Genomic DNA, 144179 nt, shown 5'->3' on the forward strand with positions numbered 1-144179 from the left:
TCTTTATTGTATGAGTATCTATGTATTGTATATGGAGGAGTCTGGCACCCACCATCTTAAAACTTTACCAGTCGCCAATGGGGGATGGGTACACTGATTACACTTAATTTCATATCTTCCTCTCACTCAGGATCACAGCACGTAGGAGGGGGAATTTCCTTCCACCCATGTATTTCTCAATAAAACATAATGGATGTGATGGAGGAGAGGGCAGCTTTGTAAGATGCGTTTTCACCTCTGTGACCTCCTTTTTGAGGTGCTAGTTTGCATTGCGAATGCAGACCGCATTCCTACCCTTGTCTCTGTCTCTGTCTCTGCACAAATTTACTCAGAGCTAACACATGCCTGGAATTAGCAGGGAGAGAGTAGATTATAACAGATCAGGTCACAAATCAGTTAAGATCAGTGTTCAATGCGCATGCCGCAATCACTGGCTAAACAGCGATTCTAACTTGCAATACCTAGCATCATGGGAAATGTAGTTTGCATGACTGCTGACCCATCTCTCCCTCCTTGCCGTTGCCCCTCCAAATAAGACATGGAACACCTTTTATAGTGGATAAGGGCAATGACCACAGCCAGTGATGTGTCTATCGCAAGGTAAACAAGGTATTTGCCTTGGGCAGCACTTTGCAGGCAGCGGCAAAAAAAGATCCCTTGTTTGCCTCGTGTCCTGTGGAGCTCAAGAGCTGGCCACTTTTGAGCCCCTCTCCCCCTCCCCCCCCCCCCCCAGGTGGGTGGTGAGGGAGCATGCTCACCTGAGCTCTTTCTGGTCAGCTCACTCGCGTGCCGCTTAATGAAGCCAGGAGCCGGAATATGTCATCACTCCGGCTCCCAGCATCACTAAGCGGCATGCAAGGGAGCTGAGCAGGAAAATCAGAGCTCCCTCGCTGCCTATTTAGCCCAGCAGCTCCACTGGAGCGCAGGTAAGTAATCCGCTCCAGCTCTCCCAGGGAGGCTGGGCGGATTTAAACTAAAATTAAAAAACTAATAATAATTTGTGAGTGTTTGGGGAAATGTGTGTGTGTGTGTGTGTCTGTAAGTGTGTCTAAGTAAATGTGTGTGTGTGTCTAAGTGAATGAATGTGTGTGTGTGTCTGTGTCTGTCAGTGAGTGTGTGCGTCTGTCAGTGTGTGCGTCTGTCAGTGAGTGTGAGTCTGTCAGTGTGTCAAATCAGTGAGTGTATGTGTATGTCATTGTTTGTCAGTGTATATGAGAGTTTGTGTCTGTCAGTGAGTGTGCATCTGTCCGTGAGTGAGCGTTTGTCAGTCAAAGTGTGGCCTTGACAGGAAGGGGTGGGGAAAATTTAAATCTGGGGGGGGAGGGGGGTGCCCAAGCCTAGGGCGGCAGAAATCCGAAATACACCACTGCTCACAACTTTATTAAACTTAAACCAGTCCAATATAACCATAACCCTGTCAGCTTTTGGCCCATTGCCCAACAGACCGTTCACCAACCTCTTTTCCCAAGAGCCTTAGTAGCCGCCACTTGCCATCAGCCCTCCTGCAGGCGGACGTCTCCCCAAATCAACTCTGCATCTTCCTCCTTTTTTCCTGCTGCACTGTCCAGGAATCCCACAGAGCTGTGACAAAACAAGAAACAGACAACGAGACATTAAACCACCAAAAATCTAAGGTGGGATGGTGGGAAATTCAGTCAGGTTCCCTCAACTGTTTCTGCCGACTGGTAACTCTTCTCCCTCCGTCTTCCCACAAACCCCTTTGATTTAAAACATTTGAACCCATTTAAATCCAACGCACAATGCATGGGAAGCAGTCATGCTCCCCCTTCCCAAGTTGTCCTGGGGGAAACTGACATGTGGGGTTCCAAAATTAGCCATCGGTGACTGGTGGGGGTCATCCCAGTCCCCTCAGAACTCACGAGAATGAAAAAACAGGCACTTACAACTCTGACGAGATCGCTGTGCAGGAACCCTGACCCTGCAAGATGGCGAATGCCGCTCTCCTGCAACTAAACGCAGAGAGTCCAATGCAGGCGGCCACCCGCAACCACATAGCAGATTTCCTGAGAAGGCTGGATGCTTTATTTAAGTATTTATGGAGCAGATTGAAGCACTGCGTCCAAGCCACTTAGGCTAGCAAAAGCAAGGGAAAAGGGAGACCCAAGCGACTGCCAGTGAGGGGACCTACTCAAGGCGGAATTCCACCAAGGACACCCATGAGAGCCACAAGTGGCATACCTACCCTGCATCCACCACAAGGTCAGAAGATTGCCCACGACAAGTGGCGAAATACATCTCAATCATCTGTCCACTCCCTGCTGGGAATAGACTTGGCCTATTGCAGAAACCAGGTCTGTGGTACACAGATGCTGGCCTTCGAACAGACTTGGGGCTTCCAGGCAAGGAGAACTCAATGGATGGCATAGCCAGCATACTAAGAACGGGAGTCGGTTAAATCAGAAGGGGGACTGCTACATAAGCCTTCTGCCAGAAGAGCAAAGCAGCAGAGTTATAAACCACCAACCATTATCTAGTGATATGTGACATGTTACCTTATGTGACTTTCTCTGTTTATTTTTAGTTCCTTCTCTTTATTAATTGCTACATAGCTACTGCTCAGGGCAATTGCACCGTGCTATATAACCTACTATCTTATCTGAGGTTATTAAGAGCGATATCACGCATATGACTTAGCAAAGCTCCTAAGGTCATTCTGACATAAAGCTCAGACATGGCTGCTGATTGAGATAATATCATAAAATTGTGCAAGTTATCTAATGTGTCCAACTGTAATATTTCATGATTAGCTTGTGGACTGCTGCTGGGGCACCTCAAGCATGTCTGTACCCTTATGCACTGCACAAAAAAATAAGAAAAGTATTCTGAATATGTACAGAAGGTGGTAAATATTCTTGTGATATATACAGTGTATTATCCAAATATAGAGTATAGCCTCTCCTACGTATTTTAGCTATAAAGATATCCAGATGGACTCGCTATAAAAAATTGCTTGGTTGGATAGAAGTGATGCTTAAATGTTATGCTGCAACACAGTTATAAAAAGAAAAACAGAATAAAATATATTGATGTCATTTAATTAAGTCACACAATTCAAACTTGATAAATGTTGCAAAAATAAATAAATAGTTAACTAGCTGTGATTGTCTTATTTCATAGGCAGCTTACACGGGGAAAAATAATACCCAAGCCTCTAGATTGTGGATGAGCAGGGAGATAGATATTTGCCTGTGATCTCTCCCTGTCTTTTCATTACTTAAATCAATAAGAGTGTTTTAACTTTGAGCCATTGCTCCAATTAGTCCTTCCCTTGGGTCTTGTTTACACGTATAATATAAATCACGTGCCGCTTCGCACTTCTGAATTCGAACCGCTATTCCAAAGTATTCTGCTATTTCAAGCAAATAACTTACCTGGCACTCAGTTACAAATGGATTTTGCATTACTAGTAAATTTATAACCGAACCAGTTTGCGCAAATGCATAAAAACCTTTAGAATAACAGGTTTAGAGTATTAAATAAAGGTTTAAATTGGGGTTTAAAACCAACATTAAATAAAGGTATTGCAGTTAGAGAATGAAGTTAAATAAATGTAAACAAATTCAACCCATTAAGACAGTTTACATATATTTACTTATTTTTCTTTAATGAGATAAAGCTTAAATAGAAACTAAGCCTAGAGGAGAGTGACTGTGAAATACCACTAGCAAAATTTAGTAACAATATATATTTTTAACATTAAAGGACCACTATAGTGCCAGGAAAACATACTCGTTTTCCTGGCACTATAGTGCCCTGAGGGTGCCCCCACCGTCAGGGTCCCCCTCCCGCCGGGCTGGATGGTGAGTAAAGGGTTAAAACTTACCTTTATTCCAGCGCCGGGCGGGGAGCTCTCCTCTCTGCCTCCAATCCTCCCTTTCGACTGAATGCCCATGCGCGGCAAGAGCTGCGCGCGCATTCAGCCGGTCGCATAGGAAAGCATTTACAATGCTTTCCTATGGACGCTTGCGTGCTCTCACTGTGATTTTCACAGTGAGAATCACGCAAGTGCCTCTAGCGGCTGTCAGTGAGACAGCCACTAGAGGATTTGGAGGCTGGATTAACCCTATTATAAACATAGCAGTTTCTCTGAAACTGCTATGTTTATAAAAAAAAAGGGTTAATCCTAGAGGGACCTGGCACCCAGACCACTTCATTACGCTGAAGTGGTCTGGGTACCTAGAGTGGTCCTTTAATGCAAATCTTAACTAGTATTTATTTTTTTGACAACCAAGTCAGTGTTCTAAAACAGGCCTAACTAGCTGAATTTGAAAAATTATCCAAGTCTGATATATTTTTCAGCTCAGCTATTTTAGCCTAGAATTTTAATTTCACTTTGAATTAAATTTAAAATCCTAACAATTCATAATTTAATGAATAACCCTGTGACCTATAAATGTATTGTACGTGGCAAATCACATTCTAAAAAATGAAAATGATTTTCACATGTGAAATGTGGGTAATACACGTAACAGGTGTAAATTTAGGTCACAATCTCTGTCTCTTGACTCTCCTCCTGTTATCTAAATATATTTGTGGTTACCAAATTTAGAGCCAAGCCTGGAATATGAAACTGCAGGCACGTTACCTTCACACCTTCCCACAGGATTCTATAAAAACATATGGGCTGTACATTAGCACTAGCGTCATTTTATTCATATTATTATTTTTATATTTTCTCCTCTTAAAGGGGGCAATCTAAGTACCATAAGCACTACAGCTCATTGCGGTAGTTATGATACAAAAAGTCTGTGTGCGTCATCCCCCTGGTTTGTGCCAAACCTTATTGGATGTCAGTGATAGAATGAGGGTCTGCTATGGATTATGACTGCGGCAGGGAACCATCAACACTCCAGATGTGGACTCGTACAGTCATTATGCTGGCAAAGCATCAGGGGAGATGTAGTCCACAATATCTGGAGTGCCCAAGGTTGCCTACCCTTGAATTATGGGATATTTAGTGTATCCCCCCACCTACAGTTCCAATCATTATACAAAATCATTGTTGTGACTGCATTATAAGCCAATAGCAGACATAATGTTTCTGCTATCAGTTTGTACATAGCCCAGTTCACTGTTCACTACTAGAGTGCACAGTCCATGGCTTGGCTCTCTCAACTCTTTTGTTTATTGCAATGTTCATGCATCATTCTCATGCTTCACGCATACTATGGTCAAAAGAGGCATAAGGCATACTAGGCTGTCATGGCAGGATTTTACAAATCGGTAAGCCACTCTCTGAAATTAGGGGTGGACTCAGTGTGCTCTCGGGGTACATAGAATGAGTCTTTAAGTGTGTGCACAGAATTGAAGATGTTTATTACTGGGCTGCATACAAAGTCAAACCACTTCAACGAGAGCATGTTTGTTAATGGATCCGCTTTGGTCAGTAGCAGAGAATATGAAGTTCTGGGGTGGCCGTGGCCCGTTATCGGTCCACTCAATATGCGTACTGGTTACACTACTATAATTAGTATGGCTAACAAAGATTTCTAAACAATGAAGTATACATGATTGATTATACTACAGCAAATAATATTATGGGTGTTTGACCTAGTAAGGATATATGGTACAGGATGTAGCCTTATCTAACTTTTCTCAGGACTCGCACATGGACACGACAGACTGGTAGAAAGACAAGTGAAAATAGGAGTATGCAAAAATTCTCAAATTCTGTATGTCGACAATAAAAATTCCAAGCAAGACAGGCAGCACTGAATAAAATGGCAGCTTTGAACAAAATGGTGAACAGTCACTAACCATTCTCTCCCATTAACAGCAAACCTTCCATTTCATCACACCTGTATGAAGAAGACTTAAAATAAATGCTCAGACACTTTAAATTGTACATTGTGCAAAGCCAATCTTGTTACAAATTCTATTGATCACAAGATGTGGCTTTTTAAACTTTTTTAATCCTGCGACTGTTCTGAGTTTTAAAAAAAATGATTCAAGGCTTGTAAATCAATAATGGAGTGGCATACATTTACATAATTTCAAATGTCCCTAATGTGTAACATATTACATTGTTTTTTTGGTTTTTTTATTTCAGAATTAAGATATCAACTTAATATATCTGCCTTGGATGTTTAACAGGTACCATGAGTATTAGACCCTGAACTGTGAATTTGCAAACATTAGGTTAAAAGGCGCACACACTGGAATATAGCTAAGTGGGTTGTTTTGTATGTAAATGCTGCAAATCCAGTCTCCAAATCAGTCCAGTTTACTGTTTATTGAACAAACCCTTAATTTACTCTGCAGGATACTTTGCACTTTACTGCAGCTCCTCACAAGTGAAATATTAAAACTGTTCTGTAAGTTATTAGGCAAAAGAAAAACATTGAGCAGAGAGTCTGTATCCCACAGGACACAAATCTAGCAAATGCTTTTATACTAGGGGAAATATTGCGCCAATCAATAAAAAGTCTCACTCTTTTCAGTAGGTATTAGGTTCAAGTGATGGTCTCATGATGTTATTGTCACATCCTTTAGCTCTCACTAAGCTAAGGGCTACACCCTTTCGCCACTTCCAGATGTTCACTTAAATTTTATTTTATTTTTTATAAAAAAAAAAAAGTAAATAATGAAAATGCTGACACAGACTATAAATGTCAAGAAATTTTAAAGAAAATAGAGAGTGGAAAAACACAAATGGCCCGATCTCTATTATCACTTGCTGTTCATCTCTGCAGACAGTTGATTCTTAGCTCTCCGTGGGCTCCGGCCTACAGTGATTTATTGAGTAATTCAGAATTTGCCAGTATGTCTTGTGCTAATTAAATGTATCGCACTCTATTCAGAAATGTCACAATTGATTTGTCTTCGGCTAGTACTGACTTTATTTCAATCTTCTGAAAAAGATTTTATGAGCCCCAGATAACTTATCCTGGCACATACATCTCACAGGACAGCAGGCGTATGGGAGGGCAGTATAAGAAGATTCGCTATCTAATATTCAATACAAATTTATTTTTAAGGCAGTTTATGTATCTGTTCTGGGAGGTATATCTGGGAGTTAAGAAATACAGAAAATACATGCTTCTTTATCATTTCATAAAAAAAACCCCATTAAACAACGGACACATTTAAACTGAAAATGGCAAGGCAGTTTTTACGCAAGCTATCCCCAAGGTGAAATACATACATTTAAATTGATACATTCTGTAAACTCTATGACACCCATCTTGTTTAAATTAAATTGCATGTTATAATTTTAATAAGGTAATTCGACGGGCAGTTAATACGTCTTCATTAAACATTCGACGTAAACGGAAATACCCCTCATCAGCTATTTGCATATACTTTATAGAAATAAACAGTTTGGTTCATATTTACTGTTTATATCTGACACTTTTATGTATGACTTTCATCCTGCTTTAGATTTCCCCAGTGTTTTATGAGGAATATTAGAAAGTTGTGGTTGAGAAAAATAAAATGTGCACTGTTTTAGCAGATGATAAAAAAAAAATGGAGTGCTAGTGATTGAAATTTTTCCCAGAATCCACTGCCAGCCAATACAATTCTGGCCATCGTAACAGTTGGATAGTTAAAGTTTGGCTTCCCTGAAGTAAAATGTTTCTGCTTTAAAAAAAAAAAAGCAATAATCAAAACATTATATATTTGTATCATATTCTTTGGTCATCTAAATGAAGTTGTTATGGTGCCAGGAGGCCCCTAAACACACTCTTACCTTAAAGGGACACTTCAGGCACCAAAACAACCTCATCTAAATGAAGTTGTAATGGTGCCATGAGGCACCTGTAAGCACTCTAACCTTAAAGGGTAACCGTTCTCGAAAAGGTTTAAGCCCAAAGATGCCTCCAGTGGTGATGTCCATTCCCGCCCATGCGGCTTCCGGCTTGTGAATTTTCAGATTCATGAAGAGCGGAGTGTCGCTGGGCTTGGGCACCGCTGATTAACCGAGAGCGGTCAGCTGGCGCTCTCAGCCAATCAGTGACTCACCATCCACTAAACTGGCTTGGAAAGAAACATTCCTTTCTAAAGCCAGTTTAGTAAATGGTAAGTCACTGATAGGCTGAGAGCGTCATCTGACAGCTCTCAGCCTATCAGCAGCTTCCTTGCGCAGCAGCTTTGCGCGCTTCCTGAATATGACAGTTTAGAAGCAGTATATCATTTGGGGAGAGTGGACATCACCATTGGAGGCAACTTTGGGGTTCAACCATTTGAGAACAATGTAACCCCTTTAAGTGAGAATGCCTCCAAGGGCCTCCTGGCACTATAACAACATTATTTAGATTAAGTTGTTTTGATGCCTGGAGTGTCCCTTTAAGGGGTTAGGCCGCTCGAGACCACATATGCATCATTTGTTTTCATTGCCTCTCCGTGAGATATGTTTGATAAAGAAAAGCTTAGCAGGAACAAAGAAATTGTACTAGAGAATGAATATGGTGGCCTAAAACCGAGGTACAGACTGTAGCAAACCACGTACAGGCTACAGAGGATGATATGCTTGATACTAAACAGGGACTAATAGCGCTAAAGGAAACAGTACATAACTTGCAGGCCTCCCAGTCCACCTTGTCACTCCAAGTAGATTATCCAAATGACAAGGATAGGTAGAGGAATACAGGTACTCTTACACGCCACCTCATTACATCTGTGCTACCAGCAAAGCAAGCTAAACAATTCACTTTTGATGGGGATTACAATACCTCAAGACCCTAACAATTATCCTAAGAAGCTAAAAGCTCACAGATAATTGTCCACATTACAGGAGAAAGCGTCCTATGAGTTTGGATTGAATGCCCTTACTTTTTACAACGATACGAGCAGAGTTACTTTGGGATGGAGAAAATCTATGGAATCCATCACTAAATCACTACAAGAAGCTGATGTCATGTATCGATGAGTAACTTGTCGAGCCCTCCTGGCAGGCAACAATGGAAAGCAATTTAAGGCAATAAGTCCAACAGATGTGGATACCTTTCTCAAGAACTTAGGCTTATCTAGTCCCTCCAGACCTCTCTTTACTCTTTCCTTGGATGTCACCAAAGTGGTACTTTTCATCTCTGAAATGGGCCAGATCTCGGGGACATGACTGTATTTCCTTATTTAGCTGTGAAGTTTGTTTTATTGCTCTTTATTTTACATTTTTATGTTCTAACAGGTACCTGCTGATCTACTTGGTGGTTAAGTAAGGGTCTGTTCTGATGATAATGATAACGTTACTACTCTTAATACAAGAGAGCTAGATTTCATGCTGATAGGAGGTCTTAGACATAGTTTTGTTAAGTTTACTGCGATTTATAGTGATGCCTTTTATGCAAAAGTCTACATATCACCACCATCCCACACCGTGTTAGCCTATAGGATAAGGGTGTAGCAAACCGTAGGAGCTTTTCTTGTTGGCCTTTTGGCTATAGTTGGGGATCTGTTCCTCATGAAGAACAAGCATATTCACGAGAGCCCTATTCTATCTGCTCTACACTTTAATTGTATGCTAAGTAAGAGTTGAATGAGTATAATTAAGCAACATTGTTCATGTCAAACCATTAAAAATGTGCAATATTCTCGACATGCCTTGTATATCTCTAGTCTATACTTTGTGTATGTGGCTTTTGAATGAGTGTAAAAACGGTGAAAAAGTAGGACTCTCATTAAGAAAGTATCTCATCGACAGTTGACTCCCATGAGGAAAACAAAGGCTTCACCTTTCAGACTAAAAATCTCTCCATTAAAAAGGTGTGATACCCTCATAGAAAAAGTAATTGAGACTCCCGCTGACACTTTAGAATGGAACCCTAGAATTTCCTTCTATTGCCCCAACCCTGTCTGACTATGGCATGCCTTAGTCAAAGAAGTTCTGTGACAGTTAGACCCAATAAGCCATGCATTACCATAGGAATCAAAGAAAATATGTGCCTTACTTAATAATCCCAGCCACTCTTAGGACATATACATTAAAGCATGCAGGTGTCTACAGGCAAAATGGTATTCTATCAGTAGAGAGTCTATTAGTAGAATGAAATAACCAACTCTTTAAACATGCTATTTTATTATATTTCTTAAACCGTAAAATATATTATTTTAAAACCTACACCAGATTTTCTCGGGGGGGATTCGTCACCACTGTCTCCTCTGTTGTTCCGCCCAAGAAGTTATATACCTGTAGTCAAATGTCTATTCTGTCTACAACCATTTCTGGTCGAAAGCAGCAAATGAATTAAATCCCACCCAAGTGTTTTTAGAATCCAGATAATTCACCCAAATTAAAACTCTTTTATACTCATTCACCTATCTGAAAGTCAACAACTTAATTGACAAGATGCGTTATTCTTGTCATTTTTTCAGAAGTAACTTACTACTTGATGGATTTAGTTTTTTAGATCACCCTTTCTCCTTTCCGTTTTCGTGTTCTGGAAATAATCACAGAATAGAGTGCTTTCTCCATTGTAATTGAAAGTGTTCCCAACTCACCTTATATTCCCTACTTCGCTAAGGTCAAAAGATGACTGATAGACTGGTATGATGGCAAGGACAGGGCTTTGGCAGAAGGTATCTCCAGGGAACTTTTAGCAATCAGCTTTGTGAAGAGAGAAAGTCCCTTACAGGACTCTAATGAGCAAGCTGAAATTTCCAGTGAACCCAAACAAAGGGTGATTTACCAATTAGAAGCTAGAAGCGGCTCTTCACTTGATATCTGTCACATTTTACTCTACATGTTAATAGGTTCCTGAAATGTGTTTTAAATAGACATTTTTGAGCTCTTACGAGAATATATATCAAAGGTAATTTTAACAGAAATTATATTTTTTTTATTTAATAATTCATTATAATACAATCTGAAAACAAATATTATCTATTAAATTTAGGGAACCATTAAGACAATTAGGGCCGATCCCTAAGAAGGTAATTTAAATTTTGTGCTTAAAAGTCCCAAATTCTTCAACTTTTTTTTTTTTGCCACATTGCCTTACATGTTAAGTTCCACCGTTAGTTCTCTGAAATATGTGGTTAATTATCAACTTCAGATATCACAATGCTGTCTGATTACTCGTTTTAACTTTTACATTTTAAAAAGCAAATAAAATATATGTGGACAATGAGATTTATTTGTCTTCTAGATTGTAAAATGTGTCACCTCCGCATCTAAGAATTCAGCAATTAGAGATTTCCTTAGATTCTCACTGTATAACCCTACTCCCAATTTATACATAATTACTTTGCTTAGCATTTGCTCTCCCCACCTTCATAGCAAGGTAATGTTTACTAGTTCCAACTTTAGGACAATATTCATTGTAATGCTAATAATGCAAATGTTAGGAGCTACGTTAAAAGAAGACAAATGCATTCGACATGTTAAAGGACTGTAAGTGGTCTTTTCTGACTCTGTAACGTTTCTCTGTTCTGCCTTATAAGTATAGGGTTCCATCTTACAATTTACGTAATTTAAGCTTCGTAGTACACTAAATTTTAGTCGTTTTTTTTATTTTTATAAAGAGCATTTTTAGTGAAAATATTGACCATTTTTTATTAAACTTTTTACGATATGGGTTTTCCTTTCTCTTTCTCTAGTCTATCAGATACCTTTCTCTCTTCCTCTCTACATTATCCATTTAGAGTAGTTCCAATATATCACGGATAGCCCCATAATGTCACATAGCGATGACAGTTTTTATTTATAGTTATTTGTGCTTTACTGATACCATATGATTAACCCATCCATGATCCACACTATATGGTATTTACTCTTTTTTGAATTATTTTTTACTGATAGTCTGGGTCTCATGTCTGGTGATGTGTACATGGTGACTGATTAAATATTATTATTTTTTAGGTTTAGTAAATACACCTAATGAACACCAAGTTGGGTAAGTTTCTACAATCTTCTGATTATCCTACAAAACTATCCTTTGGTTGCAAAATCATTCATTTTAGAAGAACCAATGGCTTATTTAAACACCGGCAAGCTTCTTCTAGAGCAGGGGTTCCCAATTCATTTTTCCAGTGGAACCCTTTAACAACATCATGGAACCCCGATAAAATGTTTTCGCCGTAACACAAACCTTTTAATTAGTAGAGTGTAATGGATTTTTTTCCCCCGCGACTTACATTTATGGGTGTATATATACAATTATTTCTACAGATAGTGAGCAGATTGTAGTACTTAGGACCAGGTGTGCTTTTGTGTGTAGAGTTGGTGTTTGTATGTAATGTTTGCATTTGCGTGTAGGGGTGTGTTTGGATATAGTGTTGGCTTTTGAATTAATATGTGCAGTATTGTTGTTTGAGTGAAAGGTGTGTTTGTATATAATTTGAGAGTTGAAATTCAGGGGTGTTTTTGTATGTAATGTTTGTGCTTGCAGGGGTGTGTTTGCATGTTGTGTTGGTGTTTGGTTGCTGGGATGTATGCACATACACTGCCACATACATACTTACATAGATTTACATAGACATTAACACAGAGATACACACAAACACACTCCACATATACACACATTCATAAACACACAGACAAAGATACACACTGACACATGAACACATCTTGACACACAGATACACACACTGGCGCAGATACACACATATACACAGACATATACACACAGTGACACACACATACTGAAATATACACACAGTGACACTCAGATACACACACTGACAAATACACACACTCAGATACACACAGTGACACACAGATAAGACACATTCAGATATACACACTGACACACAGATACACACTGGCAAACACAGGCACACACACACACTGGCACATACACACACACCGACACAAAAATACATGCACACCGACACACATATACACGCAGTGACCCACAGATATACACACTGGCACATACACACAGATACACACACATTTAGATACACAGAGTGACACATACACACTGGCACAGATACACACACTGGAACACACATACAAACTGATACATGCACACACACACTGGCACATACACACACACTGAAAGATACACACACTGACACTTAGATACACACTGACACAGGTACACACAGTGGCCCATACACACTCAGATACACACAGTGACACAAACAATTACACACACTCAGATACACACAGTGACACATTAATACACACACTCAGATACACACAGTGACACACAATTACACACACACTGAGAGATGCACACACACTGTCAAATACACACACATGTAATTTTTAATATTTGCACCCTCCTGTTAGCATGCCTGCAGGAGGGTGACTTGCTTGCTGGCTGAGGCTGGTGTGTGTGGGGGGATCTGCACACTCCCAGCTGCTTCCTCTTTCCCTTCAGCGTGGTGTTTTCTATATGAAGCTGGGAGGAAATGACCGCCCGTCACTTCCTCAGAGTATCCCATACTATGGGGGCTAGGTTGCGCAATTAATCGGTGCATGGGCCACACGATGGGCAAATCACAGCGGAACGCCAATTTTGTTCTCGCGGTCCGACAAACACCAATTGTAAAACGCTGTTTTAGAGTATATCCAGCCAATATTTCCATTACCTTAAAAATATGAGGCATTGCAGCCAAGCCTCTGTGCATGGAAGGGATCATTTTATCGCTGTCTGTGTTTTGCTGACAAACAATGCCTCCTTAAATACAACCAACACACATACATATTTTTGAACTGATGAATGAGGCATTGGCACTTGTGAGCACTTTATAAAGTTAGAAAATTCATAAAGACTGCACTGGAATTTCAAGGGAATTTGAATGGAGCAGAGGGAGAAAAGGGGAAAAAATAGGTGTTTAGTTAGAAACATGGGAACATTTATTATAGTGCCATGTTCAAAAAAAATGTTGCAAAGTAAACTTGTGCATTCAGTTTTAAACAAATTCTGCATTGTCTGAATTTTTTGGCAATTGGTCAGTTGTTTGAAATGTCAAACTCTGAACATTCTGTCCATGGCGAAAAAAATTAAAAAATAAGATGTGATTGATGGTTCCAGGACAAGCACTAAATGTTGACTTTATTGACAGATCAAGTGTGAAGTGTGACCAATAGCGTGAAAAAAAGGAGGAGCAGTAATGAAAAACTATATGTATATTTATAAATTATTTATTTAATAAATCAATATTATAGAAATCATTTTTTTTTTTTTTTACTGCTCCTACTTTTCCTCCCCCCCTTTATTGGTTACTGCTTCCCACTTGATCTGTGAACGAAATTGCTTATCAATGTACTGCAAAATATATATAATATTTCTATTATGTTTATATTTTGTTTTAATCTGATTGGTCAATTTATAAGTAATTTTTGGTCATCCTAATCATTTTTCCCAAAACGATTGCATTGACAAAATTTGTCCAAATCGAAGCGACAAAAACCCAAATTGTTCAAACCTTTATATTTTTCGGATGGATGGGTTTAGACAACCCACATTTTTTGCCAAGTGCAGATCAAGGTCAAAGTACTAATAGTGGGACAATCACTATGGAAACAGTGGAACCAGTAAGCACTTTCTTTTGGTGACATCTCCCGTTTTACATCTGAGCACCTATTTTAAGAACAAAACTCTTTCATCTCCCCCATGATGTCTCTGAAAGAAGGGACTTTGAGTGTGAATATGGCTGATGAGGAAGGGAAAAGAGAAGGGATGGTTTGGTACTGAGGGAAGGGATCTCATAGGAATTAGAAGAATTTTCTAATATGGCTTTTCTGGTCTACATATTTCCTGTTGGTTGTTAAAGCTGTATAAGTCAACATTTAATGAATAAACCACAAAGTATAAAATTCTCATGAGTATAGTGAAATAAATAGAAACAAGTTAAATGATTATAAATTGAAAAAGACAAAAATATTCCGTGACGTACCTACACCACAATTCTAAGGTTTTCAGCTGCTAAGTAAAAGCTTGTGTACGTATTAACAGGCAAAACAACATTGCGTGTTCCTTTACCGATGCATTCACATGAAATGTCCCAGGGGAACCATATTGTAATTGTGTAGAAATTGAATTGTGCAAGCAAATTGGTCCAAATATATTGCAATTCCTTTGTGTATCATGCACAATACATACCAATGTAGGAAACCCATAATAAACACATTTATTTTGTTACTCATATTTTAAGGTTCAGTAATAGCATTTGATTTTATATATATATATATATTTATATATTATTTTTTTCAAACTAAAAGTAGAAGTGACTGATGAAGCCATCTTGAAGAATTTTGGAGCAAATTTTGATGGGACCCAGAAAGAGAGAGTACTTGCATAGGGGCATATTCACCAAAACTAGGAAATACAAAGAACTGACATTTTTAGGCCAAAGCAGCCAAGTTTGAGAAATAGCTGAGTGGGTTTATAGTGAATAAACTCCAGAGAGCATTTTCTATAAAATTGTTTAAAATTATTTTTTAGAATGACTGATCAAAATAAACAACAAGAAGCAATATGTAAAAACTGACTCCTCCGTCCTACTAACCACCAAAATACCACTTACCAGTTAATTACCTCCGTGACCAAAGAACGTCTGCCAACAAAAAAAATATAAAAATAAAATCAGAAAAAGATGTTAAGTTGATCACTTACAATATCCTTTACATCAGGTGGAAATCCACATAGAGAGAGAATGTAACTTAATGAAGATGGCACTGCAGCTGCCTGTAGAGGTTCATCCATAAGTGCACATGGGGCAGCACCATACAAGTTTTTATGTGATAAATAATTTATTTGCAGTAGTTTAGAAACATTAAGATTATTTTTCTGGGGGAAGGGAGGACATCTAAAAAAAATATGGAAACGATTATATTAACATACTCCAGTCATTGCCTATGTGTGTCTCAAAATAAAAAATAGCAAGATAGAAATAGAGATCTAGACATAAACGTCTCTTTAATTCTGAAATAGGTTTCAGAACTCCCCCTCCCCCACATTGGTGGCTGCATGGAAAAGCTTAATTGAGAGCAACTAGGCCTATCAAAAAATGGGGCAACTTTGAAATCTGTGCTGTTTTAGCAGGTCTTGCACGTGCCTAGTCTCCTTTAAAAAGGAAGGCCTCCCATTAAGTGGCCATTCGGGTAGCAGGGCCAACTGTCCATGAGTGGAGGCATTGGCCTCTCTATTCAGGGGTCATCATTGGCTCACAGCACTAAGGGGTGGGGTTACAGTGCCCACACGAGAGAGAAGCAAAAAGCCATCTTGGAAGTAGCAGAAAGAGAGGCCCCTGTTAATTGTAAGTGTATAATATTAGCATTTTCTGTCTTCCAATAGCCTTAGTGTTTGCCTGAGGGCTGATTAAGCAAGATCAGAGAGGACAAGGGAAGGGAGTGAAAATGGCATACATTCCTGACAGCACTATGCTGCCTGTCACTAATAGTTTTAACTGCTCCTACTGCATAGTGTAGGCTCAGCTGCCCAGTGACCATAATCTTCTTTAAAGTGCTCAGTCACTCTGTATCTGTAACTGAGACACGTGCCCTAGCTAGAAAAGTTGTAAAGCTCCACATTGCAGGACTGGGCTGTGACTCAGATTCTAACTTCAATCTATAATGATTGTTGATTCTGATAACAATGTCAGCTAATTCTTCGCTCCATATTACTACTGCAGATTAATAATATTGCCAGCTGCAAAGGTCATAAATAGTCTATCAGTATCCTGCTGCATTAAAGTGATACTATAGTCACCAAAACAACTTTATCTTAATGAAGCAGTTTTGGTGTATAGATCATTCCCCTGCAGGCACACCTCCCTGCATGTGACTTGCACAGTCTTCCTAAACACTTCCTGTGAACAATCATCCAATGTTTACACTTCCTTATTGCAAATTCTTATTAATTTATCATTTCTTATCTACTGCTCTGTTCATACCTTGCTAGACCCTGCATGAGCCTCCTTATGTGCTTAAAATTCCATTTACAAAGCAGGAGATACAAACTTTTGAAGTATGTTACATCTGATTGAAAGTGGAACTGTGATGTAATTCCAGTAAAATACAAGTTTAGCAGGCTAAGATTGCCACAAGGCATATGTATGTATATGTGTTTGTAGTATCAGTTGGTTAATTACACGTAGCTAAGATACTGTCATCACTGTACTGACCAGGTGCAGGAATGTAAGAACTGGAATTACGCGTCCCTCTCCTTTGTATCAGATGAGCCACGTGGTTAGACCGGATGGATGAGTTTAGACTCTATTCATTAAATAGGTTAAGGGTATGTGTGGGTGTAGTTAATTGTGGGAGGAGCTACAGTGCTATATAAGGAATGTACTCTATGTATTCAGTACTCAGACTTTGCTGTATTTTGGTGACGCTAGTCCCTCTGAGTCCCGATCGGTGATCCAATAAAGAATCTCTTCCTTCCTGAAGAAACCTGTGTCCATCTCTCTGTGCTTGGCTTCCGTCAGTTTCTCCGGTATCATTTGGTGCATTGGCCGGGAAGCTCATCGTTCAACGGTAGCTGAGAGGCAGAGGCGTGAGACGGTCTATCTTTGCCCACGTTCTCTACGGCTGCACCCCTGAACTTCTGCGTGGACCTCCCTTCGTCTCGGCGCCACTGGTCTGTTGTCCAGGAGATCATCGGCCTCTACGTGAGAAGTGCTGGGGTGTCCCCGTCGATGAGTGTGAACTCAGGTTCAGGAACGAGGAGGTAAGATAACTGCTGTTTTAGACGGCAGGACCCGCTAGGGGTATACCGATTGTGCGGTAGGCCCAAAGGGGTTTTTGAATCTGTATCTGCCCCCTCTGTCGGAGGGAAGGAGCGAAGGCGCACCGCTCGATCGAACGCTCTTTAGTCAGACCGTTTGATTTGGTTAGTCAGGCGGGGTCCTGGTGTAAGATAGCCCTAGCCGGACACCGGTGTCTTGTCTAGACTAGCGTTCTAGGGTGTATATTACGTTCGCTAGGTCGGAGGGACCGGGAGACTAAGCGGCGCCTGTGTAAATTCGGTTCGCTAGTTCTCATCCTATCTGGGCTAAGTGGGAAGGCGTGTAAATTTGGAACCCACTAGACTTTTGATAGTACGACTAAGAGGCGCCTGTGTAAATTCGGTTCTCTAGCTCGTTGTATAGTGCGACTAAGAGGCGTCTGTGTAAATTCGGTTCTCTAGCTCGCTATATATGTGGTGATTGGGCAGTGTGGCTAACCAAAACGGGTGTATATAGTTTTAGGTAGTCCATTCAAGGTACTGGCCAATAGTTTAGTTGGGAATTGTAAATGTGTTAACGATTGTTTTAGTAAAGTGTATATCTTGTTAGATAGCGCGAGCTCAGCCGTCTAGCGAGAGTGTTAATAGTGTGTTGCTGTATTATAGTGCACGGTACCATAACCCTGTATATTTACTGACATTATATAATAAGTACTAATCATTGTCGTCCATTGCATGTTTAACACCATAACCACTAATAATTGTATTGTGACCTTAACTTGTGCTTTGACCTATGCTAACCGTACTGTAACCGCTATTTGTAAAAGACGATGTTACTGGGGTGTGTTATAGACGGGTAATTCGTATATAGAGAATTATAGCGTGGGTGACTGTGTAGTTACGCCAAAGGGCATAATATTGATTATATAGTGACTGGTGTAGCAGCTGTGTGTGTACGGGAATTCCCTGAGTGTTTATTGTTATTGTGTACGTTTCACTTGGTAACCGTACCACGTGGTGCTGTTGCCAGAGGAAACGGGTGTGACTGTTGAATAGTACGCGTGTATAGTAATCGTTGTCGACGACGTTCCACTGTTAAATATGGGTGCGTCGCAGTCAACGATTCCGGATCCCTTAGGATGTATGGTTAAGAATTTTAAAAAGGGATTCAAAGTTTGTGATTTTGGGGTTAAGATGTCCCCTGTACGTTTGGTCACTTTGTGCACTAGGGAGTGGCCTACTTTGGTTGCGGCATGGCCGCCACGTGGCAGTTTGGATCCAACTCTGGTACAGCGCTTACACGTGGCTGTATCAGGTAGGCCTGAACTTTACGGCCAGTTTCCTTATATTGATTGTTGGAGACAGGCCGTAAATGACTCGCCAAAATGGCTCCGGACATGCCACGAGGAACAGTGTCGCCTCATGGTAGCTAGGACTTGTTCGTCCACTAGGGCTGGTGTTAGGCCCATTTTGGACACGCCCCCTGAGTCCGAGATCCCTTTGCCGCCCCCTTACTTTCCGGTAAGAGGAAGTGACGCAAATACAGGAAGTCCTGTAACCCTTCCCTCATTACCCTCATCCACTTCCGCTTCCTCCTCCAGTACAGGATCCACCCCCCCTCGTACTAAATCTCCCCTTCCGGAACCAGAACCCACCCCCATTAGAAACGAATATCCTGATTTGGCGCCACTTCAGACTTCCGGTCAAGCTTCATCTAGCTCGGCCCGAAGTGTTCTATTCACTACCTTTTCCCAAAACCAACCTCCCACATCCCCATACCCTATATCTCCCCGACCGGAACCCATGACTGACGCTTCCCTACGTAGCCCCATCCAAACCCGACAGTTGACTGGTGCCCAACAATTAAAGCACTATCAGATGCCTCTTCGCTTAAATCCCGGGTCAGCTTATATCGATGCCGCAGGTCAAATGGCACACGCTGACCCTGTCTTCGTATATGTCCCTTTCACCACTACCGACCTTTTAAACTGGAAGACCCATAATTCCTCGTATACTGAGAAACCACAAGCCATGACTGATCTGTTCACCTCAATAGTACAGACGCATAATCCGACATGGGCTGATTGCCAGCAGTTACTAATGACTTTATTTAACAATGAGGAAAGGACAAGAATAAATCAAGCAGCCATTAAAGCATTAGAAGATAGAGCCCGTGCTTTGAACCAAGCTAATCCAGCAGCATGGGCCGCAACACATTATCCCAACACTGATCCCGATTGGAACGTAAATGGCGCTGATATGGTTCAACTCAGAGCCTATAGAGACGCTATAATTGCTGGCATGAAAGCCGGAGGAAAGAAGGCTATTAATATGTCAAAGACAGTTGAGGTGATTCAGAAAAGCGATGAAGCGCCCAGTGTCTTTTATGACCGATTATTGGAGGCGTACCGCTTGTACACCCCCTTTAATCCGGAAGACGCAGACAATTCCCGAATGGTTAACTCCGCCTTTGTCAGCCAAGCTTACGGAGATATTAAGCGCAAGCTACAAAAGTTAGAAGGGTTTGCAGGTATGTCAATCTCCCAACTAATGGAGGTAGCTAATAAGGTCTATATGAATAGGGAAACAGAAAGCAAGAAAGAGGAGGAGCGCAAGATGCGTAAAAAGGCTGATATGCTAGCGGTAGCGATCGCAGGCGTAGATAAACGGGGCCCAGATAGAGGCAATAATAGATGGAGTAGGGAGCCTTTGAGTAGGGATCAGTGTGCGTATTGCAAGGAAGAAGGGCATTGGAGGAACGAATGTCCGCAAAGAGAGCAGTACGAGAGAGACCAACCCAGGGCAGGCTACGGAAACTTTAGAGGCAGAGCGAGAGGTAGAGGAGGTCCCGGAGGGAGTAATGGTTATAGAGGGAGTAATGGGAACAGAGGAAGTGTTAGGGAAGACAGATATATTCCAGCAGCGCAAAGGTCCCGCGATAGAGAAGGTAGGGACTTCGTAGGATTGGCTGACACGGTCATGGAGGACTATTGATACCGACCGGGCTCCATCCCCCTTGGTCGAGCGGAGCCTATGGTCGATGTATCAATAGGGGGGAAAAGGAGTGCGTTCATGATCGACACTGGTGCTGAACATTCAGTGGTGACTAATCTAGTTGCTCCTCCATCTGGAAGGACTATTACTGTGATAGGAGCAACTGGAAGAAGTGCTGAAAAACCGGTTCTTAAAAGTCGACTCTGTACATTGGGAGGCCACGTAGTAAAACACCAATTCCTTTATATGCCTGAATGTCCAGTCCAATTGCTGGGACGTGATATGCTATCCAAATTACAAGCGCAGATTACGTTCCTACCAGATGGAACAACATCTTTAAAGTTTAATGGACCTTCAGGTATTATGACTTTATCCGTACCAAAGGAAGAAGAGTGGCGACTTTATACAGTGTTGACTAGCCAAAACCCTAGGAGTGATGAGACATTATTTAACATACCAGGAGTTTGGGCAGAGAACAACCCACCAGGACTGGCCCGCAATATTCCACCAATAAAAATTGAACTGAAACATGGGGTTTATCCAGTGAGCCTAAGACAATATCACATTCCGCAGAAGGCTAAGAAGAACATCCAATCCTATCTGGATAAGTTCATACGGTATGGTATCCTAAAATTCTGTACTTCCCCCTGGAACACCCCATTGCTGCCTGTTCAAAAGCCCGGCACAGATGAGTATCGACCTGTGCAGGACTTAAGAGCAGTCAATGATGCGGTTGTTAGCATACATCCAGTTGTACCCAATCCATATAACCTGCTTGCTTTAATTCCGGGCGGGGCTACTTACTTCACAGTCTTAGATCTCAAAGATGCCTTCTTTTGCCTCCGAATTGCCGCAGAAAGTCAATGTATTTTCGCTTTCCAATGGGAGAACGCTGTAACGGGCTCAAAACGCCAAATGACTTGGACAAGACTGCCCCAAGGGTTTAAAAATTCACCTACCCTATTTGGTTCAGCCCTAAGTCAAGATCTATTGGATTTCGAGTCCATCCCAGGAGAGTGTGTATTGTTACAATATGTAGATGACTTGTTGATAGCAGCAGTTACAAAAGAAATCTGTCAGCAAGCAACGCACGATCTACTACACATTCTCTGGAAGGCAGGATACAAGGTGTCTAGAAAGAAGGCTCAGTTGTGTTTGCCAACTGTCAAGTATCTGGGGTTCCATATCTCTGAAGGTCAAAGAATTATGGGGCCAGAGAGAAAAGAGGCTGTCTGCCAAATACCAATACCCAAGAATAGAAGACAAGTGCGAGAATTCTTGGGGGCAGCAGGCTTCTGTAGGATATGGATTCCCAGCTATGCGATACTAGCAAAACCTCTGTACGCAGCTATCAAAGGTACAGAGCACGACCCCTTCTTATGGACCCAAGAACAGCAAACGGCATTTGAAGATGTGAAGAAGGCTTTGATGAGTGCCCCAGCATTAGGTCTACCTGATCACACACGACCATTCTACTTATATGTACACGAGCAAAGAAGAATGGCTGTGGGAGTATTGACACAGTACTTGGGATCATGGCAAAGACCTGTTGCCTACATGTCTAAGCAACTGGATGCAGTGGCCAGCGGACTTCCACCTTGTCTAAGAGCCGTAGCTGCAGCCGCCCTGCTAGTAGCTGAAGCCGATAAACTCACTCTGGGTCAAGAACTTTATGTACGAGTCCCACATGCAGTACAGACGTTGTTGGATTACAAAGGAAATCATTGGTTTAGTAACAGCCGTATGACCAAGTATCAAGCAATGTTGTGTGAAAACCCAAGAGTGCATTTAGAGACTGTAAACACCTTAAATCCAGCTACCCTTTTGCCACAACCTACTGAAAGTCAACATGATTGTTTGGAAGTAATGGATGAAGTATTCTCAAGTAGACCAGATCTTCGTGATTTTCCCATCCAGAACCCCGATGTTCAATATTACACCGACGGCAGTAGTTATGTGAAAGAAGGGATCCGCTATGCAGGATATGCAGTAACAACCATAGACAAGGTGATAGAAGCTCGGCCACTGGCGAAAGGAACATCAGCACAAAAGGCAGAATTGATAGCACTGACACGAGCGTTACAATTGGCTGAAGGTTTAAGAGTAAATATCTATACGGACTCTAAGTATGCGTTTTTAACCACTCATGCCCACGGAGCTTTGTATAAAGAAAGAGGACTACTGAATTCAGAAGGCAAAGAAATCAAGTACGCAGCTGAAATCCTACAACTATTGGAAGCAGTGTGGGAGCCGAAAGAAGTCGGTATCATACATTGTCGAGCGCATCTGAGAGGAGATGGTGATGTAACCAAGGGAAATCGGATGGCAGATAGTGCAGCTAAGCGTGCTGCTGAATCAGGAAGACAGGAGTATGTAGGGCATATAGCTGCTCTTATACCAACTCCACTGTCCCAATGGACTCCAGTTTATACAGCTCAAGAAGAGGAGTGGTTAAAGACTGAACCGGGAAAGTATCTGGAGAACAAGTGGTATCAGCTAGAAGATGGAAGAATAGTTATACCAGCATCGCTAGCGGTAGAAATTGTCCAAAATTATCACAACGGGACACATTCTGGGAGAGACAGTACTGAAGAATCTCTTAGAAAACATTTCTACATACCAAGATTGTCCAACTTGACTCAGGCCATTGTACGCAGATGTGTAACGTGTGCTAAGAATAATGCAAGACAAGGACCAGTAAAGCCACCAGGAGTTCAGTTTATGGGGGGACTCCCCATGTCCGATCTACAAATAGACTTTACAGTGATGCCTAAATCGGGTGGACATCGTTACCTGCTGGTAATTGTGTGCACCTATTCAGGCTGGGTAGAAGCATGTCCTACTCGTACAGAGAAAGCAGGAGAAGTTGTGAGATTCCTGCTACGAGAAATAATACCCCGATATGGACTACCCTGTTCTATAGGATCGGACAATGGTCCAGCTTTTGTTCACCAGTGCCTACAACAACTGACTCATATGCTTGGTATAAAGTGGAGGCTTCATACTGCATATAGACCCCAGAGTTCTGGTAAGGTAGAGAGAATGAATAGAACTTTAAAGAACCAGTTGGCTAAAATGTGTCAGGAAACCCAACTTAAGTGGAACGTTCTCTTACCCATAGCTTTATTGCGAATCCGCAGTACCCCTACCAGAAGGATGGGCCTCTCTCCTTTTGAAATCATGTATGGGCGACCACCTCCCGTACTTGGTAACTTAAGGGGGGACTTGAGTCAGTTGGGAGAAGGAATTACCCGGCAGCAGGTTGTAGAGTTGGGTAAAACTATGGAGGAGGTACAGAAATGGGTACAAGATAGATTACCTGTGAATATTTATCCCCCTGTTCATAGTTACCATCCAGGAGACCAAGTGTGGATTAAAGAGTGGAATACTGTACCGTTAGGGCCCAAGTGGAGAGGTCCTTATGTTGTTCTTTTGTCTACCCCTACAGCAATAAAAGTAGCAGAAGTGACTCCGTGGATACATCACTCCAGGGTTAAACCAGCAGCAGTCGATTCTTGGCAAGTTACAGCAGATCCAGAGAATCCCTGCAAGATCCGGTTAAAACGCACTACTCAGTCGGAGTAACGAGGAATTATTGTGGATTACAAATTTTATTGTTACAGGTGTGAGTGAGAAGGCCATAATAAAGCCTGTCCGCTTACCATCACATAGTGTATAAGCCAGGAAAGTCTCGAAGGGACACCTGTGAAGACGAGCAGAACTCCATTCCCTGCAGCCCCTCACATCCTGGAAGCTGAGGCGCCATCGCACGGACGAAGACTGAGGATGACGGCGAAAGATGTGCTTTTGATTGTGTTTATTTACATGTGTTTTTATATTCAGGAAGGTAGAGGTACCGACACTCCTAGCTGTGAGGTATGCATTAAGACTACGAGAACAGGTAACCATATTTCCCAAACCCTAATTTGGCATTCACAATACGAATGTAAAGGAGATGTATCGAGATGTAGATACTTAAATATAGATTATAGTGTGTGCCATTTAGGAGTAGGAGAACCTAAGTGCTTCAGTCCGGAGTATCAGCCTCGTACAATTTGGTTGACTCTCAGGAATGGAGATCCTCAGGGGACCCTAATTAATAAAACGGTGTTAGAATCCGTACATTCTTCGGGTGTTCTGCTATTTGATGCGTGTAAAGCGATATCGAGTGGTAGAAAGCCGTGGAATGTATGTGGGGATCTTAGATGGGAGAGGACGTATGGGTCTAACGATAAATATATTTGTCCCAGTAGCAAAAATAAATATGTAAGTCCTAGATGCCCAAATAGAGATTATAACTTTTGCCCATATTGGTCTTGTGTGGGGTGGGCAACTTGGGGACAGACAGTAGACAAAGACATGATAGTGACTAAGTTGCCGACTAGCCCTTATTGTAAGTCTATGGAATGCAACCCAGTCCATATACTCATTAATAACCCCGACAAGTTCTTAGATAAGTATGGAAATTTATTTGGGTTTCAAATATACGGGACGTGTTTAGATCCTGGGACATTATTGTTTATAGGAATAGAGACTGATACGGTATCCTCCCAGACTCATCAAGTATACCATTCCTTTTACGAAGAGATGAGTATAGATAATAAGATCCCCCATAATGCTAAAAACCTGTTCATCGATTTAGCTGAAAGTATTGCCGGTAGTCTTAATGTTACCAACTGCTATGTGTGTGGAGGTACTAACATGGGAGACCAATGGCCTTGGGAAGCAAAGGAGGTAATGTCCGGTTCTGAGGCAGTTGACCAATTAATATCTACACAAGCCGATTATCATATGAGTGTTAGAGGTAAATCTGAGTGGAGATTAAAGACCTCCATCATAGGTTATGTTTGCATAGCAAGGAAAGGAATAATGTATAATACTTCTGTAGGAGAATTAACTTGTCTAGGGCAAAAAGCTTATGATGATGATACAAAGAATACAACTTGGTGGTCGGCTTCAAATGTCTCAGAACCATCTAACCCGTTTGCTAGATATGCCAATTTAAAGGATGTGTGGTTTGATCTATCCATCACATCTACTTGGAGAGCCCCAGCAAATTTGTACTGGATCTGTGGTAAGAAAGCCTATTCGGAGCTGCCACAGGACTGGGAAGGGGCATGTGTGTTGGGTATGCTCAAACCATCCTTCTTCTTGTTACCGATTGAAACAGGTGAGACTTTAGGTGTTAAAGTGTATGATGTGAATCATAGGAAGAAAAGGGGACCCATAGAGATAGGCGCCTGGGAAGATGATGAATGGCCTCCCCAGCGTATTATAGATTACTATGGGCCAGCCACGTGGGCTGAGGATGGTACCTTTGGTTATAGAACCCCTATTTATATGCTCAACCGTATTATAAGATTACAGGCGGTGGTTGAGATTATCACAAATGAGACATCACAAGCGCTCAATCTTCTAGCGAAGCATAACACCAGGATGAGGACAGCAGTCTACCAAAATAGATTAGCCTTGGATTACCTTTTGGCAGTAGAGGGAGGTGTATGTGGGAAGTTTAACCTAAGTAATTGCTGTCTTCAAATAGATGACGAAGGGCAAGCAATAGCTGAGCTTACTAGCCATATGGTTAAACTAGCGCATGTGCCTACTCAGGTATGGAAAGGGTACAATCCAAGTAGTTGGTTTGGTAGCTGGTATGAGTGGTTTGGAGGGCTTAAGGCAGTGGTAGGTGGAGTCCTACTGATTTTACTGTTGTGTCTACTCCTACCGTGTCTTATACCCTTAGTAGTTAGGTCTGTGCAAAGCCTGATAGGAAGTATAGCAGAGAGGAAGGCTGCTGCACAGATAATGGCGATATATAAGTATAAGGCTCTAGATCAGGGAGAACCAATGCAAGAAGATGAATGTTGAAGATTCACATCATAAGATAAGTCTGGTCTGGTTCATGGTAACCTGAGGTATATGCAAACCAAGGTTAAGTGATGCCTCAAGTAATTGTGAAATATCAGAGGCATCAAAGGGGGGAATGTGATGTAATTCCAGTAAAATACAAGTTTAGCAGGCTAAGATTGCCACAAGGCATATGTATGTATATGTGTTTGTAGTATCAGTTGGTTAATTACACGTAGCTAAGATACTGTCATCACTGTACTGACCAGGTGCAGGAATGTAAGAACTGGAATTACGCGTCCCTCTCCTTTGTATCAGATGAGCCACGTGGTTAGACCGGATGGATGAGTTTAGACTCTATTCATTAAATAGGTTAAGGGTATGTGTGGGTGTAGTTAATTGTGGGAGGAGCTACAGTGCTATATAAGGAATGTACTCTATGTATTCAGTACTCAGACTTTGCTGTATTTTGGTGACGCTAGTCCCTCTGAGTCCCGATCGGTGATCCAATAAAGAATCTCTTCCTTCCTGAAGAAACCTGTGTCCATCTCTCTGTGCTTGGCTTCCGTCAGTTTCTCCGGTATCAGAACCATTTTGTTTTCATGCTGGATGTGTCAATCACAGCTAGGGGAGGTGTGACTAGGGCTACAAAAGTGATTTAACTCCTAAATAGCAGAGCATTGAACAGTGAGACTTAAGTGGCAAAACCTATACACTAAAACTTAATTAAGCTAAAGTTATTTTGTTGACTATAATGTCCCTTTAAACCTGTGCACAATGTGCACCTGACATATTTCATTCACTGGAAAGCTATAGCTGTCATAGGAGGAGCACTACTGAAGATAAGATCAGAACAGCGAAGGCTAAAGAGCTAGGACATTGCACCCAGACCACTTCAATGAGCTGTGTCCCTTTAAGTTGATAGATGCCACAGGTCAGAAGATTGTGGCTACTGAGTAAAAAGGCAGAAGCAAATGCTGAGGGAGGAGTCTGGCACCCCACCATCTTGAAACTTCACCAGAAGCCACTACCTCTAACCCTGTTGGATCTGTATCGCTCTCTGGCTATAGTGTCTGTATTGGAATAATATAGTGAGTAAAGTTTGTTATTTATGAGCATGTTTTTTCCTAATTATTTTCACTCCAATGTTAGATTTAGGAAAGATGACAACATGGTTGAGGGTTTAAGAAAAGAGTAAAAACCTTTTTAAATATTCCATTCTGAAATAGCAGCATGTTTAAGGTTAAATATTGCATTGTCTGTCACATTCTCTCCTATTCCACTTTACACAATGTAGCACCTCTAATTATGGTGTGCCCTCGGAGACAGTTAGTAGCACCCTCTGTGCTCTGCTCTTCATAAGACGCGGTGTGTGTTCTTTTATGCTCTGCTGTAGCTGAACTGGAGATTGTGTTGCATTTTCAATGAACCCACCCAATTCTGGACTATTCTGTATCCTATACACAGGATGAGAATCCCACTGAGAGCGGGAACAAACACTGAGAATATGTGTGAGAGACAGCTGTGCCTGAAATTTCATCCTTTGCTTCCTACACTGTGATTTGATTTCCGATTCACCCAGCATGACAGATGCTCCGAATCACATCCTAGTTTTTATATATCGTCTCTCTTTCTCATATATATGCTGCATTTCAGATGGTTCAAAGTTCCTCTCGTTTTGATGTAAGCTATTAAAGTACATTTTGTGTAGGAACACACCAATAAAGTCAGACGTGTCAAGTGCATTTATTTTATCAGATTACTTTGTAATAGGTCAATACAACAACTATTACACAAAGCTGCAGCTAGATAAATCAATACAATTAGGACGGACAAGGACCAGTGTAAGGTACGTGGCACAATTTACTGTGATTTAATAGGGTGTCTCGGAGGGACTCTAAATGAGAGCTAGGACAGTTATTTAGAAATGTTCGCTCCGTCACTTTACAATTTAAAAATACTTAATGTATTTTCCTTTCCTAATAGGTGAAACATATTGTATCTCCTTTATAGCCAAATATGTAAAAATGTTAAAAATGTAAAATCCCTAGAAATCTGAATCTAATTGGACCTAATAGTGATGTTTTTATCTGGGCCAGTGCAAAGATTTTGGGTACACAGACGAAGATGTTTTTGCCTCCCCCTTTTCAAAAAATGCATCTTCACATGTCTGTCACTTCACCCATCTTTTGTGTTTCTTATCCCCTCCTTTTAATATCTTACCCCCTTTAGTAAATCTTATGTCCCATTTTTCCCCTGTGTGTCTTACACCACCCTTGTGTGTCTCTTACAAACCCTCCTTTTGTATGTCTCTTACTACCCTCAGCTGATTTGTATGTCTCATACTCTGCCTCATTCCCTTTGTGTATCGTATACTCCCCCAACTCCTTTTTGTGTTTCTCCCCCGTGCCCATCTGTGTATCTTTTTCTCTCCCCAGACCATTTGTGTCTCTTTTTTCCCCTATGCCCTTTCATAGTCTCTTATTCCACACAGACTCTTTATGTGTCTCTTTCTCACCTTTCAAGCCCCTTTGTGTATCTTTTCCTTACAGCCCTCTGTGTGTCTATTTTTCCCTTTCCCCATCCCCCTCTTTTGAGTGTCTTAACCCCTTTAGTGTTTCTTTTCCCCCATTTTAAACCGTTTTAGTGTTTAGAATTATTAAAAATTTTACCTGGGGTCCGTTCCTGCCACCACAAGCTCAGCTACAAAGCCGGAAGCTCTCTGTTTGAGCTAAGCCCTGCATTGTATGGCTTAGTTTATTGGCTGATGTAAGAGAGCTAATTGAAGCTCCTATGGAAGAGTCTCTGGCTGACGTAATGGAGTTGGGCAGTGGTGCCTGGCAATCCCAGGTAAGAAACCAAACAGTTCTAAAATATTTTGACTACTTTAAATGGGGGTTTCCAGCATGTTGTAGTGGTGATGGTGCTTGGAGTGTTTCATTCATATACTCATGCAATTAGGCCCATCAAAATGTTTAGCTCTAGGCTCATAAGACCATTAATCCAGCACTGATTCTGGAAGACAAACTAAAAGCATGGATAGTTATTGCCGATTCCCAGCAATTGAGATCCTGGTCTTAACCATTCCACAGAATTAAATATTGAAGACCTCTATATGACAGCTGCGACTGGGCAGCTATTGCTGAGCAGTCATTAATGCAATACAGGGAGACCTGGTGTCATGGTTAGTATGGCCTAAAACTGAGAACTTAGGACAACAAATAAAGAAAGATAGGATAGATGTATTGCTGGACCTTAGAGTGGCCGAACGTAATGTATAAAAGTAAGAATTCATGGTCAAATACTAGCCACAGTAACAGAGAGACAGAATAAATGTAGATATAAGTCAGGAATTCAGGAATACAGAATATTCAGGAATACAGAATATCAGGAAAACATTTAAACAAGCTGGGTCAGGGTTACAGAAGTACACAATATCCAGGAACAAGCCAAGGTCAATAACAGACAAGACTAAAGAATGCACTAAATAAATGTTGGAAACAGAAACCACTATAGGGCACAATAATTGGGGTCAAAAAACTTGAAATAGTGCGAGGTGTTAACTTATTGGTCCTCGTCACGACTGCGACCCCAGAAGATGCAGGAATGGGGATACCAGAGCGTTGTGGTGCAAGACTCACCCAATGGGCGCATTGGCCAGCACAGGAATAGTATTAATAAATAAAAAAAAAAACTTGTAGGGACACAGTGGGCCTATAATTAAAATAATACAGTATGGGGGGAGAGTGTCCCTCAAATGCCCCCACCTGTGGCCAGCGGGTAAGGCTGTTAAATAAAACAAACAGGGGAAACATAGTGTTTCCCCCTAACCTATTTTATTTTATTTATTATTGCCATTTATATAGCGCCAACAGATTCCGTAGCGCTTTACAATATTATGAGAGGGGATTTAACTATAAATAGGACAATTACAAATAAACTTACAGGAACAATAGGTTGAAGAGGACCCTGCTCAATCGAGCTTACATTCTATAGGAGGTGGGGTGTAAAACACATTAGGACAGGAATTTGCAATCAAATACGGTGGGCTGCCCTTTAGGAGAGGGCAACAGACAGGTATGTGAGGTAAGGGTTAGTCTTGGAGGCCGTAAGCTTTCCTAAAGAGATGGGTTTTAAGGCACTTCTTAAAAGATGCAAGACTAGGGGAGAGTCTGATGGCGGTAGGCAGGCTATTCCAGAGAAAGGGGGCCGCCCGCGAGAAGTCCTGCAACCGCGAGTTGGCCATACGGGTGCGGACAACGGACAGGAGGTGGTCACGGGCAGAGCGGAGAGACCGAGAAGGGACATACCTATGGATCTGTGAGGAGATATAAGAGGGGCTAGAGTTGTTCAGTGCTTTATAGGTGTGAGTTAGTACCTTGAATTGACTCCTATAGCATACAGGAAGCCAATGTAAGGACTGGCAGAGGGGTGAGGTGTGAGAGAAACGACTAGAGAGGAAAATCAGTCTAGCAGCAGCGTTCATTACGGACTGTAGGGGTGCAGTATGGCTTTTGGGAAGACCAATCAGGAGAGGGTTACAATAATCCATGCAGGAAATTACTAGAGCATGGACAAGCTCCTTGGTAGTATCTGGTGCAAGAAAGAGGCGGATGCGGGCTATGTTTTTTAGATGGAATCTACAGGATTTGGCAACATGCTGGATGTGCGGCTCAAAGGTGAGACCAGAGTCAAGTATTACGCCAAGACAGCGCGCTTGCAAGGATGGACTGATGTTAGTACCAGAAACTTGAAGGGAGAGCGAAAGAGGAGGATCAGTATTAGGAGGAGGAAAGACAAGGAGCTCAGTTTTTGAGAGATTGAGTTTCAGAAAGCGGGAGGACATCCAGTCAGAGATGGAAGAAAGGCAAGCAGTGACACGTTGCAGGACGGCAGGGGAGAGGTCCGGGGAGGAGAGATATAGCTGGGTGTCATCAGCGTACAGGTGGTAGCGGAATCCAAAAGAGGTAATAAGTTTGCCAAGAGAGGCAGTATAAAGAGAAAATAGAAGGGGACCAAGGACAAAGCCTTGGGGGGCTCCAACCGAGACAGGACGAGGGGAGGAGGTATCATTAGAAAAAGAGACACTGATGAGCCTACACCCATGAGCAGCAGATGGGGGCTCTAATATTAATAACACTGAGGAACTACTGCCCCCTGCAGTCCTCACCCTCACCCATTAACGTTGGGTGGGGGTTATTAACTAAATATAGAAGGGGGTGGACATGCCTATGAAACATGTTAATTAATTAAATCAAGGCCTATGCTAACCAATGGCATACAAGTAAATCAATAGTTGCTATTTTTGGAGTATTTTTTATAAATGCCTCTGGAGACAGACCAGCATTATGTCTGGTATGTACAGTCCTAATTGCATGTTTTTGACTTATCACAATCCCTAATTTACAGAGGTAACGTAATAGTCACAATTCATTCCTTCCAATATCAACACCAGACCTTTTTGCCTGGGTATTATAACCTCAGTCACTGTAGGTTTAACCTTCTCCATATTAGTTTGGTTTATATTGTTTATAATTACACGGAACCAACACATTATTACGCTGTATGTTTGTGTGAATTAATAAGCTTTCTTACTATTCCAATCATTCTTTCACTTTATTTATTCCACGACCACTATTATGACTTAGCAATGTTTCGAACCAGATTTGATTTGTGTCAAGCTTAGAGGCAGAGGTGACGAAGGCAAGTCAGTGATTAAAATTTCTCACGGTGGTCTACAAGTAGAGCTTCTGGTTCCTTGACCAAGTTATGGGAATGTCTTTCTGCAGTCTCTGTTATTTGCAGTTATCACAGCATGTACGAGCAGGGTATCATCACCTCTTATTCCGCTATGCCTACATTTGCTTGCATGGTTTGAAAAGTAATCTTACAGTGCTGCAGAATCAGAATATTATGTCACTTTTTAAATAATTTATTATCTATATAGGTGTGTGTGTGTGTGTGCATATATAAGATTACATAATAATTTCATATATTTAAAATATTCCACAACTGTAAAATGTATTTTTACACCTTTCAAGTACATCTATCATTTTTTTTGATAATAGATAAGATTTCTGAACCTCTAAATATATCATTTTTTTTGATAATAGATAAGATTTCTGAACCTCTAAATATATCATTTTTTTGATAATAGATAAGATTTCTGAACCTCTAAATATATCATTTTTTGATAATAGATACAATTTCCAAACCTCTGAAAATCTCTGAGCATTTCTAAATTGTTCTGCTAAAAAAAAAAGAGGTAGTCTTGCCCGTGATTAGAACTAAATGTGACTTTGTCGACTAAGTAGTCAGCTGAACATTGCCTAAATTGTTCAGCAAACGTCTTCCACCTATGGACAGCAAGTGAGTTCAAGAGTCCAGAACATTAAGCAAAATCCTATTAACCGAGAAATCAGTTCAGAATAGAACAAATGGTAGAATGTCCTGACAGCTTCTTTCTTTCACTGGAGAACAGCTACAGTAATGAGAAAGCAGAATGCAAAATGATTATTTTATATGGTAGAGTTGTAGAATACCTGAGACTCTGAGAGTAGAACCAGGAGGAATATCACCATTCTAGTTTAAAATCATTGGGGTTTTTGTTTGTTTTTTTTCTTTTCAAATGTACAAATTTTGAATAAAGAGGCAATGTCGCTAAAGGTTTACTATCGGTTGTAAACTTTTTTTTAAATAACTAGATTTTGTTTATTTACCAAGCTGATTAGGCCATTGTGTAGTCCTGCTGTAGGAAGCACTAAGTATGTATCATAAAGAATTTCTCCATAGATGCCTAAACTCACATAAGCGTGGCTGAGAAATCATGGGACGCCTCTATCATCGCTCAAAATGTGTAAGTACAATGGAGGTAAGTAAATTCTTTACTTACCTCTGCTACCTTCTTCACCGGGGTAATTACTGCAATAGCGTCTACTAGGATGAGGGACTATGGAGCAGTGTGGAAGTGACAGTTCTGTTCAAACCACACAAATTTACTAATAAAGCCCTTTCTGGATCATTTTATTTCGTTTTTATTCTTTTTTTATATTAAGTACAAACTGAAGGAGAATAGCAAATAGCAGCTACCCTCTAGGAGTGTAACTCCCACTAGTCTCAGAATGAAGTTGTTATGGTGCGAAGGAAGTTAAACCATTAAATAACAGTATAACGCTAAAATCGTCCAATAGTTGTGCCTCTAAACCCCTCTCCAAACCTTCAGTCAAGTGTTTTTCATTGTCTTTTTTTATTTCTCAATGGGGAGCTACTGATAGGCTGAAAGTGTCCTGATTGAAGCTTCAGACATGAAGCAGACGTGGGGGAAGAGCAATTGGGTGCCAGCTTGAAGACTCTGAGGTTAATACATTTATTAATGGTTTATTAATGATTTCATACCTTTAGGTAAGCATTTATTATTTATTTATTCCAATGAAGTTGTTATGGTGCCCTGAGTGCCCTTTAAAGAACATCTTCACCAGCTAAGATCATTTCTGTCATATTGCTATCTGCTGTACAGACGCTTCTCATGCCTCAGAAAGTTTACCAGAAATTGTGAAGAACACAATAGCGTGTTCATCGATCTGCTTGAAGTATTGCATCAGAAGGGAGTCTGTTTGCGGTACACATGCATATTATTTTCAGATAGATAGGCAAGCAAACAAATTAACACAGCCAGCCAGATGGATAAATTAATCTAAATTAGCCTTTCATTTTGGAAAATTATCCTTTTGCTAATAATTCTATGTATCAATTCTCTGTGCGACTGTAATGACTAGACGGACAGGGTTAAACCCGCAGCGAAGATCTCCGATATTCTACACAGCGGACGTACAGTACTGTGTATCATTACGATGTGGTACCCATGCAATACAGTAGATCATTGGTTGACAAATCCTAATGATTGTGTCTCGCTAGGTCCAGGCATCTTAATTCCCAATTGCTCTGCAGGCTGGTAAAACACATTAGCTAAATAAACAGCTGAATGATCCAATTAAAGGAGCTATACAACCTCCTCTTACTGCCAAACTATTAACTAATTCATTTCCAATTAATAAGTAAATATGCATGTCTGGAAGATCTGAAAGAATTTGTTTTGCTTTTGTTACTCCAGTGTTTTAAGGCTAACCGGGGGCTGCAAAACGCTTACAAACTATATTTGCCAAGTTGCATTGACATCGTAAGAGCAGAAGCAAGGTTAGACATTACAGATCGTGTGAATCTTTTTGTTAAACAGTAATTGTGCAAAAAAATCACGTGAACCCTTTGTGCTCGTTAATAATGAATCTAGCTAAAAGGTCATGTTTAAAGTTCTCTATATTCTTTGTTTATTAGGCAGACAAGACAAGTCATGTTCATTTGGTTTTACATCTTTAAGGTCATTGTAGATATTTGTGAACATCTTAAAGAGACATTTTAAGCACCATAATCACTACAGCATTTTGTAGTGGTACTGGTACCAGGAGCCTTTGGGTGTTTGTGTTCCAGTTCCTTCAGTTAACCAAGTGCTATCAATCTCTCGTTTCTGACAAAATTTGGATGGCTATAGATTGATAATTCAGAAGATTGACTTCCTCATTTCTTCATTGGCTTACAGTGGACCAGATTTTGATGGCCAGTGAGAGATCAAAATGGTTTGTCAGAATTCCTGGGGATAGCACCTAAAACTCTTAGATCCATAATCAAAAAAAACACAGATATAGTAGTTAGGGTGCAAAGAGTGTCCCTTGAATACAAAGTACAATGAATACAAAGAAATAAACAAAACAAAACACTAAATTATGGTTTGCGTTACATGTATGTTAACCTGGCATTGTCAGACTGGGGATAATAAAACAGCAGAGGAAATAGATATACACCAATCCTTTGCTTCCCCGTCCATTTGGAGTGCGGCCCACTTGGCCCACTGGGCCACAAATACCTCAGAGGAACATGCAGCTAACAATTTAGCCATATACATATATACATAGGCAAATAGCCAAACACACAAAGGTAACTAGATACACACAAACACACTCTTTCTTTCTTACAGATAACTAGACAAACACTAACAGACAGGGGTCATGGGATATAACCTTATGTCTGGATCTGCTGCCTGGAGTTCTGTAAAGATAGAAGCACAGGGGGGTATGGTTTTCTGAATAGCAACCTGATCCTCCGCCAATGGCCCTGGGTGTTTGGTGCAGTGTTATCCTATCTTGCACAGCACGTTTTTGTTAGTGGCTGCAAAGACAAACAAACAGGGGAACAGTGGAAATAAAAGTCTAAATATTTTTTTTTTAAAACAGGACACATGACAAAAAAAAATAACAAAATGGTTATTTGCTAGACCAAACCAAAGTTAAAGAGGGTCACCAGGTAACTTCAAACACTCGAATAAAAAGGCAAACACTGTTCATGGAATATAATTTAATTATGTTAACTTGTCATAGTGTCATAAAAAATAAAATGAAAATAAACAAAACACAAATTATCATCACCTTATGTGTACAAGAAGTTCCTTCCTGGTGGGTTAGTCAAGCAGTGTTTTCTGGACACGTGGATACATACGCGCTAATTGCAGAAATTGAGGGGAAATGTAAACACTTTGCAGAATTAAGCAATTCTCAAAAACATAAATAAACCAAAAAACTAAAGTATTAAAACACATACTACACAATTTACATCCTGTTGTGCAAAATGTGGTTCTTATGTTTTGCACACTTTTAATGGGCTTCCTCACGGACTTAACGTTTGATTATCCTGTACAAGTTAGTAAGCTATAATAGATGCATAACATGTACAATACACAAAAACAATACATTTAATTATTTATCACGTTACAATTTTGTGTGCCTCCATTTCAGTTTCTCTTTCTTTCTGTTTATTTCTCAGTCTGTCCATCTCACCAACTGCCTTCTTATTCTTATTTTTGGTATTTACATAGCGCCAACATATTGCGCAATACTTTACAATATTATAGGAGGGGTTATTTAACAATAAGTAAGAGAAAAACAGAATGTTACAGGAACGGTACGTAAATGAGGACCCCGGTCGTACATGCTTAAAACCAAAATATCAGATATTTTAAAAAAAATTTTGTTTCTTTCTTTGTGCAGAATATTTACAAGCAGACAGTATATGCATCGTATATTTTTTATGGCCTAATTTACATTAGCTAATTGATTGTAAATGTGATAACACTAATGAGGCTTGAAATTCGCATACAATTTATGTCATGAGCCTTAAACTTTAATCTGTGCTTGATCAATAAATAATTCTTGTAGCATTTCTCCTCTGGTCTTAGAGAGGAAGAGCTTGCACGCTGAACTTAATAATGTCAGTTAAAGTCCAGGCCTCATAGTTCATTAATCAAATTGTTTTCATTAAAACTCAGGATTTATTTATACAGAACCTCTCTCAGAAAAGTAAAGTCTTGTTGCTCCCAAAGACCCCTTTTTAGTTCACCCCGACTTCAATTCAGTTAATGAGTAGTAATAAAATCATATAATTTATAACCTGATGCTCTCATCACCATGTGATCTCTTCTTGTATTTGTTGATTAACCAAAGAAGGAGGTGAACGTTCATATGTTTGTTCTTCTTGTGTGATACAAAGAACAATTGAAATGGTTTAAGAAAAAAGACAGAGGTATACATTTTATTGCAGCTACAAAAAAAAAAAATCACTTCTAAATTTTATTTGATCTGATTGAAGACTTTCAATGAAAACTCACTAGGGATAGTAGGTGAACAGTTGGTAAATGCCGCCTAAAATTCGGTATAACACATGAATACATGGGCAGCCTAAAGTGTGAAGTAGTCATATTGATGGACAAGGTCCACGACAAGGACAAGCCATTCTCCATTGCAGAAATTAGATGGTGATGGGTAACAGTTTGTCTTTCCCTCCTGTTCTCCCACCACAGCACTTTCCTCCAGAGAGTCCAGAAATTGCTCTCATAGAGCCAATAGTTCTCTGCTTTCAGTGAATCTTGTAAAACTAGTAACCGATGCCTCTGTAACTCTTTGTAAATTAGGGAGTGATATCAGTGGTTGAGATAGGGTCAGGAGGACATCGTCCGCAAATAAATTCAGCTTGTATTCTGAAACAACATGCAAACTTCTGTACGGGTGGTACTTAACACCTGACAAACTAGCAAAAATTTACGGTATGCAAGGCAACAGATGCTGGAGATGTAAACAGAGCATTGGCACAATGATCCACATTTGGTGGATATGCCCTAGGCTAGTGGAGTACTGGCCAATGGTGCACAATATTATACACAATAGCACAAACATCCAGATCCCCCCTCTATAGAGGTTTCTGTTCTATATATCATGCCTGAAGGCTTAACCAAACCACTCGTGGTACCTTCAGCTAGCATCTCGCCGCAAGAGACGGCTTCTGACACCCGCACCCCGCTCGCGGCCACTTCTCTGTCCCGCCCACTGCAAGCGGCGGGTTCCCATGCCTCCGTGCTGCTCGCGGCTATGTTCAGTCTCGCCGGTAGTGATTATGACGCTTGCAGCGTGCAGCTACCTTAAATAAGTGTCCGAGTCAGCTTCCTGACTAGGTGCTCGTTGATGATGTCACTACTCACAGTGGCAGGACCAAACACCTTCCACGGTTGATAGTTACTTCTTATAGGAAGATAGCCAATAAGTGACTCCCTAAGCATATTTAAACTTACCTCTTCCGTTCCTTGTTGCCCTGTTGTGGTCTTTTGATAGCCCAATAGCGCGTATACACTGTCCGTTTGTCTGATTGTCTGGTTACCGAAATTTTGGCTTGTCTCATCGTTTATCCTCCTCTCTCTAGCCCCTGACCTCGGCTTGTCATATCGAATATTCTGTCTCTCTGGGTTCCCCTAACTTTGGCTTGTATACTGACTTCTCTCTGTGTGCTCAGGACCAGTACGGCACTTTCTTTCTCTGTGTTTTGTCAGCGTGTCTGGTTCTGGAGTTCTTGACAGCCACATTGCTGGCAAGGAACTGGAAGTCCACAATGATTCCTTCAAAAACAGATATAGTAGAACAGGTTACCATGTAAGTAACGAAAAAATAGCAGCACCACATCTACAAAAGGGCCATTCAACCATGGAGGCGTACCAGCTATGGGACGAGTACATATCCAGATCCTCACAAAGATAAGTATCCACATTCCACACAGAGGCACTAAATGGAATGGGGAGCTACACGGGGCGGATACTCAACTTTAGCGCCAACCCAGAGAAGGTGGAATGGATAGGAGAGAGGGGAGGGGGACTCCTTCTTAGGCCAAACTTCTAACAAAGGGTTAAACACGATATAGGTTTCAGCTAATGTATCTAGCCAAAGTTAATTTCTGTAGTTCTTATTTTATGTAGTTATTAGTTTGCTGATTTTCCAAACTCAATCGGCATGTGTCGAGGCAGGGACAATGGAGAAGCAGCCAGCACTAGCAAGATACTCATCTCTCTCCATACAAATCCCAAAATATTAGCTTCGTCCCCCACGACGTACAACCGTTCAGAGAGATAATGTAACCTGGTTGAATGCAATATGGAAGCATGGGGGAATGCAAGGGAACACAATGTCTAGTTTTATATAAGTTCTGATGTAAGAGACCTGTACCATACTGAATATGCACTTGCCACTGTTATGATGTATGTTGCGATGTATGCTACAATGAAAAACCTTTAATAAAATACACGTTGATAAAAAAAACAAAAATGAATCACCCGCTGGAGCCGCCGCATTTTTATTTGTGCGTGTAGGTGAGGGTTTGCAGCCACTGGAGCATCACACAACACAAGACCTGCTCCTCTCCTGCACTGTGTGACTACAGACGTCACTGATGTCACAACGTCATTGACTTCTCACACGGGGTCGGCACCCAGCACTGAATTATCATTCTCTCACGCATACTCATGGCTACCACTCACTTTTGCAGCAACTTTTCCAGCCACACAAGCTTCCACCATTATTGAAAATTGATTATCCTGTACAAATAATTAATTTTTCAATTTTGTTGATATCTCTTCATATTATTATTATTTTATTATTTCTATATATATGTCTAATTAATTTTTGTGCCTGCTGTGGACTTTGGACGTATCCCACTCATTACCATCAGTAGTAAATTGAGAGTAAAGTGTTATGCTAAGAAGCATTAGTTATGTATTTTGTTGACCTTTCAACAAAAAAATATTATTGGTCAAAGAGGTCCTTTTGCAAAAGCTATGGGTGGCATGATTGTGTCTCCATATTATGTTTGTTTTCTATATTTTTTCCTATATTGGTATATCTGCTGAATTGGGTTGTTTGTTTGTGTGCTTCGGACAAATCCCATCATTAAAAAATAGTTTTTTTTGTTTATAAGAGGCATTACTGTATATCTCACCATTTATTGGGCAAATCAGTGGTTAAACAGTTTAAAAAAAAAAAAAACCTCGGTGTTGTGAAGGTTAAAGGAAAACTCCAGTGCCAGGAAAACAATCCGTTTTCCTGGCACTGGAGGTTCCCTTTCCCTCCCACCCCCCAATCCCCGGTTACTGAAGGGGTGAAAACCCCTTCAGTTACTTACCTGAGGCAGCGACAATGTCCCTCGTCGCTGTCTCCTCCTCCGCACCGCTCCTCCTACTGTCTCCATCGGCCGGTGGGTGATACTGATCTCGCCCACTGGCCGAGGAGACCTAATGTGCATGCGCGGAAATGCCGCGCATGGCAATTAGCGCTCCCTATAGGAAAGCATTGAAAAAGATTTTCAATGCCTTCCTATGAGGAAATGAGCGACGCTGGAGGTCCTCAAACAGCGTGAGGACGTCCAGCGACGCTCTAGCAAAGAAAATCTTTGCTAGAAATCAGGAAGTGACCTCTAGTGGCTGTCTAGTAGACAGCCACTAGAGGTGGAGTTAACCCAGCAATGTAATTATTGCAGTTTATAAAAAACTGCAATAATTACACTTGCAGGGTTAAGACTAGTCGGAGTTGGCACCCAGACCCCTCCAATGAGCAGAAGTGGTCTGGGTGCCTGGAGTGTCCCTTTAATCACGTGGTGGCTGGCTAGATGCCATATTAAAAAGTGTTGAAAAATGATATTACTATAAGGGGGGTTTTACACCTCCTTTATGATTTCACCGCCCATGCTGCAGGTAGAGGCATATTTATTAAACAGTGAGCAACAAGCAACTCTTATTCCGGGCTGTCTAAAGATGCCCCACTGACGCTACGGAAGTAGGGTTACACCTTCAGCAGGAAAGGGATAGGTGCAACAATTAATTGTGAACTGCTGCAAATACAGATTCCAGGCACAAAGACCACTTCAAATTACTACAACACTTCAAGTTGTGATGGTGTCAACTTAGCAGACATATTACTGACAATGCTTACATTATGGGGTACAACAATGCCCATTCTGTTAATCTCAGATGACTGACTCTGACAATTGCAGGTCAGAGGCATATTTGTGTGCTGGGGGTGCCTAAACGTACCCTTATGCATGGCCATTTTAAATCCATATAAGTTCAGTTGCTCGTTATGTATCTGACTTTATATTTACGTACACAGTCTTCATTGAGAAAAAAATGCCCTGTTTTTATGTTGAGGTTTTTTTGGGCTTTGAATAATTTTTTATAATTGAAATTAAAAGGAAGAAATACAACAAAGGTCATGAAATTATCAGACACTACAAATATGAATTCCTAGATCAAGTAATAATTAAAATATGGGAGATAAAATAACACGCAATTAAGAGTAGATCCCCGTTCTCTCTTTACAAACAGCTAACCGTTTTAAATTTTAATATAAAGAGTGAGTCACACCCCAAAACAACAATGTGGGCGCTATAGATCTCTAAGCTAAAATAAATAGACCAAGATTAAAAAACAAAATCGGAGTAGTAAATGATATATTTTGAGGCAGACGTACAAATAACAGGATTGGGACAGATACAGAACAGAACACCATACTAAAACAAAAAGTGCTACAAGATCATTTATAATGCTACATTTTTAAAATAACATGTAGGTGGTAATTTCAAAAAGAATCAATCCTGGTTCAAACTTGTTTCAAGAATAATTTCAAATGACTACAATAACTGTGCTGATACACAGTCAGACTCAACTGAACCCAGGCAGTGGCACCATTCCACAAGTTAACAGATAACAGAGTGGACACATTGACCAATCATTGATCTTTTACAAACAGCCAATCCACATCCTGCTAGTGTTCAGCTTTCTCCAGTACTGCATGCTTGCGACACTAGGATTGCATTGTGGGAAGAGCTGGCTGTGTTCTTAAAGTGAAAGCAAACAAATTGTCTGCTGACTTCTGTTAGGTATGTGATTTTACATATATAGAAATATATATATAGCTTTAATGCCGATTGCCAGACTAAGAGAGTCGATGTTTGTTTGTTTTTTGTCTGCTGTTTATCAAGTTACATTCACAGTAACAGTAAAGGTTATACTGTTATAACTGTAAAATCTCGTTTCCTGTAATTAAATCCCTCGGTCAGTGATCAGTGTTCTATATATATACTTACAGGGACTTGCATTTGCACTTCTCTTAATTTCAGCTCTGTAACAGTGTGACAAGTTGGCGTACTATAAAAACAATAACAGGCACAACATGTTTCGTAGTCATTTTGTTATTTTTAAAAGCGCCAACATATTCAGAAGTGCTGTAAAACAGGTGGAATAACAAACCAAGAATGTGTTAGGCAACACATAGAAAAAGTGTTTCGAAAAGCCCCGATTACCTTTGCAAGTAATTGAAGAAAAATATTGGTCATGAAAGGGTTAAAGAATAACAAAAGACGAGTGGCTGTCTGTAAATTGGCCAGCCAGCATGTTCAAAACTTTTTACATTTTTCGTGTATATATATATATATATATATATATATATATATATTATTTTTAAAAAGTACGTGCCTTTTTGTCGTCTTACCAAGTGTAATGTCTTTTTGCATTGTTTGGCGTGATGATTTTAAATGTTGAATTATAATCTATATATATATATATATATATATATATATATAGGTATATATATGGAGAGAGAAATTAATGTGTAGATTTTAGATTTTATTTGAAAGTCAACAACAGCAGTGATCAGGGTTTAGAATAAAATGAGATAAAATGACTATTAGTTTTAACCCATTTTTTTCTCAGATATGGATTTTGATCTAATGAAAAAGCATTGTTTAGTTATAACGTAATAGATGCATTTAATCATTTAAGCAGAATGCAGTACATACTGTTGCTTGCTATGGATAGAGTCAGCTATGACACATTTGTTACTTCAGTCTGAATTATACCGTAGCGGAAGATGGACCTCGTCCCCGGGCTATATAGTCTGATGAACTGGGATTTCTGAATTGTTAGAATTTCACTTGTCAAAAGTGCTATTTATCCTTCGAGGAAAGTGATAATATTTTACCAGGGGCATTGGAAACCTAACGCTTTTCTTGCAGACATAATGCAGATATTGCTGCAAGAAAGAGGAGAAAATATTTTTTTTCCAATTTGGAATTTTGCCTGGTTTTCCCTGAGAGCTAGCTGGCGGTGCTGGGGACGACTCTCAAAAAATTCTAAACTTGTAACAAGAAAAGTAAAGTTATCAAAAGGGAGTCATGACACATATAAAATGCTGTAATCCGGTATTTTATTTAAACGGTAGAAATAATTGTAAAGACAAAATACAGATAAAGCCAAGTTTTAACAGTGTGTGTGTGTGTGTGTTTGCGTGTGTGTGTTTGCGTGTGTGTGCGCATATATATTAGTGTTGTAGTAGGGATTATAGCCATATTAGTTCAGTGATGAAGATGATGTTAAAAAACAGTTAAAATTAGTATCTTGTAATTAGTATCTTGTAATTTTTTACCAGAAAAATAGAATTTTGAAACGGCAGGCATTTGGGAATTCATTCCTTTATCAAAATGCTTTAGACTTATAAATTCTAAGAGTGCTGCTAAGGCCAACTTTTAGTACAATATACAAGATCCAGCACATTTGGGATTTAGTTATGGTCATATATTGCATTGTGTGCCATAACATCAACTAAAAGCAGCCATAGAAAAAATTCTATACCTGCATAGTGTGCAGATATAGAGGAGGAAAAGATAACTTTAAATGGAAAATGGAAAACTATTACTCCAACGTGAAATAAAGCACGCATACGGCTTTAAAATAAACAAAAGAGCAGATTTACTTCAAGCAGACGTGGATTTGATCATGCTCTCCTCCTTTAAACTCTTCAATCGCTTGGTCTCTGTGACTCTGTCCTCTCGTGGTTTTCCTCATATCTCTCCCAATGCTCATTCAGTGTCTCCTTTTTCAAGGATACCTCCTCCCCTCATCCTGTCTCTCTTGGAGTTCCCCAAGGCTCTGTCCTTGGTCCCCTTCTATTTTCTCTTTATACTGCCTCTCTTGGCAAACTTATTGCCTCTTTTTGATTCCACTACCACCTGTATGCTGATGACACCCAAATATATCTCTCCTCCCCAGACCTCTTCCCTGACGTCCTGCAACGTGTTTTCCTTTCTTCCATCTCTGACTGGATGTCCTCCCGCTTTCTGAAACTCAATCTCTCTAAAACTGAACTCTTTGTCTTTCCTCCTCCTAATACTGATCCTCCTCTCTCGCTCTCCCTTCAAGTTAGTGGTATCCACATAAGTCCATCCTTGCAAGCGCGCTGTCTTGGCGTTATACTTGACTCTGGCCTAACCTTTGAGCTTCACAACCAGTTTGTTGCCAAATCCTGTAGATTCCAACTTAAAAACATAGCTCGCATCCGCCCCTTTCTTACAAAAGATGCTACCAAGGAGCTTGTCCATGCTCTAGTAATTTCCCGCATGGATTATTGTAACCCTCTCCTGATTGGTCTTCCCAAAAGCCGTATCACAATGCCAGACAGATTTTCCTCTCTAGTCGGTCCTCTCACACCTCACCCCTCTGTCAGTCCTTACATTGGCTCCCTGTATCCTATAGGAGTCAATTCAAAGTGCTAACGCATACATATAAAGCACTGAACAATTCTAGCCCCTCTTATATCTCCTCCCAGATCCATAGGTATGTCCCTTCTCGGTCTCTCCACTCTGCCCGTGACCACCTCCTGACGGCTGCTCGCACCCGTACGTCCAACTCGCGCTTGCAGGACTTCTCGAGGGTGTCTCCTTTCCTAAGGAATAGCCTGCCTACCCCCATCAGACTCTCCCCTAGTCTTCAATCCTTTAAGAAGTGTCTTAAAACCCATCTCTTTAGGAAAGCTTATAGCCTCCCAGAGTAACCTCTACCTTACACACCTGTCTCTTGCTCTCTCCTATAGGGCAGCACTTTACTCTCTCCTCCAGCCCTGCTTCACTCCCACCTTATTTGATTGATATTTCCTGTCCTAATGTGTTTTATACCCCACCTCCTATAGACTGTAAGCCTGTTTGAGCAGGGTCCTCCTCAACCTATCATTCCTGTAAGTTTTCTTGTAATTGTCCTATATATAGTTACATCCCCCCTCTCATAATATTGTAAAGCGCTACAGAATCTGTTGGCGCTATATATGTGACAATAATAATGATAATAATTTGCATACAGTCAATGTTTCAGTTCAACACCTTGATATATTAAGGAAAGTTTGGTAATGGGATTGAAATGGTGAATGTATAATGTTGCACAGCTGTGAAAGACAAAATTATATTGTTCATTTTGTAGTCCTATGAGTGTGCTTTCACTTTGGCCTAGGTCTTCAAAAGTGATAATCGTAGCCAATCCAATGCTTCCCCATCTTGTCATCAGTGCTCTTCCATTATTGTATCAGCGTCATCTGCCTGAGGTTAAAATAAAGAGACACTATAGGCACCCAGACCACTTCATGTCATTGAAGTGGTCAGGGTGCAGTGTCCCTGTTATCTTAACCCTACGGTGTAAAACACTGTGGTTTTTGAGACCCTAAAATGTTTACATTAAAGGGTTAAGACTGTCTGTAGTGGCTGTCATCGGCTACTTTATTTGCCACTCGGAGAAGATGCAACGAATGGTTTTGTACCATGGTGTCTTATAATTAAATTCTGCCACTGTAAAGCAATGCACTTTTGCAATCACAGTTTAAAATACATACAGTACCTGTACCTTCTACTTTGCTCCAGAACAATTTGTTATCCTGGAACGAGCATAGGACACTATTCTGTACCTCAGCATCTTTGCTGAGGATATGTAAATGGTGCCCCCAAAATACTCTATGACTATCTCTGTAGAATATATTTTTAATGTTCATTCTAGAAACCAAAAATCTGTGTGATGGCTCTGAGTATCCTCTGGATATCTGTTACAGATTGCAATACAAGACTGTAGTCCCATTAGTAAAGATGCTTGGTGTAACTGTATTTCTAACCTCTCAGATACATACCTTCCAACAATGAGAAATGTGGGTATGTGTTTTGGAAAAGGTAGGCGGGTAGTGAGAGTGGGTGTGCTAGTGATGCAACAGTGATGTAGAATTCAACACTTTTATAAACTGGGGTTAAATGAGGGTACTCCTCACCCATAAAGCTTATCAGCAAGCTGAAGTGTTTTTGGGGTGGGGAGTGGTCCTTTAAGGTCCTGCACACCAAAAACCATGCAAAGAACACCACAGAAGCACTCTCTCATGGACTCAATGCTCTTCGCACAGCATGCATGCATATAATTATGTATTTGTGTTGTGCTTGCTGGCGACAGTTCCCTGGTGTCCTTGAATAAGTTGCTGTTTTACTCAACTAGACATGCCAAGTCACACAGCACTACCAGATTTTCCCTCAGTCCAGATCACCCAACAGTCCATCTCTGTCACCTGGTGCCACTTTCCAAGGAAAGAGCACTAGAAGTGCCTTTTTGACCATGCTAGTAGTATATGTAGAGTAATATTTAGGGCATTTTATGTCAATATATGAATCCTCAAGCGATGCTTGGTGTATGGGCAACCAAAACCTGTATCCTTGCGCACATGCGCACGAGGATGACCTGTCCTCTTTGAGGACACTGTCTGTAATGCATATTCTGTCATAGACATGACCAATCAACAATCATGTCCCCATCCACCTGATGTCAGACCTGCAAAAGTTGCCAGGCATGTACAATGTTCACGAGCTGGCAATGCTATGCATTAGAGGAAGGTAGTGAAAAGGTTGAATAAAGCTCACTTTTTACTTTCGTATTGGACCATTAGATTCAGGGGTCATTTCTAACTTATAATCTCAATTATAAATTCTTCTATCCTGGAATTTTAAGTTTTAACGTTACCTATATTATAAATTGTAGCAAATGACAAAATGCTGACTTACTTATATAGCTGTTAACATCATAGCTTTGGTCATAAACACATTCATTTCAGGCTGTAAAATGTTCCGCTCTGAGAATGAAGTCCTCTGGCTCAGTTATAAAGTCTTATTCCACATCATAAACATTGATAGCATGAATGAACAGTGAAATATTGAAGGTGGGAGATTTCCCATAGTTCACAATCTCTGACATTTGCAAATTGCAAATTAAAGTAAATTCATCAACATCATACAGTGGTATTATTTTGAAGAGCACATTTTATATTAAATATCCATCTCCAGTGCTCATTATGTGGCAGGAAGTTTAGAACAATCTTGCTTAAAGCTGGTTATTTAGTTGAGTTTTCAGATTTCCCTGAAATCTCAACGGCTAGAGCAAATTATGTTTGTTTTGATTAATGATCGTATGAAGCTGCACTTTCATTTTGTCTATATATTTTATACCCCAGGGACCAGGGTCATATACTCCTAAAAAAAAATGTTTAAAGAAATATATTACTGTAAAATGATTCACTTGATTGAAAAGAATGCCTTTAAGCTGCTCAATTGTATTACAAGTGCCCATTATATTTGTGTGTGTATGTATATGTATATATATATATATATATATATATATATATTTTTTTTTTTTTTTTTTTTTTTAGATAGAAAGAAAAATAAAACAAGCAAACCCCTGCATATTTAATGAGACAGATTAAATTAATGGTAAATAGACCTAAGGGTAGACTTAGAAAAAAAGCTGCCCATAAAATCATAGAGAAGTTTGCAATTCAACACAACCCACTAATTCACATTTCCGAGTGTCAAAAACACCCGACAAATATTACACTCATAGATATCTAATGTTTGGTGTGAAAGCAAATAATATTAAAAGTCACCTGTCTGCACATCCATCAAAACCGGATCAACCCCACGCATGCCCAGTATAAAACACAAAGAAATATGTACGAACATCACACACCGAAACTGAACTTGGGCATTTTCTCCTAATGACTCATGCATTGCAGTGCCACACTAAAAGTGTACCCACATTGCCACTTTATTCAGAATGCATAATTCCTAGATGGTGATTGGCAGTTGAATGCCGGTTAGCTGTTTTAAGCTAATATAATATAATATTTGGCTATTCCTAAAAGAAAATGGTTATTTAATTCAGCTCTTCCATACGGCTGCTATTTCGTCAATTATTGGTCTCCCACAAACTGCAACCAAACTTCATGCAGTTTATTTCAATTTCCTTTATACTGAGTTCACCAATAATTCTTTGGCCACCCCCCACCCAAACCCTAAGTCACCCTATGGAAATCTCACTTTATCCTATAACTAGACCCCAGGCCTAAATCGCTGCCCCAATAATACTTTTACCAGAATGGCAATGAGATCCATGTTAAAGTATCTTGGATCCATTCTGCACAGTTTTTAAACATTTCCTTGATAATAAATACAATGAACTTCAGAGGAATTTAATCAACCGAATGCTATGGAATTGAACAAGTTTTTGGCAATTGTTATACAGTCTTCAAACACCATAGCATAGAAATAAATACCATACCATGTACTACTCACATTAAATACCCCTTTACCAAAAAAGTGATTTTCAAAAACAAAAAACACTTACACCAAAATCCAGGTAGTTTTTTAAAATCACAAATAACAGAAAGTAGGATAAGTGCTAAAAGGCAACTATACATAGAATTGAAAGCAGGCAACAAACACTGGTCATAAGGGATGTAAAGAAATCAAGTATTTTTAAACCTCTTTCGGTAGTTTCCTCCCGAAGCTCCAGGGTCTAGTGTAGATAGATCTCCGTTCGGTAGATCCAAGGAACGAAATCCATACGAAATACAAATAGCTTCACAAGATAATTCCCTTAGTAAAGCATACGAATTCCAAATAACATCCAGAGTCAAGGAGCAGGATACAAGTAGAACTGAGCTTTATTCACACACACACAGCCTTTTATGCAGGTCCCCATGCAAGGGGACATCCCACAGAGAGGAGTAACATTTATCCAATCATGTACAGTAAAAATATAAAACACACCTAACACAAACATGTAATTCCCTCCTCTAGCCCTGGAGATAATCAGGTCTGATACAGTAGCAACCTAATTATCTCCAGGCAGAAAAATCACTAGTTTCCCCAATTTCTGGAACACCCCTTTATACATGGGGTATCCCCACAAATCCTATGTCCCCTGATAGCCCCGATCTGGGTGACCAACATATTCAAATTTCACCCAGATCAGTTCAGGGGTTCTCAAAAACCATGGAAGTCCTTTGTGACCGGATCACCGTGAGTGGGCTGCCCAAAATAGTTCCACAAGTTTGGGTGGTTTTACCGGTCACTTTAGAAAAGGGAGAAAAACGAATAAAAGTACCGAATTGATTCCCCTGGCTCCTAGCAGCGATTGTTCCCCTCATTCGTATGCACAACTATACCGAATAGCGCTCTTCTAGCTAATCGGTACATATAGTTCCAGCGTTCGTATGATTGAGACCGTTGTTCGGGAAGTCAAGTGTCCGATTTTAGTTCCAGACACTCGACGACCAAGTCCCGCTGCCTTTGTTTGAATGAAAAAAGATGGCCGCAGTTTTCTCTGCCACGTGGCGTTCGGCAGTACGAACGCTGGCCGCACACGTAGTGGGTTTAAGTGATGCCGGCTTTGAAGTTAAGTGAGCCAGGGGTGGTCTTTGTTCGGCAGTTCCATCTGCCAACTGAAAACAGGAATAAACAGCAAGAAACAGGCAGAAATACTGAATGCAAGAGTCATTTCTTCACAAGGGATACCCTCAGCCCCTTACTGATTAGAAAACATAGAAACATATATTAATATATTATTATTATGTTATTATTTATAGAGCGCCAACAAATACCGCAGCGCTTTACAGTGGGTGGACGAACAAACATGTAGTTGTAACCAGACAAGTTGGACACACAGGAAGAGAGGGGTTGGGGGTCCTGCTCAATGCGCTAGAGGGAGTGGGGTAAAGTGACACAAAAGGTAAGGATAGTATTAGACTAATGACAGTTGCAAGACAGGAATCAGTCGGGAGCTATTAACAGTTTTATTGATACACTTTTATGAAGAAGTGGGTTTTTAAGGATTTTTTGAAGGAGTGGAGACTGGGTGAGCATCTAACGGTGGAGATAAGTGAGTTCTACAGGAACGGTGCAGCCCTCAAGAAGTCTTGAAGGCAAGCATCATAGGTGGGAGTACGGACAGAAGATAGACGTAAGTCTTCAGCAGATCGTAAGGGCTTAGACGGGACATACTTGTGTATTAGTGAGGATAGATAGGTGGGAGAAGCATTATGTAGCGATTTGAAAGCAAGAAACAGAATTTTAAATTGAGCCCTATATCTTACAGGAAGCCAATGTAGGGACTGACAGAAGGGTGAGGTACCTTAGTCGCATATGGCGTTAAGTAGGGTCGGATGCGCGCAATATTTTTGAGATGGAAGCGGCAGGATTTGGCGATAGACTGAACATGAGGTGTGAAGGAAAGGTCGGAGTCAAAGAGAACACCTATGCAGCGAGCCTGTGTGGTGGAGATGATGGTAGCACTGTTGACTTGGAGGGAGACTGACACAGGAATAGCAACACTTGTGGGAGGAAAGAATTTCAGTTTCTGTCAAGTTAAGTTAAAGGAAGTGGGCAGTCCTCCAGTTAGAAATAGAGAGGCAGTCAGAGACACTAGTCGAGAGGGACGGAGAGAGATCAGGTAGAATTGCGTGTCATCCGCATAGAAATTATATTGGAAGCCAGAGGAGCTAATGAGTTTACAAAGGGAGGCAGTATAGATAGAGAATAGTAGGGGACCAAGGACTGAACCTTGGGGGACACCAACAGAGAGGAGTTAGGGAGAAGAAGCAGAGCCAGAGAAAAAAACACTGAGGGAGCTCTGGGAGAGGTAAGAGGAGCACCATGAGAGAACAATATCTTGTAGACCGATATTGCGGAGGATGAGAAGAAGCTGATGATGATCAACAGTGTCAAAAGCCACAGAAAGGTCAAGGAGAATTAGGATAGAGTAGTGACTACGAGATTTTGCAGCGAGTAGATCATTGGATACTTTGGTCAGTGCCGGTTCCACAGAGTGCTTAGCGCGGAAAACAGACTGAAACGGATCTAGCAGAGAGTTGGACTCGAGGAAGTCTGTCAATGTCACATACACAACTCTTTCAAGGATCTTGGACGCAAAAGGCAGTAGCGAGATAGGACGGTATTTGGACGGGGAGTTAGGGTCAAGGTTGGGCTTCTTTAGAATTTGGGTTACAGTTGCATGTTTGAAGGGCAATGGAAATATGCCAGAGGAGAGAGAGAGAGAGATTGAGAATTTTAGTGAGAGGTAGAGAAAGAGACTAGAGAGCAAGGTAATGCAAAATATATGTACAGATTGTCCTAAAATAAAAGGTCCAATAGAATATTAGATGCTTGGAGTATTCTTTACTTGTAAATCGCCCAGGCTTCTGATGGTGGCAGGTATATGTAATAAAGCAGAAAGAAAACAGGCAATGGTGCAGAATATCTAGTATCAAGTGCAGAACAAACAACAAAGAGGTCTATGATTTGGCACTCACATTCAGTAGAGCTGTAGAACCAGCTCTGAGTATAGCAGCATGCAGTGGTACAATCCTCACTGACGGATATGTTGTTCTAGGAGTCAGTCACTTGTCATGTAGGTGGATATATACAACATGTAATAAGTGGGATGGAGGAGGGGGGAACTGATTAACAGCCAAGCTGTATGCAAATGAAGTGTTATGGTGTCCTAATACATGGATCCAAGCCCCATTCTACATATAGGCACTAATGGAGTCCTCTGTGAGCACATGGCCTTTCGCCAGGCAAAACCAGTTAAGTTGTTGATAAACTCCTACCCCATTCCCTTCCAGTGCAATTCCCTTTCCAAAGAATAACTCTAGTTCTGTGGCATCCTGAAGATTTGGCTGAGGGAGGTCTATCCAGCAGAAGGCTCTCTCTCTATTCCCTCTCCCCACTATACACAGCCTCTCTTACTCTCTTACTCTCATCTGCTGATCAATTCAGTGGTAATTGTATCATGTGTCTATGCCTGTTTCACTACGTTAATTTAGTTTACCTTCCATTCAATCAATGACTAGTTTTGGTAACAACATATACTAGCCTATTCCAAATGTACATGTAGTGTTTATTTGTTTGATAGCCTCTAATAATTAATATTATTGAATTGCTGAAAGCAAGGAGTGTGGTCTCTGAATGTACACACAGTTTCCAAGTTATTATTTTTAGTTATTAATTTTATTATTAATTCCATAAGTTTATTTCACAAAGATACAAAAGGCAAGAAATAGTGCTCTCTGTCAAACTGTACACTAATAATTGTGTAGGTAAAGGTTATTTATTCACATTTGATGGAGCTATATACACTTGCTCAGGTATTAATGCTTGAATGATACAATCCCCACCAGGGATATAATATAGAGTAGCTCCTGCAAAGGGTGTAGATGTGCCAGGAACAGTAAAACAAAAAGAACTAAAACAAACAAAACAAACTTAAAAGGATAAAAAATAAAATAAATGGTCAGACACGTAAAATAGGTGAATGCCAAATATCTTTAATGCTTAAAATAACTTGTATAAAATAATACAACACGTTTCGTCTACTAAGGACTTTCTCAAGTGTTATCTAGGAGAAGCCTTGCACTTTAGAGTTTATATAGGGTGGTCTGAGGTCCATTTGAATCAGACCACCGGCCCTCTTACTTCCTGGTTGTTTACCACTGAGCTAAACTCAAGAGGCAGCAATTGCCCAGAGCACCTGCCTTGCAAAGAATTCTCATTGAGCTGCTTTGGGAAGTCTGTGATTGGACAACCCAATATATCTAATCCCAATTATCTAGCTCCTGATTTGCCCACATTCACCATTTTGTCACATTGTCCCATATATACAGGGCCAGACTGGGGATACAAAGTAGCCCTGGAAAAAAATATATATGCTAGCCCCATAAGTCATTGCGCCATATATTGTCGCATGTAATATGTAAGGCTATGTCTTGCCACCCCAGATGAATGAGATATATATATATATATATATATATATATATATTGCTTTTTCTAAAATAAAATATTGGTCCTTTCAGAGTAAAATGTTGAATTATACAGTAAGCATACTCACATGCAGGCACAGACAATCTCACTAACACACACAAGCTCATTGATACACAGCCTCATAGACAAACAATCTCACTGATATACATAAGCTCATTGACATAAAAATACAGTAATGGTTCAATGCAATGCTTCTCATAGAGGAGCATAGGGGGACCTAATGTGCATGCGCAGAGAATGCAGCAACCACAGCCAATGCTTCTCATAGGAAAGCATTGTAGTTACAATGCTTTCCTATTAGGTGCCGCTTTATGAAACCGAGCTTTACTCTGTCAGTGTAGCAGAAGCCCCTCTAGTGGCTGTCAAGATGACCCTACAAAACCGCAATGTTTTACATTGCAGGGTTAAAATGGCAGATATACAAGAAAAGTGGAAACCACCCAGAATACGTAAATATATATATATAGAGAGAGTAGAATAACCTGTATTCAGGTAGAATACCCGAGGATATGTTCTGTGTAGAAAAATCAAATAGCTAACATAGCGTAAAATAGTATAGCATTAAAATGTGAATAAGTGGAAAAATGGCAGGGCTACTGCACCTGACACTTGGAAAAAAAGTTGATATCTGCTACTACAAATTAGGGGTTACTCTGTACAGTCTGAATTGGTGCCTGTAGCCTTTGACACCCCTATGACACTGCTGGGGTGGATATACACCTCTAGCAGCAGAGGGGTTAAACTATGAAGTGTAAATCCACCGCCAGCAGTGTTACTGGGTTGTCGCTTGCAGCCAAAAAGGTGCTGACAGCTGCAGATTCATGCTTCAGCTTCAGTGCATCGGACCACTAAACAGCATTGGAGCCCGGGACCCCAGCCCGTTAACTGGGAACCACTACAGAGAGTTATGATGATTGGAGTACTCCTTTAATGCAAGCTTCAGACATGTTCCATTGACTTGTTTATGGTACCCTATCCGAGGAATTTTTCGACCTCAAGTGGATGACGTTTTGCATTAAATTGATCAAATAACATGTTTAATAAAATTCCTTTTTTTTCCACTAAATTTCCAAAAGGCATTCAGCATTCCTCACCTAGAGACATGTCTTCTTTGAGTGGTAAAGTGCAGACTGTATTGGGACCCATCCACCCTGATCAACTAGGATATACCTTGACCCATGAACATCTGACAATGACCTTTAATTGCTGTTACTGCTCTCCTCCTCCGCACCAGAAAGACTTATCCAATGAACCTATTGTGATGAGAAATTTGTTTTGGTTAAAGCAAAACCCATACAGTAATAGGGAGAATTTGCTGCTGAACCAAGAATGTGAGGCTATAAAAGAAGAATTGTTAAGTTTCAAGGAAGCGGGTGGTGGCAGCATTGTTGAAAACACAACTACAGGAATTAGTAGAGATGTAAAGGCTCTGAAGATAATGGCAGAGGAGACAGGGGTGAATATAATCTCCGGGGCTGGGTTCTATGTGGATGCAACTCATTCATCTGAAACAAGATCCATGTCTGTGGAACAGGTAAGACATTATTTATTTTGGTCATCATTTTATTAATGTACCGTTTTCTGATTAACATGGATTATGTCCGCATATTAACTGTGTATATTACAGTCATCGGTTACATCTGCAACTGACCAGTCTTGAGTATTAAAAAGTATACTTTTTGGTTGATAACGCTTATTTCTTTCTACTGTTAATTGTATACATGAATACAGAGGGGTACCTAGGTTACATGGTACCCGGTCGTAAATATATTTTAATACCCCTCTCCAAACTGTAAAAAGAAATGTGTCTCCCTCTGCGCCACCCCAGCTCCTTTTTGTTAGGGAAATTACAGGCATATACTGATTAATACCTTATATATTTTATGCTTATACACATACACATTCCTATATACGCATGGACATACAGTTTTAATCAAAATTATTCAACGTCCATTGAAAATCTGACTTATTGTAAAAAAAAAAATTAGACTTTCAGCTGTTTTCAATTAACAAATCATACAAAAGCAATTGAAATAGCTCAACACTATGCATGTTTCAAGTAGTTTCCCCCAATTCAACAAAAAATGCAACTTATAATGACTTTTTTTTTTCAACAACTTCATGGCAAGCATCTTTCGTACTGTGTTGAGCATCTTTTTGCTGTTATGACCTTCTGTAAATGAGATGCATCAGCTTCTGGCAGCGTTCCTGAGGAAGCCGATTGCTCATGAGATTCCTGGGTTTGTGTGCTGCTACCTCCTTCTTCAAATCTCACCAGATATTTTCTTCTGGGTTCAAGTCAGGTGACTGTGATGGCCACTGTAGAATTCTCAAGGACTTCCTATGCAATCAAGCCTTGGTGGAATTTGAGGTATGCCTGGGATCATTTTCTTGTTGGAAGGTCCAAAGACGCCCAAGCTTCAGCTTCCTCACAGATGGCATGATGTGTTGTCCTAAGATTCCCTGATACTTCAATGAATTCATCTTGCCTTCCACATGCTGCAGGTTTCCAGTGCCAGAGAATGCAAAGCATCACCGAACCACCACCATGCTTAACTGTAGGCGTAAGGTGTACAAGTTTTATTTTCAGTGTATGCTTTATTATTCTTCCTCTAGACATACCGCTGATCCATTGGGCCGACAATTCAAGTTTTCTTTCTTCACTCCACGGAACAGAATCCTTAAATGTCTGACTTATTTAAATGATTTTGAGCATATTGGAGCCAAAGTTTTAATATGCGCTTTACTGTGGTCACTGAAACCTCAGTTTGCAGGTCTTTTGCAGTCACTCAAGTGGTTTTCACAACCTGCCTTCTCAGAAATCTGCCCTGTTCAGGTGGTGTAACCACTGTCCCTTCACCTTTGAACTTGCAAACTATGCTTCCAACGATGTCTCTAGGAACATTCAGTGCCTTCGCTATTGTTTTGCATCCTGTTCCCTGTTTGTGAAGGGCGATAATCTCTTCTCTTAACTTTGTGGACCATTCTTTTAACTGACATGCAGTCAAAAGTGACACTCAACAAACCCCTAGCTACCGTAGTTCAGGTATTTCAAGAGTTCCATCTCAAGCACACCTGTTGCAACTAATGAAGCCATTGATTAGTTGCATCAGGTGTGTGTGAGACAAAATCTGCTTTGCGTATTTGTGCTGTTGTGATGTATTCTGTTCAGGGGGTTGAATCATTTTGAGACTTGAGAAGTGATTATAAGTTGCATTTTTATCTGAATTTGGGGAAACCACATGAAGCATTTGTTGTGTTGCGCTATTTAAATTTCTTTTGTCTGATTTGTTCATTGCAAACAGCTGAAAGTCTGTGCATTTTGACAATAAAGCTGATTTTCAATGGGGGTTGAATAATTTTGATTGCAACTGTAAATGCACAGATACATTGATATACATATATTTAGACACATACACAAACACACATGGACACACAAAGACTCATACACACATTAATGTTTAAACAGACTCATTCATACACAATCATATATACACAGGTGCACACAGACTCTCACACACACACATTTTTAAACACACTCCTCATTCCATTCGTACAAATACTTAATTTTTATTTTTATAAATAATACACTTTTTGTTTTACTATGAGGCCCTCCCAGCCCCCCTGTTCTTACCTTGACAGGGTGAGCTGGAGTGGAACCTCATGTGGAACCTCATCTCTGGTGTCCTGTATACTCCTGCTGGGATCTCCCTTCACTGATTGCCCAGTTTCATTAAGTCATATCCTAGCTCCAGCAACAGTACACTGCATAGTTGCAGAGCAAGCACTTGACAAGTGTGCAAAGAGGTGCAAAGAGGTGCCAGGAGACACCCTCTTTCACCTGGAATGGCTGCTCCCATTAAAGGGACACCATAGTCACCAGAACAACTACAGCTTATTGTATTTGTTCTGGTGAGTATAGTCCACATCTCTACAGCCTAGGGATAATTCCACTGGTCACTCCTCAGGTTGCTTCCTGGGGAAGTGCGGTACTTTCAGTGTCTCAATGCTCTGCATGGAGACACTCAACTTTCCTCATAGAGATGCATTTCTTCTGTGCATCTCTATGAGGAGTTGCTGATTGACCAGGGCTGTGTTTGGCTTGTGCTGGCTCTGCCCCTGATCTGCCTCCTTGACCGTCTCAGCCAATCCAAAGCTTTCCTTGGGAAAGCATTGTGATTGGCTGAGAGAATCACTTCGGATGATGTCAGCCAAGAAAGCAGATCTGGAGCACAGCCAGTACAAGCAGACTGGAGAAAAGTTAAGATTTTATTATATTTAGGGGAAAAAGGGGGGTGGGGGAGACAGGGGGGCTAGATAGTGTTTTTAACACTATAGGTTCCGGAACACGTTTGTGATCCTGACACTATAGTGTTCCTTTAATATGCCACTGATTAAATATGCTCTTTTATGAACCATATCATATGTTTATTCTTAATGCAATCTCTACTTTAGATTTATCTAAATCTATTATATTTTATCTCTTTTTAATAGAATACATTTAATAAAACAAAAGTAGACAACTTCTTAAAGAAATGTAATTCTTGGAATTTTGTTTAAAGGAACACTATAGTCACCTAAATTACTTTAGCTAAATAAAGCAGTTTTAGTGTATAGATCATTCCCCTGCAATTTCACTGCTCAATTCACTGTCATTTAGGAGTTAAATCACTTTTTTTCTGTTTATGCAGCCCTAGCCACACCTCCCCTGGCTATGATTGACAGAGCCTGCATGAAAAAAAACTGGTTTCACTTTCAAACAGATGTAATTTACCTTAAATAATTGTATCTCAATCTCTAAATTGAACTTTAATCACATACAGGAGGCTCTTGCAGGGTCTAGCAAGCTATTAACATAGCAGGGGATAAGAAAATCTTAATTAAACTGAACGTGCAATAAAGAAAGCCTAAATAGGGTTCTCTTTACAGGAAGTGTTTATGGAAGGCTGTGCAAGTCACATGCAGGGAGGTGTGGCTAGGGTTCATAAACAAAGGGATTTAACTCCTAAATGGCAGAGGATTGAGCAGTGAGGCTGCAGGGGCATGTTCTATACACCAAAACTGCTTCATTAAGCTAAAGTTGTTCAGGTGAATATAGTGTCCCTTTAACTGTGCATGTTGTATTCACATGATGCATTTTGTTTATCACAAAAGTGTAAAATACGGTGTTGTTATTTATGTTTATAGGAACGGAATGGGTCAATGTGATTGGATGGAATTACCCATCCATCATATACTTCTGCAGCTTGGATCCCGGGAGTATTAATCTGCTGTGTTAAGGCGACAAGAGCATTCTAACACAACAAATAGATTAGAAGTATAGTTCGTTTTTCCTTTCTTTTTTCAATAATTGTATTTAGTTCAGGTTTTTTAAATTTTATATCTATATATTGTATTTTAACCCCTTAACGACACATGACATGTATGACATGTCATGATTCCCTTTTATTCCAGACGTTTGGTCCTTAAAGGGTTAAAGAATACTTATTGCAATGTTTGATAGGCTTTATAAAGTCGTTAAGTTAAATGTATGTTTTTAAAGGGGGAGAATATGGAAGGCAACTTATGACAGCTCTAAGCCATAAATATTTATTTATTAAATCCATTTTTGCATTGGTGATCCAATAAAAGTATATCTGTCTTTTCGTCAGTTGACCAAGGTTCTTGTTAATGAAGTCCTTGAAGGAGCAGATGGTACAGATATAAAATGTGGAATAATCGGAGAGATTGGATGTTCCTGGCCTTTAACCGAGAGCGAAAGGAAAATTTTGCAGTCAACCGCCGAAGCTCAGTCACAACTTGGTTGTCCCGTCAATATTCATCCGGGTAGAAATAGTAATGCTCCATTCCAGATTTTGAGAATTCTGCAGGAGGCTGGAGGAGATATCTCTAAAACAGTAATGTCTCATCTTGATAGGTGAGCAACCCAGCCATTCTAGAGAGGATTCATTTATGATGTAGAACCTTCATCAACTCAAGTATGTTACACCAGGACTCCCAACCGTCCCAATTTTAGCAGGACGGTCCTGCTTTTTGGTCCTGTCCCTCCGTCCTGACTTTTGGGGAACTGTACCCAACAATCACAGCACAAGCTTATTATCATCTATGTTACTGTTAGATGCGCTCTCTCTATGTTTAGGGCACTAGGATCCTGTAGATAATAGTCACTGGTCCACCCTTTTAAACCCTGATTGGGAAGCCAGAGTTGGGAGCTATGTTACCCCACAGAGCCTTAATATAATACTCAGGAATGTATTTTAGTACATAAAGTTGTGAATTCTACAGGCAGTTAAAGTCATTTGCCCACAAGCATAACTGCAAACATTTCACGTGGTTACATTGAGGACACTTGTTCTAGGAGACATGATGTATGCATTTACAAAAATAGGCAATGGAGTTGTGACATTTATGTCTTTTTTTAATGAAAGAATATGCCACTCACTGATTTTCTATGTATTTAAATAAGTCTAAATATATATGTATCTTCTCTACATATTTGCGACAAATTATCATATACTTGTCTCTCTCTATTTGTATAATTCCTTGTGCATTACACATATTTCTATTTACTTTCAATATAAAGTTTTTTTGATTAAGGTAATTGCCTTTTAAATCTTTAAAAGTAATGTAATATTATGTGATATATATATGGAAATTGACTTTTAAATATGTTTTCGACTTTCTGTCTTTTTACACTGGTTTTATTTTATATTCTGTTTCCAAACCATATTTTATTCGTTTCTCGTTTTCACCACACATTTTTTTGCCTATCAAATACATAATCTAAAGGCATTTTCTTGACAATCTATCTTCAATTAAATATGTTATTACATCAAGTCGGTTAAGGCAACAAAGAACTCCTTAATCCCCTTTTAATAGGAATGGCTGAATGTCAACATTAAAGTAATAAAGCTACTGCCGTTCGTTATTACAGGACTATATTTGATGAGAAAAAACTGCTAGAGTTTGCTGAACTTGGATCGTACTTGGAGTTTGATTTGTTTGGAACAGAAATGCTGAACTACCAGTTTAATGAAGCAGTCGACATGCCCAGTGACAACGAAAGGATCAAAACGTATGTATGGCTATTTAAATATAACAAAATAAAGTGTTTTTTTTAAGTGGAAATCTTTCTTAAAACTCTAGTATTGACTTTATTTACATGTTGTTGTTTCCCGTAAACTCTATCACTTCCAGTTCCTCATTATAAGTAATTTCATTCTTTTATTTTATTCCTTCCTTCCTAACTTCCTTATTTCCTTTCTTATGCTTCCTCTCTTTACCACACTTCCTTCCATATTTCCTTATGACATCACCTGTGTGGTATCCCGTAATGTAATTGGGAGGTGGATAAGGAGACAATGGAATTGGGACTTAACAGAAGAGATACTGACCTTAACCTTAAACCACTTCACTACCAATCATTTTTTCTTTGAAAAAAAACCTATTACCAAAACATTTATTTGAAACATAACACATACATTTGTGATGCAATAGTGTATAGATAATTTCAATGTTTTAATTGTACACACTTTTTTTTTGTTATGTATTCATTCATCCTGAACAGCTTTAGACAGTATACAGTTCCTCTCATCTTGCAATGTTTTACAAAGGGTCTAAAATAGGTGTGACAAAAAAAGATAAAAATTCTAGCCAGCCTCCACATTAAAATGTTTGTTTTTTTAATTCAAAAAGTATATGAGACCAATATAGGGTCCTGGATTCTCGCTGTGGTGGTCCCACCCTTGAACTTCAGCTTATGTATTTTTAAAAAGAAGAAATAAAAGTACTGCAATTTTGTTTGTTTTGGAGGGTGATGCAGTGTCCATTTGGTGTTCCCCTTGTGGAGTCTAACCGACATGTACATTTGGATGTTTCAAAAGCGGTGGAACCTCACACCATTTGTTCCAGTGAAAAATTAGACCGTGGTCGTTATATATATTTTTATATTTGAACTGCATATACTTAAAGTTTTTTTTTTTTTTTTAATATGACCCCCATATTAGCTTAAGAGATTTATAAAACAACCCTTATACCACCATGCTGCAGGTGAGGGTGTAGTTAATAAACTGTAATTAAAAACTAGTAAATTAGCAGTTATTTCCACTTATGGGCATCAGGTGGGGGCTTAACATTAAATAATGGTAAAGTCTTAAAACCTGTAAAAAGAAAAGAAATATATCTAAAAAGATATCAGATGAGTTTTTTGCATGGGTTTTATTTTTTAAACCTTCTTTTGGTCTGCCTCACAAAAGGTCAAAGGAAAGGCCATAATAACAGGGGATAAAAATGTGCTGAAAAAATAAATCTGTAACCTGAGGGCTCCATGCAGACAGAGCTTTTTTTTTTTTTTTTAAAGGATTCCAGCACTTTGAAATTTCAGTAAAGCACATTGATTGGTTGGTCTTTAAGGCCTATAAGCCAACCAATCAGAGTGCTCTGAGAGGAAAGATAAAACTGAGACTTGCAGTTTGTGACTTGTCTGTCAGAATGCTCTGCTTACAAGCCAACCAATTAGAGCAAAATATTGACATTTGGGGACCACTGGCCACCTGGACTGATACATGTAGACCTAAATTTAGAGTTTGGTGAGGGATGGACATTGGCAAGTCCACCCCCTATTGTTATTAATGTCCCTCCATTAAAGCTCATGGGTAAGGGGGTATAATCCAGCACTAATAGGTGGGACCTATTATAGTAGTATTCTAATTAGCCTCTCTTGGGTTGAGACTGCAGGTACTTTAGAATGTCCATCCTTTTTTTTCTTTTCTTTTTTTTTAATAGAACATCCACCGGCAGGGATTTGGCCAGGTAAATGTTAAGCCCCATCCAATACCCACGAGTGAAGGCATGGGAGGAACCTGTTGAGTAGACATGCCCACCACCCACAGCATGGCAGGTGCGCCATAAGGGAGATTTTACACCTCTCATGTTAATATAGGGGTTATTTTGTCACTACTATACAGAGGATTGTATGTTGCTGCGACACAGTACTATGCTAAACGATATTGTGTAACTGTATTATTTCATCATTATTGTATTCTAGTACTTGCAGTATTGGTAAAATAAAACCTTCAATAAAAATTTGCAAAAGATGTGGAGTTGGCTGCTTTGGTCTCAGATTGTGCGATTTAATTGCAGTTGCAATGTTGATCTACTGGAATCACGTTTGGATTTTAGAAACTCAAAAAGATATAAAATATAGACTAAATGTATAGTGTAATATAGCTGCATTATGATACAGTTAGGGTTTTTCCATTCAGTGTCGCCGAATGATACTGGTAAGTAATGTATTTTTACCTGTCGACCTACGGGGTTAAAACATTTCCAAGGTTCTTTGTGAAGAACTTTTTTTTCTTTTTGTCTTATGCTGATCACATTCTCTCTCTCAGTGGGCCATAGTCTATTGGTTTTTATTCTATAAATTTCCCAATAGATCGTAATAGACAGTCAAAAGGCAGAACAAAAAAAATCCCAACAATTTTATCGTTTTCATAGGTAATAGAATATGATGACCCTGTGCCTCAGGAAGCAAAACAATTATATCAAGGTCTGCGGAGTCAGGACTAATGCTGCTTGAAAAACTCAGCACAATGTACAGAAACCACTAACTACTGTTTTATAAATACAAAACCAAAATTACGTTCAAGGAGTGACAGTTGTGGGTATAGCTCTGTCAGCTTAAAATTACACAATTTTTAAAGCTTTATAAGGGATCGTGCGATAATATATATTTACATAATATATATAATATATCCAAAATATTATCACACATTTAAAAAAAAAAACATGCTTAAATATTCCCTCATTTCTTGCAATTCTTTAGCTACCCTAAGGACTAAGAATTGGCTGAGAATTTTCAGTCAGTCCTGGTTCAGTGGGAGGGCTGTGCATTTACCATAAACTGTTGCCAAATAGGCAATTATAGGACGCATCGTTCATAATCCATAGTAGTTTCTTTCTTGAAAAGACACAAAGAAACTGAAAAACTTATGGAATCTCGGCTATGTCGGCTAACTTATTTGAATGGTTTCATTCATGTTTGACTGCAGTCTAGGTTCTCTCATGAAAAGCCATGAGGCTGCCTGTACTAATCACTTGGGGGCTTTACTTTGTACATGCGCCACATGTGTTGTTCAAGAAGTTGAATTAACTAATAGCACACGACCTGAACCTGTGATAGCACATAGTTCGGAAGTGTGAGTTTTATAAGCTGGCACCAGTGGCGTACATACCGGGGTCGCAGGGGTCGCGGCCGCGACCGGGCCCGGCCCACCAGGGGGCCCGGCCGCCCTGCGACCCAGGTATGTACCCACAGGGCCATCCTCTTCTGCTAGGGGTCCCAGGAGCCGGCCACCTCAGGGCCCCCCGAGGCTGGCCCTGCTGTCACCTGGCTGGCGGGCGCGTGAGGGAGCACTGTCCCCTGAGTGCTCCCTCTTCAGCTCCCTCGCGCACCGCACTGAAACCGGAGCCGGAAGATGACGTCATCTTCCGGCTCCGGCATCAGTACGCGGCGCGCGAGGGAGCTGAAGAGGGAGCACTCAGGGGACAGTGCTCCCTCGCGTGCCCGCCAGCCGGGTGACAGCAGGGCCAGCAACACCACTGGACCCCAGGGAATCCCCTCAGCTCTTCCACAGGTAAGGAGGCTGGGGGGATTAAATAAAAAAAAAAACGTGTGAGTGTGTTAGTGTGTTTGTTAGTGTGTGTTAGTGTTAGTGTGTTTGTGTTAGTTTTAGTGTGTTAGTGTGTGTGTGTGTGTGTGTTAGTTTTAGTGTGTGTGTGTTAGTGAGTGTGTTAGTGTTAGTGTGTGTGTTAGTGTTTGTGTGTGTTAGTGTGTGTGTGTGTGTGTTAGTGAGTGTGTGTGTTACTCAGTGTGTTAGTGTTAGTGAGTGTGTGTGTGTGTTAGTGTTAGAGTGTGTGTTAGTGTTAGAGTGTGTGTGTGTGTTAGTGTTAGAGTGTGTGTGTGTTAGTGTGTGTGTCTGTTACTGAGTATGTTTGTGTGCGTCTGTCACTGAGTGTGTGTCTGTCAGTAAATGTGTGCATCTGTTCATGAGAGTGTGTGTGTGTGTGTCTTAAGCACTTACCTTTCTCCAGTGCCGGACTCCCTTGGTGCTGGGGATCTCTCCGTCCCGATCCGCCTCTCGGCTCCGAATGCACATGCGTGGCAAGAGCCACGCGCGCATTTAAACTGCCCAAAGGAAAGCATTACTCAATGCTTTCCTATGGACGTTCAGCGTCTTCTCACTGTGATTTTCACAGTGAGAATCGCAGAAAATCCTCTAGCGGCTGTCAATGAGACAGCCACTAAAGGCTGGATTAACCCTCAGTGAAACATAGCAGTTTCTCTGAAACTGCTATGTTTTCAGCTGCAGGGTTAAAACTAGAGAGACCTGGCACCCAGACCACTTCATTGAGCTGATTTGATCTGGGTGTCTGTAGTGGTCCTTTAAGTGTATGTGTTTATGCATGCACTGGCGTACATACCGCGGTCGCACGGGTCGCAGCCCTGCGACCAGGTGCCCACCGCCATGTGTTGCAGCCCCAGCCCGCGCAGAGTAAGCGCGCGGGGGGGGGGCCCACGGATCAGTTTTCGCACCGGGGCCCCATGGGTTGTGTGTACGCCACTGGCTGGCACGATTTTTGTTCATTGCTGTAGCCGTAATGAATAGGATACATGGAGAATTTTGCAGAATCTGGATTCAATATTCAACATTAATTAAATATGTTTTTCCCATTGTAGATTCTGCAGCTAGATGCATTTTTAGACTGACGGAAGAAGTACAGTTCTGTAAAAATACCCCACACACAGAGCTGGAGGGGATTTAGTCAGCTATGAAAGCCTTTGAGTAATACTGGCTATAGATTCAAATTGGACATGTATATACATTGTATTCAACACATTTCTTTCCTAAAGGGGTTAGTCATGAAACGTTGATGATCTTTGAGGCTGCTAGTGTTCCCAACAGTTGAGATAGGCTAACGGCAAGATGAAGTGTAACTGTTCAGTTTTCTTGACAATTAACTTGGGCCGACTGCCATTCAGATTGTGTGAATGGACATTCAAAGCACCACAACAACTTGTGTTCATTGCATAGCTTATAGTGAACAGAAGATCCCTGTCCATATCTATCTTCTGCCTTCAAACTGTGGCAGTTTTAAAATCACCAAAGCTCTAGACCCACCTCTTCACTTAAATAGTCACAACACTGGGAATCTTGTATATCAGAAATATATATATATATATATTTTGGATATTTTGTGGCAGGCTTATGCAATATATGATCATATAATGTAACTAAAGCCCCATTATTTTATGCCTAGGTGAGCTGTTTTTAAATAAAACTACTACAATCTCTAAGATTTGAAGTCATTGTTTAGTGAATAAGCGAGTGCGCTGGATTCTCTATTTTGTATATTTTGTAAAGAACACAATATACAAACTTTGCCCAAAAAATAAACTGGCATAAACTCTTCCGCTAAAATAATTAAAAGGACACCCCAGACCCCTAAAGCACTATAGCTTGCTGGACAGCTTTATGTGTGAAGAGTGTGCCCTATTTTAATTCTGAAAAAAGTGCAGATTTCAACAGAAATGTACACTTTTATAAATTAACCTGGGTACATCCCCTATGTAGTCGGTCAAACTGCAGGTCCTGTTACTTCCTGGTTGTTTAGCTCAGTGGAACTAAACTCAAGAGGCAACACTTGCCCAGAGCACCTGCCTTGCAAAGAGCTGCATTGGGAAGTCTGTGATTGGACAGACACAGAAAGTCTGTATGGGGTTAGAAGGGGAGAGCTTACAAAGGCAGCAGAGAAGAGATCTGCAGGTTTTGCAATTTGTTTTTAGATATAACTCCAATAGAAAAAAATGCATAATTATATGGAGGCACGTTTTAATTTGGGGTATATCTACTAAACAGTGATTTTTATTTATTTTGTATTTGCATTAATGTCACCCTGTCTCTGACTGGCTACTTTACAGTTTTGTGACTGAGCTGACGTGGCAGCCACACACAAGTATTGTGATATCTCTAGATCACTTTGTGAAACCTTTAACCCCTTAAGGACCAAACTTCTGGAATAAAAGGGAATCATGACATGTCACACGTCATGTGTCCTTAAGGGGTTAAATGAGCTGTTAGAAAAAATAAAACAATGAGACAGCGCTAGTCAACTTATAGGCAGCAACCCTTTGAAAGGAATCCCTCAAAATCCTTTAAAACAAGACAGGTGTAAAACAATAGTAAAAAAGGTTGCGCCACAAAATACAAAGTAAAAATTTAAGTAATGGAAAAGTAGTAGTTAAAAAGTCTTTTAATAAAAGATAGCAAAGTCCAAGTAAAAGCAGTCCAAATGGTTAATCCTTACGTATTATCTTGAGATCTTCAAGTGTGATAACGTGTCCACTTATATGAAAAATAAAAGACAGGGACAAATAATAGTGCAGTATGTATGGCTCAAAAATGGGCATAGAAAGTAATGATGGTAGAGAACTCACATTAACAAGAGCTTTTAATCCAGCTCTGGGGTAAAGCGCATACAGCGGTATAATCCCCGCTTGTGGGATATGTCGTGGGTATCTCTCCGTTTCTGATGTCCAATTCTCAAATAAAGAAAGAAAGCAGCCAATAGTGCTCACCGTATAACAATGTCGGTATAGGTGAAAAAATAAAACGTACTTACAAATAGAGAGCAGACGGACTGCTCTATGATGTCAGCATAGGTGGATTGATCCCCACCAAGGATTTCTTTAAATACAGGAACCTTCCAGGCAGATATTTAAAACCAATAAAAAGATAAAAAATATAAAAGAAGTAATAAAAGGCCAGGATAGAATATGAGTAAAATGGTACCAGCCAATGAGAATATGAGTAAAATGGTACCAGCCAATTGGTACCAGCCAATGAGAATCAGTTAAAACAAAATTAAATAACACAAGTTTAAAACACATATTTAATACTTTAGCTAGATTCTTTGTAGTAGCCCAACTTATTTGGGCTTTAAATTTAATGAAAACGAGCGTGGGAAAGTATAAAATTTAGTGTTTAAAATATGTCACATGACTTGCGGCACTTCCGCATTTCGGGAGTTAGACCGCACAGCATCTTGGGAAATGTAGTGAAAAACGGCCGCAAAAAGCGGCCGTTTTGATTAGAGCAATAGAAATTAGATATTATTAAAAAAAACAGTTAAAACCATCTTGGGAGATAAAAAAGGAGATATATAGAAGCCATATTAAAAGTGGCAGCTAAGAATTCGATATTATATATAAATAAAAACACATTGGATAATAACATAGAATAGAAGTCATTAAAGAGGTAGCAACCAAATTTAAACAACTAAGAAACATAATAAATAATAAAAAAATAAAAGAATCATTAAAAAGACTAAAAGAGTATTATGCAATTATAAGACAGATTATTTATATACATATAAAAGGCAGATTAATATAAAAGTATAAAGTATATAATTATAAAACTGTGCAAATCAAAATCTGCATTAAGACCATGGGGTATAAGAGTCTTAAGGTTATACCCCCATTCCATTTCTGTTTTTCCAAGTATCTTTTTTATATCTCCTCCACACCAGGGGGTCGAGCATTTTTTTATTCCGATACATTTAAGTAGCTGTGGGTCTTTATTGTGCATAATAAAATGTTTGGATACTGTATGATTCAGATATCCATTTTTAATATTTCTGCAATGTTCGCTCAGTCTTATCTTTAAGCACCTTGTTGTCAGGGGCGGGCTGGGCCGGGGGGCAGGGTGGCAATTGCCCCCCAGGCCGCCCTAAATCCAGGGCTGCCCACATCCAAAATAAAAATAAAAAAAGTTCCCCCTAGTGGCTGAACTACCGGGTCGGAGCTGCGTCCAGGCCCATCACACCAGGGGGCCTGGCTGCTCTGGAGACCCCTGCTGGCAGGACTGGCTCCCCTTGCAAAACTGCTATTTAGTATATTGCTAATTCGGCAATATACTAAATAGAAATTATCTTACCTCACTGATTGGCCGATCGGCCAGTAACCTCAGTAAGGGGCAGAGTGGGGTGCAGATGGAGGTCCCGCTGTATTCATTGTTTGGGTGTCCCGCGGAGGCACACCGGAACTCAATGCCTACCCTCACCTCTTCCTGGGCGGAGTTCTGGCAGAGCTGCCTCCATATCCTGCCTGCAGGGCCCCTCCCTCAGTTCCCAGGATGCCAGCACTTATACAGCACAGAGCAAGCCCAGAAGATCTAAGGCCCCCAGGATTCCCTGTCCCAGCTTGCAGCAGTGGCACACAGGATCAAGGTGAGTGAAATACTCTACCTCACCTCTCCCTGCAAACATAGGAGGCTGTCTCTACTTCTTTCTGTGTGTCTTACTTCCTTTCTGTCTCTCTAGTTTTTTAACTGTCTTGGGCTCTCCTTTTCTTGTGTCACTCTCTGTCTCTCTATGGTTTTCTAGCTATCTCTGGCTCTCCTTTCCTTGTGTCACTCTCTGTCTCTCTATGGTTTTCTAGCTATCTCTGGCTCTGCTTTCCTTGTGTCACTCTCTGTCTCTCTATGGTTTTCTAGCTGTCTCAGTCTCTCCTTTCCTTGTGTAACTCTTTGTCTCTCTCTAGCTGTCTCTGGCTCTCCTTTCCTTGTGTCACTCTCTGTCTCTCCATCTCTTTACATGTGTAGCTCTGTCTCCCTTTGGCTCTCTGTCGGTCTCTCCCTCCCTATCTGTCTTCTCTGGCACTCTCTATCTCCCTCTCTGTTTCTTTGTCTCTCTCTCAAACAGCCACAAATACAATCACACTCAGCCAGCTCTCACACCCACACAATCACACTCATCCAACTACACACATACATGTAACACTCACTCAGCAACCTTACAAACACACAAATAAACCACACACATGTCAACCATGTGTATTGCTTAGTGGGGAGTGACGAGGAGTGAAAATATGCACCAGGTAGAGTGACAAGGGGGCCCTACTTTAATTCTTGCACAGGGGCCCAGTGGTCCCCAGTTATGCCCCTCGTTGCCCTCCATGGGCCCACGGTGCTGGTACTGTGGTTGAACTGGGGCCCACACACTAAGGGGGACCACCGGGTGGCCCATACACAGCAAGAAGAGCTAGACCCCAACTCCCAAGCACCCTAGCCAGCACACTGGACCTCAGGAAAGGTACCAGCAAAGGTAGGAAACTGTCTTTAAAAGTGTAAAGTGTGTGTGTGTCAGTATGTCTGTGTCTGTGTGTGTGTGTCAGTAGGTCTGTGTGTGTGTGTCAGTAGGTCTGTGTGTCAGTAGGTCTGTGTGTGTTTGTCAGTAGGTCTGTGTGTGTTTGTCAGTAGGTCTGTGTGTGCAAGTATGTCTGTGTGTGTGTGTGCAAGTATGTATGTCTGTGTGTGTGTGCAAGTATGTATGTCTGTGTGTGTGTGCCAGTTTGTCTGTGTCTGTTAGCCAGTATGCCTGTATGTGTGTGTGTCAATTTGTATGGCTGTGTGAGTCAGTATCAGTGAGTGTGCGTTTGTTAGTGTGTGTGCCTGTCAGTGAGTGTGTCTGTTTAGGTGACTGCCCCCCTTTTCAATCACATGGGAAACGTGTTTTCACTCTCCTCTTGGTGCGATGGGCCACTTGACTGGATTTGCCCCCCAGGCCTAACGCTGCCAGCCCTCCCCTGCTTGTTGTCATCCCCACATATTGGAGACCACATGGGCACTCAAGCAGATAAATAACATTTTTCGTATTGCAACAGATAAAATCATAAATATTATACACATTATTGGTTATATTAGACATAAATTGAGTAACTTTAGATGGGACAGAAAGGTCTGTGGTTCTGCATACTATACATTGTTTACATTTAAAAAAGCCCTTTGTCTGAGAAAAAAAAGAAGACAAATTTTTAGTCGGGGATTTCTTAGTAAAATTGGTGGTTAGAATTGATTTAAAATTGGGTGCTCCTCTAAAAACAATATTTGGTGTGTTGGTAAAATAGGATTAAGTATCTCATCATGTTTGAGTATATGCCAATGTTTTTTTATTATTTTTTTGACATTATTACTTTTATTGTTGAAATTAAAAATGACCGGAAGGGATATAGATTCATTTTTTTCTTTGATTTTATAGATCAGGAGGTCTTTGCGTTCTTTTTGTTTTATTGTATTGATTGTATCATTTAAATCTGATTCTGAATTATTTTTTTCAATAAATTTATTTTTTAAAGGGTCTGCTTGTTCATCAAAGTCATTGATTTCGGAGCAATTTCTTTTAAGTCAATTCTTGCGACTTCGCAGAAATTGCTCCGAAATCAATGACTTTAATGAACAAGCAGACCTTTTAAAAAAGAAAATTAATGAAAAAAATTATTCAGAATCAGATTTAAATGATACAATCAATACAGTAAAACAAAAAGAACGCAAAGACCTCCTGATCTATAAAATCAAAGAAAAAAATGAATCTATATCCTTTCCGGACATTTTTAATTTCAACAGAAAAAGTAATAATGTCAAAAAAATAATAAAAAAACATTGGCATATACTCCAACATGATGAGATACTTAATCCTATTTTACCAACACACCAAATATTGTTTTTAGAGGAGCACCCAATTTTAAATCAATTCTAACCACCAATTTTACTAAGAAATCCCCGACTAAAAATGTTTCTTCTTTTTTTTTCATTACTAAAATTCTGCGATGCCAAACTGCCATATGACCAAAATTAGGTCGTGCATGAAAAAAGTAATTTTTGGAATGAATTGTTCGGCAGAAGCAGATTTTCTTACGGCGCACTAGTCTAGATGAAAGCAGCAGTGTTTGTGAAATAGTTGTACCACTGTGCATTGATTGAAAATAATGAATGTGTAGGATTGGATGGCCAGTGACCGTTTTCAAGGTATTGCAACAAATGTCAGTAGCGTTTCTGTTTTGTTGTATTTTTTTTTATTTTTTTATATGTTTTAAGTATCTACTAAATTTACAAAGGCGGCCTAATGTTCTGTTAAACTGACAGCTGAACGACAAGTAGCATACCCCCCTGCTGTGCTCTCAACCCCCTGATGTGCAGGCTTTATGGTGTATCCTCAGGACTCCTGTAGAAATCTATATAAACATGGCTGGCTGTGCCACATTCTTGGTTATTTACAGCACATGTAGGGACATAAAAAGTGAGTATATTTTTATTGGCTATTATTACAACTAATATTTTTAATGCGTTACCTATATAATGCTTGGAGTGAGCCTTAGTCTATTTTTTTCTTGGTCGTCTTATTCCGTATCTTTACATTAGAGTAGATCTCTGGAATCTGAAAAGGGTAACAGTAATGCTATTTACGGGACATTACGGGACATGTTTGAGGAGACAGAACTCAAACTTCTGAAATTGTTACTGAATATAGGATGTGATCATGTCTCTTGAAACATATTTGAGATTCTGTTCTAAATTTCCAGTGTCTTTTAGACCACTGTCCCCATATACTTGTTATTACTGTGTGATGTAAAATAAATGATTCAGTTAGAAATTAGGGATCGTAAATTCCTGGATTCGTGTCAAACCCACAGTGAAATGAGGTCAATAATGTTGACTTACTATTCTGCTTCATGGCAATCAATAGTACCATTTATTGTGTTAATTAACATGATTAATGGTAAAGATTCTTTCAGAACTCTATAAATGTTTGCTTCTGTAGTTTCAGCCTGTCCACATCTCACTGTCTCTTAGCAGTTTAAGAAATATTTATAATTCTATTTTTTAAAACCTAAGCCCAACATCCGGATAAAGTTGACATTATTCAGATAATGGATTTGGATAATTTATATGATACAGCACTTGGTATCCTGAAAGGGACACTGCAGTTTTTATCCATTGGAAACAAATTTGTTTATTTTTATTTTAAAGCCCTTAAAAACTAAGGTAGATTCCAACTTTAGGGCCAAAAAACCTAGTATCCGACTCCGTGCTGTGTGTTTGTTCAACAATAATGTTCCTTTTTAATTGCACTGAGAATTGTATATACAATTATGAAGGACAGACTGGGCTTTCTTTTGATACCCTATATGTATATATAACACAATTGTAAGCATGATTCAAATATTAAAATGGTAAACATAATAAATACAGAGTGTAACTAAAGAAAAATAACTCAAAATAGATTCACTTTTTAGCATGGTTGTTCAATGCTCGTTTTGACATTTTCATTTAAAGGGACATTCCACTGCTCAAATAAAAAAAAAAAGCTAAATCACTGTTTAGTAGATATACCTCCAATGAATACCTGCATGCATTTAATTAGGTATTTTTTCATTGCGGGTATAGCTAAAGACGGCTTGAAAAAGCTACATATGTCTTGTTTGCAGCCTTTGTAAGCTCTACCCTTCTTCCTCAGTCCAGACTTTCTGTGGCTGTCCAATTATAGACTCCTCAATGCAGCTCAGTAAGAAGTCTTTGCAAGGCAGGTACTGTGAGCAAAACAACCAGGAAGTTACAGGGCTGGTTGTCTGATTGACAGCTAAGAGGGTGTAACAAGGTTAATTTGTAAAAGTTTACATTTTGTATTAAAATCTGCACTTTTTCTACAATAAAAAAGAAGACTCACTATTTACAAATAGTGTACTGGAGTGTACTATTAAACTCTATATCACCGACCTCTACCATATAATCAGAACAGGAACATCCAGAGTATTTCTTAAAATGAATGGACTTTTATTGTAACCAGTAGGGGTACTAAAAACAAAAAATAAATGATGAATAGACTAATATGCACAACCGTAATATAAAGCAAAACTAAACGATGGCTATACGCAGTCTACATGTTCCGTTTAAGAACTTTTTCAACACATCTCAGAGAGGTCCTGCAAGGCTGCACATAACTATCAGTCATTTTTGCTCTGCATCACTGTCGTGCATGTTATTCTATTTGTGGTTTATTATTTTTTGTTTTTAATACCCCAAGGGGTTACAATAAAAGTTCATAGATTTAAAAAAAATCTCTTCATGTTTCTGTTCTGATTGTATGATTGTGGATTCCAGAATGGACTTACCTTTATGAACACCACAGACGTGAGTACCTCTATATAATTACACCGAATTGCTATACTGTTTCCATGTCCACAGCCGTTAGGGCAGCTCAGTTTTAGGCAACTATCCGGTGGGATTCACTCTGATTTGTAAGTTTATCACTGACCTCTGCCATATATACTATATAGATTTAAAAAATTGTGTTTTTACCTCATTTCATTTTCATGGGAAATGTCATAGACTGCTTGCATCCCACAACTCTAAAGGACCCATATTAGTATTCCACTACTGCCCTTGAAGTACAGCGGTAACCCACATGTATTCCTTGGTCAGGTATTTGAGGGCTGTAAAGAGTCAAATATCAGACATGCTCTAATTTTAACTTGCCTCTCTGTTCTGTTCCCAGTGATGCTGTTTGGTGAAGTGACTCTATCTCTGACACTATACTGACCATCAACACAATTTGATGCTATTTCTAACCCTCGATAACCATAAGACTATCTAAATTCTTAATTTCAGCTAACTAATGCTAACTTTCAGGTAACCCTTACCCTAACAAGCTCAACACCAAACATAAAACCAATACCATCCTAACCCTACTTGAATCCTAACATGAAACCAACCTTACATCATAATAAACTGTACAGCAACTCTAACCCTAACCCACCACCAATCATAACAATACACCAACACTAACCCTAATACTAACATTAATGCTCAAACCCTAACGCTAATGCAACCCTAACCCTACAACAGCTCTTACCGTAATGCAGAGAGATTCTTTCAGATCAGATGATGTCAATCCAGGAATTTCTCTGTTTACACACAACAGAATGCTATGTGTATTGTACTATGTAAACGTTCCATTGGAGATCTCCCTCTTATGCTGCAGATTCATTTATCTTGCCAATTATACAGTGATTGGTACTGGGTAGCATGCTCCGCACTTATCACTTTCAGCAAGGAGGCATGCAGGGACTCTCCCTCTTTCCAAGAGAATCACCAGGACTAAATACGGTCAATTGGAGCACTGCACACAGCTCTTCGGTTAATTTGGGGCTTCTAGATATGGCTAGAGCTGAGTACTATAAGTATTGTTACTTAAATCTCCACAGTGAGGGGCGAGTATGTAATCCTGCTTGCACCTAAATGGCAGGATGCTCCATGCTGTCCTAATGGACTTTAAAGCCCAGTATTTCTAGGACAACATAGAACACTGTAAGGGTGGTAAGGAGTTATATCAACCCATGAGTGTTCCAATGAATAAAATTACAGGAGCACATTCTGATCTTGACCAGGATATGATTTGCATGAAAAAGTTAAAATTCATCATGCAGCAGTTATTGTTTTTTTCCACTTGGTATATACAATGTACAGTGGCAACATATTTATTTTTTTATGTAATATTATATTTCCCAAATAGAAATGTGATGTCTCCAGTGTGCTGTGCCGGCTGGTTACTGCTATCTTATCAGTCCTAACCATCCAATCACTATCAAAATATGTGTTGAATTGGTAGTTTGTTGGACTTAATAAGAGATTTTTATTTTTTTAATTTTTCTCTGCCTTATTTTACCAAATGGTCCTAGAGCTTTTTCTTCTTCCCCATATACCCTTTGATAATATATCCCTGTCTGAATAAGTTTAATCATCCCAGTATTCATGGATATATGTCATCAGGTCAGTGCAGGGCCGGCAACATTTGGCCGGGGGAACCAAGTTTAAATGAATGGACTTTATATGGATATTAAACTCACAAATCTCAGTATAGATGGTCACATAGAGCAAGCAATATATATGGGTTTAAGAGATGGAGGTTGCTGAAGTTGTGAGGTGTAACATCATGTATCCTTGCAACATCCATCAGTGTGACCCGCACAGAGGTACACAGAAACCTGTACAGTACAAACTGTTTAGTGTGACTCCATTGTCATTTGTCATTGTCACTGTCTCATCTCACCCTGTGGTCACTAGTAAACACTTCTTTGGACATCTTACACACTCATCATAATCTGGCAGCCTAGCTAACACCAGATACATCATTCCACTAGAAAATATTCCAGTGGGCCAGTCTAGGCTTGGAAGGCCACAAGCAAGGCCACAAGCGCTTTCATAAACCCACATCTTGCTGTGCTAATAAAGGCCCAACACAATTCCTGTCTTCTGCTTCACTTCAAAACACTGGTATTTATATGCCAACATATTCCGTAGCGCTCTACAATGTTATCAAAGGGGGAGATTTAACAATAAATGAGACAATTACAAAACTACCTTGCCATGTTAAGAAACGTTTGGTAATGGGACTGAGATGGTGAATGTATGCTGTTGCACAGCTGTAAAAAACAAATGATGTTATTTTGTTGATTTTGAAGTCCTATGAGTGTGTTCTTCACTTTGGCTGAAATCATCAAACCTTGTGATCTCAGCCAATCTAATACTTTCCCATAGGCTATTGTGCATGTGGGGCAAAAAGCTGAATGGCCAATCATCATCTCCATGGGGAGTGTTCAGTGCCTCCATGCAGACCCCATTTTAATACACTGCCCCCAAATCCAATACACTGCCCCTCCACTCTAATACACTGCCCCCCCTCCACTCTAATACACTGCCCTTCCACCAAATCTAATACACTGCCTCTCATTCTTCCACTCTAATTGAATACACTGCCCTCCCTCCAATTTAATATGCTGCACCCTCCCTCCACCAATTTAATACACTGCCCTCTCCCCAAATTAACATCCAGCCTTCCCTCCACTCTAATTCACTGCCCCACTCCCTCCCCCAAAATAATACACTGCCCCCTCCCTCCCCAAATTAATACACTGCCCTTACAGCGCCCTCCTCCCCCACTCTAATACACAGTCCCACTACCACAATTTAATACACTGGACCCCTCTCTCAAATTAATACACTGGCCCCCTCCCTCCCTCAAATTAATACGTTGGCCCCCTGCCTCCCTCAAATTAATACACTGCCCCCTCCCTCCTTAAATTAATATGCTGGCCCCCTTTTTCCCCAAATTAATACACTGGCCCCTTCCTTCCCTCAAATGAATACACTGGCCCCCTCCCTCACCAAATTAATACACTGGCCCCCTCCCTCCCTCCCTCCCTCAAATTAATACGTTGGCCCCCTGCCTCCCTCAAATTAATACACTGCCCCCCTCCCTCCTTAAATTAATATGTTGGCCCCCTTCTTCCCCAAATAAATACAATGGCCCCTTCCTTCCCTCAAATTAATAAACTGGCCCCCTCCCTCCCCAAATTAATACACTTGTCCCTCCTTCCCCCAATTTAATACACTGGCCTCTTCCCAATTTAACACACTGACCCCCTCCCACCACTCTATTACACTGCAACACTCCCTCCCCCAAATGAATACACTGGTCCCCATCCCCAGTTTAATACACTGGCCCCCTCCCTCCCTCAAATTAATACGCTGGCCCCCTCCATTCAAATTAATACACTTCCCCCCTCCCTTCCCAAATTAATACACTGGCCCCCAACTTTCCCCAAATTAATACACTGGCCCCCCGCCTCCCCCAAATTAATACATTGCCCCCTCCCTTCCCCCAAATTAATACACTGCCCCCTCCACCCCACCTATGTAATACACTGCACTCCCTCCTCAATTTAACACACTACACAGGAAGGTCCCCAAAGCCCCTCTTCCCCTACCTTAAGATGAGCCACCCGTCCTCCAGTTCCAGCCCTGCTCTTCTCTGCTCAAGCAGGCCAAACGCTCCTCTGGCACTGCGAGCAAATATATTCATTGTGGGCCGCAAGTTTGACATTCTTGTTCTGGATGATTGGGGGGAAATTACCCCAGTGCTCCCCTTGCCAACTCTCCCAGGCAACGAGTTTTCTTTTCCTTTGGATGAGTATTGCAAGCTCTAAGAAAAAAGGCATTCTTTTTGTATCAGGTCTACATATCTATTCTGTAATGTATTTGTTATTAGGGTTTACCTTAATTATTGCTCTGTTTTGCAGGCTCCGTCTCTTAGTTAATGAAGGTTATGAAGACAGAATTGTTATCGCACATGACATCCACACCAAGAACAGACTGACTAAATATGGCGGTCATGGTTACTCACACATACTGCTGAACATCGTTCCAAAGATGTTGCTCAGAGGAATATCCCAAAAAAGCATCGACAAGATATTACTGGAAAATCCCAAAAGGTGGCTGACATTTAAATAAGAGAGCCATCCAGTTCTAAAAATAAGGATGCACAAATAATGATATGGGTAAATCTCGACAGCTATTTCATCTTAGAATGTTTAGACTTTGCAGTTTACTGATCTTTAACCAAATAACGAAACTCATATTTTATTTTAGAGATAAACACTTAAACAATCGTCTTTAAAAACGATTAAATCAATTCCTGCAGGCGGCTATGATCAAGGGTACATCGAAGCAAGTAATAATAATAATGCACAACTTGTAGAAAAGCAAAGTGATTGCAATTAAATGACTCCCCTCTGGAACAATTTGATGTTCCTTGTAATATTGATGATGCTTGTAATTATCCTGCTGTTCTTTAATTAATGCTTGATACGGAACATGGCAATTTAAATTACTTTCCGGCAAAAAGTTTAGATTTTGCCTTTGAAATATTATTTTTCTTTTTCGTGTAGGACATCCTTTGTGTTTTTAGTTACAGTTTGCATCCACCACCTATTAATAATAGTATTGTTCTGTTACTTTTTTGTTAATATGCATTGAGGTGGTTGTGCAAATATGTGGGATATTCTGTGAAAAAAAAAGTTAACTCAGATATTTATAGTTAAATCCCCTCTCATAATATTGTAAAGCGCTACGGAATCTGTTGGCGCTATATAAATGGCAATAATACTAATAATAATAATAATAATAATAATATGCCGTGAATTGAAAACTGAATGGCAAATTATAGGCAAAAATAGCTGATTCGGAGAAATTTTCAGTCACAGCTCGAAGATTTTATTCTTTCTTTTAGCCATTAATATATCAATTGTCTACATTTAAAAGTTTAGTAAACAAACCACAGAATTCTATACTAAAGTATGATTTGGCAGAATATTTTAGGGACAATTAGCCAAATTGGAAAAATCCTCATTTGTGTTTTCAGTTGGACATTTTTGGGCTAAAATGTGAAACTCTCTGAAATCACTTTGAATGCCCATCGATTCACACTTCATTGAATAGCCCTAAAAGTTGAATCCTCTTGAAAACCTGCCTTATCTAATTTTCTGAACACACTCAATTTTTGTATGCAAATAAAGTAGTTACCTGGATGTACTATAACTCTCTTGTATGTTTTCAGGGTTAAACATGTTTTTTTTTTTGTGGGGGGCAGGGTAGGGTTGCTAATTATAATTAAAATTCTAGAAGCATTTTAAACAATGTTTACTTTTTCTCACATTCTAATTGATTATAGAGTTAATTTATACAAATAGACCTAAAGGGACTCTACTACAAAACATGTCTACGAGCATATAGTCTAATAAATCTTTTTATACCTTATGTAAATTGTTCATTCTAATAATTTGATAACTGGTTTCATCCTGCTGTGTACTTCTTATCCGCTGTCACTGCCCAATTGTATTTACAGTGTTCACAGACCCTTGATACGATCGCGCAACATTTCTTTAATACACTCTTAGAATCTCACCATGAGACACTTGCGCCAGTGCCAACATACAAATTTCATTCTGCTGGTCCTTGTTTGGCTACAGGGCTGATAGTTTGTGATAATGAAGCATTATACAGTGTAAAAACAGGATTATGTCAAAACATGGTTACATAGAATATATCTAATGTTTATCCTTTATGATAAATTTCTTTGTTATGTCCGGGAGAGCCATATCATGCTCATGAAAGCGCTGTACTGATCTGTGGCTGGCCTTTAATGAGTCTGAAGGATTATGGATGTGTGTTTTCATGTATGAAAATAAAGCCTTTTTAATAAAGTACAAATCCATTCATTTACCAAAGGCATTAGTTAATGATCCAGTAAAATGTAGGATGCTCGGTGGTAGAAGGATGAGCGTTTTACTTGAATCAACTTAAAGTACAAACAGATTTTCCATTTTGGAAGCTATACCCAATTGTCTCCATTTGAAGGCGATTTGGACTCATGAATGTCAAGTCCCTGGCTACCGAAAAGAAAATAATTAGATGGGGGTTTATGTATTGATTTATGGTTACAGTGCACATTTTCACCACTTCATTACTTGTTCGTTTTTCTTTTTATAGTCACATCCAAGTTAGATTTTGTAGGTGGCCAGGTGATATCAGTATTCAGTGCCATTCTGTTCAAACCTGAAAGAGGAACTGACAATACACTGTAAGATAAAATATTACATATCACCTATAACTTGTGTTAACCTTTTCTTGTGTGATGCTCTGTTTTATTTTAAATGTACAATAAAATTTAGCAGTTGATATCAGTTAAATCCAAGCACAGACAAGAAACATTGCATTGGAGGAGGAGAAACAAACTTTGGAGGAAATTTATTAAGGTGTTGACAACACATTTACATCTAATTTTTAACTCAGTTCATTAAATGTCTGTTTATTTTTCATCTGTTGCTTCTATTATACCTTAACCGTAATTTCTTAATATATGCTCTTTTTTTTTGGTGACGTAATGGATTATCAATCTTGCTGACCCTCTCCGACATAAAAATGCTGAATTAGTTGGTCACTTTCAGAACACTTTAATAAATACAATTAAAATAATGATGGGATTTTACGTTACATTTTAAGACCTCATCCACTTACTATGTCTTCTCCAGGTCACAAATGATCTGTGCCTACATGAAAATATTTGATGCACGTAGTGAGGATGTCTTAATACTGACTGGCATCATACTAAAAATCCTGAAAAATTAAAATTCACAATTAATTTGGCAAAACATTTAAATCTTATCCCAAAATTTGTGGATCGGTTGAGGTTTTAGTACCATATATGCTTGTTAATGGTATATTTTATTTTAAAAACAAAACAAACATCCATGAAACAAACAACACATGTACTGCCAAATGTCAATTTTGTCTAAATTATAATTGTATTTTTTTTTTTTTATTCAAACCTTGTTATCACAAACATTATTCGATATCATCGGGCCTCATGCTTCGGCACCTGAATTCGTGATTTTCGGGTTATATCCAACCTTGTTCTCAACAGGGAAGAGTAAGGCGATGAGTGTTATTTTCTCAGCTGTAAAATCTTTAATAATCTGTGAAATATATCTTAGTCCCGGCCCTACCACAAGTTATTACCCTCCGAAAAGAAATCAAACAATTAAAATAAATGGATTCCTTAACAGTGATTTCCTATGATGGAACGTAATGACATATCTGTTTAAATGTCTCTACTACTGGGGCTCTCTTCAGTTGTGTAAGACCCAGGCAGCAGTCGGGAGTCGGAGTTAACAGGTTGGTAGAAGTTTTCAACCTTGGCACGTACCCCATTGAAGAACACTATCTGCAAATTAGAAATGTTATATTGTGCTGGGTGAGGAACTGTTTGTCTATTTAATCATTTCTGTTTTGTAATGTATTTTATTTACTGTACTGATGCAACTGACTCAATTTGCCAACTTGCTGGTTATAATGTGCCAATAATTATATGAATGCCATTGTTATCTTTCTGAAACTCTCAATAAACAGATTGTTACAAATAAAACCTTGTCATACTTTTACAACAAATTTAGCAGATTCTAAACATGGCTATGAATTTGATAGGCAACTAGAATCCAACTCATATTATCAGGAAGCTTTGCAGATGTCAGATGCGCACATTGGCATTGTCTAGGTACCAGTCTTTTACATTTTCGTCGTTGTTTTTTTTTTTTTTTATTTGTTTTGTTTCTATTTACATATTACCATTTTACAGTGTAATTAAGTAAGTAGAGCAGAAACAGACATATGAAAAAAAGTTAAAACATAAACGTTCATCTGTAGTGGTCTCCTGCAGTATGTTTATTCCAGGAAGTATCTGAAACCCACACAGAACCCAAGGCCAACCTAAAGGGAAGTAGCACCACCAGTGGTAGGAGTTTCTCTGAGTCATTGTTACTGAATTGTTTTTTTTGTTGTTTTTTTTAAAGCATCATAAACCTCAGGTATGGGGTTAAGACATATATGCCATGTTGCTAATGAATTCTTGGATTCTTGAACACCTTATTCATGCTGATAGCCTTTCAGATGTTGTCTTGTTTAGAAATGAACTTTCTTATAAAAGCATTCACCCATTGCACACTTATTGTAATTGTCCAGTAGAAATTTTAAAAGACAAATCTCTACATGTTTCCCATTAAATTAATTTAATTCTCTTTAGACTTTGCTTCCTGTGAATTATATTTCTCACCTAGTTTTATGTGCCAACAGCTCAGAATATTTCTCAGGCTACTGATCCTCCTATATTCCTATCCCTTACATCAGGCTTCCCCAAACTCCGGCCCTCCAGATGTTGCTGAACTACAACTCCCATGATTCTATGAATGAAATAGATGGGCTGAGAATCATGGGAGTTGTAGTTCAGCAACATCTGGAGGGCCGGAGTTTGGGGAAGCCTTCCTTCGTTGAATATGGCTGCACAGTTAACAGTAGTAGAGACTTCTTGATGTGAAAAGATTTAGACCAGGAACAAGTACACTTCTACCATACTGTTAACCCTTAGAGTGCCAGATGTCTTGCTTTGCATCGCTTTCGGCTGATTCGACACTTAAATGGTTAAATATTTCATTTTAGTGCTATATTGTAAGTGTAACCTGGACATAAATGAAATGGTATGTAATATAAAGATTAAAAAAAAAAAATCGGTAAGAGATACTTGCTACATACTTCATTTGTCTCACCCTCTAATTTACACCGAAACAAAGAAAATGCACCCAGCAACATGCTCGATATATATTACAGAAGTGGAAAATCCTTCAATTAGATATACTTAGAACAATGTAGAAAGAAATCATATGTAGATCATTTATCACTTCCAAATAATGTAAATTCATGAAAAGAAAAAAAAGACAATGATAGTGCTAAACATTTCAAACTGTAGAAGTTACAATCATATAAAAGAGGATTCAGTATCTGAAGCTACTCACATCTTGTAGAGCTACTACTGTGTTGTGTTAGCAGTCACTTTATAATATAAATACTTTAGAATCAACCCATGTTATACATGGCTTGAGTTTTATTCCCCTGTGATTTTTAAAATATGATTTTTATTTTTTTGAAGCAACTTTCAGTTATTCAATCAGCCAATGCAAGGAATCATGCTGTAAGCATGTTTTAATACTTATTTTTCACAGAAACAAAATAATTTGCTTTTCAGATACACAGTAGAACCAAAAAAACAAAACAAAATAAAAAAACAAATAATGAAAATTAAACATGTTTTGTTTTTAAATTTTAAAGAACACGCTTGAAACGAAGTGTATTGAAAGGATTTTAAAAAAGTCTTGACTTATATTTTGTGTGCTAGATTTAAATAGGTCATTGGTCTTGAATTGGAAGAACGGGGTAACCCCGTTATTATCAAAATCACGTATACTTTCAATATGCATTTTAAATATGCGTTGTAATATGCAAAATAAAATTGATACTACGTTGCCTTCTTTTTTGGTTAAAAAATAACAACTTAATTCTGTGCTTACAAAGGGACTGCAAATAGCATGCCCTTTCCCTCCTCTTATACAGTAAACAAGTTTAATTATAAACTATGTTAATTAGTTTTAGCAGTCCTGTTGGGAGAGAGAGAGAGAGAGCGCGAGAGAAAGAGAGAGAGAGAGAGAGAGAGAGAGAGAGAGAGAGAAAGAGATTCCTCAATATCATTCAGTAACGTATTATGTGTACGATGACATAGCATCCTAGAGACAACTGTGTACCACAATACATTTCTCTCTCTGTATTCACTCTACAGGCATTATGTCCCTACGCAGTCATTGGTTTTACATTCTGTTTTTGTTTTTTTGTTAATTATTTATATTAAAGTGCATTGCTGCAAATACATTTTAAGTTCTATACTAATGTCAATAAGCAGGGTATAGATGATGTTTTTAATTTTTTTTGCAATACTTATTGTATATGACTAATATTGTGTTTCGGCTTGTACGCTAATATTTCAGTACTTTCCAAAAAGTAAAAAACAAAATGTGCTTAGTAGTAAACGGGTTAGATTTTTTGTTTTAATAAAACATGATTAACAAGTGAATAAAATGGTCATTTTGCTCCTCATTCATGCTGAAAGTGGCTTGTGCTCACTAGTCAATATTCTCGGTAAGAAGGGAGGCTATTTCTCTGCACGTGATTGCACGTGAATAAGTTAATAATATATTGCACCATATTTAAATTGGATCCAGCTAATACTAAAAACTATTTTATGTATCTTATGTTTACTACGGTAATCTTTGGCAGTTTTTTGTTTTGAATAAAAAAACACAGATTTGTCTTCGTCTTGTGTGTCCCTTGAAGACTAATTGGTGAACAAATCCCGTGATGCTTAGCAAGGCAAAGTTTGAAGGAGTTCCTTTGACGTAGCTAGACTACAGCGAGTGGGAAGTTTAACTACAGAGTACTCTTGTGATATGCGTGCAAGACCAAACACTTCTTGATAAATCTAGACCAGTATGCCAAGGTGGAACTGAAAACTAAAACCCTCTCATAGACTTTATGTAACTCTCACCTTCTGTGCAAATTTCATTTTAGTTTGTGTTAATCAAATGACTGACATTGCCCTTTTAAAATCATTATAAAAAAAGATTTCGTTTTATGAACGTAAAGAGATAATTATGACAACATCAGCTTGATGTAACACTTTCCACTCTTCCTATAATACACTCCAGTGATTCCGAATACAAATAGTAAATAAGCAAAAGTAAGAAACATATAAAATAAATAAAGTTTGCTTTTTCAAATATTAAATATAAACTTTATATTTTAATATTTTTTTTTATATCTATAGCACTTTTGTATGTATTTTCATTTTTTTTTAACGTTATTTAGCTATTTTACAGTTTTTTTTTTATATAATGATTTTACCATGAATTGTCAGCACATCTCTTAGCGTCTTTCAGTGACGGACAGTAAGTAACGCATTTCGAGCTGTTGCGTATCCATCCAACACTGAAAGGGTTAAGCGTGATACATTTACTATCTGCAGTTGTGAGCCAGCATCCCTTCCTCCAAGTCACTCTAATGCTACATATTATATCTCTGTTTGTCACACCTTCTATAGAATGCACACGGTTCATTATGGGTCTGCTTTCTGTCGCCCAGAATTCTACTTCGGCAGATCAGTTACAAACTCCAAGGTTTATAGGCAGATAGCTGATAAAGTTCAAAGCTGACACATGGGTAAAGCAGCAAGGTTATATTATATTAATATCATATATGTAGGGAATGTTTCAGTAACTTTTTTTGTTTGTTTCGACTTTTTTTTTCGTTTTGTTTTGTTTTCTTTACAAAATCTGTTATTTAATAGGATTTCATTCACACAGGCACAAACAAATAATGTTCGCTTTGGTGGTCAGGGATGACATATCTGTGTAACTCGTACAACATATATATATATATATATTATGTATATATTTGAATAATAATGTTTCTGAGGTTTACAGCTGTGAATCAGGTAGCGTTGGAATCCAGCCGTTGTCCCACTGTCCGTATCTTAGGGCACTATTGATTTGCAGCCTGCAGCCCCATTTTAATCCGTGTCAAAGGGCTGTTAAAGAAAAAAAAAATCAGTTCCTTCGGCGAGGTATCCTCAATCAGCATAGATGATAAATCCAGAAAATGTGCTGTATTTATTATTATTTCCACCGTGTGCCTTTCCCCCATCGAGCTTTATATATACTTCATCTCCAGGTTCCAGGTGTAGAACCACACTGTTGCTGGCATAGTCATAATTTTGGTCTGCATCTTGAGCAATCGCACTTGCGCGGACCTGAATGAGAAAAACAGGAATAAATTATTCACTCGCCGCCAACAAACCATTCCACTGCTAGGTTCTGTCTATTAGATCAGTGTCATCACATGAATACGAGATTGCCTAACATCATATACTAGGCGACAGGAAGCCATCTGGGTTATTATTCTTTTGTTATGGAGCCCCAACATGTTCGGCAAGACTACATAGATAGAGGGGACACATAATAACATGTTAGGATGCATAGCTGCAGACTGATACCTATAGTACTAGCAAAATTTAACTGCCAGTACTGCTTCTATTTTCACTCTTGTGATATTATTCTGCTAGAACCTAGAAAAAGGGTTGTCACTCACAATGAATCAAGATTGTATTTTCTTTCCTTACTTAAATGAATCCTTACATTATATCTATGTATATATCCTATCACATACTCCATCATGCTGATCTCACTGTTATATGACATCTGGCCGCTAACTGCTGCAAATGCATTGCTCACGTCTTAAGGTCCTCTTTATTCACTAAACAGTAAAATGTTGCAAATTGAGAACCAGCTGTAAAATTTACACCAACGTACCCGAGCATCAAACATTCTCCATCTCACTTCTAGTTAGAGCTTGGCGGTTTTAGCTGGAATTTTGCAATTCATTTGTAAATTTTACTATAATTCACTGTTAAGTGAATGAACTCTTAAGGATTGAAGCTGATTGCTCGCTTATGAGTATTTAATAAAGTTTACATCATTATGAAATGTTCACGTTGTCTGCATTGGTTTCACTGAAATTCTACCGTATTCAAAAGATAGAACAATGTAGTGACTACATCTTATGGTAAATTGCTTAATGACAAAACTTGACAAAAGATGGAGCTTCTCCCTTTAAATACACAAGCTTTGTAAACAGAATATCAGACTGCATCGATTTTAAAAATATAAGTGTTTAGAAACATTTTTGGTAGTGAAGTGGTTAATAAACTCTGACAACCAGTGCTTCTCATTGAATTTAGTACCAATTATTCATTTTATATGATAAGTGTTGAAATGAGAGCGTGCATACATCAACCTTAAACTATGGCATACTATATTATACAACAATGTACAGACTCTAATACATTACATACAAAGCTGTTAGCTACCAGGGCAGGGCTGCCACTGTTTGGCCTGGTGGGTAAGAACTAGACATGTGCAATTCGTTTCGTTCCAAATGTACATTCGGACGAATTTCATGTAATTTGGACATTCGGATGCTTACAAATGTCCGAAGTTCCAAAATTCGGTAGTTCGGAATTGCCGAACAGAACCAAATGACATTGGTCTGAATTGCCGAAGTGCTTCGGATTTCTGAAAAGTGGCAAAACAAGAGAGAGGGAGGGAAAATTACGTGAATGATGATAGGAATCTTGACCAATAAGCTAATTTCTGTCATAGGGAGCCCTATAGATGTGTAAGTGGTTGTGGTGGCAGTCCCGGCACTGGGAGCCCAATGGATGTGTAAGTGGTTATGGTGGCAATCCTGGCACTGGGAGCCCTACAGATGTGTAAGTGGTTGTGGTGGCAGTCCGGGCACTGGGAGCCCTATAGATGTGGAGATATTAGCCCCCCAAATACCAGGGGAGGCACAATTAGAGCGCATTTAACTCCAAAATCCTGTGAGTGCAACCTTTAGCAGGGATTATTACATATCCATCAACTGTATTATACTATGTTCTTTTTATATTATATTTTAGGTTTAACAGCTGTATCCCACGTCTATTATATCTATAGCCCTATAGATGTGTAAGTGGTTGTGGTGGCAGCCCTGGCACTGGGAGCCCTATAGATTCTTAAGTGGACTGCCACCAAAATCACTTACACGTCTGTAGATTTCCATTTCGCCCTGGCACCTTGGATTTGTCAGCCCTTTGCTAAGCCATGCAGGAAACATTAAAGCCGGCCACCGCGGGGAGCTTTGAAGCTTGCCGCTGCGAGGAGCATGGAGGCGGCAAGCAAGATAGCAGTAACCTTCCTGCAGTTTCTCTCTGCTCCCCTGCACACTCTCTGTAGTGATGCTGGGGCCTGTGTGATGCTGAAGATTAGAGAGAAGACCCACTGGATGCCAGGGAAAGATCCACTCAGCCCTCCCAAAGGTAGGGAAGCTGGGTAGATTTAAATAGAAATAACCCAACAACTTGGGACCCTGATTGATAAAAATAGCAATTTGTGAGTGTGTGAGAAAATGTGTGTCTGTCAGTGTGTGTGTGTCATATATCTATAAAAGAGATTTAGTGTGTAATGGGGTGAAGTATGTGTGTGTATGGGGGGGGGGGGATACATGTGGGGATGAAGTGTGTATGTGGGTGAAGAGATGATGGATGTAAGGGGTGCACTGTGTGTTTATGCAAATGTGTACTCTGTGTGTGGGAGTGTACTATGTGGGGAGTTCATTGTCTTAGTGCTCCCAACTTCAATTTCAATTGGGAGCGGGGCATAAGAGGGGCACTGCATGAACAATGGCCCCCTCTGTGCCATCCCTCTGCTCCCAACAACCTAGCCTGGCCTGGCACCCTGATTGCATCACTAGCAACTTGCTGAGGCATCCAGATGACATGCCTTGCACTTACCCCAGGACCCACATGACATCAACAGGACCTCTTTGGTGTCTAGTGGGCGGCAGCGTGGTACATTTACACTGTGTATGTGCACAGACATCCTGTCTGTCTGCCTCTCCCACTCTCCACATGTTTGGTAAAGTCAGAGGTTTAGGGTCACGTGACTTTGACTTCCTGAGACGCACGGTAAGCACGAGAGGCAGACAGACAGGATGTCTGTGCACATACACAGTACACAGGCACCATGGAATAGTGCGCAACTAACTTTCTTTCTTCTCACAGATTCATACAATGCTGGGCTAGTACTGCTGCTTTACTACCCACAGTGTACTGAGAATGGAGTGTGGCTGAAACCCACAACCCCTGTATGCTGGTTGCCAGCTCTCCTATATTAACCACCATTTGTAACATATTGCATCTGTATGTCAGGGGTCAAGTCCTGGGGAATAAAGTGTGGGAACTCACCCAAGATCCAACACCTCCCACCCCCAAAAAATAATATTATACACTCGTGTATATATATATATATATATATATATATATATACAGGCGTGCACACACACAGTGACAGGTGCACACACACTCAGACACACACATACACTGACAGACACACACACACACACTCACAGACACACACATACTCAAACACACACACACACTCACAGACACACACATACATACACTCACAGACACACACACACACACTCACAGACACACACATACACTCACAGACACATACACTCACACACACACACACACACATACACCCACAAAATATTATTTTTTAAAATTTAAAAATGTCCACCCAGCCTCCCTACCTGGAAAGCTGGCGTGGACCTGTCCAGTGGGGCTTCAGTGCGGCGGGCGCCTGTCTCCCTGTCAGATGTGGTGAGTAAGCTGTGCTCTCTCTGCTCCCTCTCGCCGCGCAGGCTATCTACTGATGCCTGGAGCCGGAATATGACGTCATATTCCGGCATCAGCAAACAGCGCGCAAGGGAGCAGATCAGAGAGAACACAGCTCCAGCGCCGCGTCTGACAGGGAGACAGGTGTCCGCCGTGGGGGTCCATCAGGTGGCCCTCAGAACACAGGGGAGGGGGGGGGGCATTTGGGGGTGGTATTTTTTGCCACCCTCTGAGTGCCTGCAGGAGCAACGGCAACGGCGTTGCTGCTGTAAAAAAAGTGCAGGAACAACGTTCCTGCAGGACTCGAGCCCTGCTGTTTGTCCTGTATTTCCTTTGTAGACTAACAGTGTTATTCACTAAATCATGAATTGCTGGGAATTTGTCGGAGAATTGCACATTATAGGCCAAAATATTTGATCGGTGTAAAGGCCTCTACTTTAAGTGAGGCTCATGGCACACAGGGCCAGCATGGTGTAGCTCAGTGAAACTTTTATTAACTGATGAATTTACTCCTCCCAGCAGAATAAGACACAGAGATCTAATGGCAGCAAGTATGAAATGCAATAATCATAAGTACTAACCGGGAGCAACTCAAATTCATAATAAGCTGGAACCATAAATGAGTTGAAACGTTTCCCAGTATTGGCTTAGAGGGTTATGTTTCCTGGTTGAATTTTCTAAAATTCATGTTTTAATGATTAACTCTGCAAGTTTTCTGTATTAATGTATGGTGACTTCAACAAAGTGGTCTGGGTGTCTGCTCTACAGGAATTACAATGTTTACAAGGCAGGGTGTAAATACCTCTAGTGGCTGTCACTCTGAAAGCCTTGGATTGGCTGAGATCATCAATCTTGATGATCTTTGCCATGGCGGTTGGATGGCAGCACGGATACCGGGGCTGTGAGGGAGAAAAGGGTGATAAAACTGGTTTGGCCCTCTGACAAGGAGAGAGGTAGCAAAAAATAACTAACAGGGTGCTATAGCGATAGGAATACACATCAATATTCCGAAGACATGCTGACACTGGAGGAATGGCGACATTGATATGTTTCACACAGGACACCTGAAGGGTGAGCAGTGATATAGGTCAATTAAGCACTCATCACATACTCACGTTATAAAAGTAAAATGCGTTTACCTTCAAATAAGAAAAATTAAAATTACACAAATTGACTTACTGCCAAATATCACCAAATTAATTATTGTTCACTGGACATTTTTGACTAGTTTGTTTAACCCCTTTACTACCAAGCTCTGTTTAAAAAAATATTACTACCGGAAAGTCACTGTACTTTTGAGTTCTGTTGAGTTCAGCAAGGCCTCATGGGGGAAATTCACCTGTCACATTGGACTTACTAAGTAATGGATAATGAAAAATGAATCTGATGAACACATACAGTAGTGGCCAAACCGTAAAACACTACAAATGGCAACGCATCACGTGACTGGTTGTTCTGCTCCTTCTGAGGATGTACCTTAAAGCCATGCTTGTTCTATGTTGTACAACAACCATATTGGCTTTTAATTATGCCTTAGTTTGCTGAAATTGCTCTGTGTGCAATTTAGCAGGCAAGTTAGGTAGAGCAGCAGTTACATAGTTACATAAGCTGAAAAGAGACACGTGTCCATCAAGTTCAGCCTTTTTCACATCCGTTTTTGCTGTTAATACAAAAGAAGGCAAAATTCCCAATCTGAAGCACTTCCACTTTTACTACAAACTGGGGGGGGGGGGGGGGGGGGGAATCCTTCTTGATCCAAGAATAGCAGTCAGTCAGAGATCTCATTGGATCAAGTAGCTATTACCCCACATGTTAAAAATGATATCCCTGAATATTATGTTTTTGCTAGAATTTATCCTATTACTGTTTAAACATCTGTGTCTATACTCTGATTAAAACACCTCCTCAGGCAGCGAATTCTACATCCCTATTGTTCTTACTGTAAAAAAAAAACATTTCCTTTGCCTTAGACGAAATCTTCTTTCTTCCAGTCTAAACGCATGACCTCGTATCCTATGTACAGTCCTGTCTGTGAATAGATTTTCAGACAATGATTTGTATTGGCCCCAAATATATTTTCATAATGGTATTATATTGCCACTGAGATGTCTTTTCTATTAACTTAAGAGTCGGTCAGATAACTGTAGAATCTGACCCAACAGGACAACTTGACTGTGTATATTTTCATTAGCTCTGTATTTCATTAAAACATACAAATAGAAAAAGACCAATTGCATATGCTTTATTTTTACATTAAAAATAAAGAGTTTTGTTAACATATCCAATGTTTATATTAGCACTCCCATTCCGTGACACGTAATGGAGAATTTGAAAAAAAGCTAATTATTTTCACAGTGAGTCAATTTTCTCTTTTGTTACTAAGAAAACTAAAGTTCTAATTTTCTTGAGTAGAAGGTCAATTTTCTATCATTACACAATCTGAAAATAGGTTGCAGGTATGAGCTGAAAGCATTTTTTCTTCAAATAAAAATTTGCCTTCTGCACATATTGTAGCAAGACATCGGGTAATCATCTGCTCAAAAAATGATTTTGTATGTTTTTTATTGTTGATAAAAGCAGCACTGGAAGGAAAAGGGAATCAGTAATTTTATTGCAATACTTTCGAGATTATTAGTTTTTGTTGTTTAGTTTGGATTCTGTTGCAAGTGCTACTTTATGATCTGTGTAATTTTGAGGGGGAAAAAAAGGGCAAGAACACCATTTGTATAGGACACTTCAACGCTTCTTATTTGATGTATAATCTAAAATAACTTAACCTTAAAGAGGCACTGTCATATTGAACTTACCTTTCTTTAATCGATTCCTCTTCTCTCCCTCTCTCAGGATCTGTTCTTCATTTCTTCCTGTCTTCTAGTTTTCTTTAAAATAGTTTTCTTTAAAACATAAGACAAAGTAGGGGCTACTTTGTCTTATGGAGGTTTCCTACGCTTGACCAGCTTTGACCAGTGGAGGAAAAAAAGTGTGCTCCGTTTCCTGTGGTCAAAGCAATTTTCCCACAATTCTTTCCTTTCCTCCGTTATCTCGCGATGCTTCCTGTCAGTATTCCCGAACGTCCTGTCACTTAGACAGAACGCTGGCGAAACTACCGAATTTCATCCTAACAGAATGAGAACCGTTTGTTCATTCATGTTAGGACACAATTCGGGACTTTTAGGTCAGTTCGAAATTTCATTCTAAGAGGCTGAAAGACCTATTGTCCTCCCCCCCAGACCCTACACCTGAGTGGCGGGTGAGGGCCCTAAACTACAACAAGGGGGGGAACTATTGTCTTCCCCCCTGGCTCCCACCCATGAGCGGTGGGTGGGGGCCCTAAATGAAAATGAGGAGGATATGATAAGAGGATATGGGGGATAAGAGGATATGGGGGACTTAGGAAGTGGCGAGGAGCACTGCTCCCTGACGCATCTATTTTTACATATTACAAGGAGGGAGCTGTGTGCCGGTAGCTCCCTCCTTGTAATAAACCAAACGAGTGAACAAAGAGGTCTTTGTTTATTCGTTTTGAAATTTCTATTCATTTGTTCGTCTTTCTGACGAATTAATGAATAGATGAAATTTCCGTTTGCATGCCCAAGTGTTTAACTGGGCATGCGCGAGAATTTCACAGTGCTATCTAGTGTGGGCAGATAACGTGTCCCACAGGGACTTCATCTACCCACACACAAGGATGGTGGCGCCCAGGACCTAGGTCCTGGCACAAAATAAAGATGCAAAAATAGGTAATATGGGGGGCTTTGGGGCATTTGGGGGAAACTAGGGGGACAATTAGATGTAGTGTCGGGAGGGGGGGGTTTAAAAAAATCCGGATTCGGCCATGACAGTGCCGCTTTAATCAAGTCTAAAAAGGGAACTGGTTTTATATTAATAACAGGGTACTCACTAAGTTACAAAAATTCAAAGTGAAATTAGAATTTTAGGCCAAAGTAGCTCATCTGGAAATACACTCCAAGACAATCGGGTGAAAATGACTATAGTGCCAATTCACAAGTGTATTGATAGTTTGAAGTACTATTTGCCCGCTTACTAGCCAACCAATCAGAGAGCTCTTGATCATATAACAAAATGTGGGAAACTTTCCCTAACTTTGTGACAGTTGAGATAGCGTGGGAAAGCCTATAAAAGGGCTTTCCCTGTTTTCAGAGCTCGTTGCTATCTTTTTTCCCAGGTCAGAGAAAAAGCTATGGTGCTCTAGTGATTGGCTCCCCCTCCTGCTTTGCGAATAGACCTTTTTCTAGTCATGATAATCATAAAATTCTATTATATGAACACTACATCACAAACACGATAAGGTTTATTCAGTAAACCAAACTGTAGTGAATTGAAATCCAGCTTTGAAAATGTATGTAAAGATAGCCACTCTGTAACATTAGCCAAACTGGAGAATTTTTGCAAAGCAGCTATTTTTACCTACATTTTTGGAAATAAGCACCTCCATGATTCTGTCACTAGTTGTAAGCTATGCCATTTTATCCAGTGGAAGAGGAAAAAACATGAACCATGTTTCTGTTTCTCCTCCTCATTTGCATTCTGTGCCCTGGCTGTGCCAGGATTGAACTAGACTGTGATGTCAATTGCACAATCTGTAATATACATTTTAAAGAAAACATAGCATCATATGAAGAAAAATCAAAGGACGTAAATAAATAATAAAATAATAATAATCCAAGCATCATAAGTGCTACAGCCTTTCTTGAATTGGTTTGCCTGCTTATACTGCAAGGGTGCCAGAGCAATTCTGGTACAATGACCACTACAGTATGCCATAGTGTTATGGTGCTTAGAGTGTATTTTTGTTGTAGACAAAATACTAACTCTACTAATTTTTTATAAAATGCCTAATAACTCTGCATAGCTATAACCAACATTAATAATAAGTTACTTAAGATGGCTGCTGGGGAGTTTCCCCTGTCATCGACTCACACCTTCAATTAACAAGATGGCGCTGGAATCTGGAGGAGAGCTCCATGACGTCAGTGACGTCACCCCCAGTAGGATGAGCAATTGATGAACCACTTAACACCTAACCAATTATTGGTGTATTTTCCTCTGTTATCTATAATTATGCATATGATGTGTTACTGCTTTATAAGGGGCCTACCAGCCCCCCGGAATAAACTTTCCTGGCTTTTTCATTAACCTAGAAACTTGTGTCTGGTGTGAATTACTCAGGAAAGCGTGCACGCACTATACATCTGGTTTGAAAAGGGGCAGATACACAAATTTATCACACCTTTGTTTTGATCCACAACAATTTTTTATTTTTTTTTAAATTCTTTATTTTTGTCGTGCGGGTGATTACAGAGCATTGTCATGCGCCACAACAGCGTTTGTTTACTTAAAGATACATATAGATTAAACAGTGGCATGATAAACTTGCACAATTTTTCTTTTTTTGTAAAACATGCTAAGCTAAGTAGTTTTGGTTAAACGATGGCAATCTATTTGATATCAGGTTAGCTCTAAAACGACTATTACAAGGCTAGGTATACAGGGTTAAACTTTAAGGTTGCTAATAATAAAACAGGCTTATATGAATCGAGAACATAGTGAGGGTTGAGCAGGCTCATACTAGTTATGCTATTTTAATGGTAAATTAACTTAGGCTGTCTGGATTCTGCTTCTGCGCTTAGTTCTAGTATGTCGAATGTTCTAGCTTAGTGGACTTTACATTAGATCAGCTACACATCTTACAGGAGATCTATACTGACCATGCAAGTCATGCCAGAAGATGAGTAGGTACAAGTAGTAATAAAGGTTATGTGAGCTGACATTTTTGGTGGTCAAAGTAGGATAATAATAGCATTCTTTAAAGTTATAACTAACTAACTTCTGATAGACATGTATGTTAGCGCGGGAGTGTGGATAAGCAGTAAAACATTCAGTTAATTTGCACATATATCGCATTTGAGATGAGGAGCACGCTAGGTAAGTATGATTATTAACATTAAGTCACAACATATGTAGCTGCTGGTCAAGGTTAACACAAATGCCATGGTAAAAGGTACTGTGGCTTGTATGAATAAAGTTTACTCGTTAATATTGGCAATAAGAGTGTCCCAAGTCCCATCGTGTGTCTAGGCAGGTAACTGGGCAACGGGTAGTAGCAAGTCCTCACCCGATGCCGCTGGTGTGCTTCTGGGGGTAATCTTGCATGTTGGTTCGCGGTGGGCACCGACTTTTTCGTTCCTCATCGTGCGGTCTGCACCAGGTTGAGGTAAGGGTTGAGGTCATGCTGTCCTGGCGGTTGGCGCGGCTGCAAGCGAGGGACTGCTCTGAGCTTGCCGTTGCTTGGAGGCCGCGGTGTTCGGAGGGCACTAGTGCTGCTGCGTGGTAAGCTGGTCGGGTTTGTCTGGCAGTCCCGCTCCGTTGTGTGCGGGGGCGGGTGATGGTACATGTGGAGTTAACCTCTCCTTCCCGCCATCTGGCTCTCCGGCACAGTCTACTTCTGGCTGCTGCTCTGGGGGCGCGATGCAAGTGTCTGCTCAAGCGGCGCCGGGTGGCAGGGCGGATCCATGCCGCCGCTTCTTTCACTGCTAGTCGGAATGACCGACCCCTGTTGCGGTATTGTTCCCATAGGTTGGTGCAGAGCCTCTGAAAGAAGTCGTGGATAAGTTTAGGTGGCATTGTGAGGGTGCTTTGCTTCGCGGGTCTCGTGTAGGCCGCCATTTTGTTTGGGCCCTTGCGGACTTGGTTGACCGCCGGTTCCGTTGCTTGGTGAAGCCAGTGGCTGGGGTAGTCGTGATACAAGCTGAGTGGAGCCGGGATAACCCCCACCGGTCCCAGGGGGGGGAGGCAGGTCCGATACTTCGGGTGTCGCTTGCTTTGATGGGCCGGGAGAGCGGCCGTCTCTCCCTTGCCCTGTGCTGAGTAGGCCCCAAGACTCTGCTCCGGGAATTCTGCCGGCATTCAGGCTTGCGAGGTGTCCCCCGGTTCCCCAGACTCTGTAGTCCACAGTGAGGCAGGTAAGGGTTCTGGGTTGGGTGTTTTACCCCCTATTTTAGGCAAGATTCCGGATCAGGCTCGGGAGCTCACAAAATGCATGTCCGCCCAGCTTCCCGGTCAGGCTCCGCCCCCGATCCACAACAATTTTTAACAGATGTTATGAATAATTTTTTATGTTTTAGTCAATGGTGTAATTTACAGAGAAGTAATGGTCCCCCTTTATATGATGTCTCCAAGTATAACCGCATAAACAACATAACTTCAGCTTATTTCAGTGGTTATGGTACCAGATGACTTTAAGTGCAGCTGTTCTTGATTCCTGTTAAACAATTTAAAGTGATGTGACAAAAATTGCGAGATTCGCTAGCGCCAGCCTTCCACCTCTCAGCTTGAGACATCATTAGAGGAGGTTTCATTTTCTTATTCACTGTTCATGCGTTTGTTAACAGTGATCAAGTATTGCATTCTCATACCACGCAATGACATGCTGCAGGCACTATAGGGCAGGAGGACTCACTGCAGTCCATTTACCATGTCCAAATGTCTATTGGTCCTTTTGGTGAAACTAAACTAGCAGACCGAGCTGGACAATGTGCTAACACTGTACAAATGGCTGAACCATGAAACATCCTCACAATGACATTGGTGGCAGATTGAATGGGCTTCCAGTTCATAGGAAATCTTCAGATTTTTGTCAAACTGCTTGAAAACTAAACTGTAAGGGCCGCATGTGTAGCCAGTAAACTGTAGTGGTTATGGTGCTTACAATGTCCCTTTAAATGACAAAAAGACATTGTTCTAACATACACTTACTTGAAAAACAATATAATGAAATCAATTAATATGACTTGTTCATGTAAAAATGCCAAAGCCCTTCTGACGCTCTTATCAAGGAAGAACAGGTCAATGCTCAATAACTGCTCTTAAAACCCTCAAGGAAGACGGGTCCTGAACTTCAATAAGCTGCTGACATCTTCAGTGTAGATAATTAATAAAGACAATATTGGTAGTAATTATTTTCATCATTATAGATATATATTTATCAACAAAGTATATATTAATCATCATGGCATCCAGGAAAATGCGTAAATAAGTAATTAACAATGTGAAATATTCTATTCATTTGGCAGCCACTAAACTACGTCATTCTAATTAATTCACACAGCTTGACATTTGAACTTGATCATGGCAATAAACAAATAACTGCACAATTAAACCAAGGGTTCTATTTACCATAGTCTGAATGGCTAAATAAAAGGAGACACTCGGAAAAAAAAGTTAATCATCCTGGGTTTAAAATAGAAAATTTATGCATCAACCTTTCTATTGGGTAATACACTAAATGGAGAAATTGTTGAAATACGATCAGGTAACTGCAAATATAAGGCCCGAAAGAACTGAACCCCCAAAAATAGTTAAGTTGGATATTTTTTCCAATTCAGCTACTGTTTCCTAAAATTTGCAATTCCCTAGTTATTGAATAGCCCTGCCAGTGTTATAACGCATTTGTTACCAAGAAGCAACACACCTAAGGACCTGCTTAGATATAAATAGGAGCAGAAGGAAGGTCAAGACAACTGAAACAGGACATAAGAGGCAAGGTTAAAGGTGGCAGAGAGCTTGATGATGTGTACATGTCTTGGCTGCAAAGCCTTCGGAGATTATGAAGTTTGTCTCTGATGCTGTTAATCACTGTGTTTATCTGTATGAAAACAATCCGAGCAATTCAATCACAGGGCTTGTGAAAAATGTCACTAATCTCCTGGTCAGATAATTTAAACATCATCGGACGTTGATCATTCGGCATCTGGAAAAGTGGAAACATTTCATTGGTTGGGTTATTTTTAGTAGACATTCTGTGAAACCTTTTCCTTCTCGTTTAGTAGTCAATTTTCGGAAAGTGTTTTTGAGTGTCAATGTTTCTGATCCATTCGGCTGGATTTCCCCTATTAACACTAGTTTGCAATTTCTTGGGTGCTGCTTACGTTTTAAAATTCATAACCTGATGAGATAGCTCAGTGATTAATGCTCCAGCAGTATTCTTTCAGAATAGCAGGTTCTATTTCAGCATGGCAAGCTTGACCTTTCATTATCCCAAGGTTGATAATATAAACAGCATAATGCTTAGTGAAAGCTAAATTGACTTTATTGATTAAATATATTTATTATTATTATAAAGGCATATTGGCCTTTAGCTAGTTTTATCTGTTTTTCTAAATCAAATTTGTCCTGTGTTTCTCTTATAATTAACAAGATATATTGTTAAGAAACGTGTGCATGGGGGAGCGGGGCCTGACTCGCAAGCTGGCCAGACATGTTTCTGTGAGCTCCTGCCAGCACAACCATGAAAAACTAAATTGCACGGAAAAAGTGGCGGACAGCTCAGCAAGTGACACAACAGGCACCTCTAATGACAGGGACAAAAGGGATCCCACACGATCTGTTCTGAAAAGCCAGGAGCTACCGGCTTGTTTTGCGGCCTACCTGGACCGCGGGCCCGACGGCTGAGGGACGCGGTCGAACCCCTGCTTGAGACCACGCGGTTCGAGGCACCACTACAGAAACCTGGTTACGCCCCCTCTGGACCGGTGGGGGTGATCCCGGTCCCCACTGGGCACGCTGCGAACCTGAGCAGTACGAAAGCAGCAGAATCTTGGACCGCGTGGCAGATCAAAATGGCCGCCATGCAGAGGCCTTCCCCACAACAGGCAAACATGGAGAGCATGGACTGGGAGCAGAGCTTCAGGGCCCGGTTCAACCAACTATGCAAAGACTTTTGGACCCGTATAGTCAACAGGCCCACCATCCCTAACTCGCCTGCCCAAATCCACAGCAAGGAGCGGAGAGCCATCAGGACTGCATCACTCCGTCCTCACCAGCAGCGAGGAAATACTAGGGCCAGACCCTCAAAGAAAACCAAAGCAGTGCCGGGGGACGGAGAGCGGAGGCAGGGGCCGCGAACACAGCCACACCGACAAAAGCCTGCTCGCCCTGCAAAGCACAACTCGCATAAGACCAACACGGAGCGCATGAGGCACGGAACAACACAAGACCCCCAGCCTCGTGTGGCCCTCACCAGTTGCCCTGCAGTGACACGTGCGACGGAAGGGTATACGGGAGGACCACTGGTGATACAACGCCCTTGACACCCTGCTAGAACACCCCACAGCTGCTTACCGGTGTGGAGCTCGGAAAGGGGCCAACATTATCCACGCAACCGACTAGGACATGCGACACCCACTCGACACTACAGATTGCAGCGCAACCCTAGCCCGGCAGGAGGACTTTGCACTCATTCTATCAAGGGGGCACAGGAGAGCAGGTACACCTGGGTCTGGCAGCACCCTCATGCAGGGGAAGCAGAGCGGCTGGACTCCTGCTCAATTCCGCCCAGAGGTATAGGATGACTCAGCCTGGCATCACCTGGGCGCTCAGAGTCTGGGCCTTTTTCATTTTCATATTGTTTTCACTCTCGTTTTTTTTTTTTTTTCTCCACCACTAGCCCTCTCTTGATTGACTCTAAGATGCACGATTTTGCTGCCTAATTATTATTCTATGTGTTGTTCCTTGTACTATTATTTGCATTATCCCCGCCAAATCTAAATGCCCAGTGGCAATGAATCACAAGTCACACATAACATGTCGACTAGCTAACATATTTATACTGTTTATGCCAGCAATCAACATGCACAGTGCTTCTTGCTAGTTGCTACCCTGCCATCATGCTGCACTACATACCTACACCAGGATAACGTGTTTTACATAGTCACTCCATACACCAGTATGTTAAATCGCACTTAACTGCTAACTAGCCTCAGAGGATCACTCAACCACTCTCTCTGTTGCATTATATACAGTTCTCACCTATACGCACTCACACTAAGAGAGAGTATACACTGCATGTCTCATCTGCTTGCTATCTCACTGATGACTATAGCTTACATATGTAAAGCCTCATACCCTACTTAACCTAACGTTGATACAGCAAGTATACACCTTTACGCAGAATACCAGATGTTGAATACTCTAGGCTTAACAAGCATGTTTTATGTTTAGCATTTTTATGTTCCCGCAGTTGAGGCGCAGCAGTCGTACATGTCGTAAAACGCTTACTTATTGCATAATCTAACTGAACTAGCTTGTACTAACACAAAACGAACTGTTCCTACATCAGAATGTTTACTTAATATAAATAGAGGCTGATAAATCGCCGAGATGATATACACTGCACTGTTTATACCTACCATGTACTTATCTTTGTCGTCTCCCTTTTATATTCTGTACCCTTGCAACTTTAAGCTTTAATAAAGGAAAGATAAAAAAAAACAACAAAGAAACGTGTGCATGGCAAAACATTCGGTTTGTTTGAATTGGTTAGTCCGATAAACGTTTTTGTTCGGATGGTCCAAAATTCGTTTATATGGCATTTCAGTTAGGACTAATTGCGTTGATGCAATTGTTTCAGGGAAAATATTTGACAAAACAAAAGGGCGTAAAAATGGGCCAATCAGTATACTGCAAAATATTATGCACATTTTAATGACAATTGCATCTCAGATCAATCTCTTGATTTCCATTTTGGATAAGGTTTTATCTGTTAAAAAAAAAAAGTTATACAAATTATTTATCTACAAAAATTCCCATTAACCTTAATGGTGATTGCTGTAAAACAAAATATATATATATTTGAAAGGTTTTTCTAACAGATTGAGAACATTTCAAAATCTTATCCAAAAATATTAAATTGCGGCCCAAGTTAGAAGAAGTAACCAATAGAGGCAAAAAGAGTACAAGCAATAAAGAAAAAAAATCTACATTTATATACAGACACTCCTCACGTACTGACCGGGTTCCGTTCCCACGACCCGGTCATAGAACAAATTGGTCGGTAAGTGAGTTAAGGGATTCCCTGCTCTGCTGCATTCTTCTATGTTCTGGGAAATGACCCTGAATGTAGACGAATGCACAAGAGCAGGGAATCCCTCTAATCTATGCTTGGGGAAATTTCCCTGAACATAGGTTAGAGGTATTCCTTGCTCTGTTGCGTTCATCTATGTTCGGGAAAATATCCCCGAACATAGAAGAACACAGCAGAACAGGGAATCCCTCTTATTCCCACGATGGCTCGCACTTACCACCCCGCGTGAGAGCCGTCGTAGGTAGCAGGTAGGTCGTAAAAAGAGTAAAAACATTATTTATTTTTTACTGCTAATTTTTCCCTCTTTTAGTCACATACCCCTTAATTTGTTAATAAACATTTGGTGGCTGTTACCTAACTATCAATTATCTTTTCTCCATCAAGCACCTTTTTGGACTGACAGAAATCCAAATCACGAAACAGCTTGTCCATTGTCCATTTTGTTTGCTTTGTGATTCGTCTGTATGCCGTTTCGGACGTCAGTATTTCGACTTAGTCGCCTCGAATCATACATTAAACAAATTGCTTCTACCAAAGGAGATGTTTGTTAGGTGATTACATTATTTTAAATCTAGAATCAGTAAATATATAATTGCATTATCACATTATATTGTTGTCCAATAGAGGACGCTAGCAGTAATGCTCAATAAAACCTCAGGGTTGCATGTCCTTTTCCAGGCAGTCAATTCACCGTTTTATCCCTTCAAGGTCAAACTCGTCTGTTCTTCTGATTAACCAGAATCAAGTACTATGATAGCTAAAGCATGCACATCCAAGAAAGCTGAACAGATTTTTGTATATTATTTACTAAAACACCAACAACACGTGTATTTCAAAGGAAATCTGAAAAACTCAAAATCACTTAAACATTAAAAAAAACCTATATATTTGTGCTATTGTGTTGTGTTATGTGTAGCACCTTTATTAAGCTACCTGAAGATATTGCTATATATTAGAACAAATGTAAATGTTCTTTGAGATATTCTGTGCCATCCATGTGTGTACAGATTGTGACTCGAATGTTGTTGTTCTGGCTCTTTACTCAAATGCATTGGAATTGAAATGTAACAATGACTAAAGCCTGTCAGCTTTCATTCTGGGATATTTATCTTCTGAAACTGTGAAGTGTGTGGGAATTACAGCACTCCATTTCAGGTGATCGAAAGTAATTGGACAAATGGCTGCTCAGCAGTTGCATCATTAGTTCATACACAACAGAGCTAATAAAAGGTCAGGAGGTTATTCTATGTATCGTATCTGCATTTGGAATATATTGCTATTGTGTCTCAATAGCTTTTTGTGAAGGAGCTGAGCCTGGACCACACACATGACTTCGTATATCTATAACATAATACACAAAAACTTTAAGTGAACTGTCTATAAGCCGATGACAGCAGTGGCATCTATTTTATTTATTTTTGAGTGATTTTTAATGGATTAATTATAAAATATATTACAAAACAGGGGTCAATTCCAATCTGTACTTTTTTAAAAAAAAATCTTATTTAATTGTGAAAGGCATTATGTGAACCAAACATACTGTAAGAAACTTTAATGAATTCACAAATTCACAACGGCATTGCAGTGACAGTTTTTACCAAGTTGGAAGCCTAATTGGAAAAATGGAAGATGAAGAGGAAGAAAGACGAAGACTGGGCCAAACGAGCAATGAATGGATATTCATTTTGGGAGGTATGTTTAAAGCTTCCTTTACTGTGTGGAAGGAGGAGGAGGGGGTCTGTTATTTTCAGCAGTGAAACATTTCTCTCCATTCCTGGGCTACAAAGGAACATTGAAATGTAGTTTTGAGTTAATTCTGTATGGAACACAACAGGATGCTGCTAGTTTATGAATCCAAAGCATTCAAACACAAATAATGTGATTGATTGACAGGTGAACCTTTCTCTCCCATAATGGCACTTTTTTCACAGATCTATTACAACACACCTGGATGTCTTTACATCAGTGTTAATTTTGGCAGCAAATTTCAATTTAGTTTTAGTCACAGTCTTTTGACTAAAAAGCTATTTTAGCTTTAGTCGTATTTTAGTCATCTGAATTTTTTAGTTTTAGTCGCTTAAATCTCAAAATGTTTAGTCTACTAAAATTTTGCTAAAATTGTTAGTTGACCAAAATAACACTGCTCTACATCCATCAGCTTCTAGGTTAATCCAGCACTGGGTTCCAGACCCCAATTTTGTTTTTGTTCCAGTAAAAAATGTAACACGGTGCTGTTTTCACTCACTGTATTGATCACTTGAATGGAAAGATTATAAAAAGATTATAAAATACTATTATAAAATACTTAAAATGATGCATTAGTATTTATACCACAAACTTAGAGGTCCTGGCTTGACAGGTGATTTGCAAAACTCTTTGAGGAAACCATATTTTAATCTGGAAAGTGGGGGCTATTAAAGGTTCATTCTAAGCAACATGACCACTACAGCTCGCCAGGGTCCTCAGTTTAATATCACACTTTATAAGAATGATTTGATATAAACCGATGGTCTTCTTGTTGCCGGGGGGACTGCAAACTGTAGTGGTTACTATGGAATTTTATGTTGCTTAGAGTGCCCCTATTTAATGTCTCCTGTTCTACACAAAATTCTGTCACTGTAGTGTTAGAACCACTTTTTTTCCTGCTGTCGTTGCCCTTTTCATTCTCCTGTTTTGCAAAAAAAACACACTTTTCATTCATTTGGAAGCATGATACTTTATAATTTAATTAGTTCCTAGTACTTACTTTAAGCATCATCTCAGTGGGGTAATGGAAGTGCCTAAAAGTCTCAAGGATCCCACATGTTATTCCCCTTCACCACCATTTATGAGATAATCGTTGAGCATTTCGGATATGAGCTTTTACTGTAGCAGTCAAAGTAAAGAAATACTTTTTTTTTTCTTTCAAAAGACTTTAGTGACTTTTTAATTAAAATAAACCTAAAACTGACAAAACAGTAACAGCCTGACTTTGACAGCTTGTTCTACGTGACTCTGTAAGGAATAGTCGGATATTATATTGTGAGCCTTTTAAACAAGTTTTCTTTATTAATAAGAAAAAGTACACAAAGTGTTTTATTAAATTGAAATTGTATTCTTGCTGATTTGTTTATATGAAAGATCTAAAACAGGTTTTGAAAATACGGAAGGTAAGGTTAGATTAAGTTAAAAAAAAAAAAAAAACAATATATATAACTTTTGGGGGAAAATAAAAGTACTTAAGGGTACCCAAAGTACTCATGAATTTTAATTGTGAATTAAAGGTTGAATATGTTACATAAATTTAATCAAATAATAAAATATGCTTAAACTGGTTGATTAATTGTCATTTTTAAATTAATCTCAGACATAAGAAATAAGCAAACTCCTTTATTATTAAAATATTTTCTTAGCTTTTATATCCTGTTTATTGTTAAAATTATGCAATTCACATCCGCATCTCTCCAAGTTACTTCTAACTCTCATTACTGCTATAATTAATCTATATGCTGGGTATTGCGACAATTTAAATATGTCTTTGTATTTGTCATTTCTTTTATGAAAGTAAAAGATGCTATAGAATGACATCATCAGTGCCTTCTAAGATTGAATTGAGTTATCTATTAACTCAGTGAGACAAAATAATTTAAAAGACATTCGCCATTAAAGGACCACTCTAGTGCCAGGAAAGCATACTCGTTTTCCTGGCACTAGAGTGCCCTGAGGGTGCCCCCACCCTCAGGGACCCCCTCCCGCCCGGCTCTGGAAAGGGGAAAGGGGTTAAATCTTACCTTTTTCCAGCGCTGGGCGGAGAGATCTCCTCCTGCTCTCCTCCTCCGATCCTCCTCTTCTCCTCCCCGTCGGCTGAATGCGCACGCGCAGCAAGAGCTGCGCGCGCATTCAGCCGGTCACATAGGAAAGCATTCATAATGCTTTCCTATGGACGCTGGCGTGCTCTCACTGTGATACACACACATACATTGCCCACACACACACACAGCCCCCCATACACACACTGTCCCCACATACACATACACAGCCACACACACATACACTGCCCCCACACACATACACTGCTTCCCCATACAAACACACAGCCCCCCATACACACACTCCCCCCTACACACACACTGCCCCCCACACACACAGCCCCCACACACATATACACTGCCCATACACACACACTGCCCCCATACACACACTGCCCCCACACACACATACACTGCCCCCCCATACACACACTGTCCCCCCCCACACACACAGCCCCACACACACATACACTGCCCCATACACACACATACATTGCCCACACACACACACAGCCCCCCATACACACACTGCCCCCACATACACATACACAGCCACACACACATACACTGCCCACACACACACATACACTGCCACCTCATACACACGCAGCCCCCCATACACACACTGCCCCCACACACACATACACTGCCCCCCTACACACACAGCCCCCCATACACACATTGCCCCCTGTGACAAACTGCCCTTCGCCACTGGCTTTCGGAGGGGACTACTTGCCCGCTTCCTGCCCTGTGACTATGGCAACTGGGGTGTATTGCAATTTAGAAAATCTATTTGGGCTTATTGGATTTTAAAACACTTTTTCTGCCCCTTTAAATCCACAGCCACACACACATACACTGCTTCCCCATACAAACACACAGCCCCCCATACACACACTCCCCCTACACACACACTGCCCCCCCACACACACAGCCCCCACACACATATACACTGCCCCATACACACACACTGCCCCCATACACACACTGCCCCCACACACACATACACTGCCCCCCATACACACACTGTCCCCACACACACACACAGCCCCCACACACACATACACTGCCCCCATACAAACACATACATTGCCCACACACACACACAGCCCCCCATACACACACTGCCCCCACATACACATACACAGCCACACACACATACACTGCCCCCACACACATACACTGCTTCCCCATACAAACACACAGCCCCCCATACACACACTCCCCCCTACACACACACTGCCCCCCCACACACAGCCCCCACACACATATACACTGCCCATACACACACACACACACACACTGCCCCCATACACACACTGCCCCCACACACACATACACTGCCCCCATACACACACTGTCCCCACACACACACACAGCCCCACACACACATACACTGCCCCATACACACACATACATTGCCCACACACACACACAGCCCCCCATACACACACTGCCCCCACATACACATACACAGCCACACACACACATACACTGCCCACACACACACATACACTGCCACCTCATACACACGCAGCCCCCCATACACACACTGCCCCCACACACACATACACTGCCCCCCTACACACACAGCCCCCCATACACACATTGCCCCCTGTGACAAACTGCCCTTCGCCACTGGCTTTCGGAGTGGACTACTTGCCCGCTTCCTGCCCTGTGACTATGGCAACTGGGGTGTATTGCAATTTAGAAAATCTATTTGGGCTTATTGGATTTTAAAACACTTTTTCTGCCCCTTTAAATCCATGGGAAACTGTGCCTCTTCCCCTCCCCCTTTTTCCTGTCCTATTGTTCTCCAGCAGGGTGTTGTCCCAGGGAAACTGGCTGCTTTTTCCCTCCTCAATCTCCCATCAGCCCTTGCTATTTTCTGACTTCACCCTTCCTTGTACTATAAGGCACTTTTAACATTGGACACATTGAGCGCTCAGATCCAAGCTATCTGGGGATATGTTGGACATATAGGTTAAACATTGTATTATAAGAGTTATGTATTTTTATGTGGTTTTTGTAACAGTTTTTGACTTAGAGATATTTCCTGTTAATGGAGATAATTAAGTTACCACAGCCACTTAAGCCAATTATCTCCAAGATCCTCTAGATAGACCGGCCGCACAGCCTAAATCTGTGGACCTGTTTTGGGCATGAAAGCCATGCTTGCGGTCGGTCAAATGTGACTTCCATAAAACTTTTGAACCCCTGCTCTGATCTAGGTGATTTTTGGATATGTTGTTCACCCAGATTTGTGGGGATATGTTATTGTTTTGGGGTGTTTCTGGACTTTGGGTAAAACTGGATATTTTCTGCCTGTGGTAATTGAGTTAGTCCATTGTGTTTGGTCATTGTATCACAGGCAAAGGGGAGGGTTTGTGTGCATTAGCTGGGAGTATCTGACTGTACTGTACTGTGTTGATTGGCTGTTGTAACTTTGTGTCCTGTGTTCCACAAGGTCCACGTGGGTGGTAACCTTGTGGGGAAATGTGTATATAAGAAAGGCCTGTATGCTCATTAAACCAGTTCTACTTGACTCTCAACTCGCAGCCTCGTCTCGTGTTTGGGGGGGACAGCTATAATCACTACAGCACTGCTATGCTCTTCATACTCCCTTAGCTTCATTGCTAGCTCTTTTAAGAGCTCTCTCTCTTCAGCTATACAGCTATACTCTCTTGGAGGAGAGACCCAGCTATACTCTCTTGGAGGAGAGGTCCTTCCCATACGCTTCTGGATCCAGAAGTTGGAGTCCCAGGGTGGGAAGGAGACGGCGAGATCCCAACCAAGCTACGGTGGTTCGTAGAGTCTGCGGTGCTTATGGTGTCTGGTGCGGTGCTGATGGTCCTTGAGAAGCGCTAGGAGCATCCGTCGGCGGAGGGATCCGTTACACCCCCTATACACACATTGCCCCACACACACATACACAGCCCCCCATACACACACTGCCCCCACACACACCATGCACATTCACACACTGCCCTCATACACACATTGCCTCACAAACACACACACATACTTAGCCCCCCATACACACATTGCCCTACACATTCACACACTACACCCCTCACACACACACTGAACCTTTCACACACACTGCACCCCTCACACATTGCACCACTCACACACACCACTGCTCCTATGCCCTACTACAGTCACATATCCCAGCAGACCCCAGGTAAGTTGTCAAACTGTTGTCAAACAGAGCTGTAGTGGTTATTGTGCATGGATTATTTATTTAAATAATCTACAAGTGCCAGGAGCCTTGGCCAGTATCCTCTGAAGTCCAGTCAGCCTCCTATGCTTAATAGCACAGCTGCAAGAGCAGTTATAGAGGGTGTAAAACTCACTGTCTGTGTGTGAGGCTAGACAGGAAGTGGAAGGGATCACTTCCCACCTGCCCACTAACAGCCTCTCACAAAGGAAATGCCTTGCAGGAGGAGCAGGAAAAACATTGAGTGATGCGCACTGTATACCAGCTCCGGCAGCTGAACAATCAATAATAGGAGGTTGTGTAGACTACAGAAGACATAGGAGGATGAGTACTTTACAAATTACCCTTCTAATTCCACATGCCTAAACACCCTTTTTTCAAAGAACTCAAAACCTAAACCTTAAAAAATACTCTTTACCATAATCCTAGGCTTTAACCCCACTCCAACTCAATAATCCTAAACACCCTTGTACTAGACATTCGTTTCGTTCCGAATGTATATTCAAGTGAATTTCGTGAAATCCGGACGTTTCGGATGCTTACAAATGTCCGAAGTTCCAATTGCCGAATTTACGGAGTGCCAAACCGAATTGCCGAAGTTCCGAATTGCTTTGGATTTCTGAAAAAGTGGCAATACAAGTGGTTAGGGGCAAAACAAGTGATTAGGGTTAGGGGTTAGGGATTAGGTTTAGGGGTTAGGGTTAGGGTCCGAATTACCAATGTCTCGAATTGCCGAAGTGCCATTGAATGCCATTGGTCCGAATTGACGAAGCAGACACATTTTTTTTACTTACCTGAATTTCCGAACTGAACTAACTTTTTTGCCCATGCACATCCCTACCATGTACCACATCAGTAACCCCTCTCAAGCTTTTAATTCTTTTAGCATTTAACTCTAATGGACAAAGACTAATAGCTTGTTTAGTGAGATGCGGAATAGTCAGGAGTGTGCTATGACATCCAGTCAACAGCTCTTTAAATATGTTTTAGGTCATAGAGTAAAACTCTGTAATTGACTAAATCCTGTTTGAGAAGATCCACAATGAACATCACCCACACTAATAACCACAAAAGCTAGGTGTCTACTTAAATGTTTCAATACTCCTCGGCAGCTACACCGGTTCTTGGTTTTATTTCAGCTTTTATTGAACTCTTCATCCGTGAGAAAGGTTCCACCATCTATAAACTGGAGATTCTGGACTGGTTATATAAGTAGTGAGAGTAGGTGCTCTCTATCCAATGCTATACTTATAGTGGGTGCACTCCATCCAATACTGTACTTATAGTGTGCACTCCATCCAACTCTATACTTATAGGGTGCACCCCGTATAACTCAATACTTATAGGGTGCACCCTGTATAACTCTATACTTATAGGGTGAACTCCTTATAACTCTGTACTAATACGGTGCACTCCATCCAACTCTATACTTATAGGGTGCACCACATATAACTCTTTACTTCTAGGAAGCACTCCATCCAACTTTCTACTTATACGTAGCACTCTGTCTAACTCTGTACTTATAGGGTGCACACCGTCTAACTCTGTACTTATAGGTTGCACTCTGTCAAACTCTCTACTTACAGGGTGCATATCTTCACACTCTATATTTATATGGTGCACTCTGTCTAACTCTGTACTTATAGGGTGCACCACATATAACTCTTTACTTATAGGATGCACTCCATCCAACTTTCTACTTATACGTAGCACTCTGTCTAACTCTATACTTATAGAGTGCACTCCGTCTAACTCTGTACTTATAGGGTGCACTCTGTCTAACTCTCTACTTACAGGGTGCATATCGTTACACTCTATATGTAAATGGTGCACTCTGTCTAACTCTATACTTATAGGGTGCTCTTTGTCTAACTCTGTACTTATAGGGTGCACTCTGTCTAACTCTCTACTTACAGGGTGCATATCGTCACACTCTATATATAAATGGTGCACTCTGTCTAACTCTCTACTTATAGGGTGCACTTTGTCTAACTCTGTACTTATAGGGTGCACTCTGTCTAACTCTCTACTTACAGGGTGCATATCGTTACACTCTATATATAAATGGTGCACTCTGTCTAACTCTATACTTATAGGGTGCACTTTGTCTAACTCTATATATAAATGGTGCACTCTGTCTAACTCTCTACTTATAGGGTGCACTTTGTCTAACTCTGTACTTATAGGGTGCACTCTGTCTAACTCTCTACTTACAGGGTGCATATCGTTACACTCTATATATAAATGGTGCACTCTGTCTAACTCTATACTTATAGAGTGCACTTTGTCTAACTCTATACTTATAGAGTGCACTTTGTCTAACTCTGTACTTATAGGGTGCACTCTGTCTAACTCTCTACTTACAGGGTGCATATCGTCACACTCTATATATAAATGGTGCACTCTGTCTAACTCTCTACTTACAGGGTGCATATCGTCACACTCTATATATAAATGGTACACTCTATATATAAATGGTGCACTCTGTCTAACTCTCTACTTACAGGGTGCATATCGTCACACTCTATATATAAATGGTGCACTCTGTCTAACTCTCTACTTACAGGGTGCATATCGTCACACTCTATATATAAATGGTGCACTCTGTCTAACTCTATACTTATAGGGTGCACTCTGTCTAACTCTGTACTTATAGGGTGCACTTTGTCTAACTCTGTACTTATAGGGTGCCCTCTGTCTAACTCTTTAATTATACGATTACCTCCCTCCAACGCAATACTTATGGTGTGGATTCTGTCCATCTCTATACTTAAAGGATTACTCCAACCACCATGATCACGTCTGGTTTTAGAAGTGGTCATGATGGTAGAAATCTGCATGTGCAGCGCTTCTGATTGAAATTGTGCAGATGACGGGTTCTAGTTGCACGCCTGGCACAAGTGACTAAGCCAGAACAGAGTTCATAATGTACCTAATGTACATACTGTGCAAAAATGACGTCGGTCTTCACTGCACTGACAACAAACTTCTCCCTTGCTTGCAGAGCGCCTACAAGGAGAGGCTTCAGTGTCCCCTCCTTCTCCCTTCCCTCTTCCCTCTGTGCTCTTCCTCCCCACTAGTGAATTATGACATAAAAAAAAAGTAAGTTTTCCTACCTCCCCCTAAGTGGCTCAGGACATGAACTTGTGCTCTAAGCTGGTGAAATGGTCCATGAGAGGGTACCAGTGACATCTTACAAGGGGTGGAATCCAGTGAGGACTGCTTTACTTGGTGCTGGATTCCAGGTAAGTTTAAAGTTTCTTTTGCAGGATTTTAAGGGGGAGGAAACCTAATGAATAATGCCCAATAGAGCATTCTCAAGTAAAACATTTGTTTTTTTAGAAAACAGTCAGGGTAACCCTTTAATATAAAACCTTGTGATTCATACATTACCATGAAACCGAAAGGGAGATCCTTTACTCGTGCATTACTCATGCTTGTTAGAAAGTCGTGTTTCTATGATTAGACTCAACAACCATTTCCTTTAATGATGACAAATATCTAATTAAATTAGTTCAGTTATTGCATGCATTATATTTATCCAGAACTTTGAAAGAGCAAATAGAGATAAAATGACCAAGCATGACTAGATTGCATCCAAATGCAAAAAAGGTATAATAAGTAGACATTGCAGCCCAGATAGCAGTTCCTGGTATTCAATATGCATTAATACATTCTGGATAAAATATTGGTTTACACACATAACTGTGATAATGGAAACGGGAAATTCAGACTTCATTTTACAGGGTTGGGCTTCGATTTAGGGACTTGTGCAAGACTCTCCATGGCCTTATATGTACATATTCTCAAATCAACAGCACATGGAGAGACAAAACAATATAAAAACAGCCAGGTGCAAACCATATAAGCACTCCCTCAAGTGCTTTAAATATTCAAATGTATATAGGATATAGAATGCACACCATAACAATCTCAAAAAAATATTTAAATTTTATTATGTACAAAAAAGTACCAGAATGTAAACATATAAGAAAAAATAAATATAAACAAAGTAACAGAAGTAAAGGCAGATACAATAAAATAATAGTAATAAATTACCACAAAAATCCTTACAAGCCTCAGACAGAAACACGAGTCAACAAACCCCCACCAACCCCCCCCCAACGTTTCGTCACCAACTGGCTCCCTTGATAAAGGCAGCCAGTTGGTGCCGAAACGTTGGGGGGGGTTTGGTGACTCGTGTTTCTGTCTGAGGCTTGTAAGGATTTTTGTGGTAATTTATTACTATTATTTTATTGTATCTGCCTTTACTTCTGTTACTTTGTTTATATTTATTTTTTCTTATATGTTTACATTCTGGTACTTTTTTGTACATAATAAAATTTCAATATTTTTTTGAGATTGTTATGGTGTGCATTCTATATCCTATATACACTTATATGTACATATACAACAATTAGAGCGGTATAGCTTCTTGATCCTCATCTATGCCACACACTTGTATTTCCTTGGAGTTCTGGGCTTTCCTCGTTTATTTGCTGATTAAGACTTGTTGGTTGGGGACATTCGCTATGGAGTAATGCTTGACCTCAATGGTGTTAGAGCTCACAGTGATGTGCGTTGTGTATGAGTGTATCACAGAGCTCAGTGATAACGAGTGATAAATAGGTGTGGAGGTATAAATAAAACGTTACTTGTATTCTGAGTGTATATTAAAATGGCCCTATTTACATCGTACAATTGGATTCAAAAAGATACAAAATATAGGCTTAAAAAAAGTATACCCAGGCCTTAATATATTTATATTTTGTATTTTTTGGGATCCAGGGAAATGTAGTGTATGTGAAGGAAATGTAGTGTGTATATGTGTGTAGGTTATGTAGTGTTTGTAGGGAACATCGTGTTGGGTGTGCTAGGGAAGTTTTGTGTGTGGGAGAAGGTTTTTAATATGTCAATCATCCTTATCCTGCCAGCCTCCTATGCAATTCTCACCTCTATACACCAATGATCTTATACACTTCATTAACTTCATTAAGCCGTTGTTCTTTGGGTACTTAGAATTTTCATTTAATAAAATTGTGCTATGTCGCACTGATAAACAATATATAACTATACGATGGAATGTTTAGAACCCTGTCCCATGACATACAGTGGTATTATGACTGGAGCAACTTGGGGATTTGTTCACTAAAATGGAATTGTGCTAAGTTAGTAGATATTTGAAGAAGTAAGATTAAAATGCCCAATTTAACAAAATTGGATTTGTTTTATCTTCATAATGTTATATCTTTTGTGAACCATTTGTCAATTCACTGTTTAGTAAGGTTACACTATTAGCTACAAATATAGTCTTAGCCTTCTTGATTCCGGGTAGAAATTATTTGCTTTTTTTAATTCTCCAAGTTCCCTAATGTGTTCTGTATATATTATAATAATATTTCACAATGCACAAATGGCTCTATGGAACATAACTGCACATAAAGTGTACTGTATGTAGTAACAGTTTAAATAAAAGGATGTATTCATAATTGAGTTAATTCAAGATGAATTTCAATTATAGAACAAAATAGATAAACTAAAAAGACAGCTTAATTGGATCATTGGAGCCCACAGCTTTTAAAGACAGGTACCTCCGAATCGTTAGACCCTCTAACGCTAAACTTACCCCTAACCATAACTACATTAAATGCTACAGATAGCAAAACTAGCCTAGCTTCTCCTAATCCTATCCTAACCTTAATCTTATTCTAACTCGCCCTATGTCTAACCTTACCATAGCACATTCGTTTTAAATGGCGCCATTGAAGGAAGTGATAGAATACACTACACTATTTTTTATGAATGCGGTGACTTTTCTGCATTTCTATGGCAGCATTGTCATTTAAAGACTGGAATTTTAACTGTGACGTTTTCCAGCATATAAATAGTCTGTCGACTCTAAAATTCCTTAAAGGACCACTCACATTTAAAATGTTTATTTTTAATGTGTGTGCGTTCCTTTTTTTAATGTAGATTACTTAACCCTATGTTTAAAAACAGTAAACTTACCTGTAATCCAGCTGTGGGCCAGTCTCTTCTCTGCAACCTGAACTAGCCACCGAAAGATCCTCAATTATGATGATCTCTGGTTCTAAACAGATGCTTCACATAGAGAATAATTGAGAACCTACAGGGCATGAGTGCTCATAACTGCAATCTGCCAATGAGCATTCGCCATGTCCGGCACCATTATGATAAGTGTGATGATGCTGGATGTGAAGAGCTTCAGGAATCAGATGTTAAAGTCTTAACGTTTTGTGGCCAACGCATTTTTCTTATCTAATGTACTGTCTGCCTAAGTATGCAAGGGGCAACTATAGCATTCATAAAAAATACAAGTAAAAACACACATTTTAATTTAGGCTCCATTTTGCATTAAAGTCAAAAAGAACTAAAACAGATAAATGTATGTTTCCTTGACATATTATACGATTCATCTTAATTTCACTGACTGCATTTGCTGTACTCTCGCTGCACCAGCAAATGTGTGATTTAACTAAATTGTTCTAGAAGTGCCTGCATCCAGTTTGGATAATAAAAATTTAAACTGCATGCAAGAGGTCATTGCAATTTAAAGAAGAAATTTGCTTCCTCAAACACATTAATGCGTGTTTGAACAGTCGCTATCGAGTGACTTCCAGCTTCTAATAGGAGCTACATGGTAAATGGTATTGGCGCGTTCCTACCAAATATCATTAGCAGACGTAGCTTACAATGCAGTTATGAGTTGGAGATTGAATTTGTGGGAATGCTATTCTGCTTTAGGTCAAACACATTCACATAAATATTTATACAACCCTGCTGCCATTAGTACAAAAGATTTTTTTTGTGTGTAAATGTTATCTGATCTAACAAAACACATTCCTAACATACGTACTTATTGAAGAAGAGCAATTCTAAAAAAATGTGAAACACATACATTGCTATTTCATAAATATACTGCTCCCCCCCGCCCACACCTTTTCTCCTTGTTTCCCCTACTGTCCTACCTCCATGTACTTAGCGTTGTAAACTTGATTTCCTCTTCCATTGTATGCCTATCGTATAGCTATCCTCACTGTCTTGACACATAGAGAACTTCCCTTATCACCCTAGATTTGCCTTTGATCACCTGTTTATAATAAGATGGATCAACTAACGAGCCATCCTACTTTATAAAACCAATCAACGACTTCTTGGTCTCCCATTTATACTGGTAGACAAGTGATTTGTGCTAAAGGTTCTAAACAGTATATGTTGTGTTTTTTTTCCCCCTATACGATGGGTTTGTTTGTTTTTCTTGGATAAATGGTTTTCATTGGCTTGAATCCTGACTATCACAGTATTTCTAAGTGTATAATTGTATCACTGTTATTCCTGAATAAACATTGAATTAGTACCGTATATTATATTTACAGATGTTAAAGAATAAAATGTATCTGGTTGAAAACATTTTTTGTTTCTTTTTTTATTGTTTTATTTTAATTTAGAACCCTTATTCTAAGACTCATCCAGTAGCAATGCTTGTAATTAGACTTTGCTACATTCAGTTAAAGGTTTTATATTTAATATATAGATTTAATTTATGAATAAATATACTTATATAATATATTTAATTTATATTTAATATATATTTGATATAATTATATATGTATATTAAATATAAATTAAATATATATTATATTTCATATGTCATCTATATATATCCCAAATGTTGGGGGTTTTAAAGAACAATCTCAAAAAAGAGCAGGAGAACAGCAGAATTATATATATATATTTTTTTATATATATAAGATTTTTTATATATAATATATATATATATATAAAATAAATTCTGCTATGCTGTTCTGCTGCTCTTTTTTGAGATTGTTCATTGAAATCCCCCAACAGTTGGGATATATATAGATGACATATGAAATTATGATTATATAACACATCCCTTTGATTACATAAGAATCACAACTATTTTTTACTATATCATGACAATAAGTACAAATCCAGAGAGGATCTATTTTTATGAATGATGTGTTATGGCAGGCACAGACTAAATTATATGGAGATTATTATCTTATTGTAAAGTATAAAAATCCTATATTAACATTTTTGTATATATTTTAGTGCAATACAATATATACAATATACACACTATTTTTGGAATTATAGATATTATAAATATACGGTGTGTTTATTTTTGCAGGATACCATGATTTAATTATCTTTACCTGGCCGTAAAAGAAGATTGGCACATGCAAGTTTACAATGTGTTCTAGTATTCTGTATAAAACACATCCTACACTGCACGTTAAATATAACTATAAGAGTGAGTGTTGCATGAAAAGGTTTTGCCCTGTTTGACAGTGAACAAGGAGCCTATTAACACAATTCTCTTGTCAACACAACCCAGGCCATAATGCAGAAGATAGGTTGTTTCACTAGTCTTTGGTTTTGGTTAATGTTACCTTGTTTGGAGCCTGGGTAAAGCATTTTTTTCCCAGAAGCGTGGTAATGGTGAAGTTAACCTATACCTCATTATATTAAAAAAAAATGTAATTGCTTTGAAACACCACTCCAATAGCTGAAGATAAGTATGTATGTCTTAGAAAGTCCCATGACATGAAAGTGTATAAATTCACTAGAGATTGTGTTGTTATCCATGGCACCGTGCCTCTGTCTGTTGCACAGACGCTCTTAATATAAGACGCCTGACATAACACAAATATAAAGCCGTTTTAGATTGATCTATAGCATCATGCGTCCAGGATATAGTATGTGAATACATGGTCATGTAACCCAGATCGATACCTTTAACTAGGAGTGACTAGGCAATTCTACTCACTCCCATTGTCATTAATTAGCAAAACCATCCAATCATAGCTAGCTAAGGCTGAGATAATGAAATCTCTGCTTCTCCAATATTTGGGATTTCAGAAATTGCTTTAAAATCCCACGTGGCTTCTCGTAATAGCTGTGTATTTGTGCACGAGAGACAAGAGAGATTTTTGGTTAAAAATGCAAGAGTGACAAAATACACCATGCATTTATTTCTACAGTTTAGTGCGGGTTCGTGCATATAAAAAAAATAAATAAAAAAATTGTAGAGAATTATTTTCCCTTGCCCAATTGAAAATACCAGATATTTCAGATTATACCAAAATCTTTTAGATTTGGTATAAAAATTATGTATTGGTGGTAAAAACAGATATTAGCTCAGTATTGATATGGATGTGGTGTTTTTAGACAATTTGGGTTTAGGAATTATTCCTTCCTTTTTTATAGGGGCTCTGCTAATCTTTCCATTAGAGTAACTTTCATGCTTCTAATTCTGTGACCCTAGACCTCAGCATTTTTCATTACATCAGTGATGACTCTTAGTGTGTAAACTGCATTAATTCCAGTACTCGATTGGTCAGAAGAATTCATTGAGCAGAATGCAACAAATAACACATCAGGCCTACTGGTCCCCCCCCCCCCCCCCCCAAAAAAGGCCTATTTACCAAACAGTAAAAGATATATGCTAATATTGCAGAGCTAAATAAATCTCTGGTTCTGAATAGCTGGAGATTTATTCCAACCCAATACATTTTGAACTAATATTTCATTGCTATTCGTCCGGTGACCACAACTTGCTATAGATTCCATATTGTGTAAAACCAACATTTTCAATAAAATTATTGAAATGATTGACAGAAACAATATAGCTATGTTATGTAATCATTTCAGTACTGCATGGTGTTTCAGCATTTAGCACATATGTTACTTTGCAATACTATTGTAAGTACAATTGATTAGTGATTGCTAACCTTTGACCCTGATACCATTATGGACTGTGTTTCTTATGAATCGTATCCATCAGGTGATCTGAATAGTTACATGCAAGAGATTGCATTTGAATATGGAAAAGAAAAGATAACTTCTATACAGTTGGCATTTTATTCCACAAAATTAGCACTCATGGGACAATGGCAAAAATGTGCAACTTTTTGGCTCATTTTGCCAAACTGCTACTCTTGCACCTCTGCAATATTAAACACAAATTTTCGTTGTCAGTTGATTCTTCTTCTTGATTTAATTAATAAACCAATTTCTGTGAATACAGCGGATACACTGAATTCTACCCTAACTGAAAACGTTGTATACGTTCACAACATACAAGATTGTAATAAGAAAATAAATCACAAATGATGGAAATCATAGCACAAAATCAATGATTATAAAAATAAAAAAAAACACATTGCCTACTTATTATAAAGGGAGAAATAAAAAAAAGATTGTATAAGAGCCATTTAATAACCAGATTGGGCCAATGGGTTATTTGTAGGTGTATTTCATTGCTAATGATATGTACATTGTTACACTGACTTGCAAAAAATGAGAAAACTATTAACAAAATCAGATCCAGTGGCCTTAGTTACATCACTTCTAAACAGACGCTTTATTTCATTTTGCAGTGTGCCCTGTAACCATTTAAGTGCCAGGGGGGTGAAGAGTGCCTTTCAAGTGAAACACATCTGTTGCATAATAATAAAGGATCTAAATTAACCCCTTAAGGACCAAACTTCTGCAATAAAAGGGAATCATGACATGTCACACATGTCATGTGTCCTTAAGGGGTTAAACTGCAGTTCAACACTATGTAAAGAATGTATCAATATATTCTGTAGTCTTCCATTTATTTTATTTTTTACTTTTGAAGATTCCAAAATGTACTTATAATGGAGCAACATGACTTTAAACACACAATACATTTTGCAGCAGGAAAGTTTGCTTTTTATATATTTGTTTTTTTAGTTGTTTTTTTTATTTTTACTGAAAACAAGGTTAGATCAAAGACTGCATTGATTAAGTTACAAAATGAAGGTTCACGTGAATCATCATGCCTAACATGTTTCAGCTAATCAGGGATTTCTATAAAAAATGATGTCACCATTCATTACTGTGTCATTTTTTTTTTTTAATACTTAATACAATTATGAACTGGAGAGAACTAACAAGAAAATGGTAAATGTTAGGCCAAAAAGTTGAACTGGAAAATTTTTTAAAATTTTTACCATTTCCAAGTTTGGCTGTATTGGCAAAAAAAATGAATTCACTTTGTTTTTCACACTTTGTTGAATAACCCTATAAATGTTTAATAGTGTGGAAATATGCATGAGGAAAAACAGAACAATATTCGCCTTGTTTAAAATATCTCCTGCTCAGGATGTATCTGAATTATGCAATATCTTGCTGTGCCTAACAGTCTCTGAAGTTTTTTTTTTTTTAAAAGTGACTCACTAATGTGTATATTCACTAAACAGCCACTTGTGTAGATTTAACAACTGACCAGCGAAATATAGACTAAAATAGAAAATAGTCCTAAAGAATGGACTAAACAGTGAATTTTAGTGAATCAAAAACCAAATTGCAAAATTCATTCTAAAAGATGCAAGTTATGATTAGAGCAGGGTTGGTGTTGTTTTTAATCTGCTATTTTTAATCTGGCCTATAATTTGCAATTTGGTTTTTAATTCCTTATAATTCATGCATTTAATGTGATTATTACAATATATATATATATATATATATATATATACAGTGTATATAGAGCAGAAATAAAATATTATCTTCTACATAACTCTTCACGCTATCATGCACAGGAATATTTAGGCTCAAATAGTTTTGCTATCAGGCTCTCAATTTAAATAGATTTAAAATAGCCCATATTACAATATAAAGCTCTAAAACATTGCATATCTGGACATGAATGTGATCTCACCACCTCCTCATTCTGTGAGTGTCTATTTATATATGTTTGTCTTTACCTATGCTTTGGGGAAATTAAATGGTTTATGTTATAAACCTGTATACGCCCAAGAGACTATTCATTTCATTACCTTCCCTGTTCAGAAAACCATTCTGTACTTTGGTGCTCAGTGGATGACATGGTAACTGATCAAATACCATATCTCAATAATAGTTTCCTTACCTGACAGGTTAATCCCAGGGTCAGTTATTGGAGATGAACACCCACTGCTCAGAAAAGGTTAAAAACCAGCAGGGGTGTTTAAATGTGCTCTATAAAATATATAGAATAGGCAAAAGCATCACACTTCAAGGGGGCAGGAGACAGGAATTAGATGCTTTTTTTTGCCCTGCAGTTGGTAAATGGAATGCTTGAGAAAAAAAAAAAGATTACTTGTGTTATTATGTAACCGGTGAAACATCAGAAGCATCTCCAGCCTTTGAGCTTAGTAAGTGATCCCTGGTTAGGGACATGGTGTAAAAGTTTATAGAGATATTTGGAAGATGACAGATACTTTGTGTCCCTGGTAGCAGCTCAGCTATCTATACTATATCTAAGCCAAATAGCAGCTCAGCTATCTATACTATATCTAAGCCAAATACTCCTACTTCTTCATGTTGGGATTCATTATCATTGTTTATATATGGGAGATGAGATACTAGGAGGAATTAGAATTTTCTTATGTATTCACGTTTAAACAAATATCTAAATCGGAATTTATCAAGGCAAATCTCTTGCTTTTTGGAGCAAAGTGAGACAGTATTTTAAAATTATTATAATTAACACGTTTTTCATGAACAAACCATAACAACAAAAATGTCAAAACAATATTATAATAATTTTGAACAATATTTTTACATATAAAAAAATATAATCTCAAATGTTTACATAAGTAATATATAATTCTATAGGTTTCCATGGTGATTGTACTTTATTTAGCACTTTGCCCCAGAGAAGCACCTGTTTTTTTGCTTTGATAAATGGGATAAAGCAGTGGTATCAATGTGAGATTTGAGTTTACTTGTAATGTATGCCTTGTCCCGTTCCCCAGCTTGGCACAGGGTTGTTTCCATAATCCCATTTTTACATGCATCCCCCCTTGCCAGGAGTCCAGGACTTGCCTTACCTGGTTGTTTTTGCACAGATCTGCCCACATGCTAGTGCCATCCCCTCCTCTCATCAGGACATGGTAGGTGAAGAAGTATATGCCAGGTATGGAGCAGGTGAACTTGCCAGTGGTGGGGTCATAGTGATTGCCCAAATTGGTGACCACATCATCGAATTTGAGCAGCTCATAGCCCTCGTGTTGGCGTTTGAGCCCAGCATAGAAGGCGATCTTGGGCACAGTACTGTAAGTGGCAGCACTAATAGCCCCAGCAGCGTTTAGCCCAGGGGCCCCAGCTGGACCTGGAAGCCCTGGTCTCCCCACCTCCCCTTTATCCCCGGGAGGTCCCATTGGTCCAGGTGGCCCTGGTTCTCCAGGAGGTCCCCGAGGTCCAGCTTTCCCTGGTCGCCCAGGCTCCCCCTTGGGTCCCTGTATGAATGTGGGCAGTGACTGGAGAAGGCTATGCTCCCGCACCGTCTCTGCTGTAGCAGTACTGGGAGGTTTGGTCCCATACGGATCGCAGACCATGCGGCAGGTTCCCAGCATCTCGTAGTGAGCCGATGTCCCAGCGGAGTTGACCAGAACCGGGATGAGGACCACCAGAAGAAGCACCATGATCACCCCCAGCGCCCCGGCGGCCACCAGCCTCTTCCTGGCCACCAGCCGGCTCAGAGCTGGCCGTTCCTCCTGTCTGCTTTTCGACGAAATCTTGAAGCCTTACTGAGAACCTCCACTAAAAAGAAAATAAAACTATTCTCCTGCCCTGGCTGCCGGCACCTGGACCCTGTGCTGGTGGACAATGACCAGGAGTCAGGAGGTCTCCAGCCCAGTCCTGAAGATATCCTGCTCAGAGAGATGTGTCTGGGTCCTATCTCTGGACCCTCAGGTGAAGCAGTACTGTCCAACTTTGCTTCCTCAGTTCAGTTATCTCTCTGAGTTCAGGGGGGGAGGGGGGTGGCTGGCTGTCTGTGTCCCCTTTTTCCCACAGGGGAGCTGGCTATTTCTCCTCCCTGGGTGGTCCTCTCTATTGTCACTGATGCTGCGATCACACTGATACAATGTGTCCCATCACCAGGAATCAAATGGAACGTTGATGTAGCTCTCACCTCTCCGCTCAGACTCCAGTACCATGAGCTGCCTTAAAACCCACGTGTAGCAATCACCGCCTCCCAGCCCCAGGGCTGAGCATCTTCTCTGCCACTAATAGGGATCGACTTTTATTCTGCAAACTCTGCCAGTTCAGTTCAACTTTCCTCAGCTGCTCCTTTTCTGCCTGTGTGTGGGATAATGGTAGAGCAGGGGAAGGGCGATGATGTGAGCTGAAAGAGGGGTCTGAGAGGCTGATCCACACAGAGAGGCTAGCACAGAGGTCTGTTCATCCCCTCATCAGTCTGTGCTTCTTGAATATCAACGCCTAGCTCAATGCCTTGGGGTTTCCTGGGATTCATATATTCAATCAAAGTTGGTGGAAACACAGGGGAGATACATCTCTGTAACTCAAACTGGAGATCTGAGGGAGCAGATAAAAGAATGTATGGTCTCACCTGTGAATACCTAGCTAGACACCATTTACCTGGAGACTCTCAGCCACAGAGGGAGGGGGTCTATCCACTAAACAGTGAGCTGGAGAGAAGCTTGCAAAATGGAGTTTAAATTAGCCAGCTTCTAAAAAAAAAAAAAGATACAATTAAATCTGAATATGCAAATATTCAGTAAAATATTAATTGTTAGAAATCCAGAGAAAATTTCACATTTAATGCTATAATTGGTAAACAGAAAACAGGTGTCTTACATTTAAAAATGTGAAGTCACTTTAAAATTCCACTTTACAATTTACACTTTAGTGAATAACTCATTTTGATTATAATTTCCAACTCAACTTGAGTTTATCCATTAAATTCTGAATTACAAAAATCTTATATTCGAATAGCAAAATGTTCCCCAAAATGGTGAGTCTGTCAGAGCTAATAAACTACAGTAAAAATTCAAAGTGAATTTAAAATTTAAGGCCAGAGTAATCAAATTGAAAACATAGCTGAGAAAATTTTTCCAGTTTGACTACTTTGACCTTAAATGTGAAATTCACTCTGGATTCGCACTTTAGTGAAAGAATAACCCCGTGTGACTATAGCTTATACAGTTATAGATTTTATTCACATCAGATATTTTAGCATTAATTTTGCCATTCAGGTTTTAATTTGCTTTAATAAAACCCAATTATCTGAGGGAACCCACAGAAGTAAATATGGAATTTCAAATTTCAAATGTATCATTTCCAAGCCAGTTTAAAGAAAATCCCCTATTTAATCAATTAGTGCAGAATTTTCTCACTTAACCGTGAATTTCAGTGAATTGAAAACCCGATTGCAAACTAAAGAACATAGTAGCTTATCTGGAAAAAATCGATAGCTCAGATTCTGCAAGTGAAGTAATGTCGCAGCAGTGGTATGTGTGTGTTAAGGCGCTTTCAAAAATGCTATTAATTGGTTAAAAATGAATGTCCAATGTGGATAAAGTTGCTTAGCAGCTCAGCGACACTAAAGATATACGTTTTTATCTCTAACAATGTGTTCTGTAAAAAGAGTTGAATGTTTGGGCGATTCAATTGATATATGTAGAGTCCGCACTCCGCAATATAGTGGTGAAAACCATGAGAATAAAGTACTAAATACAAAGTGATCTGGAGGTAACCCAAATGATTAAAGTGCACCCACAATGTGTCTAATGGAATCAGTATAGCTTGTGCAAACAATGCAGTGTACCTTTAAAATACAATCGAATCAGGTGATACACACTAATATGCTGAAACCATGAAAAATATATACCGGTACTTCCCAGTACTCAGAAATAAGAGTATACAGATATCATAGTGAAGACCATACAAGAATGAGGTATGAATTAAAACTGAAAAATGGTAACATTTCCAACTCACAAATAGAGAGAGCCCTTAGAAATGGCTCAATGACTCAATCTTAGCCTGTGGAGTCTTCAAAATCCGGGGACTCCCACCCTTCTTCCAGAGAATTTCTAGTAATTTCATTGATGTTAGGAGGAAACAGGAGAAATAGAAAACAGCATAATATGGCTAAAAAACTGAAATTGCTAAATCAGGTTATACAGACTCATTAAGCGGAGCCTTTTTCTATAGGCTCTATTTGCAAGGCAGACATCTGTTATTGGGGGGATGTCACCCTCCAAGGAGTATAATCCAATTTATGAAATCAATATAATAAAAAACAAATAAACATAAATCACAATAATAACAATAAATAGGGCTTATCTGTTGTCCACAAGGTGTTTCACAATGCAGACCATGAAGATGCTTGATGTTAGTGCTCAGCAATGGACTAGGGAGCACCTCTAGTGGCCGTCTGAGTGAACCCTTTGTGAATTTCTTGCAGGTTTTTGCAAACCCTTTTATGATGCCTTACCATCTTTAATGTATCTTATCTCCCATTTTCCCCTTTGTGTGTCTTACACCCCTCTTGTGTTCTCTTACAACCTCCTTTGTGTATTTTTTACTTTCTTCCAGCCCATATGTGTGTCTCTTTACCCCCTTCTCCAGCTCCTCTGAATGTCTGAATGTCTTTCTCCCCAAGCCCCTTTGTATCGTAGCCCCAGCCCATTTGTCTCAATCTCCCTTTTCACATCCCATTTGTGTTTCTCTTGTTACCCTTTCGCAGCCCCACTGTGCGTCTATTTCTCTCCCTAGCCCCTCCCCGTGTTTCATTTACCCCAGTCCCTCCTTGTGCCTCATTTTCCCCCCAGCCCCTCCATGTGTGTCATTCCTCCCCAAGCCCTTCCATGTGTCTCATCCCCTCTCAGTCTCTTCATATGTATCAATCCCCCAGTCCATCCATGAGTATTATTTCACCCCTCAGCCTTCCATGTGTCTCAATCCTCCCACAGCCCCTTCATGTGTCTCATCCCCCCCAGGGATGTGTCTGCCGAGAGGCAAACAAGGCATTTGCCTTAGGCCGCAATTTCCAGGGGGCGGCAAAAAACGTTGCCCCCAAAGGCCCAGGCAAATGCCTTGTTTGCCTTGTTTTATGGGAGCCCAAGAGCTGGCCGGCGGGTGGGTGGCGAGGGAGCACTTTCCCCTGAGCTCTCTGCTCAGCTCCCTCGCGTGACCCACAGTAATGCCGGGAACCGGAATATGACATCATATTACAGCTCCCGGCATCACTCATGGACCCCAGGTGAAAAAGCCACCCAGCTATCCCAAACGTAGGGAGGCTGTGTGGATTTAAATTTAAAAATAATAATAATAATTGTGAGTGTGGGGAAATGTGTGTGTCAGTGAATGTGAGTGAGTGAGTGTGTGTCAGTGAATGTGTTTGTCAGTGAATGTGAGTGAGTGTGTGTGTCTGTCAGTGAGTGTGTGTGTTTCAGTGAATGTGTCAGTGAATTTGAGTGAGTGTGTGTCGGTCAGTCAGTGTGTATGTGTCTGTCAGTCAGTGCGTGCGTCTGTCAGTCAGTGCGTGCGTCTGTCAGTGAGAGTGTGCGTCTGTCAGTGAGTGTGTACGAGTAAGTGTATGTCTGTCTATCAGTATGTGAAATCAGTGAGTGTGTGTATGTCATTGTTTGTCAGTGTATATGAGAGTCTGTGTCTGTCAATGAGTGTATGCATCTATGAGTGAGTGTATGCTCCTGTCAATGAGTGAGCGTCTGTCAGTCAAAGTGTGGCCTTGACAGGAAGGGGAGGGGGAAAATGTAAATTGGGGGGGTGCCCAAGCACCGTCCTGCCTAGGGCAGCACAAATCCTAAATACACAACTAATCCCCCCCAGACCCCACCATGTGTCTCAATCCCCCCGAAGCCACCCCATGTGTCTTAATCCCCCCATGTGTCTCATTTCCCCCCTCAGCCCTTCCATGTGTCTCAATCTCTGAGAGCCCCTTCATGTATCTCAATCTCCCTAGCCACTCCCATGTTTCTCATTCCCCCTCCCACAGTCCTTTCAGTTGTCCAGCACCAGCCGCTCCATGTGCCTCAATCCCCCTGCAACCACTACATGTGTCTCAACCCCCCCATGTGTCTCATATCTTCCCCTCGGTCCCTCCATGTGTCAAAATCCCGCCCACAGCCCCTTCATGTGTCTCAATCCCCCCAGGAACCACATGTTTCTCATTCCCTCTCCCACAGTTATTTCAGGTGTCTACTTCCACCCCAGCTCCTCCATGTGTCTCAATCCCCCTGCAGCCACTCCATGTGTCTCAATTCCCCCATGTGTCTAATTTCCCCCCCAGCCCTTCCATGTGTCTAACAACCCTTCACATGTGTCCCAATCCCCTCTGCAACCACATGTTTCTTAACCCCCCCAGTGCCTTCATGTGTCTCATTTCACCCAGCCCCTCCGTGTGTCTCAATCCCCCTCCTCTTGTGTCTGCTGACCTTTGTAGCATGGCCAAGCCACGGACCACGGTGGAGGATCTTCCTTTCCCCGGTCTGACAGGTAGCAGTTCGGTGCTCACTGAGAGGAGCACTTCCTGTCAGGCCAGGTAGGGGAACAAAAGCTCCTTTTCTCTGGCCATGCTACATACAGTGACCAGCAGGAGGGGAGTGCTTCCCCTCCTGCCGGTCACCCTGCGATTGTGCCCCTAGGCCAGTGTGCCCTAGGTAGCGGCACACCGGCCTGAATGTACGCCAACCCACTGGACACCATCTGGTCCAAGATATTTTGCTACCTGGAAGGGAGAACAAATGCGGCTCCTTCTCCTGCACTCACTCCCCATGCCACCTTGCATACATTAAAGGGACACTCCAAACTACTAAAGCACCTAAGCTTGCTGTAATGCTTTCTGTGTGAAGAGTGTGTCCTATTTTTGTCATTTTACACAATGTGCAGATTTCAATCTAAATCGGCACTTATATAAATCACCTGGTTACACCACCTTGTCTGTTAATCAGACAACCGGTCCTGTTACCTCCTGATTTGGTTAGCTTAGTGGAGCTGAATTCAAGAGGCAGCAATTGCAGAGAGCACCTGCCTTACAAAGACTTCTCATTGACCTGCATTGACCTCTCATTGATGGCTTGCAAAGAGAACTTCAGATTTTAGATATATCCCCAGTGAAAAAAACATTATTAAATGCATTCATGTTTTCATTTGGGGTATATCTACTAAACAGTGATTTAACTACTCACAGACACACCAGATCAGCAATTCACACTTATCGTATATACTCGAGTATTAGCCGACCCGAATATAAGCCGAGGCCCCTAATTTTACCCCCAAAAACTGGGAAAACTTATTGACTCGAGTATAAGACTAGGGTGGGAAATGCAGCAGCTACTGGTAAATTTCTAAATAAAATTAGATCCTAAAAAATTATATTAATTGAATATTTATTTACAGTGTGTGTATATAATGAATGCAGTGTGTGTGTGTATGAATGCAATGTGTGTATGAATGCAGTGTGTGTGTGTATGAATGCAGTGTGTGTATGAGTGCAGTGTGTGTATGAGTGCAGTGTGTGTATGAATGCAGTGTGTGTTTGAGTGCAGTGTGTGTGTGTGTATGAATGCAGTGTGTGTGCGTATTAATGCAGTGTGTGTATGAGTGCAGTGTGTGTATGATTGCAGTGTGTGTATGAGTGCAGTGTGTGTGTATGAATGCAGTGTGTGTGCGTATTAATGCAGTGTGTGTATGAGTGCAGTGTGTGTATGATTGCAGTGTGTGTATGAGTGCAGTGTGTGTGTGTATAAGTGCAGCGTGTGTGTGTGTATGAATGCAGTGTGTGTGTATGAGTGCAGTGTGTGTGTGTATGAATGCAGTTTGTGTGTCAATGCAGTGTGTGTATGAGTGCAGTGTGTGTATGAATGCAGTGTGTGTGTGATGCAGAGCCTTGGTGGGGGGTGGGCATTTTTATTATTATTTTTTAATTATTATAATTTTAATATTAATTTTTTTGTTATATTAATTTTTTTACATTTTATTATTATTTCTTTTATTATTAATATTTAATTATTTTAATTTTTATTTATTTTTTCGTCCAGTGGTGTGCACTGTGTAGGAGGGGGGCTGGCAGAGCGTTTACTTACCTCTCCTGCAGCTCCTTTCTCCTCCGCGCCGGTCCAGTCAGCTCCCTCTGCAAGTCCCAGTGTAAGTCTCGCGGCCGCGCTCTGGCCCCCGCGGCTCTCGCGAGACTTACACTGGGAGCTGACAGGGGAGCTGACCGGACCGGCGCGGAGGAGAAGGGAGCTGACAGGAGCTGCAGGAGAGGTAAGTAAACGCTCCCTGCCAGCCCCCCTCCTACACAGCCAATTGTCTGTATTATGGCAATGTAAGTTGCCATAATACAGACATTGACTCGAGTATAAGTCGTTTTGGGTTTTTTCAGCACAACAAATGTGCTGAAAAACTCGACTTATACTCGAGTATATGCGGTACATTAGACGTCAACATGGCAGAATTTTTTTTCTGAAAATGAAATTGAGTTCAAGACCTCTGGCACTCATTCAGTTGACAATTCAGCTGTTCTGGGTATAGTCCATGAAAAATATTTAGGGAAACAATCTGAATGAACCAAAAAGTGTGCAAAGATAGGTCAATCAGTGTACTGCAGAATACAGTTGTAATAAAATTATTGAAAATCAGGTTTATTATTAAAAGCAATTAAAATAGCTCAACAGAAGTTGTTTCCTCAAATTCAACTGAAAATGCAACTTATAATGACTTCTCCAGTCTCACATACTTAGTACTTAGTAGATCACCCTTTTGCTGTTATTACCTGTTGCAAAATGAGATGCATAGACAGATACCAGTTTCTGGCAGCGTTCATGAGGATTCCTAGCCCATTGTTCACGAGTAATGCCCTCCAGTTCAGTAATATTCGTGAGTTTGGGTGCTGCAACCGCCTTCTTGAAATCCCACCTGAAATTTTCTATGGGGTTCAAGTCAGTTGACTGTAATGGCCACTGTAGAATTTTCCATGACTTCTTCTGCAACCAAGCCTTGGTGGAATTTAAAGTATGCTTGGGATCATTGTCTTGTTGGAAGGTCTAATGACATTTTCTCCTAGGATTTCCTGATACTTCAATGAATCCATCTTGCCTTCCACACACTGCAAGTTTCCAGTGCCAGAAGATGCAAAGCAGTCACAGTCACAGAGCATCACCAAGCCACCACCATGCTTAACTGTACGTAGAATGTTCTTTTCGGTGTATGCTTCACTCTTTTTTTTCCAGACATATCGTTGATACATGGGCCAAAAAGTTAAATTTTTCTTTCATCACTCCACAGAACAGAATCCTAATCTGTGGCTTCTATATATGATTTTCAGCAGTTGGAGATAACTTTTCTTGTGCTTTTGGGTCAGTAGTGGTGTACTGTCATGGAAACCTTCTGCATTTAGTATGTACCTTACTGTGTTGCCAATAAGTCCTGCTGCAGGTCTTTTGCAGTCACTCGAGGGCTTTTTTACAACCTGACTTCTCAGAAACCTGGTTTCAGCCATTGATATTTTCCTTTATCTGCCCTGTCCAGGTAGTGTAGCTTCCTCTAACTTTGAACTTGTGAACTATGCTTCCAAGGGTATCTCTTGAAACATTCAGTACCTTCAATATTTTTTGTATCCTGTTCCTTGTATGTGAAGGGCACATGTATCTTCTCTTAACTTTGTGGACCATTATTTTGACTTATTTCTAACATGCAGTCAAATGTGACACTCAACAAACCCCTAGCCAGTTCAGGTATTTCAAGTGTTCCAGCTCAAGCACACCTTGTGCAACTAATGAAGCCCTTGATTAGTTGCATCAGGTGAGTTTGAGACAACACCTGTTTTGCATATTTGTGCTGTTGTGAGGGATTCTATTCAGGGGGTTAAATAATTTTGAGACTGGAGAAGTCATTATACATTGCATTTTAAGGTTAAATTTGGGAAAACCACTTGAAGCATTCATAGTGTTGAGCTATTTCAATCGCTTTTTTATTTATTTGTTCATTGCAAACAGTTGGCAGTCTGTAAATATTGACAATAAACCTGATTTTCAATTGGGGTTGAATAATTTTGACTACAACTGTATATACCTAATGTAAATATTATGAATACATTTTGCTGTACATTAAGAAGTGCATTTTCCCACTATTTGGTTCACAGATCAAGTGATAAAAAGTAACCAACAGGGGGAAAAACAAGAAGGAGCAGTAAATAAAATGTATATTTTGTTAAATTTATGATATTATATATATATATATATATATATATATATATATATATATATATATATACTTAATACAATGTTAAACAAAGATCTGCACACCAGTCAAGCCATAAGACTTGCTTTTCCCACAGAAATCCCAAAACTGCAGCGATGTTGCAACCGCAAAGGATTCTGGGTGGGCATATGCAAATTAGTTCAACAAAGAATCACATTTTTGCCTCATTCCATTTTAAACATGGATTCCTTTTAATCTGTGTTTGCAGTATACAACTGCTTGGAACACAATTTAGGAAAAGATGCAAAACCAGTGAACCACTCATGGACAGCTGTTTCGTTGTTAATGCAACTCATCAGCATGAGGTTGGTTACTGGTTTGCTTATTGAGGCTTGGTAGTGCTTGGGAAGCAAAATCCAATTAGGTTATGGTGGGTATCCAGCTGATGGAAAAATCTCCAACGGCTGATACCCCCTCTCCACTGGGGTAGCCGTTACATTGAGTTTAAGGAAGTGGGCAGCCATCCAGTTAGAAATAGCAGAGAGGCAGGTTATTAACCACCATAACCTAATTATATATATATATATATATATATATATATATATATATACATGATCTGTGAATAAAATCGACTTTTAGTAGCTGTCCCCTGTTGATCATCAACAGCTTCTTCTCATCCTTTTGCAATATCGGTCTACAAGATATTGCTCTCTCCTAGTGCTCATCCTACCTCTCTCAGCACTCTTTCTGCATTTCTTTCTCTGGCTCTGCTTCTTTTTCCCAACTCCTCTCTGTTGGTGTCCCCCAAGGTTCAGTCCTTGGTCCCCTACTGTTCTCTATCTATACTGCCTCCCTTGGTAAACTCATTAGCTCATTTGGCTTCCAATATAATTTCTATGCGGATGACACGCAAACCTATCTGTCCTCTCCTGATCTCTCCCTGTCACTCTTGACTAGTGTCTCTGACTGCCTCTCTGCTATTTCTAACTGGATGGCTGCCCACTTCCTTAAACTCAATGTAACGGCTACCCCAGTGGAGAGGGGGTATCAGCCGTTGGAGATTTTTCCATCAGCTGGATACAAGCAGAGAGAGAGGTAGAGCTCTTAAAAGAGCTAGTGATTAGCTGGGCAGGTTCCCTTTCAATAACGAGACAAAGCTACGTTTCGAAGGGTAAAGTAGAACTGAAGATTTAATGACAGGTACTCTCCTTTTATCAATTAAACCAATGGAGTGTTCGCGGTTTTCACGGTGATACTAGAGTCAGGGAGGTAAATGAGTGCCACACTTCTGTTCTGGGTGGTTGGGCGTTCGGTGAAAAATTTGGTAAATAAATTATTTTATTGTACATCCAGTAAACGAAGGCAATTACACGAACAGTCTTTGTTCTTAGGTAAAGGAGCAATGTTACTGATGGCAGGAAAATGTTTAGGTCCCCAGGCAGTATTGTGGGGGGTTGTTACGCTCAACTTGACCAAAAGTGAAATTCTGGTCTTTCCTCCCTCAAGTGTTGCTACTCCTGTGTCTGTGTCCCTCCAAGTCAATGGTGCTGACATCAGCTCCACCATGCAGGCTCGCTGCCTAGGTGTTCTCTTTGACTCTGATCTCCTCTTCATGTCAGTCAATCGCCAAATCCTGCCGCTTCCATCTCAAAAACATTGCGCGCATCCGACCCTACTTAACGACAGATGTGACTAAGTGGTCCATTCCACTGTCCTTTCTCGCCTTGAATACTGTAATCTGCTTCTGAGTGGTCTTATGTGCTCCCAGCTTGCGCCGTTAAAGTCCATAATGAATGCGGCGGAATGGCTCATCTTCCTGTCTGCCCACACCACCCACGCCTCACCCTTCTGTCAGTCCCTACATTGGCTTCCTGTTAGATATAGGACTCAGTTTAAAATTCTGGTTCTTGCTTTCAAATCTCTACATAATGCTGCTCCCACCTATCTATCATCCCTAATACTCAAGTATGTCCCATCTAGGCCCTTACGCTCTGCTAAAGACTTGCGTCTATCTTCTGTCCATACTCCCACCTCTGATGCTCGCCTTCAAGACTTCTTTCTCGAGGGCTGCACCGTTCCTGTGGAACTCACTTCCCTCCTCTGTTAGATGCTCACCCAGTCTCCACTCCTTTAAAAAATCATTAAAAACCCACTTCTTCATAAAAGCGTATCAATTAAACTGTTAATAGCTCCCGACTGATTCCTCTCTTGGAACTGTCATTAGTCTAATACTATCCTTACCCTTTGTGTCACTATATCCCACTCTCTCTGGCATTTAAGCTCATTGAGCAGGGCCTTCAACCCCTCTGTTCCTGTGTGTCCAACTTGTCTGGTTACAACTACATGTTTGTTCGTCCACTCACTGTAAAGCGCTGCGGATTTGCTGGTGCTATATAAATAATAACATAATAATAACATTATAACAATCAACTATCTTTAGAGATGTTGCGAACATAAAATTTTCCGTTCACGAACGGTGAACGCAAATTTCCGCAAATGTGCGCGAACGGGCGAACCGGGCGAACCGCCATAGACTTCAATAGGCAGGCGAATTTTAAAACCCACAGGGACTCTTTCTGGCCACAATAGTGATGGAAAAGTTGTTTCAAGGGGACTAACACCTGGACTGTGGCATGCCGGAGGAGGATCCATGGCAAAACTCCCATGGAAAATTACATAGTTGATGCAGAGTCTGGTTTTAATCCATAAAGGGCATAAATCACCCAACATTCCTAAATTGTTTGGAATAACGTGCTTGTAGCGGAGAGCTGATTTCTCGCAGCTATTCTCCACTTTAGATCCAAGGAAGGCTCAGGAACAAGTCATTAGTAAATCCACAGCAGAGTTTCCAGCAGGTAAAAAGGTACAGCGAAATCCCCACAGCACTCCCAATAACTGGACGACACACAGTTTCAGGAGTAGAACTGACAATCGTTTATTCCAAGGTTTCTTATAAAGCCTGCTCCCATGCAAGGGAGGGGACTACAGTAATTATGACAGTAACCAATACCATTCTTGTTACCTCCCACACATCTCCTCCCCTCAGAGTGAGTCATAATCCCCTTAAGTTGTGCAGTACTTTACCCCAAACTTGGATGCAGAGGCGGCTCTCTAATTAGGCGGTTTAGGCGGCCGCCTAAGGCCTCGCGCTGGCTGGGGCCTCGCGGCCGCCTAAACCGCCTGTGGGCAGAGTGTGTCAGGTCCTCGGTCAGTGACCGAGGACCTGACACCAGGAGGGGGCCCGGCGGCTTGCCCGGTATGCCGCCGGGTGCGAGGCCCCTCCTGGCTGCCCGGCCAGCCACCGCAGACACTGGTCTGCAGCTCCGCAGTGAGCAGAGCTGCAGACCATGTGTCTCGCGAGAACCGGCCAATCAGAGCGTTGCCGCGGGTTACCACGGCAACGCTCTGATTCACTCGCGAGATTACATGGTCTGCAGCTCAGCGGAGCTGCAGACCGGAAGCAGTGGCCACCGGACCACCAGGGAGCCCACTGGACCACCAGGGAAATTAAGGTAGGTTCAGCCTCACCCTGCCCCCAGCCTCACTACCCCCCCACCACCCTCAGCCTCACTACCCCCCCACCACCCTCAGCCCCACTACCCCCCCACCACCCTCAGCCCCACACCACCCTCAGCATCACCACCCCCAATCACCCTCAGCCTCACTACCCCCCCCACCACCCTCAGCATCACCACCCCCCACCACCCTCAGCCTCACCACCCCCCACCCTTAGCCTCACCCCACCACCACCCTCAACATCACCCTCAACATCACCCCCACCACCCTCTGCCTCACCACCACCCTCTGCCTCACCACCACCCTCAGCCTCACCGCCCCCCCACCCTCAACATCACCCCCACCCCCTCAGCCTCACCACCCCCCTCAGCCTCACCACCCCCCTCAGCCTCACCACCCCACCACCCTCAGCATCACCCCCACCACTCTCAGCACCACCCCCAGCATCACCCCCACCACCCTCAGCATCACCCTCAACATCACCCCCACCACCCTCAGCCTCACCACCCTCCTCAGCCTCACCCCCACCACCCTCATCCTCACCACCACCCCCACCACACCACCCCACCACCCTCAGCCTCAACATCACCCCCCCACCAGCCTCAACATCACCCCCCCACCACCCTCAACATCACCCCCCCACCACCCTCTGCCTCACCCCCACCACCCTCAGCCTCACCACCACCCCCAGCATCACCCCCACCACCCTCAGCCTCACCACCCTCAGCCTCACCACCCTCAGCCTCACCACCCTCATCCTCACCACCACCCTCATCCTCACCACCACCCTCATCCTCACCACCACCCTCATCCTCACCACCACCCTCAGCCTCACCACCCCACCACCCTCAGCCTCACCACCCCACCACCCTCTGCCTCACCACCCCACCACCCTCTGCCTCACCACCCCCACCACCCCCACCATCAACCCCCCCTCACCATCTACCCCCCCTCACCATCTACCCCCCTCACCATCTACCCCCCCTCACCATCTACCCCCTCACCATCTACCCCCCCTCACCATCTACCCCCCCTCACCATCTACCCCCCTCACCATCTACCCCCCTCACCATCTACCCCCCTCACCATCTACCCCCCCTCACCATCTACCCCCCCTCACCATCTACCCCCCCTCACCATCTACCCCCCCTCACCATCTACCCCCCCTCACCATCAACTCCCCCTCACCATCAACTCCCCCTCACCATCTACCCCCCCTCACCATCAACTCCCCCTCCTTCTCACATTACCCCCCCTTCTCACATTACCATCACCATCACCCCTCTCACATCACCCCCCACACCATCATCTCCCTGTTACCCTCACCCGCCTCTCCTTCTCACCATCACCCCCCCCATACACACAACACACTTCAAGCAGCTACCCCATACACATAGGGTCTCAGACAAAAACATACATTCACACACAAGGATACTCTGTCAGACACTCTCAGGCACATACACTGACACTTTTTTGTTAGTGGGGCCTCATGTTTGAGTTTCGCCTAAGGCCTCATAAAGTCTAGAGCCGCCTCTGCTTGGATGTACCCCTAAACCATCACATATCCTTAATATCAGGGTACCGCTAGGTAGCCCTGATCTGGGTGAATATAATATCCAAAATTCACCCAGATCGGACCAGGGGTTCGGTAGTTACAGGCAGGTGAAGTTTGACCGACCGCACACGAGTTGGTATCCGAAAAGGGTTCCATGAGAATGGGCCCTGCGGTCGGTCTCCGTTCGGCAGTTAAAACAGACATTTATAATTGCCATCCACATTTACATTCACCTAGATAGTGATTCCCTCATTCGGTACTTTATTACTACCGAATGGGGATTCGTTATGTTTCTCCGTTTGGCAGTTACGGAGCTCTGGAGGTCTCAGCGGTGTTTGGTTGTTTGAGTGTCCGATTTGAGTTCCAGGCACTCGACGACCAAACACCGCTGGGATTTTCATGCGTAAGATGGCCGCCGCCACGTGTACGCATGCCGAATGGCGGCCACCCAGATACAATGTTAATGAGCCGGTTAACTTGCGGTTGGAAAGAATGTGAACTTTAATAGCTGGCACACTTCTCTCTGGGGTGGGCCCTCCGTTCGGTAGTTTCCATAAGTATATAGTACGGATGGAAACTACCGAATACCATACAATTCACATAATACACAAACGAATAGCAATTTCAACATAGGGAAAACATATACGAACACAGTCACACAGGCATTTTGCAGGACAGGCTCACTGCATTCCGCTACACTGCTCCCCCTTGCCCACAAGCCGGCATACACAGTCTGATCCCACACGGATCGGCTTGGGGATGACCGGGGTGCTCACGGATCATTTCTCCAGATCAGTTTGTCGCGACAACCCGTCGGCGTTTCCATTTTGCTTACCCGGGCGGTATTGAATGTTAAAGTCAAAAGGCTGCAGCGCCAAACTCCAGCGCAGCAGCCTGGCATTGTCCCCAGCCACCCGGTTCAGCCAGACTAACGGGTTGTGATCCGTGAGCAGCGAAAAAGCCTGTCCATACAAATAGGGTTGCAATTTCTTCAAGGCCCACACCACAGCCAGGCATTCCTTCTCGATGGCGGCGTAGCTTACTTCCCGGGGTAAAAGTTTGCGACTGATGTAAGCCACTGGATGTTCTCCGCCATCGGCCCCGACTTGGCTTAATACTGCCCCCAATCCAAACATAGAAGCGTCTGTGTGAACAAGAAAACGTTTAGTTGGATTGGGAGCGGCCAAGACAGGGGCATTAACAAGTGCATCTTTCAAGTGTTGGAATGCCTGCTCACACTCCGGGGTCCAGGTTACTTGGCGGGGAAGGTTTTTACGTGTCAGGTCCGTGAGGGGTTTGGCCAGGGCACTATAATTGGGGACAAATTTCCGGTAATACCCTGCTGTCCCTAGGAAGGCTAACACCTGGGTTTTAGTTGTCGGGGTAGGCCACTGTGATACTGCCTCTACTTTGGCGGGTTCCGGCTTCTGCTTACCACAGCCCACTCTGTGGCCCAGGTACTGTACCTCTGCCATCTCAATACTACATTTAGCTGGTTTTAGGGTCAAACCAGCCTCCCTGATCCTGTCTAGAACCGCTCCTATATGGGCCAAGTGTTCCTGCCAGGTATCGCTAAATATGGCAATATCATCGAGATATGCGCAGGTATAGTCTTGGAACCCATCTAGGAGGCGGTCCACCATCCGCTGGAAGGTAGCCGGCGCGTTTTTCATCCCAAACGGCATGACCTTAAATTGGTACAGGCCGAATGGGGTGACAAAGGCGGACTTAGGGATGGCTTCCGGGGCCAAGGGAATCTGCCAATACCCTTTGCACAGATCAATCGTGGTAAGGTATTGTCCCCTGGCCATCCGGTCTAGTAACTCATCGATCCTAGGCATCGGGTATGCGTCGGATACGGTCTTCTCATTCAGTCTCCTGTAGTCCACGCAAAAGCGGGTCGTGCCGTCCCGCTTTGGTACGAGGACCACTGGAGATGCCCAGGGACTATCTGAGGGCTCAATCACTCCTAACTGTATCATCTCCTCAATCTCTTTGCGCATATTCTCCCGGACCGCTTCAGGGATGCGGTATGGGGTCTGGCGCATGGGAAGTTGACCTGGGGTGTCTACTCGGTGGGTAGCCAGAGGGGTGTATCCAGGTACATTAGAAAAGGTCTCCTGCTTTTCCTGCAGTAGTTGTTGTACCTCGATACGCTCCTGTGGGCTCAACCGATCCCCCAATACAACTGCTCCTAAATCCCCAGCCAGCTGTCCATCTTCTAACAGATCGGGGAGGGGTAGGCTGTCGCTCTCTTCAGAGGTGGGGGCGCAGATAGCTGTCACCTCCTCTGAACGTTCCTGGTAAGGTTTCAGCATGTTCACATGGATCATGCGTCGCCCCCCATTCCCTGCGCAGTGGCCAATTATATACGTGGTGTCACATCGTTGTTCTACCACTTTATAAGGGCCTTGCCAGGCGGCCTGTAGCTTATCGTGTCGGACAGGTTTTAAAATTAAAACTTTCTGTCCGACCTGAAAGCTGCGGTCCCTGGCGCCCCTATCGTACCAGGTGCGCTGACGTGTCTGAGCTGCCTGTAGGTTTTCCTTTACCGTCTTGGTGAGTGCTTCCAGGCGATCTCGGAGGGCCAACACATATGGTACAATAGGGGTACCGTCCACGCTACGGTCTCCCTCCCAGTGCTCTCTAATCAAGTCTAGGGGTCCCCTTACCCTCCTCCCAAATAGCAGTTCAAAGGGGGAAAATCCTGTAGATTCCTGCGGCACCTCCCTGTAAGCAAACAGTAAGTGTGGCAGGAATTTTTCCCAGTCTCGGTGAGTCTCGGCGAAGGTTCGGAGCATCTGTTTTAAGGTGCCATTGAACCGTTCGCAGAGCCCATTAGTCTGGGGGTGGTACGGAGCACTAATTATAGGCTTAATTTTACAGAACTTCCAGAGTTGTTGGGTAACCTCTGCCGTGAACTGAGTGCCCTGATCCGAGATGATCTCCCTGGGTAACCCCATCCGGGAGAAAATCTGCATCAGCGCCTCAGCCACCGTCTCTGCATGTATATTCGTTAAAGCTACCGCCTCGGGGTAGCGAGTGGCATAGTCCACTACGGTCAGGATGTACCGTTTGCCCGAGGGGCTAGGTTTCCGGAAGGGGCCTACAATATCTACGGCAACCCTATGAAAGGGTTCCTCAATTATGGGTAGGGGGTGCAGCCTCGCCTTACGCTTATCCCCCCTCTTTCCCACCCTCTGGCACGTGTCGCAGGTATTACAGTACCTGCGTACCTCCTGGCTAATCCCTGGCCAGAAGAAACTTTGGGTCAATCGATATCTGGTACGGCTGACCCCCAAATGTCCGGATAGCGGAATATCGTGCGCTATCCGGAGTAATTCGGTTCGGTACCTCTGAGGTACCACCAGCTGTCTTGTAGCAATGGGGTCTGACCCATCTATCTGTTTACTTGTTTCCCGGTACAATAACTGTCTGTCCCATACAAATCTTTCCCCCTCTGCCCCCGGTTGGATAGAGGTGACCTTGTCTCGGTATACCTGTAAGGTAGGGTCAGTGATTACCTCGGCTACAAACTCGTCAGGAGGGGCCCAAGGGATACAGTCTAGGGAAGGGGAGGAATCTTTTACCTGGACCTCCGGCAGTGCGTTGTTTTGTTGGGTGCGGGCCTGTTGCCTGGTGACTACTGGGTGTGCTTCTTCAGTAGTTTGTGGTTCAAATGCGGAGGTGAGTTTGCCCAGATCATTCCCCAGGACCACCTCAGCAGGTAATTGCGGCATTAGTCCCACTTCCACATTCCCGAACCCCGCACCCCAATGCAAATGTACCCTGGCTGTGTCTAGCCGATACACGGCTCCCCCTGCAACCCTGACAGCCACAGTCTTATTCAGCTTGGCCTTGTCCGAAACCAAATGGCTTTGCACCAGGGTGATAGTGGCTCCCGAGTCTCTGAGCCCCTGCATAGGCTTCCCTTCCAGATATACGGTCTGCCTATGGTGCTGGCGGTTATCCGCCTGTGCCTGTAAGGGGTTGGCCTCATGCAGCACTTCCCACTGTTCCACAGTCGTGACTGGAACGGCAGAGCTGTAGGGAAGTGGTACCTCGTCCTGGTAATGATGCGCTGCTGCTCTTGGTGGTGGTGGTGGAGGTCCTGGTCGGATCCAGGTGTTGCGTTCCCTGGACTGCGGACAATCTCGCTGGTAATGTCCCCACCTCTGGCATCGGTGGCATTGCACAGAAGCAGGTGTGCGGTATCTCTGCTGCGCTGCTGCTGGTGCTGGTGGAGGAAGGACTCTTGGTGGGGGTTGAGGGTTAGGAGAAAATGAATTTACCCCTAGTGGCCGCATGGCCGGTTTGGTACCCACTGCCTTGGTTTGTCTGCGAGCATCCATAAAGTCATCTGCCTTTTTGGCAGCCTCGGTGAGGGTGGTGGGGTTACGATCCCTCACCCATTCCTGTAGTTCTGAGGATATACCCTCATAAAACTGCTCCAACAGCAGCATTTGTAACAAGTCCTCCATGGACCTCGCTTTACTCGACTGCATCCACCCAAGAGCTGCCCTTTCTAGTCGGCAAGCCCACTCTGCATGTGAATCTTTGTCCACCTTTTTCAATTCCCTGAAACGTCTCCGGTATGCCTCTGGTGTTATTGCATACCGGGCCAGGATAATCTCTTTCACCCGGCTATAGTTCCTAATTTCCACATCTGGTACAGTGCGGTAGGCTTCCGCTGCCCTTCCTGACAGCCGTCCTGCTAATATGGGTACCCACTCTTCCCTTGGTATGTTATGCAGTGTACACAGTCTCTCAAAGTCCTGGAGGAAGGCATCTATATCCTCCTCTGCTTCCACATACGTTTTAAAAGCTTGATAGGGAATTTTGGGCTTACCCTCTTGTGCCACAGCTCCTGCTGTACTTCTTTCTGGTGTTTGTGGTCTCCTATTTCTCTTCACAAACTCCTGCACCTCTGTAATGGTTTTAGAGATGATCTCTGTGGGTGGGTTTTCCCCATAGAAGGCCAGTCTGTATTGTAACTGCCTTTGGAACTCCTCCTGTTCTGTTTCAGGTCTTTGTTCCGTGGCCTGGACCTCCTCTGCTCTGTATTCTGCCATTACTTCGGTGATAAGCGTTGCTTTGGATTTGCTGCTGGCAGAAACACCTTTCGCTTCCAGAAGGTCTTTCAATGTGGTTCTCTTTAGCGTAGAAAGGTCAATCTCCATTAATCCTTGTTCCTCTGTGAGTCTGGATCCCAGCGCTGCCAACCAATGTAGCGGAGAGCTGATTTCTCGCAGCTATTCTCCACTTTAGATCCAAGGAAGGCTCAGGAACAAGTCATTAGTAAATCCACAGCAGAGTTTCCAGCAGGTAAAAAGGTACAGCGAAATCCCCACAGCACTCCCAATAACTGGACGACACACAGTTTCAGGAGTAGAACTGACAATCGTTTATTCCAAGGTTTCTTATAAAGCCTGCTCCCATGCAAGGGAGGGGACTACAGTAATTATGACAGTAACCAATACCATTCTTGTTACCTCCCACACATCTCCTCCCCTCAGAGTGAGTCATAATCCCCTTAAGTTGTGCAGTACTTTACCCCAAACTTGGATGTACCCCTAAACCATCACATATCCTTAATATCAGGGTACCGCTAGGTAGCCCTGATCTGGGTGAATATAATATCCAAAATTCACCCAGATCGGACCAGGGGTTCGGTAGTTACAGGCAGGTGAAGTTTGACCGACCGCACACGAGTTGGTATCCGAAAAGGGTTCCATGAGAATGGGCCCTGCGGTCGGTCTCCGTTCGGCAGTTAAAACAGACATTTATAATTGCCATCCACATTTACATTCACCTAGATAGTGATTCCCTCATTCGGTACTTTATTACTACCGAATGGGGATTCGTTATGTTTCTCCGTTCGGCAGTTACGGAGCTCTGGAGGTCTCAGCGGTGTTTGGTTGTTTGAGTGTCCGATTTGAGTTCCAGGCACTCGACGACCAAACACCGCTGGGATTTTCATGCGTAAGATGGCCGCCTCCACGTGTACGCATGCCGAATGGCGGCCACCCAGATACAATGTTAATGAGCCGGTTAACTTGCGGTTGGAAAGAATGTGAACTTTAATAGCTGGCACACTTCTCTCTGGGGTGGTCCCTCCGTTCGGTAGTTTCCATAAGTATATAGTACGGATGGAAACTACCGAATACCATACAATTCACATAATACACAAACGAATAGCAATTTCAACATAGGGAAAACATATACGAACACAGTCACACAGGCATTTTGCAGGACAGGCTCACTGCATTCCGCTACAGTGCTTTCAGTATTGAAGTAGTGAAGTAAACCTTCAGTATTGTTGTATTGATCGGGTAGTGTAAGGGTTACGCCCGCTTCACAGTGACAGACCAAACTCCCCGTTTAACACACCGCAAACAGTCCATTTGCACAACCGCAAACTCCCCATTTGCACAAGGTTGGATACCAAGCTAGCCATGTCCCGTTCCTTGTCCTCACTGATGTCATTGAAGGTCTCTTCCTCCACCCAGCCACGTACAACACCAAGGGTCCCCGAAACGTGACAACAAGCCCCCTGGGACGCCTGCTGTGTTTGGTCTTCCACCTCCTCAAAGCCACCTTCCTCCTCTGACTCCTCTTCTTCAGACTCCTCTCTCTGCGTTGCCTCTATCTGCATTATTGTAAGGTGTGTTAAGTCGTACTATTCCTATCAGTTAATCCCTGTTACGTCCCCTATCAGGGGACGTGTATATGACATTGATTTTAGGAACCGGGAGATGGAAAAAGATGCTTGGTCGGTCCTCCTACTTCAAATTTGGGGCACTGCGCGTGCAATCTAATGTTCCACCAGATAGGAGTGGTGTGTTAAGTAGTACTATTCTTATCAGTTTAATCCCTTTTACGTCCCCTATCAGGGGACGTGTATATGGCATCGATTTTAGGAACCGGGAGATGGAAAAAGATGCTTGGTTGGTCCTCCTACTTCAAAATTGGGGCACTGCGCGTGTAATCTAATGTGCCACCAGATAGGAGTGGTGTGTTAAGTAGTACTATTCTTATTAGTTTAATCCCTGTTACGTCCCCCTCATCAGGCCTTTTTTAGTCTAATGTATCGCCCACTGTCAGTCCCTTCGGGATCCATACTTCATTCATCTTAATAAAGGTGAGGTAATTTAGACTTTTTTGACCTAGGCGACTTCTCTTCTCAGTGACAATACCTCCTGCTGCACTGAAGGTCCTTTCTGACAGGAAACTTGAAGCGGGGCAGGCCAGACGTTCTATCGCAAATTGGGATAGCTCAGGCCACAGGTCAAGCCTGCACACCCAGTAGTCAAGGGGTTCATCATTTCTCAGAGTGTCGATATCTGCAGTTAAGGCGTGGTAGTCTGCTACCTGTCGGTCGAGTCGTTCTCTGAGGGTGGACCCGAAGGGCTGTGGCGATGCGTAGGACTTAAAAAGCTCTGCATGTCCTCCATCAACAACACGTCTGTAAAGCATCCTGTCCTTGCTGGCGTGGTCGTGGGAGGAGGAGGATTACTTTCACCTCTTCACCTGTTAGATTCCCGTTGTGCTGTGACATCACCCTTATACGCTGTGTAAAGCATACTTTTTAATTTATTTTGGAACTGCTGCATCCTTTCCGAAATGGGTTATTCGGTAACATTTCAGGCACTTTCTGCTTATACCGGGGGTCTAGTAGCGTGGAAAGCCAGTACAGGTCGTTCTCCTTCAGCCTTTTTATACAAGGGTCTCTCAACAGGCACGACAGCATGAAAGACCCCATTTGCACAAGGTTGGATGCCGAGCTACTCATGTCCCGTTCCTCGTCCTCAGTGATCTCACTGGAGGTATGTTCTTCCCCCCAGCCACGTACAACACCACGGGTACCAGATAGGTGACAACGAGCACCCTGGGATGCCTGTTGTGGTTGGTCTTCCTCCTCCTCCTCAAAGCCACATTCCTCCTCTGACTCCTCTTCCTCACAATCCTCTTCCAGCGTTGCCGTGGGTCCAGCAAGCGATGCTGATAAGGCTGTTTATGGTGGTGATGGTGACCACAACTCTTCCTCTTCCTCTTCACGCTCATCTACGGCCTGATCCAGCACTCTTCGCAGGGCACACTCCAGGAAGAAAGCAAATGGTATGATGTCGCTGATGGTGCCTTCGGTGTGACTGACTAAGTTTGCACCTCCTCAAAAGGACACATGAGCCTACAGGCATTGCGCATGAGCGTCCAGTAACGTGGAAAACAAATTCTTAGCTCCGCAGAGGCTGTCCTAGCACCCCGGTCATACAAATAGTCGTTAACAGCTTTTTCTTGTTGGAGCAGGCGGTCGAACATTAGGAGTGTTGAATTCCAACTTGTCAGGCTGTCGCAAATCAGGCGCCTCACTGGCATGTTGTTTCGCCGCTGGATATCTGAAAAGTGCGCCATGGCCGTGTAGGAACGCCTGAAATGGCCACACACCTTCCTGGCCTGCTTCAGGACGTCCTGTAAGCCTGGGTACTTATGCACAAAGCGTTGTACGATCAGATTACACACATGTGCCATGCACGGCACATGTGTCAACTTGCCCAAATTCAATGCCGCCAACAAATTTCTTCCGTTGTCAAAAAACACTTTGCCGATCTCCAGTTGGTGCGGAGTCAGCCACTGATCCACCTGTGCGTTCAGGGCGGACAGGAGTGCTGGTCCGGTGTGACTCTCTGCTTTCAGGTAAGTCAACCCCAAGACGGCATGACACATCCCGTATCCGGGATGTGGAATAGTACCTGGGGAGCTGGGGGGGGGGGGGGGGTGCCGTTGATGTGGAGCAAGACGCAGCAGCAGAAGAGGACTAAGCCGAGGAGGTTATGGAAGAGGATGGAGTAGGAGGAGTAGAGGAGGTGGCAGCAGGCCTGCCTGCAAGTTGTGGCGGTGTCACCAACACCTCTGCAGAGCCACGCATTCCATGCTTGGCAGCCGTCAGCAGGTTTACCCAATGCGCAGTGTAGGTGATATACCTGCCCTGACCATGCTTTGCAGACCAGGTATCAGTGGTCAGATGGACCCTTGCCCCAACACTGTATGCCAGACATGCCATTACTTCCTTTTGCACAATCGAGTACAGGTTGGGGATTGCCTTTTGTGCAAAGAAATTTCAGCCGGGTACCTTCCACTGCGGTGTCCCAATAGCTACAAATTTTTGGAACGCCTCAGACTCCACCAGCTTGTATGGTAAAAGCTGGCGGGCTAAGAGTTCAGTCAAGCCAGCTGTCAGATGCCGGGCAAGGGGGTGACTTTGTGACATTGGCTTCTTACGCTCAAACATGTCCTTGACAGACACCTGACTGTGGGCAGATGAGCAGGAACTGCTCAAGGCGAGAGACGGAGTGGTGGATGGTTGAGAGGGGGCAAGGAGGACAGCAGTGGTTGACGTGGCTGAAGATGCTGGACCAGGAGGAGGATGGCGGCTTTGAGTTTGTGTGCTGCTTGTACTCATGTGTTGATCCCATAGGTGTTTGTCATGTGCGAACATGTGATTTTGCAAAGCAGTTGTACCTAGGTGGGTGTTGGACTTCCCACGACTCAGTTTTTTTTGGCACAGGTTGCAAATGGCATCGCTGTTGTCAGAGGCAGACACACACACACACACAAAAAATACTCTGCAATGACGGCATTCTGGTGGTGGCTGTCTGACTGTGCCACTAGCTCGTTGCAACGACCTCCCCCTGCTTCCAACTTGTCTCCTCCTCCTCTCTGTCTCCCCATCTGAACTTTCCCCCTGTTCTTCTTCTCTTCTAGCGGGCACCCACGTGACATCCATGGACGCATCATCATCATCAACCACTTCACTTGTATCTGACAACTCAGCAAAGGAAGCAGCAGCGGGTACAACCTCATCATCATCACAACGTACGTCGATGTGTGTAATGCTGCCTGACTGAGACATATCCCTGTTATCTACATCCTCTGGCAATAATGGTTGCGCATCACTCATTTCTTCCAACTAATGTGTAAATAACTCCTCTGACAGATCAAGTGAAGCGGCTGTGGTGCTAGTGTT

General features: G+C 41.1%; 2 protein-coding genes across 2 annotated transcripts; one reads left to right on the plus strand and one right to left on the minus strand.

The window, feature by feature from the left end:
• The first annotated feature begins 41625 nt into the window (after positions 1-41625).
• Positions 41626-77556, plus strand: PTER (phosphotriesterase related). Its single transcript, XM_063450772.1, has 5 exons — positions 41626-41717; positions 53858-54315; positions 58433-58698; positions 59716-59856; positions 76756-77556. The coding sequence occupies exons 2-5, from the start codon at positions 53884-53886 to the stop codon at positions 76964-76966; spliced, it is 1050 nt and encodes a 349-aa protein (XP_063306842.1). The 5' UTR covers positions 41626-41717; positions 53858-53883; the 3' UTR covers positions 76967-77556.
• A 6116-nt stretch (positions 77557-83672) lies between these two features.
• C1QL3 (complement C1q like 3) lies at positions 83673-120852 on the minus strand. The gene is made up of 2 exons (XM_063450773.1): positions 119946-120852; positions 83673-84698 (listed from the first exon to the last, which is right to left on the minus strand). Exons 1-2 carry the CDS (start codon positions 120537-120539, stop codon positions 84519-84521), a joined length of 774 nt encoding a protein of 257 aa, XP_063306843.1. The 5' UTR covers positions 120540-120852; the 3' UTR covers positions 83673-84518.
• Positions 120853-144179: the final 23327 nt, after the last annotated feature.

Source organism: Pelobates fuscus, chromosome 4 (genome assembly GCF_036172605.1).
Source record: "Pelobates fuscus isolate aPelFus1 chromosome 4, aPelFus1.pri, whole genome shotgun sequence".
Taxonomy (NCBI): domain Eukaryota; kingdom Metazoa; phylum Chordata; class Amphibia; order Anura; family Pelobatidae; genus Pelobates; species Pelobates fuscus.

What these genes read in the sequence shown, in the direction of transcription:
- C1QL3 (XM_063450773.1), bottom strand. Translation starts at nt 120,539, where the DNA reads ATGGTGCTTCTTCTGGTGGTCCTCATCCCGGTTCTGGTCAACTCCGCT. An exon ending in ATCTGTGCAAAAACAACCAG is followed by an intron (nt 84,699 to 119,945) that starts GTAAGGCAAGTC and finishes TTTCTCATTCAG; the next exon opens with GTCCGCGCAAGTGCGATTGC.
- PTER (XM_063450772.1), top strand. Translation starts at nt 53,884, where the DNA reads ATGTCTTCTTTGAGTGGTAAAGTGCAGACTGTATTGGGACCCATCCAC. An exon ending in GTAATGTCTCATCTTGATAG is followed by an intron (nt 58,699 to 59,715) that starts GTGAGCAACCCA and finishes TCGTTATTACAG; the next exon opens with GACTATATTTGATGAGAAAA. An exon ending in GACAACGAAAGGATCAAAAC is followed by an intron (nt 59,857 to 76,755) that starts GTATGTATGGCT and finishes TCTGTTTTGCAG; the next exon opens with GCTCCGTCTCTTAGTTAATG.